General features: G+C 32.3%; 10 protein-coding genes, 2 long non-coding RNA genes, 2 other non-coding genes and 1 pseudogene across 19 annotated transcripts in view; 6 read left to right on the top strand and 9 right to left on the bottom strand.

The window, feature by feature from the left end:
* The first annotated feature begins 17,538 nt into the window (after positions 1-17,538).
* On the top strand, positions 17,539-23,224 carry LOC118053745 (uncharacterized). Of its 2 annotated transcripts, XM_073411468.1 has the most exons (8): positions 17,539-17,707; positions 17,857-18,266; positions 19,383-19,537; positions 20,861-20,956; positions 21,506-21,762; positions 22,257-22,477; positions 22,668-23,075; positions 23,125-23,224. In XM_073411468.1, the coding sequence occupies exons 2-7, from the start codon at positions 17,940-17,942 to the stop codon at positions 23,025-23,027; spliced, it is 1,416 nt and encodes a 471-aa protein (XP_073267569.1). In that variant the 5' UTR covers positions 17,539-17,707; positions 17,857-17,939; the 3' UTR covers positions 23,028-23,075; positions 23,125-23,224. The 2 variants fall into 2 exon arrangements, with proteins under 2 accessions (XP_073267569.1, XP_034920982.1); XM_035065091.2 differs by having other exon boundaries at positions 17,540-17,707; positions 22,668-23,224.
* A 5,806-nt stretch (positions 23,225-29,030) lies between these two features.
* Positions 29,031-31,813, top strand: LOC118053810 (uncharacterized). Its single transcript, XM_035065188.2, has 3 exons — positions 29,031-29,601; positions 29,731-29,898; positions 30,063-31,813. The coding sequence occupies exons 1-3, from the start codon at positions 29,062-29,064 to the stop codon at positions 31,779-31,781; spliced, it is 2,427 nt and encodes an 808-aa protein (XP_034921079.1). The 5' UTR covers positions 29,031-29,061; the 3' UTR covers positions 31,782-31,813.
* Positions 31,814-38,536: 6,723 nt separating this feature from the next.
* Positions 38,537-43,583, top strand: LOC118053840 (uncharacterized). Of its 2 annotated transcripts, none has more exons than XM_035065231.2 (11): positions 38,537-38,903; positions 39,078-39,162; positions 39,274-39,470; positions 40,816-40,898; positions 41,830-41,875; positions 41,999-42,055; positions 42,211-42,265; positions 42,340-42,440; positions 42,556-42,622; positions 42,727-42,860; positions 43,166-43,583. In XM_035065231.2, exons 1-11 carry the CDS (start codon positions 38,814-38,816, stop codon positions 43,337-43,339), a joined length of 1,089 nt encoding a protein of 362 aa, XP_034921122.1. In that variant the 5' UTR covers positions 38,537-38,813; the 3' UTR covers positions 43,340-43,583. The 2 variants fall into 2 exon arrangements, with proteins under 2 accessions (XP_034921122.1, XP_034921123.1); XM_035065232.2 differs by having other exon boundaries at positions 38,540-38,903; positions 42,556-42,619.
* A 689-nt stretch (positions 43,584-44,272) lies between these two features.
* On the bottom strand, positions 44,273-47,625 carry LOC118053792 (THO complex subunit 4A-like; annotated as a pseudogene).
* Positions 47,626-47,696: 71 nt separating this feature from the next.
* On the top strand, positions 47,697-47,770 carry TRNAV-AAC (transfer RNA valine (anticodon AAC)). Its single transcript has one exon. It is a non-coding gene; the product is annotated as a tRNA-Val (tRNA).
* A 561-nt stretch (positions 47,771-48,331) lies between these two features.
* LOC118053809 (uncharacterized) lies at positions 48,332-49,093 on the bottom strand. The gene is made up of 2 exons (XR_004688440.2): positions 48,827-49,093; positions 48,332-48,731 (listed from the first exon to the last, which is right to left on the bottom strand). It is a non-coding gene; the product is annotated as an uncharacterized lncRNA (long non-coding RNA).
* Positions 49,094-55,336: 6,243 nt separating this feature from the next.
* On the bottom strand, positions 55,337-55,408 carry TRNAC-GCA (transfer RNA cysteine (anticodon GCA)). Its single transcript has one exon. It is a non-coding gene; the product is annotated as a tRNA-Cys (tRNA).
* A 2,561-nt stretch (positions 55,409-57,969) lies between these two features.
* Positions 57,970-59,651, bottom strand: LOC118053812 (actin-depolymerizing factor 2-like). Its single transcript, XM_035065192.2, has 3 exons — positions 59,462-59,651; positions 58,549-58,814; positions 57,970-58,443 (listed from the first exon to the last, which is right to left on the bottom strand). Exons 1-3 carry the CDS (start codon positions 59,462-59,464, stop codon positions 58,293-58,295), a joined length of 420 nt encoding a protein of 139 aa, XP_034921083.1. The 5' UTR covers positions 59,465-59,651; the 3' UTR covers positions 57,970-58,292.
* Positions 59,652-61,474: 1,823 nt separating this feature from the next.
* On the bottom strand, positions 61,475-63,861 carry LOC118053803 (actin-depolymerizing factor 2-like). Its single transcript, XM_035065179.2, has 3 exons — positions 63,702-63,861; positions 62,045-62,310; positions 61,475-61,935 (listed from the first exon to the last, which is right to left on the bottom strand). The coding sequence occupies exons 1-3, from the start codon at positions 63,702-63,704 to the stop codon at positions 61,785-61,787; spliced, it is 420 nt and encodes a 139-aa protein (XP_034921070.1). The 5' UTR covers positions 63,705-63,861; the 3' UTR covers positions 61,475-61,784.
* A 2,473-nt stretch (positions 63,862-66,334) lies between these two features.
* LOC118053804 (uncharacterized) lies at positions 66,335-69,662 on the bottom strand. The gene is made up of 3 exons (XR_004688438.2): positions 68,692-69,662; positions 68,483-68,590; positions 66,335-66,721 (listed from the first exon to the last, which is right to left on the bottom strand). It is a non-coding gene; the product is annotated as an uncharacterized lncRNA (long non-coding RNA).
* A 265-nt stretch (positions 69,663-69,927) lies between these two features.
* Positions 69,928-70,660, bottom strand: LOC118053841 (histone H2B). Its single transcript, XM_035065233.2, has one exon. It carries the CDS (start codon positions 70,578-70,580, stop codon positions 70,134-70,136), a length of 447 nt encoding a protein of 148 aa, XP_034921124.1. The 5' UTR covers positions 70,581-70,660; the 3' UTR covers positions 69,928-70,133.
* A 13,740-nt stretch (positions 70,661-84,400) lies between these two features.
* Positions 84,401-87,958, top strand: LOC118053815 (ras-related protein RABE1c). The gene is made up of 9 exons (XM_035065198.2): positions 84,401-84,560; positions 84,695-84,824; positions 85,409-85,481; positions 85,580-85,680; positions 86,591-86,656; positions 86,912-87,009; positions 87,311-87,373; positions 87,447-87,539; positions 87,641-87,958. The coding sequence occupies exons 2-9, from the start codon at positions 84,752-84,754 to the stop codon at positions 87,719-87,721; spliced, it is 648 nt and encodes a 215-aa protein (XP_034921089.1). The 5' UTR covers positions 84,401-84,560; positions 84,695-84,751; the 3' UTR covers positions 87,722-87,958.
* Positions 87,959-88,864: 906 nt separating this feature from the next.
* On the bottom strand, positions 88,865-92,221 carry LOC118053801 (uncharacterized). 2 transcript variants are annotated; one of them, XM_035065176.2, is made up of 6 exons: positions 91,961-92,221; positions 91,775-91,832; positions 90,121-91,131; positions 89,943-90,008; positions 89,664-89,862; positions 88,865-89,248 (listed from the first exon to the last, which is right to left on the bottom strand). In XM_035065176.2, the coding sequence occupies exons 2-6, from the start codon at positions 91,775-91,777 to the stop codon at positions 89,184-89,186; spliced, it is 1,344 nt and encodes a 447-aa protein (XP_034921067.1). In that variant the 5' UTR covers positions 91,778-91,832; positions 91,961-92,221; the 3' UTR covers positions 88,865-89,183. The 2 variants fall into 2 exon arrangements, with proteins under 2 accessions (XP_034921067.1, XP_034921068.1); XM_035065177.2 differs by having other exon boundaries at positions 90,121-91,128.
* A 756-nt stretch (positions 92,222-92,977) lies between these two features.
* On the bottom strand, positions 92,978-93,947 carry LOC118053802 (zinc finger protein ZAT12). Its single transcript, XM_035065178.2, has one exon. It carries the CDS (start codon positions 93,825-93,827, stop codon positions 93,246-93,248), a length of 582 nt encoding a protein of 193 aa, XP_034921069.1. The 5' UTR covers positions 93,828-93,947; the 3' UTR covers positions 92,978-93,245.
* A 9,405-nt stretch (positions 93,948-103,352) lies between these two features.
* LOC118053867 (methyl-CpG-binding domain-containing protein 7) overlaps positions 103,353-106,766 on the top strand; it is a 3,793-nt gene continuing 379 nt past the window's right edge. Inside the window, exons 1-5 of one of the 3 annotated variants that reach the window (XM_035065270.2) lie at positions 103,353-103,613; positions 104,789-104,896; positions 105,085-105,198; positions 105,990-106,142; positions 106,401-106,766. The exon at positions 106,401-106,766 is cut by the window's right edge and continues 379 nt beyond it. In XM_035065270.2, the coding sequence (XP_034921161.1) occupies positions 103,467-103,613; positions 104,789-104,896; positions 105,085-105,198; positions 105,990-106,142; positions 106,401-106,619 (741 nt within the window). In that variant the 5' untranslated portion in view covers positions 103,353-103,466 and the 3' untranslated portion in view covers positions 106,620-106,766. The remainder of the gene's footprint in view (positions 103,614-104,788; positions 104,897-105,084; positions 105,199-105,989; positions 106,143-106,400) is intronic. The other 2 variants (XM_035065271.2, XM_073411326.1) reach the window with 2 other exon arrangements.

Here is a 106,766-nt window from a genome sequence, read left to right as displayed (position 1 = left end):
CACGTTAAATACATCATGTTTTTTAGCCTCTGTTTGTTTTTCAGGAAAATAATTTTTAAAAAATAATTTTTAAATTTTTTTTTATATTTATTTGTTATTAAAAAAATTGGTTATCAAAAAATATTTTTTTAATCAATAAAAATCATTTTCTAGTCAACGAAAAACACTTTCTGGTCAAAGAAAAATACTTTCCAGTCAAAGAAAAATTTGGCTTGGTTTTTAGAAAAATGTTTTTCTTTTAGCTGTGTTTGTTTTCTGGAAAGTTGTTTCCGGAAAATTATTTTTCAAACTTTCTTGTGTTTGTTTGCCATTAAAAAAGTTGGTCAATGAAAAACACTTTCCAGTAAAAGGAAAATTTGGCTTGGTTTTCAGGAAAATATTTTTCAAAAACAATTGGGGGGAAATTACTTTCCGGAAGTTGTGAAAAATTTAAAAATGTTCATTATTTGTTGATTTTATCAAATTTGATCCTCAAACTTTTGATTGCTATATATATTTTATTTTGAATATTTATTTTTCAATTTTATCTCTTAAAATTTTATTTTTATAACTTTGGTCCTTATTTTTATAATTGATATTTGTCTTTTCCTTATCATTTTTTTATTAAAATTTTTTATCTATCAAATTTGGTCCTTATTCTTTTGATTGTTACTTATTTTATTTGAAATAATTTATGAAATGTTAATTATTATTATTTTAATTTTTTCATCTTTTTTTTTTTAATTTTTTAGATTTGATCTCTATTATTTTATTTGAGATAATTTATGAAATTATATTTTTTTTCAATTTCATTTTGATTCAACTTTTTAATTTGTAAGATTTGTTCTTCATTATTTTAATAAACTTGAGAAAAATAAAATATTAATAAGTTATTTTCTAGCTCATTTTTAATTACATAACCAAATACTGAAAAGTGTTTTTCAACTTATTTTTCATTACACTATTAAACATCGAAAAATATTTTTTCAGAATTCATTTTTCCGGAATTCACTTTTCAAAAAAAAAAAACTTTTTAGTAAACAAACGGAGCCTTAGTTCCGTAATTTTTTTAAACAAACAGGCACTTAGGATAAAAAGTGTATTTTAATTGTAATAACGATTGGGTTTTAAAATGATTTTTACTCAAAAAAAAAAAATATTTGTGTCCTATGGACCTGGAACTGTAGAGATTAATTTCATCCCTTTTTTTTTTTCACATAGTTACTCCATTTTTTTTCCGCCACTAGATTAATTTTTGCTCTCTTGTTATGCGGATTGCAAACAAGAGTTCTGCAGATCTGAAAAGCAATTCAATTGTATATGGTAAAGTAATTTATCCCATTATCTACCTTAGTAAGTCCATGTTTCTTAGGATCGTAGAAGAATAAGGGATTTCTTAGGCTCAAATCTTGTGAATATTTATAAATATATATAAAAAATATCAAACCTTATATATCCAACTCTCGGATCCAAAAAAAATAAAATTAATAAGTGAAGTTAATAATTTATAAAATATAAAAATTAAATTGATTATAATTATCGAGTTGAATCCGACCTATTATATCTAATAACACGAATTTATTATACGGTAAATAAGGTCTCTCTAGTACAGGGTCCACAAGCAGCTTGCATTTAAATACAATATATATATATATATATATATATATATATATATATATATATATATATATATATAAGACATATATAAAATTAAATCTGAGATACTAAAATAAAAAAATAGATATCAAAATATGGAGTTTTCTCGTAATATTATGAAACATGTATCGAAACATTTACCTTAGAAGACATTGTCATGGTATTGTTGTCCAACAAAAGCTCGATCGAGTTTTGGGCTCATATTCTTTGTATAATGATTGTTATTTGAGCCTTGTGCCTTTCATTTGTTCCTGTAGGGAGAATTAAACTTTTCTATGCAAAAGAAAAAAAAAAAAATATTGTCCCATGGAAGAAGGCATTTACTGTAAAAAAAAAAAAAAAGAAAAAGAGATTAACTCTTTCTTAAAAAAACAGAGAAAAATAAATAACAGGTGAACTAGAAAAATATGAGACTATATATATATATATTGTAATTCATCCGGTGGATTCTGTTATTTTTGCCTCGTATTCATGGAAAAACGAGGCTCTTTCTCAAGCCTCTCTTAAAAACTCAAAGGCTACAATGCGTGTACGAAATTTTCCAGACGGTTAAATAGTTATTAGAAGATTTGCTGGGGGTTATGGCTTAATTATACAATAAACAAAAATAGCTTAGAGTTTTTACCAGTGTTAAATTGTTCACTCTCAAATTCCACTGTTTATATCATAGCTCATCAGCCATTTTTTCCTTTTTACGTTTCTGAAATTTTTATTTTTGGCACTTTGATCATTGAATTTCATTTTTTTTCATCCTCACTGGTCATGTTGGTATCGATTTTTATGTGTGATTTGCATTATCTTGTGTATATTATGTATCATTAAATATTTCAATGTTAAATTAAAAATGATATTACAAAATAAAATTTTAAGTTATGGTTTAAAAATTGAAAGAACAAGAATCAAAATTAATACCTAGAGGTGTTTTTATTTTGATTGTTTCAAAACGTTTAGAAAATTAAAATCATTTTGATCCATTCATTTTTTTGCATAGTTGATCCTTGATATTTTAGGTTTTTATATTTTGATCCTAAATTTTATTTTTTTCATGTTTACATCCATGATTATTGAGGGAGGAGAGAGAGATATATCAAAAAACAAAATGAAGAGAAAATGCTTGGCTGGTCACATTTCAACCATAAAAAATATTGATCTAGATGTCAATGGTATAGATGTTCATGGATATGATTGGGTTGGGTTTAAGCCATAATTATATCCAACTCAACTTTTGATATATTACAAATTGTAACTAGACCCATTCATTTTTTTTTTAGGATCCAAGTGGGTAGGAAGTATTGAGTCGGGCTAATATTTTTATGAATGCTATAGATATTCATATTCATGAGTTGAGCTTGTGTTGCTAATTTTTATGGATTCACATTTAAAAGCGCGCCTACAACATGGACTGTAGGTGTCATGACACCTCCAATGTTAGCTATGATTTTTTATATTTTGCACCACCATTAAATTCTCATTACCTCCTCATCCCCTTCAACAAAGAGACAAGCTTTATATATATACTAGATACTTGACCAGCACGTGATGCTGCGGGTCATTTTTTTTGCATAAAAAATATTAAAACAAATAAAAATTTAAAAATCTTGGGTTTCCTGCAAAGCTATATCCAAGAATCTTGGTTTGGCTGCAACGCCTGACCTAAGAGTAATATTTATAATATTAATAATAAAATTAAACTTGCATGACCCAAGTTTAAGTGAGCCTGACTGCAACACCGGACCCAAAGAATATTGGATGTGGGTCTAGCTATAAAGTTGTGTCATAGAAGTATAATAATTAAATAGATTAATTAAAAAAAAAACAAAGAAAAAAAATCAACATAAAGGAAAAAAATAATAAAGAAAAAGAAAAAAAATTGAATTAATTGGGTTAACTCTTTAAACCAGGTTATCCCGTAAAACCTGGGATTCATATCATGAAAGTTTGATAACTAAATAGAAAAATAAATGACGGATTTACTCAAAATTAACTGGGTTAACCCATCAAACCAAGTTAACCCGTCAAGCCAGGACACGTGTCATGAAAGTATGAAAGTCTGATAATTAAATAGAAAGAAAAATTAACTTTAATAAACTAAACTAAATGAAAAAAAATAACTTGTCAAATCAGGCCAACCCATCAAAACCCGAGATCCGTATCATGAAAATCTGATAACTAAATAAAAAAAAATTAACATTAACAAACTAAATCAAACAAAAAAATTCATTACAAAAATTAAAAAGAGAAAAAAGAAAAAAATAGTTATATAATACAATATATATATAACACAATATAATAATATTTATAATTATAATTATAATAATATAATACATTAATAAGTAAATATATTAGTAAAAGGCGTGACATGCTCGCGCAATGCCGTGCGCTTGTAGCATGCTTGTGCATTATTGTGGATTTGTGAAAAAAATCATATAAAAAAAACTGTTACCATCCATAATATTTTAAAGGAAAAAAACTACAAAGCTATATTCTCAACCAGCTCAATATTAAAAAACAAAAATCGACAAAAAAACATTATGAAAAAAAAAAACAAAAAACAATGAAAAAAAGAAGATGACAATTTTGGAAGAACAAAAAGCAAAAAGCAAATAATAAAAAAAAATAGAAAAAAAAAAACATGTGGGGGAAAGTTAAAGCTAAATTTTCAACCAGTTAAATATTAAAATTATTTAAAAAAACACTGCAGCAATCTATAGTGTTTTGTGAGGAAATATACAACTATAATTCTCAATCAGCTCAATATTAAAAAAATAATTCAATAAAGATAATTTTGACAAATATAAAAAAAAATGAAAGAAAAAAAAAACATCCAGGGAAACACTATAACAATCTATAGTGTTTCATGAGAAAATCTACAGTTGTAATTTTTAATCAGCTCAATATCAAAAACAATAAAAACGACAAAGACAATTTTTTTTTAAAAAAAAAAACATAAGAAAAAAAAAAAGCATATGAAAAAACACAGTAGCAATCAACGATGTTTTAAGGAAAAAAAGCCAAATTGTTAACCGGGTTCAGTATGAAAAAAAAATAAATTTGACAAAAACATATTTTGAAAAAAAAAACATCAATAAAAAAAATATGTAGGGAAACACTGTAGCAAGGCAAAAATTATGTGGGAAAACACTGTAGCAATCTACAGTGTTTTAAATAACTACAAAACTAAATTCTCAATCAGCTTAATATGAAAAAAATAAAATCGACAAAGATAATTCTGAAAAAAAAATTATTTAATAAAAAACCATGAAGAGAAATACTGCAACAATCTAGTGTTTTAAAGAAAAAAAATTAAAAAAACTAAATTATAAATCAGCCCAATAGTAAAAAAAAATAAAATCAACAAAAATAATTATGAAAAAAAAAAAAGAAAATATAAAGAAGAAAGACAATTTTGGGAAAAATTTAAAAAAACAAAAAAAAAAACATGGGGAAAGCTAAAAACTAAAGCTAAATTCTCAACCAATTCAATATTGAAAAAATAAATTTGACAAAGATAATTTTTAAAAAAAACATGTGGGGGAAACACTGCAGACAAACAAAAACCATGTAAGGGAAACACTGTAGCAATCCATAGTGTTTTTTTTTTAAAAAAAAAAAAGCTAAAAAGCTAAGTTCTCAACCAGCTCAATATAAAAAAAACCTGACAAAGACTATTTTCAAAAAAAAAAAAAAGGAGTCAATTTTGGGTAAAAGAAATGGAAAAAAAAAATGTAAAAAAAAAGGAAACAAGAGCGAGAAAAAAAAACACACCGAGAAAGCTACAGTGTTTTACAGAAAAAACCAAAAAAAACTAAAATTTCAACCAGCTCAATAGCAAAAAAAGTAAAATCAACAAAAAATAATTCTGAAAAAAATATGTAAAAAATGACAATTGTGGAAAAAAAAGAAAAAAGAAATAAAAAATAAAAAAAAAAAACATGTGGGGAAAGCTAAAGCTAGATTATCAGCCAGCTCAATATTGAAAAAATAAATTTGGTAAAGATAATTTTTTTAAAAAAATATGTGGGGAACACTGCAGCAAAACAAAAATTATGTAGGGAAACACTGTAGCAATCCATATTGTTTTTTTTTTTTTAAAAAAAAAAACTATAAAGCTAAATTTTCAACCAACTCAATATATATATATATAAAAAAATCTACGAAAACCATTTAAAAAAAAAGAATAAACAAATCACAAAAAAAAAAAACAATGTATGAGTACATTATAGCAATTCACAATGTTTTTTAAAAAAAAAGATACATAGTTAAATTTTCAACCAGCTCAATATTTAAAAAAATTAGCAAAGATAATTTTGAAAAAAATTTTAAAAAAAAAAGAACAAGTCAATTTTGGGTAAAAAAAAAGAAAAAAAAAAACATGTAAAAAAAATGAAGAAGAAACAAAAGTTGGAAAAAAAAATGCTCCAGAAAAAAAAACAAAAGCAGAAAAAAAAACTACTCCGAAAAAAAAAAACCTGCTACAGTGGCTGCTACAGTGAAAACACCATGCGTTTTAGAGTTCTTTATATATATATATATAGCTGTTAGCTAAACCTAATGAGATATGCACCTTGTAAGATGTTAGACCCAACACACTTGCGTTCAGCTGTTTGATGAACCCAAAAAACCTTAGGCCTGGCAGGATGTCAAACCAAATAAACTTGGGTTCAGCTGCTAGCTGAACCCAAGAAAAGATGGGCTTGGCAAGACGCCAAACTCAGTATTCTTGGATTCAACCGTCAGTTGAACTTAATAAAACATGGGCTTGATAAAATGTCAGACCCAAAACACTTGGGTTCAACAATCAACCAAACCCCAAAAAATATGATAGATCCTAGACAATCATCTAAGTTACAAGTGTTATGGGTTGGATAAACCGTTATGCTTTTTTTTTTTTCTCTAGATTTGGTTACATCTCAGGTATTGTGTATCTAGGACTAAGGAATCTTACCTCTATAATAATTACATGTATTATTCATACTAGAGGTAATGATCTCCTTACACTTATAGATATATAAAAAGTCTCTTAAAAGGCTTACTATAATTATTATCTCATTAATGATATATATGGGATATTTGTCCCTTATTAATGCCATCGAAAGCAAGGGACTTTTCAATCCCTCTTTTCCTTGAAAATGAGGGTTTAAGGGATAATAATACATTCTCAACCACCAAATAAGGATTCAAAATATTTTTTATTGCTCAACAACTTGCATATATTTTAGGGCATTAATCATCTTAAAATACAAGAACAAACATCACATGTTCTTGGAATTTAAAGCTCTTATTGCCTTTCTCATAAAGTTACTGACTTTATCATTAAAGGATTTTTAAGTCCCTCTAATTGCGACTTTTTTTTAGGTTATTAGGGCTTTACCATTAATTTGGTACTTCTTGTGCTACGGAGAAGAAAACTACTTGAACATTTTGATTAACCATTATTCATAAACTAAATAACCTGTTACATAAGCATTCTAGGCTTTGTGTAAAGCCCAACAAAAAATTCAATAAGGCCGACCTATGCTAGGAAGGAATTAGAGGTAGTAAACTAGTCTGCCCTAAGGAAAAAGTGAGGGGGTAGAATCGAACCACCCTAGATGGGGATTAGGAAAGGTTAAACCAGCCTTAAGATGAATAAGGATAATAATATAGACAACCAACCTCACGAACACATTTATAAGGGGTATAAATACAATGGGGAGTAAAAGAGATGACTCTTCCTTTTCCCCATAACCGGCCAACAACCTTGATTGCAGCAACAACCACCCTCTCTCCCCTACAACAACTGCATGTGCCTTGCATTGAATGTTTAGTAAAAAAGAGCTAAAGAGATAGGTTAATGTCTGAAACCATGTGAGGAGAGGGAGTATAGCAAACCCGCTTGACAACAACCACCCTCTCTAAAAAGAAAACCCCATACACAAGTTACATGTCCCCTACCTTAATTGTTCCAGTAAAAAAAAAGCTAGAGAGATAGGTTGATGATTGAAACCATGAGAAGAGAGGAAGTGTAGAAGACCTTTTGTACAACAAAGATAGAAGATAAGGTGTGAAAAACATACTCTAAACAAATCGAGATTGAAAAAAGAACGATACCACCAAAGTTTTTCCTTGGCTAGTTGCTACTTCATGATTTCAGGACAAGAAGGGGATGAAGTATAAGGCTTAGTGTTCATGCACTCATAGTTTTGGAAATAATCAAATGGAAGATCTAAGTAGAATGATGAATATAAGAACACATGTGCAAACTCTCACAAAACAAATATGAGTGGTTTTAAATGTGTAAACCTAAGAAATGGGGGTTAGGCCAAATTGATGAACTAAGGCAGAATTCACATTGATGTTAATGTCTTAAATGTGATTGAATGATTAATGAACTTGAATAAAATGTGAAATGAGATGAAAAAATGCAGAAATTATGATCTTGTTGAACTCTTAAGAACATACTTGAACTAAAACAGAATGCACGATGGCATTATTGTCTTCATTTTTGCATGTATGATAGAAGAACTTGTGTGAAAGTGATATGATGTTTATAATTGTGTTGTTGTTAAGCCTTAAAGGCATGTTAAAATTGATATAGAAACCACACCATGTTGATGCATTGATTTTGTGTATGTAATGGATGAACTATTTGAATCAGGAATCAAATAGTTAAATATATTAGCATGACATGTTGTTGGGATTATGTTTGTGTTAGACTTGATAAAGCGTGTACATAAGAATGATTGAAATGGGACAACTATATTTCAGCCAAGAAGAGGAATCATGAAGAAACCTCACATAATGAACATCTTTAGAATGACATTAAATAACATGGGAGTAAAACTTGTTATGTGTTGTCGAATTGCTATTAATTATATTGATAAATTTGGATAATACCATTGAGAATTTGAAGTAATGATTAGAGGATTATTTGGAAGAATATGCATGTGGGGGTGAGTTATGAATAATACCATGGATTATTTGGTATATGTTCAACATTGGTTGGGGGTGAGTTATGAAGGGGGAAAGCCTAGCATAGACCTTATGCTTAGTTGAGGGAAAGAGTAAAACCAGAAGCGACTTCATCACCGCTGATGATTTCTGAATTAGCAGTGACATGGGACATATTGATAATTTTTGAGTCGGCAACAATTGAATTTTCATCAACGATTTCTAAGTGAGTAGTAGCCTATATAAGCTGATGATTTTAGCATCATTTGTAAAACTGGATAGCGTTGATGATTAATGGGTCGACAGTAACTCAGTTTTCATCAACAATTTCTGAGTCAGCAGTATATTGAGCACATTGATGATTTTTTGCATCAATTGTAGGATTGGATTGCGTTGATGATTTTTGAGTCGGCAACAATCTTGGTGTCTAAAGCGAACCAGTTTTCACTGTCAAATTCTATGCCACCAGAAAACTAGTTTTTGTTGACAAATTCTACATCATCAGCATACTAGCTTTTGCTCAAGATTTTTATGACAGACTTCCATATCAGAATTGACTAAAATGCTTGTAACAATCTCATTATATAATTATGTAATATGGGGAACACTTAAATATGAACATGTGTATTTTTAAAATATATACAATGACGAGCTATGTGATTGTCGAATATAAATGTGCTAATTTTTTATCATTTGATGTATCAAGTGGTCCAACCAAGATTGAACCTTCGACTAGATAAAGAGACCCTACGGGAGGATCAGGTAAGTGACTTCCACCCCTTCTAGTATAATGTTAGTTTTTGAAGTGAATTTATTACGAAGAATTTACTATTATGATATAGTGAATATTAAGCTATTATGAAATGCTTGTATGAGTACTATAAAGGATCTACTATTGTGATATAATGATTGTTAAATTGTTATGGAATGCTTGTATGAGTATTATAGAGGATCCATTATTGTGATATAATGAATGTTAAACTTTTAGGGAATGCTTGTATGAGTATTACGAATGATCTATTATTGTGATATAATAAATGTTAAACTATTAGAAAATGCTTGTATGAGTATTACGAATGATCCATTATTGTGATATAGTGAATGTTAAAATGTTATGTAATGTTGTACGAGTACTACGAATGACCTAGTATTGTGCTATAATGATCGTTCAACTATTATGGAATGTTAAAATAAGTATTACGAAGGATTTAATATTATAATATAGTGAATGTTAAATTGTTATGGAATGTTTGAATGAGTATGATGATTAGCTTCGGCTAATGACATCCTAGAGGGATGACCGAGTTGCCTTTGATAATTAACTTTGGCTAATGGCATCCTAGAAGGATGGCCGAGTTATGTTGATGATTAGCTTCAGCTAATGATATTTTATAGGGATGTTTTGGTTGTGTTTGATGATTAATTTCGGCTAAGGGCATCCTAGAGGGATGTCTAAGTTGCGTTGATGATTAGTTTTAACTAATGGCATCGTAAAGGGATAATCGGGTTGCATTGATGAATAGATTTGGTTAATGACATCCTAAAGGGATGACCGAGTTATGTTTGATGATTAGCTTCAACTAATAGCATCCTAGAGTGATGGTCGGGATGCGTTTGATGATTAGCTTCGGCAAATAACATCCAAGAGAGATGACCGAGTTGTGTTTGATGATTAGCTTCAGCTAATAATATCCTAGAAGTATGACTGAGATGAACATTTTGATTATCTTCGGCTAAGGGCATCTTAGAGTGATGACCGGGTGGAGTTCAAGGATTAGTTTCGGTTAATGGAATCCAAGATGGATGATCGGGTTTGAATATTGTATTTAGCCTCGGTGATAGATGAATTCATAAGGGCAGTATTACGTAAGTAAAGATAAATGAAAGATTTATACTCTTTTAGGCCATGAATGAAAAGTAACATTAATACTCCTTTAGTTATATATTACTATGTTTTAAATTATTTATAATGCTTGAAATTAACTTGTGTTGTAACAGGGACACCACACCAATAAAATATACGAGGAAATCTATTCTACGACTCATACATTTTGAGAAGAACTATATATTCACATGTTTTAGGTGTTATGTATCATGTAAGGAACGATTGTACTAATTGTGTAGTTGTCATTCAACATTTTGAAATGACTTGTATTGATAATTGTAATGAAACACGAATGAGAATGTATGAATGTGTAAACACGATGTTATGGATGTATGCATGTGGTATCCTCTTTTATGAGGATGTTGTATTGTGAAATCAAATGAGTATTGCATTATACTAAGAGATGAATTCTAATATGATAAACCCTAAATACCATTACAAGTCATCAATAATGTGATGGCAAATATATATATATATTCCACCGATTTGGCTATGAAAATATAGGTTGTTACATTTGGGACATCAACAATGATGTTGTTTGTGGGGAAACTTTCAAAAGGTCATAAATAACCCTATTAATTACTTGTTTTCCATACTCATAATTATCAATAGCAGACAATTAGGATACTTTTGGGGTATCATGAGTTACTAATCTCCCTACCGCAACAATACTCCTACACAACCAACCATCTAAAAATTTATAGACCAGGTGCAACTCTTTACCCAAACAATGTTAAATCTTGATATGGCTCCTCCTTAGTCAATAAATGAAGTTTAGTGCTTGACCAGAAGGTTAGTTGCTTTTAACAGATTCATAACTTGTTTAAGAGATTGTATTTTACCATTCTTCAAAACCTTGAAATATATATCAAATTTCGAATGGATATCAGATTGCTAGAGGGTTTTTAAGGAACTCAAAGTTCATCTCTCATCCCTTAAATTTTTTTTCCTAGCCTAGAGGGTGAAGATATCTTTCTTTATTTAGGAGTATCAAAATCGACAGTGAGTGTTGCTTTGGTTAAAGAAGACAAAGAGGTATAACGCTTAGTCTATTTCTCAAGCCATACCCTTCATAACATAAAAACTAGATACTTAAAGATGGAGAAGATGACCCTTTTTTTGGTAAACGCTTCCAGGAAACTTAAGCTATATTTCGAAGCCCACCAGATCATAATACTTTCAGACCAGTCTTTGAGATAGATCATTCATAGGCTAAACATGTTAGGACAACTAGTGAAATGGGTCATTGAATAAGGAGAGTTTGAACTTCAATATAAGCATTAACCAACCATAAAAGGGTTAAGCCTTGGTAAACTTTATTATCGAGTGTACTTTTAAGAGTTCAATGGATATATTTGAACCATAATCTTCAATTAAAGCTTCTATTACATTGAATGCACCACTAAAACAACTATACTCAACCCCTGTTTTGAAATGAAGCTGGAATATTATTGATCAATCTGAAAGAGAAAGTCTTTGAATATGGGGTCCACTTTAAATTCTCAGCTATAAATAATGTGTCAGAATATGAGGTCTTTTCGGCTGGGTTACATCTAGAAGAAACCCTAAAACGTATATTTATTGAAAGTTCACAGTAATTCCCAGCTGGTGGTTGGTCAATGTCATGGAATATATGAAACCAAAGAACCTATAATCCAACAATATCTTTAGAAAGTCTTACTTCACTTGAAGAGGATTGGAAAACCCCAATTAAGAATTATTTATTTGATGGAGAAATACCTTCAGATAGAAATGAAACAACTCGTTTGATGGGAAGAGCAACATGGTATTGTATTTTTAACAATATTTTGTATTAAGGATTTATTTTATCTTCATTACTCAGGTGTTTATCTCCTTAAGAGAGCATTTATGTGCTTAGAGAAACTCATGAGGGCATGTATAGACTTAATATAGGCTCTAAAGCTTTAGCTGCTCAAACAACGAGAAAGGGTTTCTACCGCCAACTATATTTGATAATGCAAATTTAATGAATAATTATGATTAATATTACAGACTTGCTTTGTTCCCCCCCTTGACCATTTACTGAAATGACTGTCACAAGATGAAAGAGCAGTGTCAAAGGCTCTATATTAATTATCGTGTCTCCTTAGTATTGCATCCTTAAACCAATAGTCAAGTTGAACTAACCAATCAGGTTCTACTCAATGGGATGAAGAAGAAGATAAAAGAAGCCAAGTTAGAATGGGCATGACTGCTCAATAAGATTTTGTGGGCTTATAAGACAACTCAAAAGACATCCACATAAGAAACTCCATTTTGTCTCACCTATGGAACTAAAGCAATGATTCTGGCGGAAATTGAATGTCCTTATCCAAGGGTGGTTCACTTTACCATTAAAAGGAATGAATAAGGCCTCAAGACAAGTCTAGATTTCTTAGAAAAGATTTGATTAACAATAATGGTTAAAAATAAAGCTCATCGACTTAAAGCAACCCAATACTATAACGCTAAGGTCAAGAATAAAAAACTCAGATTTAGAGATTTGGTCCTAAAAAATCAAAAGCTATAGCAATCAAGAAAGTAGAGGAAAATCAACTCTTAAATGGGATGGTCATTTGAAGATCATTAGAGTGGTCAAGATAAACACTTACCATCTGTCAGATATAAAAGAGAAAACTCTCTCTCATGTTTGATATTCTAATCACTTAAAAATATATCATAGTAGATAGGGATGCATATTTATATTATATAAAAGTTCTCCTTCCCACCAATAAGATTGCAAATCTTCAAAGGATTATTATGTGGTCTCCCAAGTGCTATATGCACAAGTTTCTAAAGGATTGATACGTGGTCTTTCTAATGACAATAGTTCCAACTATAACAATCACCATGTTTTCCATTGTTTTGGGCCCCAATAACCTATGGATATACCTATCACTAAGCACTCATCTCTACCCCAAGTGGAGGGGAAATAGTCTTTAGTCCAACGATGAAGGTTTAACACCACACAAAGTAAACAAAATATTAAAAATATATACTTCCACCATGAGCGTTAGACCTATGTTGGTAACTTAAAAAAAAATTTAAAATTTTTTTATGTGTTGGAAATATATGTTTTCAACTATGGAAGTTGGATCGTATGATTACTTTAAACAACTTGTTAGCATGTTAAAGAGCTAATGATTCAAAATATCAAGAGATTTGACATACAAATCTCAAAAACTCAAATTAACAAAACGTAGGCTTTATGTTTGAATTCAAGATTGTAAGAGTCTAAATATTCAATACAGATTTAAACATTTTTAGAGAAATAACCTAAATAAAATTACATCTTCATGCCAGTCTCTTGAGATAGATAGATCCTATTCCTTGCTAAAGCAGCTCTGATAGGGAAGACAATAGTGAAATCTAGGATTTGGCTGTTTGGGATAATTTCATTGAAGTCAACTTATATTCTTCTAGAGAAAATAAATAAATACTAGTTGGACATGACCAGGAAGTCTTTGCTAGAGACACAGACCCTCAAACTCCGCCTAAAAAACTTGGGAAGAATTCTTAAAGGTCATCATCCTCATAAGTGAACTCTCAACTTGATGTATTTAATTCCTTCATTAAAGCCTCCTTTACTCCCTTGAGCTCAACCACCTTTTTCCAGGAAGTCTATACAGCTATACACTTTAGCCAACTTTTGCTCAATAGACTTTTGGATGTATGTCTGAGCTTTTCACCCCCCCTTATAGTCAACATACGCAATTTTGAAAAAGACCATCTTAACATCCTGAGTAGCTTTCTCCTTCTTGAGCTTGTGCACCCTAGACTTGCCAGTGCGATACTTGCTAGAATAATTTAAAAACTTACTTATACCTTAAAGGTCATATTCCTAGTAAAGGACTTTATCATACTTCTCTTCTCCTAACTCGTGTTGGGAAAGTGAAGAGGAGCATAACCCAAGTTCAGCCTGGAAAAGGCGTCTCCTACCCCCGTGAGATAAGGTCCTTGGCTAAAAGACCTTATTAACATAAAGACTAAATATGCAGGAGCAGGAGTTCTGGCTAAAGGAGGGATCACTTTTACATCAAAATCCAAAGCCACAGAAATCCTCATTCTCTTTCATCGCAAAGCTGCTTCCAGGATCATCGTTGTTGAGGTTTGTTCCAAAGCACCCTTTGAAAAAAAAGGAATGATTGCTCCATGTTACCTTTAGACACATCTCCTTAATATGAGGGATAAATGTATTTGCCTCTTTAACAATAGAGACATCCTTATAAACCTTTTCAACAGAAGGGACAAATACAAGGGACTCTTTAATATCTATAAGAGATATTCTTCTAACCTTTCGCCTATGTATCAAAGGCCAGCTATCTTCAGGATCGACAAGAGCAAAAAGAGTGTGGACAAAAGTAGCATGACTTTGAGAAGACTTAAAGATGTAGCTGGGTAGAGAAGTTGAGGATCCATTAGCCGTAAACCCAGATGTCTTAACAGATTTCATGTATAAAGAGAAATTCATAAGATGAATATACATATAAAACCAAAATAAGGTGTCAAAGCGAGAGATTAACCTAATGCCAAAAAATTCTTTAGCCATGCAGTTGATCTTGAACTGGATGTGTAACTAGTCCATCCTAACACACACCTTTTCCTCTTTAGTATTGAGGAAATACCTGTCATTCATACTCGCTTGAGGTGCTTTTTAATAATAAGTACAATCCTAAATGGCACAATACCCGTCTTGTAACTTTGTCATCCTATAATAGCTCACCACCACTCTAGTTCTTTGAGTGAGATGACTTTCCTTTGAAAGTCTCCATCATAAACCCTTTTGGGTTGTTGGAAAAATTAAGAAAATAAAGGAATAAACCTCTCATTCAGTGCTACCTATCAAGGTGTAACACTGCCTAAAAACTCTGATTATAGGTTCTTCCTTCAACATTTTAAGAAGCTTGTTTAATGCAGACAAAATGTTCCACCTATTAGGGTGGAGTTGAGCTGAACTTAGATTAAAATATTTTAACACTACCTTTACAAAATCTTGTAAAGGAAACGAGTACTTAAACTCGTACATGCAAATAAGGGCTATAATTATAAATTTTCCTCCACTATATTTTTTGGTGATCTCTAAAACACGATCACCAGATTCTGGTAATGAGATCATATATTCTCTTGGTTATTAAAGATTGGCCTTATCCACTTAATTAAAAGTTATCGTGCTCTTGGACATTATCTATAGGGGTCCTGGGCACTTGTTCTTTCCTTTTGAGGTTTGATGTCTTTTAAGGACTCTTGTCTTCTTTTCTTCCAAAAGGGAGGTGGGGAAGTATCAATTATAGACCTTGGGCCAATTCTAATGGCTATTGATCTCTAGCAAGCATTGCTAATTTCTAACCTAAAGGTAAAATCCCCCTTAAAGGTACTTATTTCTTCCCTTTTCTAGAAATCATTTTAAATCTTTTAATGAAGAGATGAAGAATTACAACAAAAAGTTTACAAGAAAAAAAAAAGGATGGATATTTGGTTTTACCTTAATAGGAAAACTCCTTCTAAAATAAAATTATCTTGTTCTGGTGACTTAAAACTTCTAAATTAAAAATAAAGAAATTTTTTTAGCAAAAGTAAAAAAACACAAATTTGAAGTGAATAAAGTTCTTACATGATCCATTTTTTTTTTAGCAATAAATGAAGGACAAATGGCATTTCATTATACACTAGAAAAGCTAAAAGCCAACAAATATTCATTGCACATTGTCATGTGATCTTCCTAAGATATTTGCTTCATCTTCCCTAGGAAATCCTTTTAAATCACGAAGGCTTAAACACTTTTTTTCCAAGAAAAGACAAGACGTATCCTGAATGATAGTCTCGCAAGACATCTTCGAAACCTTTATGAGTGATACACATTAAAAGCTTGGGGAGGGGGGTGAATTGATAAGGTAATTATTTTTTGCATATCTTTTTTTAGACTAGAAAAAGTCTAGAACCAAGGTTGGGTTTGACAATATTCTAGACCCCAAAACACCTTGCGTTCGATAATCATCCGAATCCAATGAAAATTATGCTGATCATGTATTGAAGCTAAGGCAATACATGGGACAGGTGAAATGTCATATCCAATACATTTGTGATCAACATTTAGCTAAGCCCAAGCTAATATGGGTTGGCGAGATGCCAAACCTAATATATTTGAGTTTGGTGGTTAAAACCTCAAAAAACATAAGTATAATGAAATGTTTAACCCAGTATGTTCGAGTTCAATAATTTATTGAACCCAAAAAAAACATGATCATACTGGGATTTTCTTTTTCAGTCGCTTTAATGAGTTAAAGTTTATTAAAATGTTTTTAAAATATTCATCTTGGAATAGAAAATGTGCATCTCTGTCACTAAGAGTATCCACATTCCTTTAAATTTTGAAATTTATTTTTTTGTTATATTTTCAGATTGTTTTAATATGTTAATATTAAAAATAATTTTTTTAAAAATAAAAAAATAATATTTTAATATATTTTTAAATAAAATATACTTTAAACTACTTACCAACACCATATTTCCATTGCCATCTACGCGGTTTAGAATTTTGAGGAAGCCATCGGTGTTCTCCCCAAGTAGAATTCGGTCAACGTATTAACTACTAATTTCGCGGGGACACCCTTTTTGGTCGTACACGTGTTCTGTTATCAGGAGAGCTGTAAATGGCTCAATGTTCACATTCTGGTCCTACGCTTTCTCTTACTCTTTCAGTTTCTGGATTTCAGGGTAAACTATACTCTCACCCTTTAAATTCATTATTTTTTCACTTGTAATTCCATAGTTTAAGATTTATCAATATCACCCCTTGTATCTCTCATGAAGTTTCAGTTTTACCCCCCTCTCTCTACCGAATACCAACAAAAAGCTAACTTTTGTATTACTTTTATTTTATTTTTTCTTAAACATCACTCATGTTTTCCTCTCAAATGACTATATATATAACAAGTAAGAAAAATCTAGGGCAAATTTAATAAGCCCGCTATTTAATTTAATGGTTGGGTAACATTGGAAACTAGAAGGGTAATATTGAAATATTCCAAACTATAGGAGTAGAATTTGAACATTGATAGATTTATAGGCTTGAGATGGAAACTTTACCAGCTACAAGGAAAAACACAGGGCAATCAAAACATTACACAAGAAATCTGTCTTTCTTGTTTCCCTTTCCTCGTAGTAAAAGATGGAACCAAAAAACTGTGCCTTTCCTTCTCTGCCTCCCCTTTGAATCCTCTTGACGTCGTTTGATCAGATCCATATGAAGATTTTCTGGTAACATTTTTTCTTTTTCTTTGTTTTATCAGGTTGGATTTAATATATTATAGATACTGAGTTTGAATTTAGGAATAGTTTGATTTGATGTCAATAATTAGCAAGTATTGCCACAAAAAATGTGCTGATCACGGTCAAGCTATTTTCAGATTGGATTTTGTGCGAAACCCATTTGATGAAATGCCACCAGTTTAAATAAGGGAAATAAATTGGGTGAACCCTCTCCCATGGGATGGGAGACCCACTGCATAATTTTGGTAAAAATCAAGGGCAAGGGCAGACTGCTGTTTATAAGAGAAACATAATTGCTTCTAGTCTTAAAGCATGTCCTCAGAGTGCTTACAAGCATATAGTTTCTTCAAGACATGGTACTGGCCCAGTTGGTCAGGTAGCAATATTTTTACTCAAAGTTGCTGCGTTAGAGACAGTGCGAAGGGTTTCGAGGTGTAAATGTCCCCATGTGTGGAATGGTCTTCAGGCTTTGCAGCTTCTTTGCTATCCACCTTTTAAGTGGATTCAAAGATGGGCTCCCTTCAAGGGCTTGGTTAAAGGCGTACAGGTTGTTTCTTACTCCTTACTTATTCTCCGTCATCGCAATCAAATAAAATTGCTAATGTTTTGTCAATTGTTTCACACACGCACTAGTTATTTACATCCTTGGCAATAACTTAAGGCAGACATGTTTGCATTTATACTGAGGATTCTTATATTAATTTTTTGTTTTTAAGTAATGTGTAGTTCAAATTATGGCTGCGAGGAAATATTTACAGAGTGCACTAGCAGTGTTAAAGCCGTGTTTGTCTTTTATGTATGTGGTTCTTTTAATGAATTACTGATAAGTAAACATAGTATGAAAAGAAGCACTTGTATATAAGTAACGTGATGGATATGGAGAGGGTTGAGAGAGTAGAATCAGGCAAATGCTCTGGGAGTTGAAGTTCTCTGCATGTGAAAATGCCAAGGGATCCATGGAAGGGATGAAGAATTGAGTGTGCACATGTAATTGTAGAGTGATAACTGGTTAGGATTAGGTGGTGGTTTCATGGATGATGTGATGGTGAGGGTATTGAGCCTTAGCGAGAGAATTCAGAGAGAGTTCAATGTGTTTAGAATGAGCCAATGGTCTATTCATTTCCAAATGATCTTATGGTTATATTGAAGACAAGTACTTTCACAAATAACAAAGTGATGCAAATAGGAGGGAAGGATAACGAGGTTTGTTACATGTCAAAACCCTAAAAAATCAGAAACACAATAAGTATAGGGAGACTCACAAAATATTAAATTTTATTCATTCATGTCTCCACTTATCAAAAGACTATTACAACAAAAATTAGAAAACCCTAATAATACTGGATGGAAAAAAATAAACTAGGAAAAATATACCCTTTAAATAGGAAAAAAACTAGAAAAACATCATAATAGAAAAACTCCAGGGTCTCTTTCTCCCTTCAACTATTTTCACAAACTAAAATTGCTTAAAATGTAATTATCTTTTCTCCGCACAAACTAAAACTGCTTAACCTGTAATTATCTTTTCTCTGCACTTTCTTGTTATGGTTGGTTGAGGTCACAGTGAATAATTTTCTATTCTCTTCTTGTGATCTACATGCTGTTTATATTTAAATATGATTTCCTGGAGATAATTTTAGTTGCTTTCCTTCGTTGCTTATAGATGTTTTCAAGGCCATTATTAGTCCTTTCAATTGCAACAGCTATATCTGATCAATCAAACCGCAGTGGTGAAAACTCAAATGGCACTGATAATTCTCATGATGATTCAGAAACATGTTCTGAGTCGCTCTCTGCACATTCTGCTGTTGAAACTAGGTAAATAGATGATAACATTTGCAATGATTTAAATATTATAATCGTGGAGATCATAAGAATTTTTTTTTATATAAAGACATTTAGTTCTTTTGTAGTTAATTTTCTCCACTTTTATGTGAAACTTTTTACATTTAAACATCTTCTCACTTGGTGAACTGGAATCTTAAAATCAAACCATTGGATTCTTATAAAAATAGTTTAAATAAGCAATTTAATCAATGGTAAAGCTTGTATTGCATGTTGTTGTTGTTCGGTTTATTATTATGTGAGAGATAGTTGTAAGTTTGTGACTTTAAAATCAAATGCTGGGTATTTTATGATCATAATTTGAATTTTAGGATGTGTTTGGGAACGCGGTTGAAACCGCATTTCCCAAAAATTTGATTTTGTTTTGCTTAAAATTAATTTTTTTAGGTTTTTGAATCGTTTTAATGTGCTGATATCAAAAATAATTTTTTTTAAAATGAAAAAACATTATTTTGATATATTTCCGAGCGAAAAACACTTTGAAAAACAATCGCTGCTACACTATCAAACATCATCTTAATGTTCAGTTTTGGGTTTATGGGGTGTCACATCTAAAGAAACAGACTGAATTGTGCCTTCCTGGAATCGGTAATTGCAGATAAAAGATGGCTATATTGTGACTGGATGCTTCCTAACTTTGACTAAGGACTTGGGTTGATCTGTCAATTAACAGTGGCTAATTAGACACATAAATAATAAATTTATCGTACTTTTCAGATTTCTATATGTTTCCTTCCCCACATCTGTATGTGGCATTTTCATCCCTCAACTTATCCATGAAGGAATTGGTTGACTTCAGAATTATCTGCGAGCCTGCAACCTTGATTCTTGAATCATAGTTTTGACAAAAATATGAGTTTACTGTCTGAAACAAACACAGTTTCAAGTTTTGGGTAAAGGATATCTGTACAAAAACTTTATGGAAGAGGCTGGGTTTTTTAGCTGGATTTGGCAATTGATGGCTGGGGGCTCTATTTTATATGGGTTCAGTAAGTCCACGAGAAATCTGTTTTAGTGCTTTCTGTGACATGGGTATTTGTTTTGGATGTCTTTGGTATGCTTGCTAGCTGGATATCTACCTGGCTCTGCTGTTGATGTTTTTTCTTGGTCAGTCATTGTTCAATGAGGTTTAAGCTTATGGTCTTATTGTCTCTCTTGAATATGGTCTGCTGGGTGTATTGTTTTTATTTCTTTTATACTTTTTTGGTTATGATATTTTACTAAAGAAATTTGTTTGTGACCTTGAACTACTTCTGGAGGTTTTTTACAAGTTTATGGCTTTCATCTGATCTGCAGGACTTCTAGTGGGGCCTCTCAAAGTCTAGCATCTGAAAATTGGTTGATACAACTGCTTACGGAACTAGAAAATCAAGGAATCACATTACCAGAAAGGTGGTCTTTTACTTCTGATGCATCAATAATGTGAAAAGATGAGCAGAGTGGTTTTCATGTTCTGGATTCTAGTATTGTGATCTTTTTTAATAACTTTACAGAAAATTAGTTTCATTGTGGATCATTCTGCATGCTACTTTATCAAATGAAATGTGACCAGGCTCTGTTCTGAAGACCTCAACATGTTCATTCATTCCATACTTCTTTCTGTTCTGGAACCTGTTTTTGAGCTCATCATAAACTTCTCTTACAAAATTGACAAGTTCTAAGCAAGTTCGGGTCCCTATCTGCTTCCTGGCTTTACACTTCAAGTCGATGTCTAAGAAAAATGTCCTATTCTCCAGTACTGAGAATGAACTTCTAGCACTATGCCTTTTCCTCTGCTGTATTAGGTCTCCAAAAAATCTCGTATATGTCACCAATCAGCTGTCCATTTTGCTATGTTTCTCAAAAACATAACTTATTTGGAAACTCATTTCATGATCTTAAATACTTTGAACTTCTTGGCTTTTCTTGTTGCAGCAGATCATGACATAGATGTTTATGCAGAATTAACGAGGACGAGCTCCGTAGATTTTATACTGCTGCAAATGAGGACTTTTCATGCTTTTTATTGTCAATTAAGAAGACAATCCGTTGGAGGGAGACTTATAGAATTCTTTCACAACAAGAGCTTGAAATATGGTCAAATATGGTCTTCTGGCATGATCATGATATGCTGAACCGACCTTGCCTCATTGTGCGGCTTGGTCTAGCTTGTACCAACTTGCCATCTCATGAGAGACCTCGATTTGCTCAAGCTGTCAGTAAGTTCCATTTCTTTGACTATGTTATTTTGCTTATTGCCATATAGGCCATTGGATGCTGGCATTTGGATAATATGGTTTTCCTCACCGTGGATAACAAAGTAAAACTGCTGTTCCATGTAAGCAGTACCTCGCTTTTAAATTCTGCATTGGAGGCAAATCAATTGTGTTTCTCACCATCCAAAGTTTTGCAAGCTGGATGTTAGCTAAAACTGCCCAAACTCTACCCAAAAACAGGTCTTTATGTATGAACCCATGAACATAGATCGAATTGTGTAATTCTGACCATTGATGCTTTTGTTTATTGTCTATACTGAAAGCATTGTCCTGTAAGTTCAAAAATAGTAGCTGGTTACATGGTATGCTAATAAAATGTTATTTTTCTGATGATGTAAGGATGAATTTTGAACTGATGGTATGTTTGCTCTATTTGGTTGTCTGTTTTGACATTTTCTATGTGTTATGGCAATACCAATGGAATGGATATGCTCCAGTATCTCAGGTAGAGCATGGAGTCCAGCAATTAGTTGATGAAGAAAGTCCACAGATTACAGTTATTGTGGATTGTGATGGCATATCTCCATTGAAAATCCCCATGCAAATAATGAGATCCTGTTCTACACTTCTGCAAGATAACTTCCCCAACTGTCTTGGCCGTTTGCTTGTTATACAGCTTCCTCCAGTAGTTCGAGTAATTGCACAAACCTTTATTCAAGTAAGCATAATCTCCCATTAGAATCTGGATGGTTGGTCATCCTGCATTACACTTTCCATTTTTGTTGTTTTGGACTGTAGAAAGTAAGGGGTTATCTCTTTTTTGAAGTCCTAGTCATCATTTCAAGTAAAATCTATGCATGTATTCCCGCTCTTTACATGTGCAAACATGGATCTCTGGTTCTGTTCAGGTTCTGAAACCTGTCACGAGGAAGAAGCTGAGATTTGAAGGGAACATGAACCACAGGGTTCTCTCCGAGTACCTTAAGACAATTCCATCATGTTTAGGAGGCGATTGCACTTGTGAGATATGCTCAGACATTCACGTTAGGCAGCAGCCTCGATCTTCTATAAATGAGATCGACATGGCCAGGCCTTATTTCAGTGATGGCGAGGATCTTCCTTCACCTCGACAGACTAGTCAGGCTGATGTTCACCTGAGTGATAACTGGAACCACTTGTTGAGAACTCTTGTAATTGGCATTCTTATGGTGTGGGTTGCTATAGCTCTCATTGCGGGAATATATGATCCTGAAAGCCGTCCCTTTTAGTCTCCTCAAGGCAGAGTAAAGCAGACCTTCTGTTTTCGTAATTTTCAGGTTAGCTTTTATTGTACACCATAAAAATAAATGTTTTTGTAATTTTCAGGTTGCTTATCCCTGCGAATCCTATTCATATGGTGATCAAGATAAATGTTTGTAAGAATAAGAATGATTTAAACTGTTGAGAAAAAATGTATTTTTTTTAATCCAATTTCTTTTTTCTTATCAGTGTATTTCTCTCGTTTAACGAAAACATGTCTTTTCTACCGCTAATCGCAAGAGTACAAATGATTTAGATTAAGGAGGAAAGAATTGTATTGCTTTTGACAAAACCCTCCTTATGTTCTTGCTTTGATGAAAATATTTTTTTTATTAGAAGCATGATTTTTTTAAATAAAAACTTAACATCATTTAAAAAAGAAATTCCAATCACAAACAAAAAAAATCAAGTTGTGATGTCTTTTACTTAGTAGGATGAAAAAAAGAAGAATAGGTCATTTAAGAAAATTATATTAAAAAGTAACAAAAAAAGATAGTATGGTCTCATGAAAATTTTTCGAAAAAACAATTGTGCATATTAGATTTATATATAATTTTTTTTATTAAGTAATTGACAATATTACCTTAAAAGATCTAAAATTATTTGAAAAATATAGAAAAATCAAATTACTTTTTAATATTATTGTAATAATTTTAATTAAAAACAATTTTATTCAAAACTATTAAAAATAAAGCAATTAAATAAAAAATAAAAAAAGTTGAATGTCCAAGAGAATCAAGTCCAGAGGCCCACGAACATGCAAGACTAGACTAGTGCAATTGACCATAACAAAAACTAGACTCTCTTATATTTAGAAGGTCAGGTCCTCAAGCTTTGTGTTTACAAATACGCCCAAACATGTATGTTCTTTTTTCTTTTTTTTATCAAAATCAGCAAATAACATGTCGTTTATTTGAATTTTTTTAAATAATACAAAAAATATAAATAAAATTCTATAATCAAATTATAAATATTAAAAACTACAAGGATTAAATTGAAAAAAATACAAAAAAATATACATCGAAGAAATTGTGATTTGTGAACGTGATCATGGTATAGGGTGAATAGTGTTTTAGCATATTGTTGTAGCTTTATTGTATAATGATTATATATATATGTAAGAATGGGTTACCTTGTTAAAATTAGAGAATTTCAATAAAAGGTGGGGCGGAGATTTAAAAGTGGCATGCTCCATTATATAAGATAATAATTTTAAGGAGCTCACTTGGTAATTATTTTTATTTTAAAATTTTTAAATTCTTTAACTTGTTGCATATCTTAAGAGCAAAAAGGGGGAAAGAAAGTTTATATGTTCATCCCTTAAGATGATTATCCTTGGTTTTTTAATGAACATGATCACCATATATTGGTGTTCTAATTTCATGAGAAAATCTAAATCCAATCTTAATGTGGGGAAGAAAGTTTCATCTGTTCATCCATTATCCATGGTTTTTTAATGAACATGATCAACTTTGGTGTTCTAATTTCATGAGAAAATCTAAATCCAATCTTTTCCCTATAAAATATTTACTTGTTGCATATCTTAAGAGCAAAAGGGAGGGAAGAAAGTTTATGTTCATCCCTTAAGATAATTATCCATGGTTTTTTATCTTCTTCTTCTCTAATCATGATGAAATATGAACTGAATTATCTAAATTTAAAATTTTAAAATAATCAGGTAATGATCTGCAATAATTAGATAAGGATCTATTTTAAATAAATTATGTAGATGATTTAATAATATTTTTATGAATTATTGAAACAAGACACTACAAGATTTCACAGTTTTACCGACAAAAATATTCCGTCGGTCTGTAATTTAGAGTTCGTCGGTAATTTTTTTACAGACAAAAAATGTCTGTTGAATTTCCTTTCGTCGGTAATACCTAATTCCGTTACTAAGTTGGTCGATAAAAAAAAAACAATTGGCGATGGTTTTACAGACAAAAATTGCATGCTAAAAAAAAAAATTCGCTTGAAATATACCAACGGATATATTCCATCGGTGATAGTGGTATATCTAGTAAATATTTTTCAGCTCCCAGTTAAATGCCAACGGACTATATCCCTCTATAAATTCATCGGTGATTGTGGCATTTGCACTAAGCTATTGTGAAATGCTGACGGAAACACTCTGTCGGTAAATTCATCGGTGATATTGGCATTTCCTGCTCTTTATCAAATGCCGACGAATATAGTTCGTTTGTAAATTCTTCGGTGATTATTTTTAAATATTTTTCAAAAAAATTATTTAGAATAAATAATATAAAATTATATAAATTAATAGTAAAAAAACACAAATTATACAAATAAAATTTTTATTAAACATCAAAAACAAAAAAATAAAGTTAAATAATATTCATTATAAATTAAATGTATTTCAAAAAAAGTATTAAATAAAATAATGGCGAAGCTGGAGGAGGAGGAGGACGCTGGTTGTTATACGGCTAAAAAAGAGGTGCACATGTATCACCACTCTGTGATGTCATGTTCATGACCATTTGGCAAAACTATTCATAATTCACTGAGAGCTGTTCATAAGTCGCCGATAAGTGCTTGCATTTTTCGGTGAGCTGAGTTGTGTGTTGCTACAAGGCCACGAGCTCCTTAGATTGGGTGCTTGTTATTGATTGGAAGCACCCAATAGTTAAGACACTACGAGCCACCCACAAGTTCTTAGCCATAGTGTTGGAGAGCCTATACACCTAATTTTTGTCTGTGATTCTATCAACAATTCAAACGGTGAATCGGTCACATCACTGTACGGAGTTGCCGGTTTGAATCCTTCAATGAGTCCATCGATAAAATCACTCGCAAAAACTTCCACGCCAGCGAACTGTTTTTTTTTTTTTTAATTTTGAATAGTCCGTTTGTAGTGCCGTCAATATATACTAACGGTATTATAGACAAAAAATATGTCGTCGGTAATTATGACCGTAAATTACCGACAAAAGTATTCCATCGATAAAACCGTTGGTATCAAACGAATTTCTAGTAATGAGACTAGATTCATGAGGAGGGTTAGTTGCACCGAATTATTATAATAATTAAAAATGATCATACCTTTTGATTCAAACATTGAATTTAACTTAATTTTTTACTGAAATTTTTTATACCTAGTTGCAAGGAAGTGGTGAATGCTTTAGATTACTGACATATACATTTCCTAAATCCCATGTTTAATTTGGTTAATTATATATATTTGTTGCTATTTGTATAGATTATTAAAGTAAGACATGAAGGCTTCTACTTTGGTGATTCGTCAAAGAATATTCAAGTGGCTGGGCTACTCCAACATACTCGTGCACTAAAAAGTTGTTCATCACCTCTCTTTTTTCTCCTTTTAGAACTTCTCCTTTTATTTATTTATAATATTTATTTGGATTTCTTTCTGTAAGGTAAGGGAAGGGAAGACAAGTAAATGCGTGGCCTTTCGGATTCGGAACAGTTGGGGCATGCGACGTGGTGACAAAAAGGATTTCATATGTTATCACTCACTCGACTTGTTTCAATTTTTGGATGCTCATTTTGGTGCTCATATCATCCAAAAAAAACTTCCACCTGTATCTCAATCTTCTATATCATTTTTCTCCATCTACTGCTGCCATTAATTTATTAAAACTAATTAATTTGTTCATCCTCTAGCCAGAGCTATATATATAACCTAATATTTTTACAAAAACATACTCCATCTTATCACCAAAAACGCACTAATTGGGTGCATGGGTATTGGGGGCCTGGTAGTGCTACTGTCTCTCCATGCTCCTTCGACTAAGCCTTATGGCATAAGCATGTGATGAGCTCCATGGGCACTTTACCTAATAAGCGATAGAGAGAGAGAGAGAGAGAGAGAGATTGGACGAGGGATAGTATGCATGCAGCAGCAGCAGCTCTGCTTTAACTAACTTGAAGCACTAATAGATGAAGTATTTGATGAGGACATCAGTGATGACTCAAAGAACACAAAACTAGAACAAGATGGCCTGCCGAAAACATGTTAAGTGGACATCGATAGAAACCCCACTTAAAGTGTGATGTATTTGATGTGATTTCTCTATTAAATTGCCATGTTTGAATGTTCTGTATGCTTCGTGGGACTGTAATAAAGTTAAATTTCCTCCTTTTGTTGAAGAGCTGTAGGCTCTTCATCTTCCACTGAGTTGGCTTGTCTGTTTTAGCTGAAGTCTTAGGCTCTTCGCCATTACTGGAAACTCTTATCCTGATTCCTCATTAACCAAACATTCATGCCGTTATTTAGACTCTATATATATATATATATATATTCATCATCTCCAAGTGGGGAAGTTAAGGAGACTTGACGTATCAATTTAGAGGTCTCAACTCAAGGGATGGGATTTAGCTAGACGGGGGACTATTTTGTAAGACTCTTGAAGTGTCTGGATTAGACTAATGATAATAACAAATAAATAAATAAAATCAAAACCCAGCCCAAGTCCAAACTCCTTTGGTGAAAGTTAGCACTACAGGGCACTTGTAATTGTTCTTTCATTTCTTAATTTACATAGTTTATCGAGACAACCTAGTACTTGACGTGTGAACTAATTATATCTCACTTTGCATCTCTAGCTAAGTGCCATTCTACATTAATAAAATCCACATAAAGAAAATATGATTTTTCCTAAGATATTGTTACCAATTAAATCTTCTTTTCTTGGAAGAACTAAGAACAACATCTAGGATTTAAATCGTGAAAAAGATGGTAAATATCTTAGGATTAAACAAATACATGTTTTACACGGTGCTACGAGACTCAACATGAGAATTCGTCCAGCACAATCATTCGATCTCAAATAAGATGGATTGATTCAAGTTTTGATTTAAAAAAAAAAAATTATTCAAAATAATGTTATTTTAATTTTTAAAATTAGGTTTTTTATCAATCTAACTCGGGTTAGATCCCAAGTTGAATTGATCTACTAAATTAAGTCTTATAATCCTATTCTACAAACATATAATCCAAATAAGAATTAGATCAAAAGAAATTAAATAAATTATTACGGTTTTAAGAAAATCCAAACAAACTAATAGGTTAAAATTGAGAAAGAAGATTAAGGTTTTAGGATAAAAAATCTAAAAATCCTTAGGATGTTTTTTTTTAAAAAAAAATCTAAGAGAACTAAGAAAGAATAAAAGTAAAGGTAAAGTATAAAACTTGAAAGGAAAAATATGTGTATTTAATTAGATGAAAAGTTGAAATGAAGATTATAAATGTATTAAAAGCAAATGGTATTTTCGTGTAGAAATGATATAGTTATAAATTTATCAATTTTTTTATTATAACAATGATAAAATTATAATTTTTTATTTTTCTGTTATGTTAAAAATTAGTTTGAGAAGTCGTATGTTACGTATATTTGTTGACATGAAGTTCCGCACGTTAACAGCACTCTTTCGGCGCAATGAACTGGTAACATACTATTATAGCAGACCTTATTCATAAAGGAAAAGGGGAAAATAAGAATTTTTCAGAGGGAGATCATAAGGTAAAAATGTCTTGTCTTGGAGATTAGGGTTTATACGTACATGAACCTATTGTAAATCCTAGAGTCCGTTCTTTCTTTCAAATTATCATAAAGTAAACATGTCTTGTCTTGGAGATTAGGGTTTATAAGTACATGAACCTATTGTAAATCCTAGAGTCCATTCTTTCTTTCAAATTATCATTCACAACTTTAATCGTGGTTGTGGGTTGGTGAGTGTAAGGGATTTTTATATTTACAAATTAATTAATTAAGCTGATGAGTCATGCCTAGGTGCCCACTCTAACTTTAACCTGACTGTCTGCCATTCAATTCTGTTAATCCAACACCGAGTATTTGCAGCACACCGAAGGCTCACATCAGCTCCTACATCCCCTCTTCTGACTGTCAGCCTCTGTAGGACTATTGTATTATATAATCTCAGCTCTTATCAATCCAAATCCCACACCTTCAAGCATTGCGCTTAGCGATATTATCTGTAGAGCCTAGACCAATCCCTGTAATGATGTCAGCCACAACCGACCGAGCTCGAGCTGTGTGGCTCCGATGCCTAGCCTCGGGCTTCAGGACTGCCCTGGCATGTACAATAGTGGGCTGCACCACCCTCTACGGTCCAGCTTCTATACGACACCATATAGCCTTCCCTGCATTCTCTTATGTGACTGTAATACTTATTGTCACTGATGCAACCTTAGGTGACGCTCTTCATGGTTGCTGGCTAGCACTCTATGCCACGGTCCAGAGCGTGGGGCCGGCTCTGCTGAGCCTTTGGCTCATTGGTCCAGCTATGCTTACTAGTGGCACCGTATCTTTAGCAGTGGCTCTGGGTGCATTTGTGGTGGTTTTTCCTGAGAGGACTCATTTAGTTGCAAAGCGAATTGCATTGGGTCAGATTGTTATCGTGTACGTTATAGCTTTTATCAATGGTGTGCATACCGAGGCTATAATGCATACTTTGCATGTAGCCGCTAGTACTGCTATTGGAGTCTTAGCTTGTGTTCTTGCCTTGCTGTTACCGTATCCAAGACTGGCTTGTTGGGAGGTAACTGATAATTATCAATTTATCCTTAATTCTCCTTGCATAAACATGCATTATAATCATATTTTTTAAAAAAAATATTGTGATGAGTGGAAGATAAATATTATTAATCCTGTAAAAATCACTTTGCAGCTGAAACTGAATAGTGAAAGGCTAGCTGAAAATGTTTCTGAGAGGCTGAACCTCTATGTAAAAGCTTTCTGTGCGGAAGACAACGCATTGGCGTTGACATATATCTCTCAAGCCAAGACATTGGCTGTTGCTGGAGCCAAACTTCTTCAGAGTATTAAACGCTACCAAGTAAGCAACTTTGTAATTAACAACATTACACAACACCATCGATTCGGTATGGTGTCTACGTACCACTATATATGGCGGGCTAGCTTTCAATTACAGTATTGTTGAGTTGCTTATAATTAATTAACTTCCATACATGCACCATTTCTTTTGTGGATTGTGTACAGGAAAGCGTGAAATGGGAGAGACTTCCATTGAGATTTTTGAGAAACTTGTACTTGAATCCGGGAGAGAGATTGCAAGAGCTCGAGATACCATTAAGAGGGATGGAAATGGCATTAACCAGCTGTACGACCTCATTACCTGTAAGAATTCTCGATGGAGAGAACAAACATGGTCTAGTTCAACTAGTGGAGAACGTCAGCCACACCCAAAAACAGATCAAGAATTGTTTGCCTAGAGATTCTTTAACTGTTCCAGAATCAAATGCTGATAATATTGTCGAGTCCCACCAAACACTCCAGACAATCTCAACAAGGCACCAAGATTTGCCTTCTTTTTTCTTCTTATTTTGCATGAAACTCCTCCACTGCAAATCACTGGGGAAACCAATTACCCCCACCCAACAAAAAGGATCGAGCACTCCATGTAAGCAAAATGGGTTCCTCAAGAGCACGTGGATGAGCAACTGGTCTACAAGTGTAAGCAGCAAAAGGCTTATGCCAGCATTCAAATGCTCTCTCTCCTTGGGTCTCGCTGTCCTCTTTGGTTTGATATATAGCAAGAAAGATGGTTCTTGGTCAGGCCTCACTGTAGCGATTAGCTTGGCTGCTGCAAGGGAGGCAACATTCAAAGTTGCCAATGTTAAAGCACAGGGGACAGTATTAGGGACTGTATATGGAGTATTTGGCTGCTTTGTGTTCGAAAGGTACTTGTCAATAAGGTTCATCTCTCTCCTTCCTTGGTTCGTTGTTACCAGTTTTCTGAGGCATAGCAAGACGTATGGCCAGGCAGGTGGAATTTCTGCAGTGATTGGAGCTGTGCTAGTACTGGGCAGGAAAAACTTTGGGCCACCAAGCGAATTTGCTATAGCAAGAATTGTGGAAACCTTTATTGGATTATCTTGCTCAATCATGGTAGACCTTCTCTTGCAACCCACCAGAGCTTCTTCTCTAGCCAAAGCACAACTTTCTAAATGTTTCGAGACGTTGTCTGCTTGCATTGGCTCAATAAGCCTCGTAGCCAACAACAAAACCAACTTGCTAGAGAACCAGAGGAGACTAAAATTGGATATTAGTGAACTAGGGAAGTTCACTGGAGAAGCTGAGGTGGAGCCCGACTTCTGGTTTTTGCCTTTTCCTAGTCCTTGCTATTTTAAGCTCATGGGGTCTTTGTCAAGGCTGGTGGATCTCTTGCTTTTTAGTGCTGATGCAGTGGGACTCCTTGAACATGAATCACAAAAACTTGGAGCTTCGTGGAAGGAGTACGTAACTAAGCTAGATGGTGACCTTGAAATTTTCAAGGAAATGGCAGGTTCCTTGGTTAAATGTTTTGAGGATGTCACGATGTTGTTATCCTTAGAATTTCTTGAAAAGGAACTTGAAAACAAAAACATCTCTCATGATCTTGAAATGGGAAACTCTTCAAACAGGAACATTTTTAAAGTTTCCGGTTTAGATGAAGACAAGATAGATAGCGTCACCAGTTCTTATCTCCAACATTCAAAGGAAATGGTAGACAAGTTTCACGCAGCTGATGAAGGGGAAAGAGAACTGAAGAGCCAGGTGGTCTTGTGCTTGAGTGCTTTAGCTTTTTGCATGAGCAATTTAATAAAAGAGACCAAAGAGATTGAGAAGGGAATCATTGAAGTTCTTCAATGGGAAAACCCTTCGAAACACATAAATTTGTACGAAATCTCATGTAAAATCCGTGCTCTTTACAATTGAACAGTATTGTACCAATTTACAATTTTAATGCAAAAGCCCCATGTTTTTTCCGGGTGTAATATTTTGAAAAATTAAATCTTTAATTTCTTTTTTGTTCGAGCATCATTTCATAAATTGAATAAGTTGTTAAGCTATACTATTTAAATCCTGCGAACAAAAACTAACGTAGCTTACCAGCACAGGAGTATTTAGAAAGGAAAAAAATAAATAGATTAATGAGAGTATTTTAGGATAATTTACGTGCATCTCAATTAATTTTATAAATTTTAAAATTAATAATTATATAAAATTTTTAATAATTTTAAATTTGTAAAATTAAACTAGTAATTAATTTTTTACTAATTGAGTTACTTTTTTATAATATAAAAGAAAAATATCCTGTTGTATTTGGTAGGTGCAGTGGTTTCAATGTTGTTAGCGAGGAGCCATCATTTTTTTTTGGGCGGGAGGAAGTGACGTGAATATGGAGACTCAAATTATTTTATTTATTTGCGATATTATATTTGGAGGAAGAAGTTTTAAGGTTTGGGACTCTTATTATTGTAGTATTATTATAAATGACCTCAGGTATGTTAAGATTGATTGGAAATGTGGTTATAATTTTTTTAAAAAAAATTATATTAAAATAATAATTTTTTATTTTTTAAAAAATTATTTTTAATATTAGTTTATCAAAACTATTTAAAATATATAAAATAAATATTAATTTTTAGCATAAATAAACTTTTTAAAAATTCAGATTGCACGGATTCCAAACACTCCCTCATTATTATAAAATTATTACAGTACCAGTCTCTTGTTTCTCAGCATTTGTAAATCACAAGGCTAGCTGGGAGAAAAAGAGTCAAATATTGGGGCTTCTGGGTTATCTTCCTCTCATCTGGAGTCAGGTTTTAAACCACGTTAATTTTATTAAAAACAATTAAATTTTTAACTACCAATAAAATTAATAAAAAAAAAAAAAAAAAAAACAGAATATTATAAACTATTGTAATTAATTCATATTGCAATATGTATTGGGCAAAGTCATTTTCACATATATTTTTTAATTTTTTTTCTTTTATAAAAATTGATCACATGTATTTTTCTCTAAAAATTTATTTTAATTATATGAAAAATTATTATAAAAAAATTCAAATTTAATTAAGAAAATTGTCAAACTTACAAACAAAGGCAACTGAATAAATTGCACGTGGGCTTCGTGCTTGTCTAAATAAATTGCACGGTTTCAGCTTGGAGCACCTGGCATCAAGGATCCACGTGGCAGAGAAATTGTTGTTTGTGTAATGCTATGGAAGTCCATGATTTTGAACTGTTGTCTAATTGTTTAAAATTTTACAATAAATGAATATTTTCGATTTATTTTGGAAGTTACTCTTTTCATTCAATTTTGTAATGTATTTAAATTTAATAAATAAATAAATAAAATTTACATATTTTAAAAAATATAAAAATAAAATAATTTTGTTTTCTATAATCTCATCGCTTTTCTCTTATTCTTTTTAAGTGTCTCTAAAAAAATAGATAAATACGTATTTTTTAAGTTAATTAGTTTTGATATTACTTTCTTTTAAAAATGATGTTGCCTGAAGGTCTACAAAGACGAGCGGTGGAACCACGTTGATTGGTGGAGGGTGATGGCTCCCCAAAGTTTTGAAAAACATTTCTAGTCCTAGAACTTTAAGAGTTTGCGTTTATATCCTTCTACTTTACATGTTTTTCTATCCAAAAATCAATTATTTTCTTATTCATCAATTTCTGGCTCCGCCCATGACAAAGACAATAGATTCTATTAGGTCATTGAGATCTTGCAATAATGTATAGCTCTTATGGGTCCAAAAATGCCTTTCCCAGGTGATGATCTTCAAAGGGATATATAGAATCTCGGTATCATCATGGCAGCTAGCTAGGCATGTCAAGTTGATTTTCAGACGAGATTAATTGAATATCCAGGCGTTCATCTTGTTTTAAAACAAAATACCAGGAAGATGGCTCCTGGGATCTGCAGTACTTTAAGCTGTCTATGTTGATTTTTTTTTTTTTCACTTTTTTATGTCCGGTTCCGGATCAACTTACTTGTATCTCAACTAATTTTTTTAATAGATCCTTGAAATTTATAATACTCAAATTGATGATTTCTAAAAAATAAATTCAAAACCTAACTAATTAATTACATATTTATATAATAGTTTTACCTGCAACAATTGTTTTTATATGCCAAACTTTGCCTCCACCCATCAACCCTCCTTTGTTGAAGTCTGGTGGTGGATCTTCTCCATCATTGGGTACCCCCAACTGACATGACCTAATTTCTTTTTATATTTTTTAAAAATTTCTCTTTCATGTTTATTTTTTTTTAATGCCTCACATAGTCATACCCTAAAAAAATTATATAAAGAATCACATGTTCAATAATTTTATTTTTAAGTCATATATAATTAAAATATTAATAGAAGATGTGATTTAAAAATATAAAATCACATCATCAAACATCATTAGTGATATAATCTAATTAGTAAAATGTTAATGATTAGTTAGATAAATCATTCAAGATCTCTTTTATATTTAAAAATCATGTATAAGAAGTTAAATTATGTACTTATTAATTATTTGTTAAATTTATTTATACTATGTACTTTAAAAAGATTACATCAACGTCTATCCTAACATATAGTTCATGATAAATAGATATTATACGATGTTAAAGGACATTAACATATTAATTTTACACGTTATTGATTAATAAAAATTAATTATTATTACTATCACATGCTCGTAATAGTATATTAAACTTCAATTACAAAGAAAAAGATAGAAACTTAAATTGATTTTTTATAGGATTTGAGTGACGTTAGATACTCAATAAATTGGTAAAATAAAACGCGAAATCATTTATTGCATTGTCGAACTAGATAACAGATTTAAAGTAGGTTTAATATTGTTGCACAGCAATTACTTTTTATTTAGAAATTTATTAAAATAATAATTTTTTTATTTTAAAAAATTTATTTTTAATCTCAATATATCAAAATAATATAAAACATCAAAAAATAATTAATTTTAAATAAATAAAAAATTTTAAATATTTTTTAAAATAAACAGGGCAACAACTATGATTATTAGATAGGCCAACAAAAAAAAATCCTAAAACATCTTTTATCTTCAATCAACAAAATATGTGGATGAAATTATTGATTTTTTTTTAGTTATTGATTTTTTTATATTTAATGTAATTCTTATATTATGTACTTATTAGAATTTATAGTTGATAATTTATTTTAATTTGTCTAAATTCATAAAACCTACATGCTGAGTTTTTAGAGCCTATTTATTTCTGTGTTTGAAAAGTATTTTTGAAAAAATTTAAAATTTATTTTTTTATTAACTTTAAATTAATATGTTTTTAGTGTTTTAAAATTATTTTGAATGTACTGTTGTCAAAAATAATTTTTTTTTTTTAAAAAAAAAACATCATTAATATATATATTTTAACACCAAAAATAATTTAAAATATAATTACATTATAAGCTTTTAAACAGGAACAGGATATTTCCATTCAAACTTTGTTAACCAACCTAAACTTGGCTAGTCAAATCATTTAATTAGATATATTGGATCTCACTTGGCAGACAAACTAAAGGGAAATTAGGAGGATGAGGTGACCCAGCATGCATGTTCCCTTTTTCTAATTTATGGCTCAGTATGAATTAGTTTTTGACAAATAGTAATTGTTGTCCGATTTGATTTGCATGCCTGGCACCTCGTACTCTCAGGCTATATTGTTGCTGATAACTACTTTACTGGATGTAAAGACAACCTCAGGAAACGGAATGGACATCCATGATTTGAGCTTAGTCGTCATGGTACGTATATTCTTGTCTTTCGGTTTTCAGTTCTTAATATTTGACACCAATCTTTTCCTTTATTTTTTTTTTAGTTTAACGTGGGTGTCCGGGCTAATTTGCATGTACCTCGACTACTCCCACGGGAAAGTTAACGACCATGTAAGCCTCCAGTGGCCATTATATGAGTAACTTCAGGGCTTCGAACCTGAAACCACAGAAGAACAAACCTCTTGATCTCAAGCTCTTTATCACTGAGCACCACCAGATCGTTTCAATCTTTTCCTTCCTTTCTAATACATGATGCAACGCAGTTGTGTATAGCTCCTGTGGATTATGTTATGGTTCCTCTTGGGTCCAAAAATCCCTTTGCTAGGTAATTGCATTGCCTGCCTGTGTACTGTTGTTTTAGATCCAGTTTACTTTTGTTTTTTTTTAATATTTTAAAAAAAAATAAAATTTTTTTTTTTTTTTCTTCAAATTAATATTTTTTTAATAGTTTTAAATTATTTTTATAAATTAATATCAAAAAAAAATTTATAAAAAAAAAAAAATTCATCTATTTTCAAGTAAAAATCACTTAAAAAAAATTATAACAACACTTATAAACACATTAATTTATAGAAAAATGAATTTCTTAGCAATCCTTGATCCTAATTCCCACTAGCTTGGTGCTTTTTAGCCTCGTGAGGTAGAATAGGTAACATTATGAGCCATGATTTTTTATATTAAAAAATAACTTAAACTATTAAATAAATCTAAATATAATTTATATTTTTTTAATATACTTCCTCAAATGAAAGCCTCTTAGATTTAAAAGTTACATAAATTTATATTACTTTATGTTTAATTTTTATCAAATAAATAAAAATGTTAAAATTTAAACTCATAACCACTTGATTATTAAAGCTTTTGATACCATATCAAATAATTATCTCAATCTAATAATTTGAACTATTTTAAATAAGATATATATATATATCCTCTTGCGCATCCTCAAATTGAGAGCTCCTGGGCCAATTTAATTCAATCGGCATGTTCAGTCATTGTTTCAAACCAATTTACTTGCATTTTCATTGTTCTAATAAACTAGTAGTTTTTTAAAATTGATGGTTCTAATATTTAAAAATTTTAAATTGATAATTTTTAAAAAATAAAAATAAAATTTGATCATTTAAATTACATATCAAATTATTAGTTTTTAAACTTGCTCCTTGGTCATGACGTTTGTTGGCTTGCTTTGCCAGTCCAATTTGTACGAGAGATCTCTAAAGTATTGTTTCACTATAACATGATAAAGGGTTTCTCTACAAACAACCAGATGTGAAAGATTGTTGGCTATTTAAAAAAATTAAATCAATTAGATTTTGTAACGAAGCAAGGAGATTTATTGGTGTATCTTTTATTTGGATCCAATCCTGAAAATACCACCGACACCTAGACCCTTGTTTTAGATAAATTAAGCACAAAAAAACAAAATATGGCAACGCCATCAAATTAAATCACTGCATAATCTACCTCCAAATCTCTAAATAATTACTGATAAGAGATATTCAAGTAAAGTTGACAACTGTCATTTCCATTGATCGTCGACGACACTTCCATACTAGCTTTTATATACCATATCCATGCTAATAAATAAACATTCTTATCCAGTTGACAGCTATTTTTATGCTATATATATATATATATATATATATATATATATATAAGACATTCTTCTTCTACATTTTAATTTTCGATTCACGAAACGTGATATTAAATTTTCTACAGGAATTGCTCCTTGAGGAGAAGCTTTCGAATCATAGTTTTAAAAACTGGTATAACTTAGTAGATTGATCTGAAATTTGATAAATTTAAAATTAAAATCAAGTCAAGTTAAAAAAAAAAAAAAAACTTGATGTGAACCAAATAATCGACGATCCGGTTAACTTGACAAGATTCGGTTAAAAACTCAGTTGCAACCAATTAACTCCATTTTTTTATTAAAAAATATTATTTTGATTTTTTAAAAAAAATAATTTTGACCCGGACGATCCGGTAACCTAGTTAAAATCCGGGCTTTGAACCGGACAGGCTACCAGATTAGATCTAAAAACTATATTTTGAATACATGTTGAATTGTAAGATTTGTTTTTATTATTATTATTATTATTATTATTATTAAAAGGGAGAAGTTCAAAATGAAAATTTTTTGAAGGAAAGAAAAATTGACTCAAATAATTATTAACTGTTTCGAATACAAGAAGTTTATTTGTCAAAATTTTAAGTTTACCGTGCTAATTTTTTTATATATAAAAAAACAAAAAAAAACAAATAATTTTGTTCCCCCCTTCCCTTCTCCGACCATTTTTCGGCTAGAGTAATAAAGTCTTGTTTTGATTTGCTTATGCAAAAATGGCAAGTGTAAAACACGTGTAAGAAATGCAAGATTTCGCCGCCCTCTCCAACCAACCACAGGCAACGCCACTACTACTGCACATGCCTTTTCCTTAAGAAATAAAATAAATCTAAAGTTCTGGTCCAGATTCGCCCCCCTATATACTGTTAATTACAATTTTGTCCTTCAGTTTAACATAAGTAATAACTGGTCATTATTTCTTACAAATTATATGTTAACCCTTATATTCTTAAATCAGTCCATAACTTAGTACTTTAGTGGCTACAGAGTACACAATTTATCAAAACAATAAATTACATCCAACCTATATAATCCTTATTTATTTTCAAATTTTGCTTATTCAGTAACATTATTGCCTTCTCGTAAACTATAGCAAAGGGAGAAAAAGTTATTGATCTAAATGATTTAGCTAACAAACTAGGAGGACTAATTTTATATGTAACTCTATTTATCCTTCTAATATTATCATTATCGTAACTTAGTGGCGGTCTGGGTAAGACCGAAACAATGACACGGCCAAATTTATATTTCTATTTTTAAAAAACACAAATAAAAAGAAAAAAACTGCTCTGGTGGACGTTATTGAATTGAATTCTCGACAACAGGAGGAAGAAGCTTCTTCTTTAATTTTAAACCATTAGAATTTGTTTGTTCGCTTGCATAGATCGGAATTTATTCATCAGGCTTGGGAGGGAGGGAGGGAGGGAGGGACGGTCGGCGATTTTTGGATCAAATCAAATGAGATGGCTGAGGATTTTTGCTGTTAAAATAGTGTAATTATATAAAGAAATGGAAAAGACAAGTTCACCCACGCCCGGAACTGGTAGCTCAGCTTATCTGAACGCTCTCACTCTTGAAATCGAGAAAAAGCTGCAAAGGGTTCGTTCCTTTTCTCTTCCTTTCAATTTCCTTTCCTTTTTCTTGGGATTCTTTTGTTCACAAAAAGGATTAAGGAAATTGTATGTATTCTGATTTTTAAGTGTTCCAAAATCAAGAATTGATAATTTTTTTTTTTTGCTAAAAATTACGTGATGTTTTTAATGACAAGGGCAGGCACTAGCTTCTCCAACTCAGAGACGTAACTTGTTACAAGAGTTGTTTGCTGACAATGCTTTGGAAGTTGATGATCGCGCTCGAGGTCTGTTATAATTGCATGATGATATCAAGCTGTGTTAATGGTCTATTGTTATTTCTCATTGTTGGCTTTTATATTGTGCACATTTTGATTTTTTTCTTGCATTGAACATAGGTATAATTTTCAGCAGGGAAGAAGATGCAATTTCTCCTGTGGAAGATGATGCTGATGGCCAACTGTGCTTTTTCAACTTGCTCGCTGATTATTATGTTAGGGTACCTGATAGTGGAAAACAAATCCTTCATCTGATTCTCCAACTCTGGAGCCAGTCATTTGCATCACATATTTTCTTTCTTTTGTTCCATAAATGGGTATGCAGCTTGGCTCTGTTCCAGTAATTTTTTTCTCTCTTTTCTATCCATGAAGAATCACATATGTTACTGATCTTTAATATAGCAATACAGTTCTCGCATTGGTCTTTTGAGAGCTCGATATAAATCCATATTTTCCTTGCCTGATTGCTTGTTGAATGGCAGCAAGGGAGCCCTGTCAAGATTGCTTCTTTGCTGCTGTATTCGTTTCAGAAGTAGATAGTCGAATTGACCTGCTGTTTGCCATTCCTTTTGTAATGCAACTTATTTGAACTCTCCACTGATAAAACAGTATAGGCTGCAAGTGAGCTAGTTGCTCAGCTGGCAATCGTCAAGTGGTAAGGAGTTAACTAGAGGGAGAGGACATTCCTAGTTCAAACTCTACCACTTGCATCTCTCAACCCACATGTACGTGTGTAATCGATTAGAGACCTTGAGTTGGTGGGCTCTCTCCCGTGATTTGGCTCTTGGGAGTGGCCATCCACCCGTGGGTCGCGTCCATGATATCAAAAAAAAACAAAAAAGAAAAAACAGTTTAGGCTCTGGTGGGTTGTAAGATTGACTGTTCCAAACTGGTCAAAAGTATAATATAGAATCGTTTGCAATGGCATGGGTGGAAATGAAAATGGTTGAGCTTTGTTTTTTTTAGCTCTAGAGGAAAAGGAAAAAGAAAATGCTAGTTTCTCAATCTATGCTAGTTTTCTTTACGTTTCCAAACATTTTGTTCTTAAGGTGCTTGACTGCTAGTGTTAACCAGAATTCACATAAATTATGGATTTAAGAGATACCAATACAGTCTTGTATCCCAGAGTAGACCCTATTTTCACATTTGACCTGTCTTAAATCTCCAGCAGCGATTCCTAACATGTGCAAACTGTGGTTTTGTGGCTTCTAAGGTTATATTAGGCCTTGTTTTCATCACTTTTTGTGTTGTAGTTCAAAATAGAAGTTATTAAATTCAAGTTTGGGCTTAAATAAATACCACTTTATTTTCACTTGTTTTGGGAAGCTGTTGCTATTAAGTAAAAAATGAGTGGTTTTAAATTTGAGTCATAACTTAGTTATGTTTATTTCCTGATTCAAAACTTTCATTGCATTCGGTTTCCTGAATCTATGTGAATACTGGTTCTGGTTTATGCGCACCAATATGATTCAGATGCAAGTGTAGTTAAAGGTTATCAAATGGGTTGCTTTGCATGAATACAATTTGAAAGTTTATTTTTTTGTTTTTTATGTTAACCATCCAAATTTATTTGAAACATTAAATTTTTTTGGGAAAGTATAATGCTATATTCCATCAGTTGTGGCCATATAATGCTGTGTTGCACTTGTATGTTTTCTGCAGCTTTTTGAAGCCCAGCTGGATAATATTGAAGTACTTCTACGTTTCTCATCTGCTCTTGTTCAAGGTGCTACAAATGTTTTCTGGTATGAATATCAGTGAGCTCAGATTGGTAGTCATTTAGTGCTGCTAAATACTAATGAGTGTTGGAAAGAAACTGTTAAAGAAGATGAGTTTCATTCTTCATTGTGCTTTTTTTTTCTTAATATGGACTGGGAAATATTGTTAATTGTGAAGGACACTCTCAAGATTCAAAATTCTATTTGCTCCATATGTTATTTCCTTTTTGTTTTCTTTCCAGATGGATTTGGGTTGATCTATGAAATCAATTCAATGCAGGGAAACAGTATTTTGACTAGTGGATCATAACTAATTAAAATTCAAACTGCTTAGAGCCTGTGGCTTGTAACATTCTGTGAAGGGGATTTTTTTTTTCAAGAAAGAAACGAGGATAAGGTTTTGCATTATTCATTGAGGAAAAGTTAAAGAAAAAAGAAATGAAGAAAAAAAAAGGAACTTTGAAATTCATTTAACTTCTGGCGTTTCTATCAACCTCTGTAGCTGTTTCATTGTGCTATGATTGATTCCTGATATCTTGCTGTTATTATAGCCTTTGCTCCATGGGAGTTTAATCAATTTCAAGGTGTCTTATCGTTGCATTAACAGAGAGCATCCTTCCTTCTTCCTTTTTTTCCTCTCCAACCAAATTTCTGGATCCCTTGCATCTGAAATTTGGTGCCGCCGCTGAAAATCCATTTTTTCAAAGGGAGTCATAGCAAACCGAAGGATGGAAGTGCTTTAATATCATTAGTTTCAATTGAACTTTTACATGTTATTGAATGCTGTCAATAAAAGTTGCACATCCAGTTGATTACTGTACAAACATGTCATTCGGTTGAATCATAAACTAGGATTTAACAAACATTATATTTTCCCTTTCCATGTTTTTGGTTTGAAGATATCTCGTGGTAAAATGACTTGAACAATGACTTGAACCTTCGTGGTAAAACTTTGCAGGATTGACATCCAAACAAACGCAAGGCGCTTCCAGTCCCTATTTCAGGCAAGTGTCCTTCCAACAATGTAATTTAACCCCTCCAACTGGATAGACATGGGTAAAATCTTGGTCTCTGTATAATTATTCTATTCTTCATCCTTACTTTACTTTTTCCCTTGTTGATTTCAGTATCTCCTTGATGAAGTTGCCTTGGCGCCTAAGCGGTTGAATAAAATTCCAGTGCAGGTCTGGCATTGATGCACCCTTTTTGATCTTACATGCCAATTGTTTTTATGTATGCTTGCCTTCAATTGTACTTCCAGAAAAATATGGTGTGGGCTTCAAAATTTCCTTGAACGCATTTGCGTTTGAAAATAATTTGTCATCTTTCATTAAATCAGGCCCAGCGAGAACTGTTTCTTTTGCTCTCAAGGTTCACCCTCTTTTACAACTCAGGCAAGCTTTCTAACTTGTATAGATTCAATATTGAACAACAAACGGGTTATCATTTTATAATATGATCTATGCAGTTGACAAGCACGAGAGCTTCTTAAAACAGTTTCCTGTTTTTCTAAATGCTTTCCTGGTTGGTGGCCCAGCCGACTTCTTTGTTATTGAAGTTGCAGACCAGGTATATTCTGTGTATTCAATCTTAGGGCATTTAATTTCTGAAGAGTTGGTTATTTTTTACCTGTAGAGAATTCATTTGTGTATTCATACGGTTTCCATATTCTTTTGCCTGCCAGCTTCAAAAGTTAAAGGTGGAACCAGTTCTATTGCATTACCTTTCACACATTAAAGTTCTCCAAGGTGGTATTATCCATCACTTTCCAAAATCAAAGTGTCTAACATTGAATTGACTTGATATAAACAATTGCATGTTATTCTGAATAGGGTAATGTAATTAATTTCTGCAGGCTTGGAATTGAGAATGACCACAAGCACAAGATTGAAGGCATGTTTGTATAGCTTCACTTCTCCTGGCGGTCCGATGTATCCCACAAGAGCTGTCCGTCACGCCGCCTGGGATTCTTTGGATTTGCTTTTCCCTGTGAGTGCTTCTATCCCTGGTTGCTAGTGTCATCGAACCCCGGTTCCTAATCAAATTTCATCAAATAATGAATGTCATGAAAGTGCATAATTTGGTATCAACTTCAGGATCAATAAGCCATACTCTTTAAGCAATGCCAGAGCTGTAGTAAATGATACACTGCTTAAGATGATTAGGTGCATTCTTTAAAGATCATGCCTGGATAATATTTAGATTTAGAAAAGGAACTCGAGTTGATCCATGATTCCACATTCCTAGTACATGCCTTTCATGTTGTTGGCAATAATATTAATTGCCTGCCGCAGGTCGGGCAGTATCCTCGACATCTCATAAGCCTCTTTTTTCGACTCCTGTATCCATGGTGCTGGCCCTCTTCATGTTGGAGTTTCATAATATCTTGCATTAAGGCGGTATTCTATTCTCTGTGGCGGCTGTTGTTTTCTAGCAGGGATAAGCTGAGAGAGCCAAAGAACTACTGAACGGTGAAGACAAAATATGCAGTATCTTGGCTCCCCTGAAGCCTCAACTTGCAATTTCAGTTTGAGATGTATAACATTCCATGTTATTTTGTGTTGCATAAGTGCTATCCTTTTGCCTTAGCTGCCCTCTCATTGTAGCCTATGAGGGTATTGTCCATATCTTCTTACCCGTTTGAAAAAAAAAAAAAAAAAAAACATTTATACTATAATTGGATGCATAAATAAATTGGATTCTTTGACATTATTCTTGTTGGTCAAATTCATTTGAAGTGCACGTGTCAAATCTCTCCCTCGAACACCCAAGGAATTCTGCACGGTTAGCATATGGACGCTACTTCAAAGCACCGGCAACCGATCATGTCTAAACTCTAGCTGTAGTGGTATTTGAAAGCGCATTTCCTGCGGTAAGCACACGTGCAAAATGTTTTTTTTTAATATTTTTTCATGTTAAATGGATTGTCAAGATAAAAAAAAAAAAAAGTGATCAAACAACCTTTGCGAGGGTTATGGGAAGAACAGTGTAAAAAATTCTATCCGATCGAAAAATAAAGAAATAAGTCAAGATAATAACTATTTTATGTATATAAAAAATTAACACCTAATATTCATATTTATGGTAGTCTAATTATAAATTTTTTATTTTATTTAAATTAAAAATTATCATGAAGAAATTTTAATTATTAACTTAAGAAAATAAATATTTTATATTATATTTCTAATAAAAAAAAGTAAATTTATAACACTAATTAAAATATGCATGCATATAAAAGAAGAATATCATATTATTCATTATTTTGATTTTTTTTAATTTGAGAAACAATGACAAGCATCTAAAGAATATCGTATCGAACTTCAAAAATATATTTTTCAAACTTTGTACAAATTAGAAAATATGATAAATATTGACTTCAAATAATTTTTTTTTTAAAAAAAAAATTGTTTTTCTTTCCAAAAAATTGGAAGACTGCTATATTTCTCAACAGCACCAGACTAACTCCACGAAATGACATACAATTTTTGGTTAGGAATATAGTGAATTTATCAAGAACAGTGGTCTGGATGCAAAATTGCAGCTTTCAAATTGCAATTCAAGAGGTTTTAGATTTACCCTCTCGTGCCCAAGATGATTTGCGCAAGCATAATGACTCTCAAGGGTTAACCAGCTGCATTCTGACGCAAAAGCAGGAGCTTCGAAGAATGCAAAAGGCAGTGCAAAGCTCTCCCTCGTCAGTGTAGTTTAACCAGAACCCACAGCCAGAGTCATTCCAGCTGCAAACCATATTCCAAGCTCTATATCCACCTGCGTTTTCAACATCATCGGGTTGAATGAAGCAGAGATGCAAGTTGCAGTCACTATTATGAGCTGCATCAGCAGTCATGAAACAATCAGGGAACTGATATTGCACAGGACAGAATAGATGCAGCTTATTCGAGAACCTAACCATTAAAAAACCAACATTAACAAGGGGGCAGCACGAACAGTTAAAAACAATCCATGGCGATGGAAGAAATATGAAGAAATCTACCTCCATATCTCCCTGATTTTACAATGAAGAGGGAACCAACAGACATCACAGCACGGCGCAGCTCATGACAAAGTTTGATTCTCTACCCTTTGTAGACAGTTTTCTGTCAAAGAAAATAGTTCTTCCCGCCCCAACCTATAAAATCACGAAGCTAACCAAACAAAAGGCAAGAGTGCATTACATAGAGATAGCTCCCCATCAACCCACATCAAAGAACAATACACAATAAAAGCCAAACTTCCACGATAAAGATTCTAATAGTTTTCTCTAACAAGTATTTACAAAATCACTAATACAACTTAGCCGAGACATGGAAGATAGTTCCATTGCTGCATGAAAGATCTAGGACCTACCACCAAGAGACCAGAAGTGACTTCAATTTATCTGCATTGATTCTGAATGATACTTCTCTAAATATGCATCAAGATCTTCAGCAGATACCTTTTCACCACAGCCCCTTCCACGTCCACGGCCCCTTCCAATTCCACGGCCGCCGCCACTGCCACCACGCAGTTGTACCAAAGCACCACCCCTACTTCGTACACTGCAGAATAATCAAATGGAAACCCATGAATGAACAAGAACAATAACAATTCTAGTACAGTTCTCTGGGCGAGGACACATAACAGCATATTCCAGTCTTGGTACCCAATAATAGTTGCATTAATAATATGTTTAGGTCTTTTTTCTTTTGTTTAAAAGAAAAATATGTTCCGATGATAAATGAAATTGCATTCCACTCGCATACAGATGTAGATGTAAGAATCTTACAATTCATGATTTGAATCTCAAAAATCAACTATGAACTCAATCACACACAAAACAGAATGAATTGCTGGGTGAACTCGATATGGATATGGATATTAATTGTGTGATTCAGGCACAATTTGTTTTGAAACTCTGAATTACATGACTCAACCAAATTAAAAAACAAATACTCACAAAGAGATGATTAAAAAAGGGCATGATGCTGATCGTCCTACAAGTGTATAAGGTGGTTATGAGTTTGGAAAATTGGAGATTTTAGGGTTTCGATCAAAGCAAAGGATTTGAGGTTTGTAAATTGAAATATGGATGAATGTGCAAGGCTGCTAGAAGTTTTAAAAACAGGCAGTTATATAACGTAACAGTCGCTATTTGATGAATTCGGACAACCTCCTTTCAATTTTCAGCCACTACAGAGGATGCAACAACGATTCATATAAAAATCAGCCCTAACATCATTATATAACAGTAACAGCTGTTATGGCTGTTATTTTGAAGATTCAGCCCATTATTGTTTTTTTTTAAAAAAAAAAGTTCTTGATAGTTTTGGTTGACTTCCGTTTGTTCTTATTTCCAAGATTCCACACAAAAGAAGCAATTCCAACTTCTAGTAATGTAGTAGTAGTACACTGAGACTCATGCTCAGTTATCCTCTTTTTTTCCTTCTTTCTCCCTCTAGTTACTCAACTCTCTTTCAACCTTCTTCACACGGTTATTTTTTATTGTCTCACCAAATCAAATACAAAGTTAATTATTTGCTGGGGAAGATACATACTTACTTATAACAAATTGAGGTCATTATGATATTTTGACAGAGTACAGCAGGCACCACCAAATCCAAGACCTCAAAGGCAGAAAAAGCATCTACCATACACGAATGTCAGTCAGACTAGCTTTTAAGTTCTAACCAACCGATGTACAGCGAAGCCCACTACTACCATAATCATCCACAACAACACAAGATTTCAAGATCATATGCATAAGGACAAATGAAAAGGCCCTTAGATGCTAAATCTTAATTGAGCAGCAGATAATCATCCTTATGAAATTCTGCATATAATGTACTGTGATTGGCCGACAAAGTTCAAGACTTTCCTATAACAAGAGAATTAAATGATGGAACAAAAATTCTGAAAACAATTTGGCAGCAACGAGACACAATGGCACAAAATTAGCAACCAATGACAGAATCAAAACACAAGTTCTCAACATATTTTGCCAGAAGACGACAACCAAGATCATAGGAATAATGAACAACAAAACTGACAACAGGCAAACAATAAAGAGAAATGCTACAGTAGCCAAGCAACACAGAGAAGAATAGGAGGGGAGGCTTACCGTCCAGAAAGTCCATTAGAATTTCCAAAAGCGGCATTAGCATGAGGAGGTGCAAAATTTGCTCCCACGATCTCTATCTTCATAGGTTTCCCATCAAGCTGAACCCTGTTGTACCTCTTAACAGCAGCCACAGCTTCAGCTGGTCGTATGAAGACACGTCTGCCGTTCCCTAAGAAAAAAAGGTATTCTGAACTACAGCAGGACACAAAGAATCCATCAGAAGTACGTAGGGTATGCCAAGCATGAGTTAGATACCTTCGATCTGCCGCACCGGTCGTAATGGATTGAATGCCTTTTCAGTTCACCCACTTCGGAATAAAATCCCTGCACATAGTTTATTCATCTATCAATGGATGGGGAAGCGGCGAGCAGGACCGGTTCCGGAAGGGCGGTCTCTTCCACGGCCCCGGGAAATACAGAATCCGGATTTTTTTGCTATTTTTTATGATGTCATCAAGGGACATGTTCAAAGTGCTTGACATTTTATTTTTCTTTTAACTTAAAATCAGAAAAATAAGATGGAGAAAGCATGAGAGGAAGAAATTGATTTACGAGGAGGAGTGTTTCCTCGAAGTAAGAGAGTGCGCTTCAGAGAATGCCCAAAATGTTTAAAGTTGTTGGAGGAAATTGGCGCGTACTTACACGCTCTCTTTTCATACCTCTATCCTTGTTGTTAATTTTTTTACAATATTGATTAACAATTTATTCTGAAAAAGCCTTAGCGTGAAGGTGTCGTGGTGTAGTTGGTTATCACGTCAGTCTAACACACTGAAGGTCTCCGGTTCGAGTCCGGGCGACGCCATTTTTATAACCTTTTTGCTGCTGTGGGATTCTCTTCATCTTCTATGGAATTTTGTTTGCCTCACCTAAAAATTTGAATCTTACTTCTTCTGGTGTTTTTTAAAACAATTTCTATTTTTTTTCTTTTCATTCCTAAAATTTTTTAAAATATATACATGACAAAAATATTAAAAAGAATTATTAATGCTAATCAAAGATAAATTTAAAAACTAAAAAGTAGATACAGATTAAAATATATGATATTGTGTGATTGAGAGTTTTAATTTTTTTTTATTTGATTATATGACAATAAAAATATTATAAGAATAGTGATAACTTAAATTTAATTGAAACAAAATAATTTGGTAGTAAATTCCTCATTTTCTTATTAATCTTTTTTTATTTTATGTTTTTTATTTAATAAAATTTATAAGCAATCAAAACAAATATAAAAAATAAAACTAAATGATTTGAAATAATAATAAAAAAGTATCTTTCTAGTGAAAACACATATATCTTTAATGAAGATATAAAACCTTTACACGTAGAAAAGATAGCATTGAACTCATGGTGCCGTTCATGATGGTGATCATAGATATTGGTAAAATATAATTAAGTTCTATGAAAATACACAGAGAAATACAACTTTAATGAAGATTGTAATACAGACATGGAGATTGGATCCTGGCTCCTTATTCCATTTTATTCTTTTATTCTAGGTACAGTCCACAGTTCCACAGCATTTCTTGACAATTATCACAAGAATATATCGATCGCAGTTTTTGGATCTTAACCAATTACAGGGACTAGATAAACAATGCCATATTTATCAACCCAGACCCAAACCCTATCGCACGCAAAATTCTCGGGGACTGATGATCCTTCTGTGACAATTATAGCTTCAACCAGAGAGTTTTCTCTCTCGATCGTTTCGACAGCGCACTTCCCGTCTACTCCAAGAAGCTCCGGCCATGAACTCTTACCTGAATGTACACAGGTTATATGTAAGTCAAAACCAAATTATGGACATGACGTTTTCAATTACTGCTTGATTTCAGAGAGAAAGAATATACATTACCTTGACAGATAGATGCCATTTCTTCTCCTTTTGATCACCCTTTAGTGTTGTTTCCAGCTAGCTTGTTCTGATTTAGTTTTTTTTGAGGTTGGGGTGGGCATATTTATAGCGTAGCGTTCATAATTGGTGGCCATTGGTTGGTGATCATTGACTTTTACTCTAGCAGCCAGCCAATAAACTAAGAATTAAGCTCGCAAGTTGATTGCTTTGGCAGAGATAAGGATAAAAAGGATGCATGCATGTTTTCGTATGAACATCTAGCTAGCTAGTTGCCAACCCTTATGCTAATATATTTTATGTTTGGAAGATTTTGTGCTCCGTGTATATCCAAAACCTTACGCGTAAATTCTCGATAAGGAATTTCACGGTTTACCTTGTATGCAGGAGTGGAGCTCAGATGATTTGTGAGGGACGGCTAAATGGCATGAAGTTAATTTTATCTTTATAATATATTTATTATTTTAATTTTATTTGTTCTTGTATTTATTAAATATAAACATTCAAAGTATATAAGAAATATTAACTAAAATGAAGCATTATTTATGTTTGATAAACTTTGAAATAAAGTAAAAAATAATAAAGAATGATTCTTACATATTTATTTTAATTATGATTGTCGTTATTTTATAAAATAGAAATGATCAATTATCATATCAATTGTGAATCTTTCAACAATTTTTTTTATATATAAATAATCAAATAGTATTCAAGAAAAGCATTTGCCATCCAATTACAAAGTCTTGTTTTAATAATTTTCATCACTGAAAAAATTCATTTAGTGGTTGTTGTTGAAATAGAAAGAGTCAAAATAAATTGAATCAGCATGTCACTAAGTGAATAAATTATTGATTTTTCTGTTTCAACCAACCCTGACATGAATCAGCACCCAATGACATATTCTTTAACTTTGGATGATTGGATACATCAAGCTCATAATGCTGCAACTAAAATCTCAAATGAATTTTATCTTTGTCAGAAAAATCTTCAGAATAGAACTTGTCAACAAGTAAGCATATATCTTCAACACTTAATAATTTATAACTATTTTTAAGATCTAAATTTATGCTCAACTTAAGAAGCTCGATCATCTGCTCATCGAATCTATTATTTAGCTCTTGCAATTATTGATTAATGATAGCTGTAAATATATCAACTCGGTAGTGATGCTCAATTGTTATTGATTTTTTTTACAATAAGATCATCCCACATTAGACAAAACAAGCATTCATATCAAGAACTTCAATGTCTTGATGCTTACAAAATGATGTCACTTCTTCTAAAAGAGTTTCTCAACCATCATCTCTTAACTTCTAAATTAAAGTCTTTGTGGTAGTCACTAAATACATAACATTTAAAATGTCTTGAAATTTTTGTTGCAATGCTTGGTAAAGCACATCAATAATTCTCATAACATTCTTCATTACATGTAAGATGAATGCAAAATCAAATGACATTAGTAACTTAAATGAAAAAACCACATTACCACGTAGAGAATAAGTAGATCTATCTAAAGCAGTGTTTTCAAGAACCAAGCAAATTGCCCCAAATATTTTATCAAACTGCAAATTGATTTAAAGTGCAGACTCCATCTACTATCTCCAGGTTGTTGCAAACCACTTACTTGATTGACTCTTTTACCCGTTTCAATCTCACCGATATTGACTAAATGTTCAATTTTAGCTACTTGAAAAGCCCGTAATTCATCATTATGCTTGCAAGAAGCACAAGCAATGTTAACAATAAAAATCAAATTCTGAAAGAAAGTGTTAACATTAGATACTTCTCTGGTTGCAGCAATAAGAGTCAATTATAATTAATGAGCTAAGCAATATACATAATATGCATAAGGGCAATCATTAATAAATAAAGCTTGCAAACCATTCCACTATCCACACATATTACTAGCACCATCATACCCTTGACCCCTAATATTTTAAACATCAAGATTGTGATGAGATAAAACAAAGAAAATATCTTCCTTAAAAGTTAAAGTAGTTGTATCTTTGACATGAACTATATCTAAAAATTATTCTCATATAAATCCACTTCTATCAACAAACTTAATAACAAGGGCTATTTGCTCTTTTCTGGATTCATCTCGAGCTTCATCAACAATTAGACAAAATCTTGCATCACCAATCTCATGATAAATTGAAGACTGAACATTTATGGCAAAGACATGTAAAATTTCCTTTTGAATTTGATGTGAGGTGTATTCAGTATTTTGTGGAGCATTACCCAAAACAAAAGCACCTACTTGTTTATTATTGATTAGTACTTAAAAGTACATGTTTATCAAGGTTTTATATCATCATTTTGCACTTGAAGTATCAATAACTCTTTAACTAAAGCATGTTTTATAATAACAAGTTTGATACTATAAGATACCTTAATTTATGGTAAATGCTCATATTAAATGCAGGCCTATCACATAAATAAAAGGATTGATTGATGAGTTTAAATATTGAAAGTGAAAGGATAAAGAGATGGCCAAACTTAGAAAAGAGATACCGGTGCAGTCCAAACCGAAACATTACTCGGTAATTGGATCATATTTGAAGCTTTAGATCTCGGATTTAGGTCCATTTTATATGGATGGAAAGGTAAGACAAAGGCCTACAACTTTCATGGGAGCCCAAGATTTAAAAAGGCCGTTTTGAAGTCCAAACTGAAGGAACAACGAAGAAGTCTGAAGCTGTCCTGCAGCCCAGACACTATTTAGTGTTCAGCCCATATCTTGAGTTCTAGAAGTCCAAATGACCTCATCTTTTTTTGTTGGAAAGCTGCGACAATTTCCTATAATATTCCTGAGGATTCTGGGCAAATTATGATGTTAGCAATGACGTCTTGTTCAGACAAGAAGATAAGGATTGCCACCAAGTCAAGATGTGGCCACCCACTCATCAATTAATTAACAAATCAATAGTTCCAAATTTTGGCCTATAAAAGAAGGCACTTACCATGTATTGAGGCATCTTGGTTTCCAGATCAAGATCATGCTCTTGCTTTCTCTCTTTGTATTGCTTATGTTTTGCTTTCATTAATATCAAGTTTATGCACTTCATTTCCTTTCCTTTACTTAGTTAACTTCTTTCTCATTTATGTTCTTATCTTGTTCATCTATGTTTCTTTCTTTCATTATGTTTAGCTAAGTTAATTATGTCAAGGTGAAAATGGTACACTAATGGTGTAAGAATAAGTATAATATAAACTTAACATAGACCTTAACGTTGGATACTAACATGTTTTATATTTGTTATCTTGTTCACTTTTAATACTTTACTTGTTAAATGGTTAATCTAGATTTATGTTGTATAACACTTGGTACAACAAATACTTGATACTTTCATAGCCCATACTGTATGGTATAACCGACACCTGAGCTATGAAAGGAACTTGATTTGTTGTTAACATAAGTTATAATCATGAATGCCTGCCAACATTTACAAGTATTAGCTTTATTCAAATAAGATAACTAATGTAATCATGTTAACAATTTATAATCTGATTGGAACCTCCTTTATGTGTGGTTTCCAATTGAGTAATAAGAGTTTATACTATACTTGTTTGAAGTACCATTAGTGGATCCTCTAACCTTGACATTTATTTTTATCGTTGTTTAATCCTTACATTAATCTTTCAACTCAAAGTTCTTATTAATTTCTTCCTTCTCTTCTTTATTATTGTTTTTGTTTTTATTATTATTATTATTATCTGTTCATAAACTTAGTATATAGGCTGGAAACCTGTGATCCGATCTTTTAGATCATTCTCAGGTATAACAACGCCACGTACTGAGTATTATTATTATTATTACTAGTACTAGTACTACTATTGTTATTATTATTGTTATTGTTGCGTTGTTATTTATAATTTATACAATTAACCTCTCTGTGGTTCGACCCCGGTCTTGCCGGGTTATTTATTACTTCGACACTCCTGCACTTGGGAGAAGACATCAAGCTTTTGGTCGTGTCAATTATATGATGCTAAAAGTTCCACCATTTCAAGAAATTACTTTGGTGTTTTTTATTCTAGATGTTCACCATGCCTTCTAAAAACATATGCATGAAATGTGAGCCAACGAACAATATTTATTAAAGCTTTAATACGCAATTGATTACTTAGAATTTCTTGAGTAGTTTGCCTCTTAACTACCTTCTCAATATGACATGACTAATCTTTTAAATTTTTCAAGCACCTAGTAGCAAATCTGTGAGCTGAATTTGAATATTTTCTCATATGATTCAAAAAAATACATTATTCCTCATCATTAACTTTCTTCCAACAAATGAATCCTTTAACAGTAAATGTGTTTGATCTTGGCTTTTCAGATAGCTTACTTAGAAATAGATAGAAATGAAAACAAAATATAGTGTTTTTCTCTGAATATTCAAGCCATGGATAACTTTTGAACCAATGAGACTAAAATCGACGAGGATGCTTTTTTATCAGTCAGAGAATATTCAGACATCAAAGGTTGATATGGCCCTAAATTAATGTATGCCCTTCAAATTTTATCTGGTTGATTAATCAAGTATTTTTAAGTTTGAGGACGATTGCTTAGATCTCAAATTAAATTAGCAATATTGATTATAGTAAGAGGTTGCTCACTAATCAATACAAGTTCTTCGTAAACTGAAGCACATTGGGGCTACTCAACCATAACTTCAACATTACACTTTAGAGTTGGTTTATTAGTCGATGAGTTATCAATATTTTTCCTTTTTTTTTCTAAAAAAAAAAAAATCAATTCTTCTTATTTTGTTCATGGTTCAACCTAAAATCAAAACATCATAAATTTTTATTGTTTCCTATTTTAAAAATGAAGGCAAATGACGATGTATTGAAGCAATAATCAAAATCAAGAATAAATTTTTATATGTAAACCACACTGACATATAAAAAGCAAAATTAACATATTAAAAAAAAAACCGATATATAAAAGCAAATCTAACATAAAAAAATGGGATTATTGGTTCCTAAAGAAAAAAAAAAAAAACCTTACACTGAATCAAAGTTGGGTATATACTTTTCAAACAACTCAATCTAGCTAGGAAGATTGTGTCTAATTGTCTATTGGACCTGGTGATAGTAGTAAGGTACATGTAAGGAAAAAAATTGATAATTTTGGTGGCTCTTTAAAAACAAAACATAAAAAATCCAAGCATAATCGAAATAAATCCATAAAATATATCTAATTAATTCAAAAAAAAACATTCATTATAACAGGAATTCAAAAAAAAATGGTAAAACTAGAAAATCTAGGGAGGGAAGGCAAAAAAGATAGAATTATAAAAAAGCCTCATTAAATTCTTAACAAACATCCCAAACAAAATAAAAATAGATTTTAAATTTGGATCACCAATTATCTTATTTTTAATGAAAGATAAATTAATTAATGGATTTGTTTTAGCCTTTTCACTTTATCATTTGTATTTTTATTTTTATTTTTTACCTTTTGTGTTAGGGCTCTGAAAAGAGAAGACGACAAAAGTAATTGAATTGAAAAGGTTGTTTGTGTTTTTTTCTTTCCACGTGGAGAGCATAAAACAAAGAGTTTTAAAGTAAAAGAAAGCAAATGTATGTTTAATTCTTGTATACAAGGAAATAGTAATTTATTATTAGAAGGGCCCATCTATTTAAAATAAAAAATATTCCACCTTCCCACACTTAATCACTAAGTAATAAAAAAATTGAAATGTTTTGCAAGGGCTCGGCCTCTGCTTGCCTCTCATTAATTCCACCCCCGCTTATTTATACATAAACTTACCGTGTATACTGTATAGAATCATAATCATGTGTATTGTATACTATGCTTGCTATTATATTCAACTCTACATTTATAAATACAGGAGGAGAGTTGATATCTATTGTTACAGCCTCCTATTATATTCAGAAACCTTAACTTGATCATAGTGTTTCACTATAACGACAACTTTTATGTATCCAAATCAATCTTTGCACATATTTCAAACAAAGAAATCATAGCTAAACTATCATTAAAAAATATAATTGTTAAGCCAATAAATATATTTAATGGATTAAAAAAATGGTAAATTTAACAGCTATTTTAAATTTCTAACATTATGATAAAATAAATTACATTAAGGTTAAAATATTTATTTATATTTTGTTTTATCCACCATAATCAAACATGATAAAAAAATAATCATTTTATTTTATACATCATTACCATCAAATACAATTCCATCTTCATCTCATTTTCTATCATATTTTCCTCTCATCCCTTCCAAAATAGTAATTAAACATTATTCTATATTTAAATATCAACTTACTGCTGAAACAATTCTGAGCGATTAGGTAAAATTACTTTTTGTTTACATCAATTATATCTAAATAAATTCGGTGCATAGTAAGGGATGAGAAAGGGTGTCACAATTACATCAATTATATTTAAATAAATTCGGTGCATAGTAAGGCATGAGATATTATACTGTTTTCAAGAAAGGGTGTCACCATAATTTATAATAAAATAAATACATAAAAAGGGCCCAACCGGGTTCGAACCGGTGACCTATTGATCTGCAGTCAATTGCTCTACCACTGAGCTATGGACCCCTGTGCTTATCGTTTGAGATAAGTATAAAATATATACAGATATATTTTATTACGACGTCAACAATCAAAGACTCCTGCGAGTGTGACGTCGTTTACGCTAAAGGAAAATGGAAGAGAGCATAAAGAAGCGACTAGAATGCTCCTTTTGGGAACCAGTCTAAATTGTATTTTTTAAAATTTTGGATACTTTTTTATATTTTAAAATTTTTTTAATATACTAATATTAAAAATATTTTTAAAAAATAAAAAATATATATATTTTAATATATTTCTAAATAAAAAATACTTTAAATCATCATCACTGCTACAATTTTTACACACATCTAAAGTGTGGTTTTGATAAAAAAGTAGCGTCAATAGTGTAATGTCAATTTAACCTTGTGAAACAACCATTTTAACTTTAAAAACTCACATTTTCCTTATAATTATGAAGGGAAAAATCGTTTATGTATTGTCGTAATTCACAACCCTTTTTGTTTTGCTCCACAGTAAAAGATTGGGTAGGCTTAGTTTTTTCTTATAATTTTAATTTTAATTATATGGTAACCAACATGAAGCTGAAATAAGCCTTGCCATTAAAACAAAAGCTAAAAGAATGTTGTTTTTTAGTGTGCGCACACTTAAATTTCACTTTGGATTTTCACAGTAAAATTATCATTTTATCCTTAACCATTTAAGTTTTAATATCCTTTCAAGGGTAATATGGTATTAATACGGGACATATTTACTATTATAAAATTAAATTGGAGTAAAGAAGTCTTTTAACTTTTTATTTACACAACGTAATGTCAACGTACCCTTAAAAATTGAATTTACTTAATTGTTAGGGCAAGGGCAAATTTGACTTTCTCTTCCTTAACTGTTAGGCTGGCCATCATCTCTTCTAAAGGATAACATTGAGGTTCATTTACTAGGGTGGCACGTGTAATTTATATCAAGGTAGTTAGGCAACGGTTAGAATTTTTTCTCCCTCTTCCCCTTGTAAAACATGTCAATCCAACCACAATTAAGAATAGTCCTCCATTTTCTTTTTATTTTAATTATGACCTTCATTCTTTTTATTACTCTTTATTTATTTTGGATCTTTATTTTTCAATTTCATTCCTTAAAATTTTATTCTATTTAGTATTTATATCAAATTTAGTTCCTATTATTTTTATTGTTATTTTAAAAAAATATATGTTTTCAACTTCATCCTAATCATTTGATTTTTATATGAGATTTGACTTTCATTTTTTTAATTGCTATTTTTTATTTTGTTCCTTTCTTGAAATTGATTTTATTTTTGCAATTTTATCCTTAAATACTTAATTTGTTTAGAATTGAGCATCCTTATTTATTTTTATAGCGATCCGGGTCTTATGACCATGGTCACCGATATGAAATTTTAACTCGAATTAATATCAAACTTTTTTATGTATTTTATTTTTTAATTTTATCATTTAACATTGAGTTTATTAAATATTAAACTTCTTTTCTTTTTTTGCTTTCTATAATGATATTCTAGCCTTGTAGTCCGGACACATATTTGTCATGCTAGCTCGAATTGGATTGAGTTTTTACATTATTTTATTATTATTATTTTTTTTAATGTCAAATTTGCTCCTTATTTCTTTTTATTTTTATTTTTATTTTTTATTACAAGTTTTTCATGCCAACTTTGATTGGATCAAGCTTTTCTTTTTTTCAATTTATTTTCATTTTTTAATATTGATGTCTTTAACTTAGTTATATATTATTATTTTTTTGCTTGCTTTAAAATACATTAATAATGTTTTAACATTAATTTTTAGATTACAAAAAAAAAAAAAAATCAACTCGGTTGCAGCAAAGACGGGACACCCATCTAGTTTTTTTCACTAAAATTGGTTGATAAGTTCTAGTAGCCCACTACTCAGGCCTGTTGTAACTACCAATGATTCTCGGTGCTAGCTTTTATTTTCTTGAAATTATTTAGTTCCAATCATTTCCATGTTTTTGCGATCAATTAATGTGCCACTTTGATTTGTTTTTTGTTTGAATTTTTCAGCAATCATGTTGCAGAGAATCGATATTGAGATATGAGAAATGGGCTAGCAACATTCTCTGCTTGAAAGATTTTTATAAGCGTTATTTTCCATTTTTAATCTACTGTTTCTCAAGACCTTCAATCATAACACTGGTCTGAAAAATTGATAATTAAATTCATTTCCGAATGGCGTTTTTTCATTTGTTGTTGGTGTATGAAACCAAGGGATAGAAATTTGAAATTTCTCACCTGGGGAGCCGTCACCAAGTAGAATAGATAGAGGTAGCAGATAATTTTTCATGGAAGTATATTTTCTCAGAATCTTCCTCTTTAGAAGGTGAGAAAGAGGATGCTGATATGATTCAGCCGTCAACCAGTGTTTCCAGTACAAACAACAACAGCGATGCTAGAATACTTGAAAGTTTAAACTTAACAGGATGCTGATGCCGCCACCAGGAGAAAAGAACCAACGCTCCAGCAATTATTCTTGTATAAAATGAACTATCCACACCAACACTTCAATGACAATGCCAAGACTGGAAATCGAACAGGGTTGTAAGAACAAATCTAAGAACGAGTCAAACATCCATTTGCAGAGTTGTAGAAACAAATCCTGGTTTCTCTACCATCATATGATGATACACCATAGATTGCAAACATAGCTATAAGGAAACACACATCCCATAAGTTCATTACATGACGGATCATAGAAATAGAACCAGAATCACCAGATCGGTTCTAGAAGAGGACTGAAGGGTAAAACTCAAACAAACAAACCAATCTCATAATTCAGTCGGGTTCATTGCCACAAGCCAGAAGCATTTCGCTCAGATGTAGAGTGCATCAAACTCCACCGCGAAATTGGGAGACTTGTATTTAGCTGGCACGGCTTCTAATGACATCGAGACCCATTTCAGTTGGATCAGTTGCCTGCAACTCTAACTGAATACCATCTAGTTCTCTCTTGAACCTGTCCTTAGAACTAGCATAAATCATCTTGCTTCTCACCTTTGATGTGTCGGGAGACCTTTGTAAACCACAAAGAAAATTATGAGCGTCAGTTAAAAGTGAGAGCCCAAAAACAATAAAAGCACAAGCGCACACAAATATAAATAATGTTAGATTTCATTACCATGCAATGAAGAAAATTCTGCTCTTCTGGACATTCTCTGCAGTCACAAAATCAAAATCATAAACAGCAAAGCGACACTCATCAGCAGGGAGGCTTGCGGTAAAATCTTCATAACTTTGGGCGGGCTCACCAAGCTTTTCCACAATAACCTGCTTTTGCTTTTCCTCAATCTTATAAACTATGAAGCGGTAAGTTCTTTTAGCCTTCAGCTCCAAAAATTTCAGCTTGCAGTCATCATGCACTGCCATACCAGATGCTGCGTTGGCCTGTACACAGAGAGAGATACACAACACACGGTGAGATGCTCACTCAGGCGAGCGATTCCTGAACATTCCTAAAAAGCAAAGACCCTCTATTATCATCTCTTTGATTCTTTCTTTATTAACACAGTAGGCGAGATCGATACCACACAAACTTCTAAATTTACAGAACTAATTAATTAATTAATGTACCAAGACTTAATAATATTCAAAGTTATGACATTAGTCTATCAAATCTTGCAAAAACTGATAAAGGGACCACATTGATTGCAAAAAGATTTCAAATTTTGGAGTTTTAGTACATTAGTAATGAACCGAACCATACCCTAATCCTCACATCTCACAGCCAAAAAAAAACAATTTAAAATCAAGATGAGACAAAAATCAACAACTGTTTATTTATGAATTCAACATCACGTTTACTTACAGAAAATACACGAGACACGATGGGTCAAAATTAAGAGCATCAGCTAGTACGAAGATGCATAAGATCTATCATTTTTAACCATGTAGTAGTAGTGGAAGCACAACGACAAAAGAAATTAGAGATAAAATCTCAGATCTAAAGCATCATCGGTCGTCGGTCGTCACTTAAAAACAGACAAAGAATGATAGAGATCAAAACATGTGAAGTACTAAAAAAATACACTCACCATGATTTTCCTTCTTATAGGGATCGGAGGCAAAAATAGCAAGGCAAGGAAAACACCAGATTCACAGAGACAGAGACACAGTTTATAGGGTTTTGCTTTCTTCGATTCAACACAGGCTTTTACTTTTTGAGAGATAATGGAGGTTCTCCCCTATGTCTCTCTCCCTCCTGCTGGTATCTTTTTCTTTATTTCTCAGTTAATGGAATTGAGAATTTAAAAGTTTATTAAATTATAATTTGGTTCTTATATTTTTAATACATAAACAATGTAGTTCCTATACTCTTACAAATAATTAACTACTCCCTATACTAGACAAATTAAATTATTTGTTTTAGAAACAAATTATAATTTACTCATTTTACGTCTTACTAATAACTTTGGGAGTTAATATAACTTTTAGTCCCCATACTAGAACTAATTAATTTATATAAGCATCAGAATTCAGAAATAATACGATAGTTATTTGATCGGTATATAATTAGATTGAGAATATAAGGATGAAATCTAAAATCTATGAAAAGATGAGGATCGATCAATCATTGTTGATAATATTAAGGGACTAAGCTATAATTAAGTAATAACTTTGGGATATTTCTGTGGCTCCATTAATTTATATTCTTCTGATGCAAGTAAATCGATAACATGATGATGTTCCAGCGCCACAACAAGGATAAAGTATGCATATCCAATGATAATCAAACACTTGTTATTTTTTTTTTTAAAAATAACTAATATTTAATATTGAGATAATAATTTTTTTAAAATAATTTTTTTAAAAAAATATATTAAAATAATATTTTTAAAATTTTTTAAAATTTATTTCTAATATAACTTATCAAACAAAAATTAAATATAAAAAAAAATTATATAGCCAGCTTTACGAAACTTTGTCTACCTTTTTAATTATAATCTTATTTATTTTTATGTTTAAAAAGTATTTTTTAAAAAAGTTTATTTGTTTTTCTTCACTTCAAATTAAATTTTTTTTTTAGTTTTTTTTAAATTATTTTGATATACTAATATTAAAAATAAATTTTAAAAAATTAAAAAATATATTATTTTAATATATTTTTAAATAAAAAATATTTCAAAAAATAATTACTAATTATGAAAATATCAATCAAGTTATGTTGCTTTCGGTCTGACCCGGAGGTCTTCTAAGAACAGAGCTCTCATTATGGTTGGGCCGGGACATCAAACTTTCTTCCATACTTTTTCTTTTTAATGTGAACTTTGGATATTGCAAAAAATATATAAAAAAGAAAAAAAAATTTAGACGTTAAGAGTATTTCCAAATCAGTTTATATATAATCAATTTAATAATTTTTTTAAATGTTGACCCAAGTCTTAATGTAGAAAATTAAAGAATAGGCAAACTTCCTTAAATCATTAATTAAATTTCATGAATCTATAACCCATATGCTTAACACAAACAATTTCAGAGACTGCATAGAAACAGGCCTAGGTCGAGGTAATGCTAGGGAAAGAGATGCTAGTTCATTGCAGAGCTACTTTGATTAATAAATTGATTTCCAGTTAATATTATATTTTACGGTGGATGTTAATTTTTAAAAAACTCTCGTTTACTCTTCATTTTATAATAATTTTTCAGAAATAATTACTCCCTCCATTTCATTATCATTGTTGACTATTTTTGCAGAAAAACCACAATGTTAAAACACACAAATTATTCATTAATTGATGTTGACTTTGAACCAGTATCTAGAAACACTTATTAAATTTCTTTTAATGCACAAGATTGATGATATAGGGAGTGCATTTTTAAGATCAGCTATAGAGGGATCAAGGTTTATTTTTTAAAAGAGAGAGAGAGAGAGAGAGTTTTGATTCTAGTAGGTTATTCCTTTTCTACTTCTATATTGCTAATTCTTGTATTATAAATTTAAAAGGGACAGAAATTTGGTATATATAAAACTTAGAACTTTCAAAATGACTAAATAAAATAGAACAATTGGCTAGGATTAAAGAAAAGCAGGACTTCTGATGCAAACATGAGAAAGTGTCAAAGCATCCATTTTCGAAATGTATAGAACAAATCCAGGTTTTATCTACCATCAGATGATGATACACCAGAGATTGTAAGCACAGCTATAAAGAAACACATCGCAGAGGTTCATTACAAGATCGATCATAAAAGCATAATCAAAAACACTGGTTTGGTTCCAGAAGAGGACTATAAGATAAAACTCAAACAAACAAACCAGTATCATAATCCAGTCAGGCTCACCGCCACAAGCTATGAACATCCCGCTTATACGTAGAGTGCATAGAACCCTCCACCGGGAAAATGGGAGACTAGTATTTAGTTGGCACGGCTTCTAATGACATCGAGACCCATTTCAGTTGGATCAGTTGCCTGCAACTCTACCTGAATACCATCTAGTTCTCTCTTGAACCTGTCCTTAGAACTAGCATAAATCATCTTGCTTCTCACCCTTGATGTGTCGGGACACCTTTGTAAGCCACACAGAAAATTATGAGCGTCAGTTAAAAGTGAGAGCCCAAAAACAATAAACGCACATGTGTGTGTGTGTGCATATAAACAATGTTAGATTTCACTACCATGCAATGAAGAAGATTCTGCTCTTTTGGACATTCTCTTCAGTCACAAAATCAAAATCATAAACAGCATAGCGACACTCATCAGCAGGGAGGCTTGCAGTAAAATCTTCATAGCTTTGGGCAGGCTCGCCAAGCTTTTCCACAATAACCTGCTTTTGCTCTTCCTCGATCTTGTAAACTATGAAGCGGTAAGTTCTTTTAGCCTTGAGCTCCAAAAACTTCAGCTTGCAGTCATCATGCACTGCCATACCAGATGCTGCATTGGCCTGTACATTGAAAGAGATATAATATATGGTAAGACGGAGAAGCAATGAAACCACTCATGACATGTTTTAACAAGAACCTCTCTTATTATTTGATTGATCCATACTTTATTAACATGTTAAGCCTTAGGGGTGGAGAAACAACATAAACAGCAGAGCTTCTACATTTATGGTATTGATTAATGCACAATGGATCACAAATTGCTACACATAATATCCAAAGTTGTGACATCGGTCATCAAAGTTTTTAAGAGAATAGAAAGAAAGAAGTTGCAGACTGGAAGTCTTGAACATTCAAGAAGATTGAAAGATAACAGCACCACATTGACCAGGATTTTTAAAATTTATGAACAACCTGGATCGACCTTTATTAAAAAGCTCACATTTTCTCCCTACCAACACATTACGGATTCAGTAATGGACCATGCATCTTCTCACAGCCATTCCACTCACGTAATTGACTGGAACAAACATCCTATCCGATAAGGCAAAGTAGAAGGCATTCAGACGATAAGGATAAAATCACTGAAGGCATTAGGTTTCTAAGAAAGCTGGACACTTGAACTCTGTTTGTTATTAAGTAATAGAGAATAGAAAAAAGAGGTGAAGTTGCAGCACATAGGATTTTGTGGCAATTCGTAACCTACTAGTTGATGTTTGACAAGACTAAGTAAAGATACAAAGCCACGTTATAAAAAACAAACACTTAACCGAGGCGTTTGCCAAAGGGACAAATAGATTTTTTTTATTATTATTTTACATAAGAATGAGACAGATGTATATAGCTAAGTGAAGCTCTAGCAATATTAGCAAAATGTTAATAATAAATTAAGATTAAAAAAAAATAAGGGGTCAAAATCAGCCATTTTAGACTACAATTGTACAGACAAGGATTCCATTAAGAAGAAGAAAAAAAAAAGAGTTCCAGATAAAAGATGGTATCATGTCTGAATCGTGATCTTGTAACCAAACTAAGATATAAAGCAGAATAAGCCCAATACCCTAATCCAACTTGTTTTCGCCATGTTAATGGTTTTTCCGGTTTCCAATCCATGTACGTACTATTTCCCACGCTAACAAGAATTTTGCAGAATAGCGGGCTATAATTCCTCATTCCTTGTTGGTAAGCAAACACAAGATGGAATTTGATGCAAATAGCACCCGACATATATAGATCAAATTAAAAAAACAAATCAAGATCAATGGATCAGACATTAAAAAAAAATATCAAGTCTCCAAACCAGAAGATATTAAGTCGAAAGATCTGAGAATCAAAAGTAAGGCAAAATCAGATCTATAAAATTTAATTTGATCGCCTGTAGTTGCAAATCATAGATCAAAAACAAGAACTTGTTCGATGCAATAAAGTAAAGAGTGAGAAAGAAGAGACTGACCATGGTTATAGGAGGAATGGAGGTGGTCTACGAATGAGTTAGATAAATATCGCACCCGGTAATATAGAGAGATACTTATAGAGGGAGAGAGAAAGAGAGGGGACAGAGTTGGGGTTTGCTCAAATTGTGAGCTAAATAGAAAAGAGGGTGGCGTGCTACTATTTTTTTTTTCCCCGATAAGAATTCAAAATAGGTAAGCGGTAGCGTTGTTTTTCAAATATATTTATTTTAAAACATAGTTAAATAATATTTTTTAAAACTTATTTTTAATATTAATATATTCTAAAAATAAAAATAAAAAAAATACATTTTTAAAAACTCCTATTAAAAGACCCCGTAATTATGATCATGATTGTGCTCATGCATGACAACAGGACATCGTACCGACATCCAATTATTATTATACACATGATGTCTTCGTAAAAATGCTATTTTACGAAAAGAAAGTTATCATGTAAATTTAGCCTTTCAAATAATTTATAAATTAAACCAATAAAATATATTAATTTTATTTATATATATACACACACATAATTATAGATAGATAGATAATTAAAAATATATATATAATTTTCTTTTTCCGTCTTCATCTCTGCGTGCATTTTCCTATGCTACCAATATCTATCAAATTATTCCGTGTTGATGCATGCAGGGCTTTCTTATATGACACAAACGAAGCTGTTTAAAATGTTGTAGTTGTAATTTTAATTTTAAGAGGTGTAATTTAATTCATTAAATTTTGAAGTTGTTGTTTAGAAATTATCAATTTAAATTTTATAAATTTCAGGATTATTGAAAATTTACATGGTTATTAATTTCAAGATTCGTGAAATTAATCGAAGTACACATAAGTTGATCCGAACACCCATGTTAATAAAAAAAATTCTTATAATTTTCTATATCTTTATGGAAATTTTATAGCCTTGCTATATATGTTTTTAGCAGGGAAAATTACATTTGATCGGGTCTATGGTGAATCCAAGGGCTACGGCTTTGTACAGTCCTCTTATGAAGCTGCAGCCAGGATGGGTTTGAAAGAAATGGATGGTCTGGCATGATCCCTTTAATTATCATGTTTAATAACCTATTATCCTGCTTGTTTAATGTTTTGTTCCACGGTCTATTGCGGTAGCTGGATGGCAGAAATATCTGTGTACATTATGCACATAAGGGGTGACGAGGAGGGGCGTGTGTTGCGTCTGATACATTACAGAGCGCGAATTTAATGTGTTTGGTTCGTAGTCTTAGAGCAGTGCTGGTGTTTGTTTAGAATTAGCGGGCTTGTTCAAGCAACATTTCTGCCATGAAAACCCAATCATCATTTGTTCTTTTACTTTTTAACTACTTTACTGCATGTCAAGATAACAAAAACTTGTTCTTGATCATCTTCCAGAACTAAAAACTATATGATTTCGCGACAGCATTTAACTATTACAGGTTAGTTACCCTGTAGGAAACTAGTCTGCAGTTCCTTGGTTATTGTACTCTAAGGGGGGAGTGAGTGCTGCAATTTGAGACCTGTGTTCACTTTCAGATGTGTTCAAAGTTCAAATGCCCAGTAGTGTACCAACTGCCATGCCTGGTGTGACTGATAAACTCGAAAACCAGCACGCTACTAAGAGCAGTGCTGGTGGTGGTTCCCTCTCCTATTTGGACGCTGTTTGCCTGAAGAAAGTAGGCTGGCAAGGACTCTGAACACTGCAAGCCTTGCCCTAAGCCATCAGTTCTGGTATATTGCATGTTAAACAAATCACAGGTAAAAGAATGGATGAGAATTGGAACGGTGTGTATTGGAGACACTCTATCCATTTCCCTTTACCAGAAACCTGATGTGGCGGGTCTTAACAAATGGATGGATTCAGACTAGAAATGCCCAGCAGCTTCTCCTTCTAGGATTAGCAGAATCCTAAATGATTTGGCTTGATTCATGAACTGGATATATTGCCTTCCGCTTCCCTGCAGTCTCTCACGCAATCAAACTCTTCTTTCTTTAACATCTTCTACCTTTCCCGTAATCTGTTCTCAAAATTTCCATTCAATTGCTGGCTACTTCATAACCTAAAAGCTCCAAAATGCAAACACTCAGAATCGGCCTTCTTTACACTTGAGATTCCAAAACCTCCCACTAATTGCACAGTATCCAAACATCAAGATGGCTCTCAACTATTTGAGGGATTTCCCTTGAATGTACCCGCAATGACAATGAAAACGCTGGTAATCAGACTCGTGACAGAAACTTGAAGAGACGGCTGCAGGCACTGTAATAATTGAGTTTAAATGTGTAGCAAGTTTTTCTATCATCTAGTTGGGAGAGAAATTATTTGGGTACCAAAGAAAGACAAGAAAACAAAGCTTAAAAAAAATGATGCATGAGGAGAAAGATCTTGAGGCAAAACATGGAGTGTAAAATGCATACACAGTCGACTAAACAAGGCATCTTGGCTGGGCCAAAGGAAACACTTGAAATGCAACAAACGCAGGGTGTGACAGTAACCGTTTCTCAAGCCAAGAAAGGTTTCGAATCTTGTAATCAGTGGTGAAAGTTAAAATCTATCAAATTGGTCCTCTAATAATGCAATCCATTAGACAGTCTATGAGGTAGCATATTATCACAGTTCTCAGCCTCTGCCCACTGAAATAAACAGTTCTCTTCATTTGGTAACATTTCATTGTTGATAAATGCAGAATTGGCTTGCACCAGATGAAGATGAAGCTTTACAACAATGTAACTTCTCCTTTTACAATCATGAAGTCAAGTTGCTCGTTCAGGCAAAAGCATGAATACAATCAAGTGCTTAGGCAAAGTATAAAATCAAATGCATTAACTTTCTCCTTTTACAAATTCTCCTCTCTGCAAAAGTCGTAATTTGTCTTACAATACGCTTGTAGCAACATTTGGTCATGCTCGCCCTTTTGGTTTCCTAATCACCCAACAAAATTGGGGAAATAAAAGAGAATCGTACTCGATCATCACTCCATATTTTTTGCCACTTCAACAAAGATCAGCCTTCCATAACAATCTGTATGCCAAAACAGGAAGGAAAAAAAAAAAAAAAAAAAAAAGAAGAATAACAGATGACAAACTACCAACCAAAATGGCAGGAGTGAAAAATCAGGTAAACAAGTGTTGTCAATGCTTTAAGTCGCATATTTCACAAGAGCAATGACCATTTCAACTTAGTCATGCATAAAAAGCAGTAATATGATGAGTTTTGACAGAATAATGTTGGTGCTGATGTTTCAATTTTTTGTATGCAACCTGAGGAAAATTAAAGTGGACTTAAATCCAAGAACTGAAAGAAGTCTGAGAGAGACAGAGGGAGCACTTAAGCTTTCCATCATTTCAGTTTCCAGAAATCAAAGAATAAGAAGTTCAAACAAGAAATCTGAGGCTGAAACACCACACTGTGAAAAAGATAACAAAAACATATAAACGCATGAAAGATGAAAAGTGCATCAAGTTAATTCAATAACCATTAGAAAACAAAATTTCCTAATAACTAGGCACGAATGAGATAGATGTCAAAATGAGAAGAAACGAAGGTAAAAAAGAAGTTGTACGGATAACAATCACAATAAAAATATTCGATTATTCTGTGGAAAGTGGGCATGATTTGAGAACTTCCAATCACACCAAACACTGAAAGTATAAGCACACTGTAAATAACAATTACTCCTGATCCATTCAGTGGCGCATAATAAGAAACAGTAACCCCCCAAGCAGAATATTGTTATTGTAAAAACCTTTCCAGATTCTGTATTTTTTGCTTGATTTTTTTTTCTGTGACAATTTAAAAACAGTTTTTAGTAGCAGGTGAAAGATCCCTGTCTGGAACAATCTATTAACTAATCTAACCAGCAAAAACTACAAAGCACATTCTTGCTACAGGTGAAATTTAATTTAACAAAGAAAGAAATGAGCCTACATTTGAAAAATTGCCATAAACAAGAGGGTAATATGCCAGAGCTAGACCAAATATGGACTATTTCCCAGAAAAAGGAAGAAAGTCCTTACATTACAGTGGTCAAGATTGAAACCATTTTAATGACTCTTGATGTATCTTTTGCTGCTAAATTATCTACAGTAATAGCGGACTACTTAATCAGTTTCCCAGACATAATAGCCTCTTCTTCTATATGTATGCATGTGTATCCATATTACAGGCTTCACAAGAATTATCATCTAAGATGCTTGAACAATGCTATATTTGCTTTATAAAAAAGACCTAAAGTGTCTAAAATAAAGGCTTTCTTAGAGGACCAAGACCCATCTCCATTTTAGCAGGCCTGCAACCTCACCACCATAAATGAGTAACATCCTAGAACCAAATAGTTCTGACAAAATCTTCAGTCTTTTCTCCGTTGCCTAATTTCCAATAACTGATATGCAACTACTTCAACCTAGCAAGTAGACTGCAGGTAGGTAATATATTTCAATGAAGACTTTCATTACATAACATTCACTAATGTTAAGGCATCAACTGAAGAAAACGAGGGAAATACACCTTGAAAACAGAGAACTGAGGAAGCATAGGCTTATTCCACTATGAAAAGCTTAAACAAGAGTGGAAGTTCTTGCATCCAACTTGGATACAAAAGTAAAGTGAAAAACTGGAGTGCCTATCCATTGCTGGAGAAACCCAATTTCCTTTATCCATTATCGAATAAACTACTAACAGTTAAACATTAAAAAAAAAATGGAGAAGAATTTCCTTTATCCAATATCTAATAAACTACTATTAGTTAAACATAAAAAAATTGGAGAAGAAAGAAAGAAATACCCTGCCATTCTTGGCCTTCGATGCCTTGTGCGCATCAGTCACTGACTCGAACCATAACAAAACCAAACCCTTTTGGCTTTTGAGTTGTTGGGTATACAGCTAGCCTAGCTGCACAAACAATCAAATTTGTTTTAGAACAAGAAAAACATGAAGAATGAGTAAACGATTTCAGGTGCTGTCTTAGTGTCTTAGCAAGGAAAATCTCTTACCTTCCTTAACAACACCAAAGTGTGAAAACAAACTTTTGAACTCATGATTTGTTGTGTACGATGATAATCTACTGACAAAAGGCTGGAAGCCCATTCATTTTGCAATCTTCTTCTTCAGAGTCCAGACAAAGTGAAACTGCTGCGGCGCCAGCGGGGAACTAGCTAACGGCGTTCCTTCAGTACAGGCCAGTAATTGAATAGTAGACGACATGTAGCTTAAAAAAGAAGTGGATTATTATTTGATTCGTGATTTTAATAAATAAAAAAATTAGATAACCATTTGTTTTTGTAATCAATTTTTTCCAAGCTTACCTACTATAAATAAATAAAAATAGATTTTTAAAAAAAAAAAAAAAAAACAGCTTTACTTGAGGAATTTGCTCATGCTTTTCAAATAAAGATTACTTATGGAAGTAATTTAAGATGTAAAACATTGTTATAGTTGATAAGTTTGAATTCTCATAAATCTCGACTGTCTTGGGACATTATCACAAAGACAAACCTAGGATTGTGATTTTCCTTTCAAATTAAAGGAATTTGAGATTGTCAATATATTTAATTTTTTTTTATTTGAATACCTCTATTTTTCATATTAAATTAATTAGCATACCTTATTTTTACTAATAATAACACAAATACTTTGGGTAACAAGTAATTGATGTGTTTGCTAGAAGATAAGAGGTGATTTTAATATAATAAATTAATTTAAAACAAAAATAAATTCTTATTTGAGTTCTTTTTTTTTTTTTTATTTTATTTCAACCAGGCAAATTTAGTGATCAGATTTGTTTGTCGGCAGATATCTGTTTTGATGTCCACTGAATATCGCATAAACAATCTCCATCCAGTCAACCCTGCTTTCTTCATAATTTAGTAACTTATCCTTGCACGCATAGAATTCATTTTAGAATTGGCGTTGCTCTTAATCCTATCAACAGACCTGTACAGTGGAAACCATATTTACCATAAATGAGGTGAAAAGGCAATTTCGAGTTAAATCTACCAGATCGTTTTTTCCCAGTTATTATTGTTCTTTTTGGGTAAAAAGTCTCTCCTGTGTTAATACATGTTTGCTATTCCTTGGGGAGTCTGAGAAGTTACCGCTGTTGATAGTCATATAATCAGATTGAAAAACACGTTTTACCTGAAATCCAATATGGTGAGGAGATGGCATGATTGAAATTTGTGACAAAGGTGCATATCAATTTCTTTCTGGCTTTTCATCTATAGAATTGGTAAAAGGGGAAGGAATTTCTTTGGTTATGCTTTGTTTTGTTCTTGCAGATACATGAAGAAACAGAGGACGAAGTTGCTATGACTCCAAGCAATGAATAAGGATTTGAGTAAATAATACGCAGATCCAAACTCCCCCCCTTACAATTTATAAACCCTAACACTAACACGCATGATTAGGGAAAACCCAACTTTACCACAACAACAATTCAAGAGCTTGTAAACTTAGTAACAGCCTTGGTACCCTCGGAAACAGCATGCTTAGCCAACTCTCCAGGCAACACCAACCTCACAGCCGTCTGGATCTCCCTTGATGTAATAGTGGGCTTTTTGTTGTACCTGGCTAACCTGGAGGATTCCTGTGCCAGCTTCTCGAAAATATCATTAATGAAGGAATTCATGATACCCATAGCCTTGCTGGAAATCCCTATGTCTGGATGAACTTGTTTTAGGACCTTGAAGATGTAAATCTTGTATGTCTCCGTGCTCTTCTTCACCCGCTTCTTCTTCTTGTCTCCGGCTGCAGCGCCGCCTCCTTCTTTGGGAAGTTTCTTCCCTGCCTTCGGCTTCTTCTCTGCCGGGGCTTTCTCTGCCACCGTCTTCTTCTCCTCGGCCGGCTTCTTCTCGGCGGGCTTCTTCTCGGCCTTTGGTGCCATTTCGAGAGAGTTTGATTGCGAGGAGTCTAGAAGAAGAGGAGGAGAGTTTTTTGGAAGGTTGCGTTCTGTGGAAAGAGTTGGGTGGGGATGGTTTATAGAAACAGGATGTGGTTGTGTGATTGGTTACTGAGGTTTTACACGGATCGCCGACGTGGAGTTTTTGGATCGTTGGATTGGGTTCGAAAAAGTTGGTTAATCGATGGTAGAGAGCGTTGAGGTGAGGATGGCATTTGCCGCGGAACGGTAGAAAATGGGAAGAGAATGTAGAAAAATGGGAGTTTACTTTTTCGAAGGATGCCATTTTTTTAATCTAAATTCTAAAAATAATGCATTTTTTTTATTTTCAATTTATTTTTTTGAGCAAGAATTCTTAGACATACTAAGTATAAAAATGAATGGGAAATAGTAATTCCATAGTTTTTTTTATTTTTATATTTTGATCTTTTTTAATTATTGATTTTAAAATTTATTTTATTACAAAGACAAGCTTAGAATTGTGATTTTTCTTTCACCAGTTGACCAAGATCAATTTAATCTGGTATTATCTCAATAAAAAAAATTGTTTTAAAGTTTTTTTTTTTAAGTTATGTTCATATTTTTACTAGTCATTTATGTTTTTTTTGAACTCATTAAATTAAAAAATTCACTTTAGGATTAGCTCTCACGTGGTTTAATTCAAAATCCAATCTATGTAAAGAGTCGGGTTGACAAATTTCAAGATTGAACCGTTTAATTGGATTTAATGATACTGCTAAAAAAAAAATTCATGCTCTTAATATTTTTTTATATTTAGAAAAAAATAATCTGACCCACAATAAAATACGAGTGAATGTACTGGATGTAGCAAAATAATCATTTTTTTTACTCATAAAAAATACTATATTTATAAGTATTTTGTTAGTTCTTCTTGTTGTTTTTTTAAGGTACCATTTATTTATGTGGCCGAGATTTTTTTTTTTAAGAAAATAAAATTTTTTTAAATTAAAAAAATTTGATATTTTTAGATAATTTTAATATATTTTATTAAAAATAATTTTTAAATAAAAAAACCACTTAAAAAACAACAACAATTATAATTTCAACCACAACCTTAATTTTTCATTTTATTCATGGATTACCTGACATCAAAAGTTTATAATATGTTGATTTGGGGTCACGTGGTGTATACGCCCTGGGTTTTTTGGGATTATGTTTGTACTAGTAAGTGAGTTTGTGTACTGTAATGGTTTGTTTTATGATAATTTTTAATGGTATTTAAACTGTAATTAATAATATTTTATTAGATATAGTTTATCTTATTTATTAGTATGTTATGTCATTAAAAAATCATGCCGGTGGCATTAAAAAAATTATCTCCCCTCTCTTTTTCATCCCTGTAATGAAAATTTCCTACAAAAATCACAGTTCACTGGCCCCACTCTCTCGTGTCAAGATCACAATTACCCTCTCCCTTCTTGTTTAAATTGGTTTATAAAAATATATAGTGAAACTTTCAAGGCCAGATTATATTTTGAGATTCTTTTATATTTGAGGTTAAGATCCTATTATATTTTGTGATTTAGCATAAATATTTTAACATAGAATATTAATATATTTTTAAAAACTAATTAAACATGAATAAAACATTATTTTTTAAAAAAACCCTTTGAATAGTAAAAATTTCAAACTCAAAATAGTTTTATATATTGAGTAGTGGGTCCTGCGGACTTATGAGTTTGAATTTGGGTTTGATAATAAAAAACAATTATTATCAAATTAATGTTTGATCAACAATTTCTCTTAGTCCCTGAAATAGTTTGGATAATAAAAAACAATTATTATCAAATTCATGTTTGATCAACAATTTCTTTTAGTTCCTAAAATATTATAATAGTACATGAACCAATATATTAATTACATGAAGAAAATAAATGTTATTATGAATAATTCATAAATCCATGAATATTCATAAATCATGAATAATTTATAAACTATAAACATTCATCATAATTGATAAATATTCATAAATTATGTGTTTTAATACTTTGATTTCTAAGTCTTGTTAATAAGTGTCTTCTATGGGTGGAAAAAAAATGCAAGAAATTTCTAGAGTTTTTTCTCTCTCTTTTGTTATTGTTTTTTTTTAAAAAAAAAATATGTCTTTCCACTGTTTCTTTATATTTCCAAATCTCATGTTTGGTATTTGTAAAAAAAATATTAAGTAGTATTTATTTGAGTTCATTAAATTTTATTTAAAAATACATTAAAATAATAAGTAGTTATTAAAATCCTACAAAGCTTCTTGAAGAAAGTTATTTTACACAAAGTGATAAGCAGCCGCCCTCTATGCGCCAGAAGCCATCCCTCTAAGGCTATCCCTCTAAGAGGGTGTTTGGGAGTGTGGTTATTGTTGCTTTTCAAAGTACTTTCATTTAGAAAAGCTTGTCAATGCCAATGATTTTTTTTTATTTTTTAAAAATCATTTTTGAGATCAACACATCAAAATGATTTAAAAACATAAAAAACATATTAATTTAAAGTTAAAAAAATAAAAAAAAAAAATTAAAATTTTTCGGGAGTGCTTTTCAAACAGACCCTATGGCCAGTGGCTAAAGGAAAGGGGGGCAGGTAGGGCCCGGGCCCCCCCTAAAAAGAGATACATACTTGCATACATATGTGTGTGTGTGTGTTTGTTGGGGTAATTAAGTATGGAGGAGGTTTTTTATTCTAAAAAGGTGAGTTTTCTTACAATAATTAAGTGTGATTTTTTAATTTAATTTTCTTTGAATTATTTTACGCAGCCCTAATATAAATCCTGTAAATATAAAATCATTACTTTGCACAATAAATCCTGTAACCGGTCAAAAATTAAAATATAAATATAAATCACAAGTAAAATTTTTCAATGAAAAAATTCAAACAGAACCACTAATTAATTTATTTTTCATCAAACAAAATAAGGTAACTTAAATTTAAAATATATTTTTTGTTTTGTTTTGAGATGTTTGTTAATAATTTAATGAGGTTTTTTTATATAATTCTATCATTTTTGCTTTATTTTTTTCTCAGATATGCTAGTTTTACCAATTGTTTTTTGAATTCTTGTTATAGTGCTTTTTTTTCTTCTAATTATTTAGATATATTTTATTGGTTTATTTTGATTATACTTTGGATTTTTTTTAATGTTTTGTTTTTAGCAAAGCCGCCAAAATTATCAATTTTTTCTCATGATATATGTTTTGATTTTAGGTTAAACCATGAACAAAATCAAAAGAATTTGATTTTTTTTTAAATATTGATAACTTGCAGCCTAATGAACCAACTCTAATGTGTAATGTTAAAGTTATGGTTGAGCAACTCCAATGCGCTTCAGTTTACAAAAAACCCGCGTTGATTAGTGAAAATCATTCTTTATTATTTTTTGCTTTGTTTCAAAATTTATCAAATATAAATAACGCTTCGCTTTAACTAATGTTTCTTATATACTTTATATGACATTAAAGTGATGAATATATTATGAAGAAGAAATTAACTTTGTTGCTTTGACATAATTTGATATTGCTTCGAACATTTTACTTTATACAAAGGTCATTATATGTTTTTAGTAAGTTATTTGAATAAAACTAAATTATACAGGTATTTTTTTTACAATTCATGTATAATAAATTAAAAATAAATATTATATTTTATTATATGAATTTTGGCCCCTCCTAACAAATAATCCTAGCTCCGCCTCTGCCTAAGGCTGCATTTGTTTTTCACTAGCTTTTACTTCTATGGTGAAACAAACACAAGGTATTTTAATAACAAATCAAAATGTTTTTTTTTATTGCGAGGCCCATAAAAAAAATTTAGTTTGAAATACAGTTTTTGTGAAGCAATTTTTACATGTCTTTTTAATTGAGTTTCGTAAAACTTTGTTTATTTTTGTATTATAAAAAGCTATTTTGAAAAAATTTTATTTTTTTATTTGCTTTAAATTGAAATATTTTTTATGTTTTCATATCATTTTGATGCTCTGATATCAAAAATAATTTTTAAAAAAAAAAAAAAAATTATTTTGATATATTTCCAAATAAAAAATACTTTAAAAAGCAACTTCAACCACACTTCCATCTAATATTTTATATATATTTTTTACTATATATAAACTTCAATCATAATTTTTACCAGATATATATTTAAATCCAACTAATCATAGTTGACCATATTTTTTTAAATTTAATTTTTAAAATTATAACCACAAAAATTATCTAAAAAAACAAGCTCATTCTCTTAGTCAGATATATATCATCAGTCTCCTTACCTCTGCTGTCAAGAAATACAAGGATCTTGTATCTATTATGCGTCAAATTTTATACATAATCTTCTAGATCGGAATATGGAATCTCTTTAGCTGTTGGCTTTAGTAGAATTTGTAACAATTTTTTCCATTGCTTGCGAACATGGCAACGATGATGATGATTGTGATGTACTTTTCCTATCTTGATTGATTTGATAGAAAAAGAATATGAAATCTGGCATGAACCTTCATGATTTTGGCCAGATCTAAAATTTCTTGTCTAGTAATTTTCCAGGAATTGTTTTTTAATGAAAAACATAATCTTTCTAAGCAGTGGAATATGGTCGAGTCTATTCGGTGACATGGACCGTTGTAGGTGAAGATTTGACGTATTACTATCTATTATTAACTAAAACTAAAACGGATTAATATTTTACTGTATCACGAAATGTTATTTATTATAAGGGAATTCACTGTAAATTACATTATGCTTTATTATAGATATATTGTGAGTATTTTTATTGTGAAGTGTAAGATCTTTCACTATAAACTACACTATTTAGCAGGGATGTGATTGGGCTTGAGGGCAAGGGTACCAGCCTGGAGGCAAGTTCCTTGGAGCTCGGTATATCCGACCTTAAGGCTGGGGCAGACTAGGACGACTGGCATATCACCACCTGACGCTTTGTCTATCTAGCCTGGGTGCTAGGGCAGACCAAGAGCGCACGTGGTGCTTTGGCTACCATCCCCACAAGCAAGCTGCCCAATCATCGTATGGAGCTTAATTTCCTTTTTCTTAGGTGCAATCCAAGCATCACATGGCACTTGGGGCCCTTATATTTTTAGTATAATTGTATTAAAAATATATTTTTTTTAGTATAATTAATGTTTGGAGTATTAATGGTAAAAATATTATTGTTTATTTAGTTAATATTATTTTTTTAGTATAATTAATATTAACATAGCATTAGGCCCAAGGCTAGCAAGGCGGGACCCAAAATAGCAATGGGTGCTAGCCGTGGGCAAACCAAGCGCCGTGTGGCACTTGGGCAACACCCCCCAAGACGGCAGCACAATGCCACCTGGCACTTGGTCTGCTTCCTTTTGGGTCCAGCCCAAGCATTACGTGGTGTTTGGTCTGCCTCCATTTTTAGTATAATTACAAGTATTTGCATTCAAAATATTATTATTAGTTTTCTTAATATATTTTTTTAGTATAATTAATTTTTAGAGTATTAATAGTAAAAATATTGTTGTATTGTTGTGTTGATATTATTTTTTTAGAATAATTAATATTAAAAGATATTATATTTTTTTGGTATAATTGATAGTATTGGTGTTAAAAATATTATTATTATTTTTGTCTAATTAATAGTGTTGATCTAAAAAACTATTATTATTTGCTTTCTTAATATTATTTTTTTGGTATAATTAATAGTATTAGTCTCTAAAATATTTATTATATTTGGTGTTATAAATAATATTATTTTTATAATAATTCATATTATTGCTCCTAAAAATATTATTATTTTCATTAAAATTTATAAGAGTATAAATATTATTGTCATCATTAATAAAATTTAAAAAATTGCTATTACCATGAAAAAAACTACATTGGGACATGTGGGGCTTGAGTTCCCTCCCGAGGACGAACAAGCCAAGTGCCACGTGGCGCTTTACATGCTTAATCTGCGTTGTAGTCCACGCGTCAAGTGGCGCTTTGGCTTGGGCACTGCCAGGCATGGCCCAAGGCTAGCCTTGGGCCTAGCAGGGCCAGCCCAAAATAACACTAGGTGTTTGCCACGAGCAACCCAAGCGCCATGTGGCACTTGGAAATCTCCACCCCAGGCCGACAGCACGGCGCCACTTGGTGCTTGCCGTGCTTCCTCTTAGGTGCAATCCAAGCGCCACGTGATTTTTCAGCTGTGTCCACTTTTAGTATAATTAAAGTATTGGTATTAAAAATATTTATTATTAGTTTTCTTAATATGTTTTTTTAGTATAATTAATTTTTAGAGTATCAATTAGTAAAAATATTATTGTTTGCTTTGTTGATATTATTTTTTAGTATAATTAATAATTAAAAGAATTATTAATATTTTCCTTAATATTTTGTTTTTGGTATAATTGATAGTATTGGTGTTAAAAATATTATTATTTTTTTGTCTAATTAATAGTGTTGATCTCAAAATATTATTATTTATTCTCTAATATTTATTTTTTGTATAGTTAATATTAACATTAATATTATATTTTTTATTAATATTTTTTTTGTATAATTAATAGTATTAATCTAAAAATATTATTATTTTTGAGTTATAAATAATATTATTTTATAATAATTAATAATATATATACTAAAAATATTATGATATGTATTATAAATATTATTATTTTCAGTAAAATTTATAAGAAGATATTTTATTGTAATTAATATTATTAATAAAATAATTGATGAATTTTAAAGAAATATTATATCATTTACTAGTTTTATCAAATGTATTGTAATAATAATTTTATCAAAATACACTTAATTTTACGTTTACTTTCATTTATAAATTATATACAAATTATTAGTTGGAGGACTCAAAATTAAACTTGAGTCCTGCCATGTACACGACTAAAATATCCTTTGATCTTGCACATCTTGCCCCAAGACTAACTCAAGGCTGAACTTGGGCTAGGTTAGGCAAAACTCAAAATAGCTTTGGGTCTTGGTCATAACAGGACCCAAATATATAAGCCCACAGCGTAGCGCAGGCCAGCCATCTAGTTTCATCAATGCTTCATTAAATGTCTATATATTTTTTTATAAAAAAACTAAACATACAGGTACATGTAACACATTTTTAAATTAATATATAAATATAAAAATAAAAATTTTTTTATGTATGGATTTAGTTAATAAATTAAGAAATTATACATATTAATATAAAAATCATTAATAATAACTAAATATGTATGTGGAAAAGCCGTAAATTAAAGATATTTGAATTTTAAAACATGATTTATTTACTTGATTTTATTAAATAAATTAAAAAATATTTAATACAAAAATAAAAAATAACAAAGAGGGGAATTACTTTCGATACAAATTAAAAAATTATATGTGAAAAAAGCATGCTTTTTAAGAAGAAAAAAATAAAAAAGGGTCAGGCGCTTAGAAAGGGCCTTGTCTGTCCCAATATATATATTTTTTAAAATCTAAACAACATGGCGTCTGATATTTTTTAGATTTCAGTCATTATGATGCACTTAAAAACACGATTTATATTTTTTTTAACCTAAAAACTTAATTTTCAATCTAATTTTGACCCAAAAACATCTTATAAAACTCATAAATAACCTTATAAAAAATAACTCAAAATCAACCAAAAAAAAAAAAACCTCTCATTTAAGTTGAACTTTCCTCACAAAATAGAACATTTGAGACTTGTTTTAGCAGCTTTCGGTTGGCAGAGAACTTGAGTTCCTTGTCTTCGGATAGCAGCAGCACCTAGAGTCTTTTTTTTATTGAAGCAGCGACGACGGGTGCTCCTCAGCCACACCTTTCCTCAGCTGCAGTGGCAGAACCAGCAGCAACCTCCTCTTCCCAGCAGCGACAGTGTTGTTTTCAGCAACTTGATTTTCAGTCACACCATCAGCAACCAACGACAGCAGCTCCCCTCAATAAGCTGCCACTGCGAGCAGCAGAAAATCCTCTTCTGCAGCAAGCTGCATCGTGAGCAGCACAAGCAGCGTCCAATGTCTATCTTCAACCAAGGCAGCAGTCTAGTAGAGGTTCCCATTGCCAGCAGAAGGTAGACACGAGGAGGGAACGAACAACACAAGGCAAGACAAACAAAACAGGGAACCAGAGAAAGAACGGAGAGGAGGTAGCATCGATCAGTTCTTCTCCAGCAAACCAAAAAAATCAGAGAAAGAACAAAGGAAAAGAAGTAGCATCGGTTAGCCATTACCCCATCATCCGGCTTCTTCTCCAGTGAACCTGGTAAGTTTATTCTTACTGTGCATGCAAATTATAATTCACTTGGTACAGCAGTGTGAATTATAATTCATTCTGTAGCAGGCGTGCGTTGTCACGCATGGCTGCTAAACAATAGTGACTAGACTGGGCTGATGGAGTCTAGCCTAGCCTAGCTATACAAGCTGGATCAACCCAGCCTGAAAATATATATATATAATATATATATAAAATTCATTTTACTGGTTTTCCACTTATAACTATAGTTAGAAATAACATATATTTTTGAATTACATAATATTTATCAATATCATAGTTGAAAATATTTATAGTTGAATATTCACTAACACCAGAGTTAAAAATATCATAAGCATACCATCATAGTTTAAACCAACAAACTCTAAGAAATTTAAAAAAAAATAAGCAATGCAGTTTAACTTGGCTAGGATGCTTAAAAGGTGATAATATCTTTTCTTTTGCGTAACCAATTTTGTACTATATAATCTTTATAATTGACTAGCTATGGTTCTCAGTAACCATAATACCAAATGACGACTCTTTAAACTAAATCTTTTTTCTTAAATAACAGGATGTTAGATACATGTTCTTTTTCAAAGAATATTTTTTTATTGGTCGCCATGATATCCGGGTGTTACATCAGGTTTAACTGAGTTGTCTCCTTTTAAGACCTCATCGGGGCAGTTTTGACATCATTGTCTCCTAAGATCACTTGAAGTTGGTAAAGAAGGTACACACCTTTCTTTTAGATCCAACTTTTCTTAATTTGATGGTCTGTAACTCTATATTTATTCGTTTGAAGTTGTTAACTCAATCGGTCAAAACTGTCAAAACAGGGATGCTTAGGTGATGAACGATATATCACTCACCTTCTCTTCATTAAATATGAATGATGTGTCATTTGGAATTGAAAAAATTCAATTGAGTCCTTGTTGTTTCAATTTCTTTTAATTGCAATCATAATTGCCTTCCAACTTTTAATTTCACGTAAATTGTTCTTTTTCAAACTCAATTGTCAACCCTAAAGTTGACTGCTATTTTCATTTTATTTTTTAGTTCTAAATTTTGTGCATTTTGACCCTCAATTGACTAACAAACTTTTATTTTTTTTTCAATTTGGCTCCTAATTTGATCATTTTCAACCCTTACATTCACCTACCTTTTCTAGTTAGGTCATTGATTGAATTTTTTCAATCAAGTCCCTAATTACCCATCAAACTTCAATATTTATGCAATTAAGCCTCTAATTTAACCAAATTAACTCTTAAAAATTATAATTGAACCCCTATACTTTAATTTCTTCCAATTAAAGCCTGAATTAACTTTAAAATTATTTTTTCTTGCAATTAAGCCCTCAATAAATTTAATTTTGAATTATTTCAATTGAGTCCTTGAACATCTAATTTTGAAAATTTTTCTCCTTGAATTGAATTTTCTTGCCAATAGGACCTTCATTAGTCGAAAACACACTGTCAAATTTTTCAATCTTGTAAATTTTGATATTTTTCAACCAGTATTGATAATTTCTGGGCGTTCTAGTACATTTTGCTCACTAATATATTTTCCTTTTTATTATGTTCCAACATTTTTTCATTTTTTAATATTTTTTTCATTTTTTCATATTTTTTGTTTACATGTGGGCCCAAAAAATGATGTTTCAATGTAGCAATTGCAACATTGTCCTATTTTTCTACGATGTTAAAAATAAGTTTGAGATCTTACATGTTTTTTATTAACGCATATAATCTTCATTATATTTTATTATATATAAGCATTGATTTTTTTATTCACAGTTATATTTTTTACTCACCATAAAAAACACATTAATAATATCTATACATTAATTCATCTCTGTTAGAAAAAAAAATTATTCGGCATGTAGCTAGGCTTGTTGAATAGGAGAATCAACACTTTTTTTGTATTTATTGATATAGATGGTTTTCAATTTATTTAATTAGATCTATGTATAAGTTTTTTTTTTTATAATTAGAATTTTTGTTATAAAAAAAGACCTATGCTTGCGTATTTATTTATTTTTTCCAAAAAAGAAGAAGCTAACCAATAGCAAATCACGTGTTAAATAACTAGTTTGATACTACATGAGTTTCAATGTCAAACATGTTAAACTTTCCAAGGCTTAGGGAGAGCCTAACGCTATTCGCACAATGATGCCATGTTGGTGTTTATTTGAGTTTAGTCCGCAGCAAAATAAATAATGTCCCTTATTTGCTGCAATTAATATACCAATCGCATTTTATCCTATTTGTTTTTATATTTTAAAAAAATTAATTTTTTTTATTTTAAATTAATTTTTTTTGGTATTTTCAGATCATTTTGATGTACTAATATCAAAAAATATTTTTTTTTTAAATATTATTTTGATATATTATCAAGTCAAAAATATTTTAAAAATATATGTAACTATACTTCCCAACACACTCGTGCTCTACTTGTAACACCTTTGTCCATATTAAACATCCTTCTTCTAATAATGCATTGACTAAAAGCATGTTTACAGTATTTTTTTTTAAATTTTAATATTAACATATTAAATGATTTGAATAAAAAATTAATTTAAAATAAAAAAACTTTTTATTTAAAAATTCTTTTGAAACACCAAAATAAATGTACTCTAGGCACTCAAATCTAATTATTGAATGCAAAGTTCCCAGACTACATAAATAAATGATTTTGAGATTAATACAAAAAAAAAAGGAAAAAACAAATACAAGATAACAACAAAAAAGAAGAAGAAGAAGAAGAAGAAGAAGAAGAGAGAAGAAGAAGAAACAAATAAGAAATAAACTAACAAGCTGTATACTTCTAAAATGTGATTATTATAGCCTCGTATTCAGGCATTAAATAAATAAAAAAAGAAACTAAAAAAACCGAGGATCCTCTTTTACATAACCAGACTATGATTGAGCCATAAGCATCTCATTCCAGATGCACTGCCAAAGGATCCTCAGTTGACCAATTTGATAAGAATAAAAATAAAAATTTTGCATCATCATCATCATCATCATCATCATCAGGCATCATCATCATCATCATCATCACAGCTGATCTCGCTAATGTTTGCCATCATCATCAGATATATGTGTTGCAGTTGACATTAATTTTAATGGAGGACACGAATGTTTTCTCAAGGAGAATGAGTGAAGGAGAGATTGCTGAGTTTTGAAGGGAAAATAAAAGTTTGTGGGGATCTTCTAGGCATGTGCTTGAAGCATTAACTTGCTGCCCCATCTTTTTTGTTCGACTTTAGTTATTTTTACGATTAATAATGTGGAGGAGAAGCACGGGATGTTCCTGAAGTGCAAATTTGTGTAGTTCACACTTCTTCCGTCACACAGTGCCGTCTCATTTTAATTTGTACTCCATGGCCTTTTTTTTTTTTTTTTTTAGTTTAACGTGAGTGTCCGGGCCAGCTTGCGCGCATCCCGACTAATTCCACGGGCCCTGAAGTTAAAGACCATGTAAGCCTCCAATGGCCATCATATGAGCAACCTAGGGCTCGAACCTGAGACCACAAAGGACTCCATGACCTTTCTTATATATATAGTTTTGATTTTTTTAAAATTAAAATAATATTATTTTAAATATATTTTTTTTTGAAAAAAAACAAATCTTTAATGTAATTATATTGAATTAATCAAGTTGATTTAATATATTAGTAGTTAAAGCATCGCTATATTCCTGCAAAGATGAAAACACAAATTCGATATTTAAAAAACATACTTGTTGGGAGAGGTAGTAAAAACTCATAACGAGACTAATCTTACTTTTTAAAAGAATGTCAGAATACCTGAATAAAAAAAAATATTAGTCGTGCTTTATAACTATCATCAACACTCTTTTTTCATGTAAAGTGTGTTTTGAGAATATGATTATAGTTGTTTTTTCAAAAATGTTTTTCGCTCGAAAATATATCAAAATAATATTTTTTTATTTTTTAAAAATTATTTTTGACATCAACACATCAAAATGATCTGATCACACTAAAAAATTATTAATTTAAAATAAAAAATAAAAAAAACTTATTATTTTTTAAATATTTTTAAAAACATAAAAATAAACAGATAACTAGGCAGAACCCCTTCCCACCAGCCATTTGATAAGTCAAAAGGGTCAGTAAAAGCCGAGATGGAGGAAGTGATGTTTATATATATAAATAAAAAAACCGAAAGAAACATTGCAGTTTTTTCACTCTTCGCCATATCTATATTGCGCTCTCCTAACTAACTAACTATATTAATAAGACGCAGATATATATAATCTCATGAAAAAGGTTAGTGGCAATACACTACCATAAAACCCAATGCTAAACACATCCCTTTTCTTGCCATTTAATCAAACCAATCATTTGACGGCAGAAGAAGGACAAAATATTAAAAAAAAACTTGAAATGGAAGTTTCAGATTCCACCACCGAGCAAACAAAACAAGACAACCTTGTATTGCAAAGCAGAGACAGGTTGTTAATTACTAGTTTGTCTTGAAAAGCAAGCGTAAATGAGGAGGTCTCACTAACCGGAATGTCATGTTCTGATTCTTAGAATTTACTGCTCAGCCTACAAAACACAGCCGTCAAATTCTTGTAGTATATTGTTTTTTAAAATATATATTTTATTTAAAAATATATTAAAATGATATTTTTTTAAAATTATTTTTACTATTAGCAATTGTTTTTTAAAATATTTTTTATTTAAAAATATATTAAAATAATATTTTTGATTTAACATTGACAATAACATATCAAAATATTTTAAATAAAAAAAATTAGTTTAAAATAAAAAATAAATAATTCTTTTAAAAAAAATTCTAAAATATAAAAACAAAAAGAAACTACCACAACAAATAACAATTAAATTAAGAAACTAGTTAACTATAAGAGGTAATTCAATTAGTTAGTTTTTGGATTTACTCTCTAATCATTATGAGTTTGAGTTTTTTTATAGCAATTAAAAGTTCATATCATCACTAATTTTTAAAGCTATAAAATTAATTAAAATACATTAATCCAGATATCTATAATAATAAATAATAATAAAAAGAAACCCATTTGAGTTGCATGATTCATCGCGCATAACATGCGTCCAATACTCCAAATGCACTCCGCACCGCCCAATTTATCTGAAAAATTAGATTCTCTGTCCACCTGTTTTATTTTAATGCAAAGTTATGGACGCCCCAAATGTGCTCTTATCAATTGATGACTGGCTAAGGCCCAGAACCAATTATACTAAGGCGTGACAGAGAGTACAGTAAAGCTGTTTCTTATAATATCTTTTATTCAATATATTAAAATAATATTTTATTATTTTTTAAAAATTATTTTTAATTTCAATATATCAAAACAATTCAAAAATATAAAAATAAATATAATTAACTCCATATCAATCTACTATGCTCTAAAAAAACGTAGCACAACTCTTGGAGATTTGTGTTTTGTTAAATATATAAAAATATGTTAATATAATTTATTCAAAATTATAAAACATACTAAAAAACATATTAATTTAATATTTTTTAAAAACCAGAAAATGAAAACAAAAGTTGTCCCTCCAAATATTCGCTAAAAAAAATTAAAAACCCCCCTCTCTCCTTGTCGCAAGAAGCTTTGCGTGTAGAAATCCCCATTGCCTCCCACATCTGACCTCTCGGAGACCTGCCCGCCTATCTCCCCCATTCTCTCTCTCTCTCCACATATTTTCGAAGAATCCTGATCTTCAAAGGTTCCTCTTCCTCCTTCTCTCAGTCTTTTCTTTCTTTCTTTCAAACGCACAGATCTACTCTTATGTCCTTCTCGTTTTGGTTATTGATTTTGTAGTTGCTGCTTCTCTTCTTCTTTATTGTCTTCGTTGTGCAGAGAGGGTTTATATATTATTATTGTTATTATTATTTCTTTTTTGGATTTCTCCGTTCGATGGCTGCTCCCCCTGCTAGAGCCCGAGCCGATTATGACTATCTCATTAAGCTTCTCTTGATCGGCGATAGCGGTATGGATCTTTTATGTCGTTGTTTACTGTTTTTCATCTTTTGTTTTTTGTTTTTTTAAGGATCCCATGATTTCAATTCAGGTAACATATCTAATAATGTATGCTCCCACTTGATTTATAGTATAGGAAATGTTTTAGTTTTTCATGTAAAATTGGAATATCTGATAGCGGTGAGACAGCAACATGCAATCTGACATGAATTGCATAGCTGATGGTTTTTCTTGTTGGGATCTTGTATCTATCAGGATTCGGTACTATGTAGGAGGAGGGAGAGAACGTGCTTGCTACCTAATTTGATTGTCGGTAGTTTAGCTCTTTGTCTACCTCCCCTTCCCCCTCTGTCTCTCTCCATTTATTGATATGATAGCTGCTAATAGCTTATAAAAAAGGATATAGATCCAAATATGTTGGCTACTTGATGCCATGTTTTTTTCTCCTTGTGTTTGATGTTATTATGCTTTTTTTTTTCTTTTGGAAATGTTGTCTGCTTCACTGGTTTTGCATAATTGCTAAAGTTCCAAGTTTATTCTGCAACATGATATTGTGCTTGAGATTTCAATCTTTCCTGTTGTTTGCCGTTGCAGGTGTGGGCAAGAGTTGCCTTCTTTTGCGTTTCTCTGATGGTTCCTTCACAACTAGTTTTATCACTACCATTGGGTGTGTATTCCTTGCATTCTGGGCTTAAAATGCATTAACTGGTTTTTCTATCTTGAAGAACTTCTCTGACCTTCCCGAGCTCATTCTTTATCATACAGTATTGACTTTAAGATAAGAACCATTGAGCTTGATGGCAAAAGGATTAAGCTTCAAATTTGGGATACAGCTGGGCAGGAGCGGTTCCGAACAATCACAACTGGTATGTTTCTCTTTTGTAGATACTGTTTTCTCAGTGATAGAAAGGGAAAGGATATTTGTGAAGTCTGCTCTACTTAGGTTTGTCACATAACATATTGCTCATAAAGAATATCAAACTGGGGGGTTCATGCATGAGACATAAGTTTATCCACTTGAAGATTTTCCATGCAGAACCCGCCCATTTGATAAGCCTAATTACTCTCTGGGGAAGTGTTTTCTGTGATGGGGGGAGAGATATTCTTACAGTTTTCATTTTTTTGGGTGGGTCTGGGGGTGTGGTTGAACAAAATTTTGAATGCCATACTATGCAACCAAGTATGAGCGTTCACCTTTTGAAGCAGGGGCAATGTGAGAAAATTTGTGGTTGGCAGTGGCTGGATGAAGATTAATCCTAAATAGTTTGGGATTAAGGCTTGTTTTGTTGATTACCAGTATTGTATAAAGGCTCCAGTCCACCTCGAGGAATATCCTCTCAAATTAGTATTGATGTGAATGGCTGACAATGGCATTAGGGAAGCCTAGAGTTCTGATGCATGAATTGCAGCTTGGTATTGCCTAAGTTTTATGCCTACTAGTTCATAACACTTGGACTACTGCATCGTGCATGTGAAGATCTTTACATGGTTAGAATTGTACCATTAGACTAACTTTTTACTCTGGGAATTTCTAGGACAAGACCATTAGATCTTAGATCATAATCGTCAATGTCTGGCATTTGGAGTTTTGTAGTTCCTAGAACTGTGTTTCTGGATTGTTATCTGTGTTATATGTCATGCAATTGTTATAAGTTGATTTGTGCTTCATTTCTAATTCATGTCCCTGGAAATTCATTCCATGTCAGCTTCCAATTGTTCTAAGTTGATTTGTGCTTCACTTCTAATTCATGTCCCTGGAAATTCATTCCATGTCAGCTTATTATCGTGGAGCTATGGGTATTTTGCTGGTCTATGATGTTACTGATGAATCATCTTTCAACAGTAAGTTTCTCTGTTCTCAATTGATCAAAACTTAAGATTGCTGTGCAGATTTCAAGTGGAAGAAATTTTGCTTCTCTGAATGTGCTGTTTGATTTCCCTACATCACTACTAGCACCTTCTCATCCACATTTATTTTTTTTGTGGTGAAAATTATTTGGGAAGTTGCATTGCCTTTTACTAAACTATTTCCTTTCATTTCCGCACCTTTCTTTTCTTGATAGTTTTCTTATAAACCTGGCTTATCACCATTTTCAGACATTAGGAATTGGATTCGCAACATTGAGCAACATGCTTCTGATAATGTTAACAAGATATTGGTAGGGAACAAGGCCGACATGGATGAAAGCAAACGGGTATGTTAGTCAGTTCTGCAATCAATTAATACCAGCTGTTAAATTGCTTTTGATTGCCATTTTGGAAGTCTTGCTTATATGATTATATCTTAGTTGCACTACCAAGGTCGTTTATTGATCCCAGTTGTTAGCACATAGAATTTGCTTTTTTCACTCGGGTATTCATAACAGGAAAAAACTACAGTTCTGTGATTTAATTTATGGTTTTAGCAATTCATCTCTCTGTTTCCTTCGCTCGGGGGTTGATGCTCATATCAATGTGAAATCACTGTATGATTGATAACCCTTATTGTTCTTGTAGGCTGTACCAACATCCAAGGGCCAAGCACTTGCTGATGAGTACGGGATCAAATTCTTTGAAACTGTAAGTAACACTTGCAGAATTTGAAGCCAATTGAAGTAGAGTTGGTATTTATTGAAAAATATGTGCATCACAGAGTGCAAAGACGAATCAAAATGTGGAGCAAGTTTTCTTTTCAATAGCAAGGGATATAAAGCAAAGGCTTTCTGACACTGACACCAAGGCCGAGGTATTTGAATTTCATGAGCTCCTATTTTGGATTTGACAAGAATGAGGGACTTTTCAATCTTTGTTACTGTTTGAACATTTTGCTTGGGTTGTGTATTGCAGCCTGCAACATCAAAGATTCATCTAGACCAGGCATCTGGATCAGGTCCAGCTGCCCAGAAATCAGCTTGTTGCGGCTCTTAAAAGCAAATCATTTCCTAGTGGGGGCATGAATTACGGGTTGCACTTTTGTTGAAAAAATGGAAGAGATGGACAAGAACTAGTGCTGATAACGGAAAAAAAGGGGGCTTGTAATTTATCTCATTTGTCATTCTTTTCAATCTTGTTTTAGTGTGTTAAATTGCAGTTTATCATTATAGAATATTATTCGTGTCAACAGTTGGGTTGCTTGTGGAAAATATTCTTCCTCCATTTCTTTTATCCATTGCCTTTCTTCAGCGCATGAGATTTGACATTACTGGTTAGGTTGTTTACGATGTAAAAAGACAATTACGAGTGGTTTCCGGCAGTGTACTAGAATTGCACTGAAGAAGACAGCACCATGAGCGTTCAAGATGTATTTTATGAATATTTTTAAAGTTGTTTTTAATGTTTTTTTATTTAAAAATATTTTAAAATGATATTTTTTTATTTTTTAAAATTTGTTTCTAATAACAAGGCATTAAAATAATCTAAAAATATTAAACAAAAATGAAAAACCAGTTCATCTGCAGCTCCAAAAAAGGTTTTCTTATCCTGTCTTTCATCTGAGCGAAGGCTTCAAAAACCTAGTTCCAGACAAGAATACTTCGACAAAAATGACCGGGAGTAAAGTAAGCCTCAATTGTTTGAAAAATAGAAATCTGAGGAGAATATACTCATACGAGCTCTGGGATTTTGTGAGATTGGAAATTCATGCCTCTGATGATAAATTGTGAAAGCTAGCTTCTGGGAAGTAAAGAAATTAGAGCACAGCACTCGATTGGAAATTTTGATCGGTAATTGGACAGCAGTAAGGAAACATAATGTGAAGAGTTGGCTTTTCGAGAAGCATCCAGCTGCTTAGCGTCCCCCTTGTTCACTGATAAAATATAATTTGAATCTGTCTGCTTTTAGTACAAGCCAGAAGTACAGCAAAAGCACTCAACAATATTACAACTTGCCTGCCCTCGAAACGACCCAACATACCATATAAATCTGATCTCAAACTTGTGACCTTTAGAATTAACCCATCGGTCTAACGTATGGTGCCCCCATTCGTGTCCAAATTCCTCCAAGTATTCCAGGATGTTACGTACAATAATACAGCACAATGATGAACAAGATTCCCGCATCGTGGCACAAGGGTGAAGCATAAGAAGGATCAACTCTTACCGGAAATTTCCAGAAAGAATGGCAGTTCAATTGTCATGGTAGCACTAGCAACTGAGGTTATTCTGTGTCACCAAGTGATTTACACGGAGGTTTCCCTTTGGTTTCTTACATTGTACCTAGGCACCCAATCTCACTGATTCAATATCAAAATACAGTTTTACATGAACTAGCTGTTCATCATATAACAGAAAGCATCATTTGACCTGTCTCTGAACAGCATTCGCTGCAGTGCATGCATGATTCTCTAGCCAGTCACGCTAGTTTCTATGCACGCTGCAAGCAAAATAATGCTTCACAGCATTAGTTCTTCCTTCCCATAGATACGCTGGAGCTCACGAGTTGCAGCTTTGAACGATTCTGAGAAAAAGAGAAGAGGGGCAAATATAAGGGAGTAAGAACGCAACTACTTGCAAAATTATCAATTGCAAAATGGTCTAAATTTTTAACTCTCCCCCTTTTCTTTCTAAGAAAACAAGGGCAGCTAAAATTGCACAAGCAAAAGTGTGGCTGCACTTCCACCAAGGGTATTCAACCAAGGCAAAGCTAAATGCCTTGCATTTGCAATCAAGAGATGGCAAGTTCAAAACTCAAGGAAGTTACTTCATGCAAAATATCTAGTCGCGGATGGCTGTCTCAAGATTTCCTTTACTTGGTAATACCTTAAATAAATGGATAATTGTATTTTACAAGTGTGCTTGTATGCACAATGAATAAGAGACAAATAATTCTAATTGTATACAAGGTAAAAAGTCAAAACAAATATTTCCATTACCTTTCCAGATGCGAAAGGATTTCTGATTAATAGGTGCACCAAAAACAGTTTGAATTGCGTCAAACAACATGCTTTCAGGAGTGTTCCTTAATTCTTGTACTATCTGATAGATAGTTTTTCCATTTTCAAAGCATATATGATTGTTTGGATGTTTTGTCTTGCAACCAGCATGGCGTTCAAACTCATATGCATTGAGCACCTTACACCCAAATTATAAAGCGGATCAGTAGTGTTTGAAGAATTCATCCAGACAAAGACTAAAGCCAATAAAACGCTCACCTTGGAATAATTACATGATTGGCACCCACAAAGATAGCCAGAACCTTTTATAATGCCACGAAGCTCCTTGTTACATGCAGAGTACAAGCCACAAGGTCACTAGATTGAAAATACAAAAGAAAGAAACGGCGTGATTTTTTATCAGAAAAAAATGGACTAAAATTTTAAAGAGATTTACCTTGCGTGACAAGGAAATATACTTTACAGGGACTCCATCAAGCATCCCAGTTGAGATCAAACTTCTGACATTCGAAGGAAAGCTGTTTGGAGCTTCTTTTCTGGTAGTTTTCAACTCTTGTCTGTTCTTAGAAACAGGTTCAGATTTGGATTTAGTTGCCCGAGTAGTACTTGCAACTGCCTTGGCACCCAGCTCTTTTTGATCAACTGCTTCTTGTGTTTTAACTGAAGATTGATTGTAAGAGTAGTCATAATTGTTGATTGGCCTACAGACAGGTATGATATCATGCACCTCGTCAAATCCTCCAAACGATAATAGATTGGTGCCCTCCTTTCTATATGTGTCACTTATTGGAATTGCACTGTCATCAACTTTGATGTAAGTGGAGCTCATTGACCCAACATGTGCATCTTCTTTATTGTAGGTATGACCCATCACTGTGACATTATTATCCTCATCAAATGCTTGCCCCATTGATATAAAGCTACTTTCACTTTCCCTGTTGAAGACCTGACCAGTGGAATTGTTACTGTCACTTTGAATTGTGAAACCATGTCCCTTTGGGACATGCATACCACTGTCAGAGTCCTTAACCTGATTTACTTTGACTTTTCTAAAACCACCATAGTTAACACAGGCTTCAGGATCTCCCATAGCATGAGATATAGACAGGCTAACAGATGCATTTGAGTCACCAGTTCCAGCAGGATATAAATTGCTTTCAGCAAAATTGACAGACCTTGCAGTTTCAGCCCCAAATAACCGGTGAATAAATTGGTTTGGGACAGACTGAAAACCAGGGGTGTTATCCCAGGAAGCAGCATTTGCACTGGAAATTCCAGAAGTCACGGTGCTGTTTGGAGTTTGCACTTCTTGCTTCTTGCTAGGGAACAACTCAGGCTCAGCATCATCTATAAACCACTGATGAGATCGTTTAGATTCAAGCCTGGACGGATTCTCAAATGCTGGATCTCCATCTGTACCCTTTGACATCCAAAATCCCTTGTTCTGCTAAACCCACAATGGAACAATTATTCCAAGAAGAAAAGTAATTCATATTCAGCACCAAAATATTATTCCAGCATATCTTTAGAACTCTCAAAGTATCCATATCATTATCTTCGACTAACAGCCATAAACCCCATGCACAATTTGGGAATTTTGTCATCTTAAAACAATTATCATACAACAAAAAACTCACAGTCCACCCTTTCAAATTTTACTCCTGAGAAAGATGAAATTATCAACAATTTCATTTACATAAAGTGGCAGGCAACTAGACTTGAACTACAAACTCCAATGAGATTACAACAAATGCCTCAGGGTAGCAGCAGATTTAGGAACTTATTTGTTTCTATTCAGATCATCAAGCAACCAATTGGGCTTATTAAACAACATATGTACGCAATTTCCTCACTAATATGTCAAGCAATCCCTCTATACTCCAAACTTGCTAATTACAGTTGATAAAAACACAACCACTTTTCACAAAATATTTACTTTGCCGAGCACAACTACTAGCGTTGCATGAGAAATTATCGGGTACCCTCCTTCACTTGCATGAAAGTAAGAACCATTAAGATAAACTACCTATGAGTCCCATTTTTATGCGAGCGAGCGAGCTAGTAACAGGATTACCATATTCCATACATACCATTTTGCTTTGCTTCTCCAAAGTCTCGCCCTTCTTTCTTCAACAGATCATTCCCAACCTTTAACATAAATTTTCAAAAAAAAAAAAAAAGGTTGTTTCAAGCTCGAAGTCACAGATATGAAAACCCCAATTAGATACTATAAAACCTAACCCTAAGAAAAAGAGAGCTTGAAGTTTTTGACAAACCTCAAAATCTTTAAGATGGTTGGGAAACTGATCGGAATGTTGACTACCGGTCTGCTGAATTTCTTAACAAACAGTAATCAGCGATGAAAATCGAATATAAATAACAGTAGTAAATTAGATGTGTGTCTGAGGAGCACTCGATTTTTTCTCGTGACAGGGAATTGAAAATGGGAAACATCTGCATTCGCCGTTACATTAATATCATCCGTACACGTGTGCCAGAGAGCATCGAGCATGCACCGTTAGTGTTGTAAAATGTTTTTGCAAACGGGGTTTTTGTTTTTGTTTTTTTCGAGGAAAAAGGGCACGGGCAGACTTCTTAGTGTATGGGGGCAGGCGGGTCCAGACATGAAGGTTCGTAAGACTGTTTGTGGGATCGGAGATGCGCGTGCCGCCCCAAAATTACGCTGCTCTATCAGCGCACATAGGCTCCTCCTCCTTGTTTTTGTACAATTACAAATGAGTCCCCGACTTAAGATCTTGCTAGTTTCTCCCCGAGCTGTATTTGGCTCTATATATAATCCATCCACGTGTCGATTTCAATCGTAGAAACTCGATTCATGGATACCATTTTAGGCAAGAAGATCTAAATAGTCACATATATATATTTTTTAATTCGACAATGTGAAAAGTCTAATATATATTTTTATGGATTAAATGGATAAGTCCAAATTAAAAAAAGAATTTGATCATGTCAAATAACTTGTACAACAAAAACATGTATAGTTTTTAATTTGATTATTAGATCATACTCAATTTAAATAAGATAATAAGATAATATAAGAAGGTTTCGGCTCGGAAGGACGCCACCCTTGCACCTAGTTGCTTTTTTTGTGCTTGATCATAGCCCTTGTCCGAGGTAACTTCGGACGCCATGATCAGAGCAGGAAACATCGTGATAAACAGAAACAATCATAAATCCTTACAGAAACAAAAACCGACAACTTTGATCGGAGAACAAATCCAGCAGCAGCAGCAACGTTGGCAAGACCAGAACTTACAATATCCACCACAGGCAAAACAAATTCATGCAGATAACTTTGAATAAACCCATACAGGCACAGCAATTAGGCGATGGCTTTGAAAGGACCAAGACACTATTATGTGAGAATTTCTAACTAGATTTGTCCATGTCAAACTATAAATAAAACTTAATGCTGTCGGTATACAAAAGAACTGAATGAATCTGATTAGTAAATAATCCCGACTACGTAGTCGTACTAGCTAGAAGGTTGTATATGAACAAAAAAAATAAAAAAATAAAAAATCTATTCAGAATTAAAGCCTAGATAAAACATTTCAACACAGGTTGAGTGCTGGCCTTCCTTAACTGCAACTCCGACTCATTCTGATCCATAGGCAGTGCCAAGCTCAAATCCAAGCTCAGGACTCTCTTGCTGCTATTCGATTTCTTCAAAACTGGGACGGCCGGTAAGAAAGGTGGATAAGTCAAAGCCAGTTCATTATCACCACTGTTACTGGTAGCATCAATATTATCAGCCCTATGCCTCCTCATATGACCTCCGAGAGCTTGCCCGATAGGAAATTCAAGCCCGCAAATGGAGCACCGGTGATTCTTTGGCTTTGGAGGCGAACTGGGCAACTTCATTAACAAGTTCCCAGTTGATCCCGCAAGTTTTGGTTTCTTGTGACTTGCACGGTGGCCTCCTAACGCTTGAAATGAAGAGAAACTCCTGTTACATGTTTTGCATGTAAACAAGCGACCGGCCCCGGATGGTGACGATGATTTATAATTAGTTGGTAGCTCATGATCATCACCTTTGCCAACTTTATAAAGAAGCATCAAGCATTTGGCCATGTCTAACTCTCCCTCCTCTCTCCCTCTCTTCATTGCAATCGAGCTCATAGCTTGTAGATTGAACTGCGTGATGTGTGTGAGGATATATATGGTGTGCAAGAGCAGCAAAGTTTACACTACGTGGTGTTTGTATGGATATTTGATGGATGGAATGGAAGTAAGGGAGACCAGATCGGTTTGTATATTTATACGAGGCTGGTCCGAGTTGGCAGCTCAGCCGAGTAAGCACTGACGTATTGGATTGAATGGCGGTTATGCCCCCAAGGAAATTGAGGGCGAGCGGTAGACTAGTAATTAGAGTGAAATAGATGGTGGGAGTGCAGCTGCCGTGATGGATACGTCAACGCGCCGCGTTTAGCATACTTGAGGAGGGGTTCAGGTCGGGTCCTTGATGGTGAGCCACTAGGAGTCTTCCTTCCTACAGGACAACATCTCCTTCTGTTGACAATTCTAGAATCTTTCAGAACAAGCCCCACCGCACTTAGAAGACGCGTGCACGGAACCGCCTTAAATATGTTTCACACAATATTAATTAATATCGATGCTAAGAGAATTTATACTTAATTTTTTAATAAAATATATACCAAGTTATCAAGATATTTATTATTTTTTAAAACATTACATTTCTTACAAATTAAGGAATGTGATATTCTTAAAAAATGAGAGGAATTATGTTTTTTAAATGAGAAAGATAAAAACCTTGATTTATTAACTAAAATGCTTCCACTATTGATATTAAGAGATCCCCTAAAAGCACTAATTATTCGTAATTAAGGATTTATTACATTTCGATAAATAAATAATACACTTTCATCCTAAAAAAGCATCAAATATTGTAGCAGGTGATGAGTCATTGAGTCTGCCACGGTTGCGAAGCGCGTGAACAAATGATCCACTCCAGTGTAAAAGGAATAGAGAAAAGCAGACAAGAAGAACAAGACAAGAAGGTGCGTCATTTTGTAAATTACTAGTACACTCAGAAAACGTGGAGGCAGAACGGCGTCTTCCTGGTAAAACACTCTATTCTACGCGGTGGTTCATCAAGCTGATCACCACCAGTATGCGTCAACTTTCCTGGTTTCACACCCTCTTCCTGCCAAGTAAATTCTAAAATGGGCGTGCTGCGTGCTTCTCATTCACAACTTAGACAAATTCCTCGATTCTACCCCTGTTCATGGTTCATGATCATTCAACTCAACTCGTTAAAGAAGAACACAGCGTAGTTTACTGGATCTGGGTAGGTGTGGATGCGAGAACGAAAAGCATTTCCCTTTGTGAAAATGCTCTGCAAGTCATAAATTTTCAGTCTTCGTTGAGCTTCATGCAACCATAACTAAGAGTTTGTTCAAATTTTATATATATATATATATATCGAGGTTTACAAAGATTTTGAGATTTGGCCGTGTGAGATCTTGTAGATATTAAAGATATGCTAGCATTCGAATCCTACGTGAGATCACAGAAAAAAAATCTTGTTTTAAAGCTTCATTCTTTTGATTCAATCACCTACTCTCATTCTTACCGGGAAAGCAATCACATGGCAGATCATCTCGCTAAACAAGGAGTGCACAGAATATCTGATTTTGTGGCTTGGCTATGACCCTCATAGATAATTTATCGGTAAATCCAATACAGATTATGTTGATTGGGGCATTCTTTTGGCTCCTATGCAGGAACCAGATCATATAGGTTTGCTAGCTAATTCAGCAACTTTTCTCTGTGTAATGATTGCATTGTACAATTTGCATTACTTAATAATAACAGCTTCTTTCAAAAAAAAAAAAAAAGCACTGATGGTTTATTTAAGATTCAATTAAAAATAACTTTTATTTTGATAAAAAAAAATATTTTTTAATGTTAATCTTCAAAAATACATATATGTAGCTAACCTTAATGGAGAATGCATTCATTGAATTCTTTTTGTAATATATTTTTAAATTCGAACTAGAAACAAAACTAGAGCGAGGTAGCAAAATCATGAATTTATAAAAGGTACTTTTAATATTTCCTATGAATAAAAGAAGGAATATAAAAACAAACACAATTTTATTGTCCATTTTCAATAGAAAAAATTAACTTTATAATTGCAATCATTTACATGCTATTTGAAATTAATGATCTCTGTTGTAATTAAATTCAATTACGTACAATGCTCAATTTGATTTAAATTGATAAATAAATTAAATTTATTTATTTATAAAAAATATAATTCAATTCCATTTTATTTTCTATATTACTCTCATCACTTTTATTTTACTTCTTGGTTTCTAAAAAAAATGGATTGATAAATATTATGAGAAAGCTAGTTTTAACATTAATTTATAATAAATCAAAAGGGGTGATCTCTAATTTATTTTTATATTATTTTAAAAAATTGAATTGTATTTAAAATTGTATTTTTAGTATTTAAAATAATTAAAACTCTAAATTTAATTTAATTTAGTTAAACATGTTAAATTATAACTTCTGTAGTCGTTTCAGACCAATAACTATGACTTCGAGTTAGTTCTGTTTTGACTTCAAGTCATGGTCAAACTTGTAGGAGGCGGTGCTATAAGTTGCAGTCAAACTTGAAGAGAGTTTGCTTGTTTGATTTTGACAAGGACTGAAAGCCAAGAAAAAACACAACTTCATTTATTAGAAAAATCAACATAATGTTTATTTAAATAGTACTTCCTATCATTTCTTTTACGTTACGAAAATTGACAAGACAAACCTGTTAATGTTATGGATCAAATCTGAAGGAGAAAACAATTGAAGGTCTTTCTTGAAATTTTGAAGCGAGATGCGCATAATTTAATATTAAATGAGAAAAGAAAAAAAGAAGGCTTTTAACACAAAACCCCCTATTGGTCACACGTGTTACTATATAATAAAGGGGTTGTCGAGAAAATTCAAATGCTTTCATCATCATGCGTGCCCGTTTTTAAAATTTAAATTACCAAGCAACTTGTAAGTGAATTTTAATATTATGAACAAACCATAATGAAAAGAAAAAAAATCTTTGGAACTTTTTTTTTAAAGGCAAATAGGTCAGTTAATTGTGCAAAAAATCCATAAAAAAAAAATCTTTCAGCAAGCTCAATCTTCTTTTGTTTTTAAAGATGATTGAGTAATTTCAATATAAAAAAATTATGATGAAACTAATTTGTCCACGTGTTTATGATAATTATGAATAAATCATGTTAAAAAAATAATACTACCCCCATTAACTAGCATTATGGTTTTTGGAATCAAGGGCAAAACATTGGAACATTGTTTCAATTGGTGTTTTTTTTTTTTTTTTTTTTTTTTTTGTTTCTTGGGACATAATATGATGCGGTTCAGCCCTGTGATACGGCCCAAGTAAGGTCAGATTAGGATTTTGGCGTAAAAAGCGCAACAGTCCAGGTTTACGGCAACAGTCATAATTCTCAATCCGACCGTTGGATCGGGCTAATATTTTATGTGGACTCTCCAGAAATATCTTACTACCTTGGGTTAACATTGCAGGTCAATCGGAGTTCGGGAAGGCACCCCAATACTGGTCAACAGAGGCTGTACGGATTTTGTTATTTACTTCCATTTGACTTGTGGACCTCCTATTTGATTAGGATTCTTTTCCTCCAAGGATGTGGGAGTTGGTTTTGGGAATTTCCTAGTTCCACAAGGATCTTTAATGAGTTGCAATAATATCCTAGTGTGGCAAGGATTCATTAATGTTTCAGAATCCTTTTCTTACAAGGATTCCTTATTCATCCTAGCTACACAAGGAAAGAAGGGCTGGTGGTATTTAATGACAAGTTATTTATTTTTATTATTTTCTTTCATGTTTGGGCTTAATTAATAGTTTGTTTTCAGCTAGGATCCAAGGCTTGTTTGGATCAGGTTATGGGCTTTTTAGTTTAGGGTTTTGGGTCAGTTTTGAGAGGACCTCATATAAGTCCACATAAGAGGTCCATTAGGGTTAATTTTTCAAGAACTATTTAAACTCATGTAAGCCACAATTTCGGCAGCTTTGATGATTATTATTCTGAATTTTTCAGTTTTAACGTGTGAGAGTGATTCTTGCATTCTTCAGTTCTTGAACGAACTGAATCTGACTTATCGAAGATTAACTGGCTTCGTGGTTGGGGCAGGTTTCCATTGTGTCGCACTCATATCAGACCTATTTCGGCTTTCCGGGATCAGATCTCAATCTTGATTGTGGGTTGCGTGACCACGTGATCACGAGGTTCGCATCAGTTGGTATCAGAGCTAGGCTCCGAAACAAGGTCATATCATTCTGTTATTTTCATTTTTTTTGTAGTGTCCCTTAAGTTTTTCTGTGTTTGCATCCATCTTCTTGTTCTTCGTGTCTGTGTCATCTAAGCAAAAAAAAAAAAAGTTTATATTTCATCTTGTTACTGTCTCTAATCATATCAGTTTGTTAAAAAGAAAAAAAAAATCAGAAAGAAATAGAGAAAAGAGTGATTAGTTGAAATTTGAAGGATCATTCAATTTTTGCCGCAGAAACACAAATCTTGGTGAACCATAAGCAAACCACCTCGGAATCAATTTAAACTTCATATTCAGTCTATTGGGGGTGGGATCGCATGATATATCAAATTTGGGCTTATTCTGATATTATTTGCTTGAGGTTTTAATTCGAGTTTCAATTCTGCCGCAAAGACACTACTCTTAGTGAACCCTAGGTAAAACACCTTGGAATCAATTTAAACTTCATATTCAGTCTATTTGGGGTGAGATCGCATCATATATCAAATTTGAACATATTTCGATATTGTTTGCTTGAGGTTTTAATTCGAGGTTCAATTCTGCCGCAGAAACACACTACTATTAGTGAGCCGTAAGAAAAACACCCTAGAATCAGTTGAAACTCCATATTATGTGTATTGGGGATGAGATCGCACCATATATTAAATTGGGGCATATTTTGATTCCGGCTTCTGGAGGTTTTAATTGGAGGATCAATTCTGCCGCAAACTGATCATACAAGGAGTTTGGGTACCTAGAAATAAGAGAACGACCTATAAATTTATTTTTGGTGATTTCATAGTATTGTAATAATACAAATTAAATTCGAGGTCATTTGGATATCGGTTTCTTTAGGTTTCCCGAATTAGGTCTTGTTTTGTCGTAACGGGTCTGTTTGGTGTTATCTTTCAAAACTTGTTTTGTTTCTGTTGATTTCGTTCCTGCCATTATACTATCATCATATTTTGATATTTGGCTGTTGTTTGAGTCATTTTCATCACCCTCGCATTAGTTTGTTTTTCGATAAGTTCTGGTCCAAACAAAACTCAAATTTGTATTCTCAAGTCTAAATCAATGTTCTTCATGCTATAAACTCTATTCTTGTCGTCGTCTTCTTGTTTTTTTCCCCTATCTGTGTCATGTATTCACTAAGGGAGAGGGAACATAGGAGGATTGTAGATCAACGATGCGAAATACTAAGCCATGGTTTGGGGGTTATAGAACGAGAAGTTGATAAGTGTAGAAGATTATTCTATGATCTTGAAGCTTCATGGGAAAAAGAGGTACAACGCCAAAAGGATGAAAGACGAAGGAGAGTTGCTGTGGTTATCATTCAAAAGTATGTACGCAAGTGGTTAGTACGGCGTGCTTATTTGAAATTCTTATCAGTCACTACTTCTATATAGTGTTGTTGGAGAAAGGTGTTAGCAATAAGGGGATTCCGAAGGCTTAAACAAGAGGCTACTGAAGTCACCGTTAATGCTATTCAAGATTCGAGGGCGAATCTTCTTGAAGAGGGAGGGAATGATGCGGTTCAGCCCTGTGATACGGCCCAAGTAAGGTCAGATTCGGATTTTGGCGTAAAAAGCGCAACAGTCCAGGTTTACGGCAACAGTCATAATTCTCAATCCGACCGTTGGATCGGGCTAATATTTTATGTGGACTCTCCAGACATATCTTACTACCTTGGGTTAACATTGCAGGTCAATCGGAGTTCGGGAAGGCACCCCAATACTGGTCAATAGAGGCTGTACGAATTTTGTTATTTACTTCCATTTGACTTGTGGACCTCCTATTTGATTAGGATTCTTTTCCTCCAAGGATGTGGGAGCTGGTTTTGGGAATTTCCTAGTTCCACAAGGATCTTTAATGAGTTGCAATATAATCTCCTAGTGTGGCAAGGATTCATTAATGTTTCAGAATCCTTTTCTTACAAGGATTCCTTATTCATCATAGCTACACAAGGAAAGAAGGGCTGGTGGTATTTAATGACAAGTTATTTATTTTTATTATTTTCTTTCATGTTTGGGCTTAATTAATAGTTTGTTTTCAGCTAGGATCCAAGGCTTGTTTGGATCAGGTTATGGGCTTTTTAGTTTAGGGTTTTGGGTCAGTTTTGAGAGGACCTCATATAAGTCCACATAAGAGGTCCATTAGGGTTAATTTTTCAAGAACTATTTAAACTCATGTAAGCCACAATTTCGGCAGCTTTGATGATTATTATTCTGAATTTTTCAGTTTTAACGTGTGAGAGTGATTCTTGCATTCTTCAGTTCTTGAACGAACTGAATCTGACTTATCGAAGATTAACTGGCTTCGTGGCGTCATTCTACTCATTCCAATAGTGTTGGTGCCTTGGGGCAGGTTTCCATTGTGTCGCACTCATATCAGACCTATTTCGACTTTCCGGGATCAGATCTCAATCTTGATTGTGGGTTGCGTGACCACGTGATCACGAGGTTCGCATCATAATATTTTGCTAAGATCTTTTAAGTTTCTTTATAATTTAAAACATTGTAAATAAGATACTTGCAAAACTTCGGATAAAACAATTAAAAAATAAAAAACATTGTCGTCAATATTATATCATTTATTTTTAAAACTATATTATTTATCTCTTGGTACAAATAGTCTTAACGTGAAATGACTTTTCAATATTTCAACATCACCTCAAAATATTACAGAACCTATCAAGTTATACGAACTTAGAAAATTGACTGGATTTTCTCTCAACTACAATCGAACCTAAAGATAAAATAAAAAGACAGTAGACAATTGGAGATAGTGAAGAGCATTTTTGCTTCATGTGCTTCTAAAGAAAACTTTGATATTATGATAATGATTGTTTTTTAAAATATTTATGTTTTAAAAATATATTGAAATAATATTTTTTTTATTTTTTAAAATTTATTTTTAATATCAATACATCAAAATGATATGAAAAAAAAAAACTAATTTGAAGCAAAGAAAAACAAATTATTTTTTTTCAAAAATATTTTTGAAACACAAAAATAAAAAAGCTCTAAATACTCCTTTTACTCCTATTTATTTATGCAAGAGAACTAGACTGTTAGAATTAACTTATAATAAAAAAAATTAATTTTGATATTTTAAAATAAATTAAAATCTGAAATTTTAAATGTTTAAACATAAATCAAACGTTATAGACATTTAAAAACTAATCCAAATGCTAGAATGCTTAAGACATTAAACAAAAACTAATCTGAAAAAACTTATCATACAACATGTTAAACCTAACAAATTCATTGAATTTGGACAAGTAATTGTTCATTGGATGATTAAAAAAATAATTTCTTATAAAAAAAAATTTTACAATTAAACTAAACTCAAACCAAGGCCGAGTAGAACAAACAATTGGGGTTTTAACACAAAATACACATTGTCTAGGCCCTCTTCTCTTTAAAAATTTGTATGCCGTAATGGCCATATTTTTACTTTACAATGCATTATTATACAATCCTCTTGAAAAACATGTAATTTCTCAATGTGAATTAATACTTTTTTGGGTTTGAAAAATTTACCACCCAAATTCTTTGAGATTATTTTTTTATTCATATAAGAGTGATTTTAGGTATGTTAATATTTTATATTAAAATACTTATATTGGTTAATACTTTTATACAAAATCTTAATCATAACTGAAAGTGAACTTTACTTTTAATTTGAATTCAAATATGCTTCTTAATCATGTCATAAATCTTTTTTCAACAATTATGAAAGATTTATTTTAACTAATATATACAGATTCAAAATTATAGAGAGAAAATGAATTGACAAATACTATATTGTACATAAAACTAATTAATTATCACAAAAACTGAAACTGGTCAAGGATAATTAACAAAACATTAAAGAGTGTAACTAAATCACTGTAGCCATACCCACAAATACTATTCATTGTGTTTTTTTTTAGTTTTTTTTTTTAATTTTATCCTTTAATATTAGGTTATTTTAGGAATTGTGCTTCATATTTTCTTTTTGATTTTTTTTTTTGTTGAGATATATGTCGGCCTTATGAATTTAGTTTTTTCTTTTTGATTTAAACATTCAACATTATTGCTTGAACTGGAGCTTCATAATTTTTTAAATTTTCTTTTCATGAATCTTATTTTAATTTTATGTTCTATGTTGCGAGTTTAATAGTTTAACCCGGGTTGACTCGAGTCACTTTTTCTAAGTTGTTTTTTTCTAAATGATTTTTTTTTATTTCATCCTTTACCATTAGATTGCTTGAAAACTGGACTTTGCAATCTTTTTTTTTATTTACTTTCTATGAGGTTATCTTGATCTCATAACATGAATCGTGAGCTTGACATGTTAATCTGGTTTAACTCTGCTTATTTTTTTGTTATTTTTTAATTGATTTTTATACTTTTTTTTATTTAATTTTTATATCATTACCCTAATCTCATATATATTTCTTTAATTTCACTCTTTAAAACTTAATATTTTTTTAATTTTTTTTTTCAATTTCATCCTTCAATATTAGGTTGTTTAAGGATTGAGTTTTGTCATTTATTTTTAATTTAGATTATTTAGAGTTATATGAGTCTTATGTATTTATTTAATTTTTCTCGATTTCAATCTTCAACATTAGATTTGTTGACAATAAAGCTTCGTAATTTTTTTTTTTTACCATTTTCTTAAGTTTTTTTTATTTCATCTTTTAACATTTAGTTGATTGAAAATTGAAGTTTGTAATTTTTTATTTACTTTCTATAGAATTATCCCGATCTTTTGACCTGATTTGTTAGTTTAACAGGTTAACCAGAGTAGTTTTTTTTTGTCAATTTTTAATTAATAAATATTTTTTAATTTTATTTTTTAATGTTAAATTTATCTTGAACAATAATAACCTTCATAATTTATTTTTTATAGAGTTATGACTGATAAAGTTGTAAATTAGATGATATTTTTGTATTTTTTTTTAAAACATTACCATATAATATATTATATTTAAAATTTATGATTAATTTTTTTATTAGAAAATATGCTAGTAATGCTTGGAATTTTTTCTTCAACCCGCAACGCAGCAACCACAATCACTATTAGTGCTATTATTTCTGATTTTTAAAAGTGTTTTTGAAAAAAATTAAAATTTTTTATTTTTTTATTTAATTTAAATTAATATAATTTTAGTATTTTTAAATTATTTTGATGTGCTGATGTTAAAAATAATTTTTAAAAAATAAAAAATATTATTAATATATATTTTAATACAAAAAATTATATGAAAAGTTACTCGCTCCACCGTCACCAAGCTAGTATGAAAAGTGCTCGAAGAAGTGACAAATAAAAAAAGTTAAAAGGCAAAATCTTGAGAAACCTAAAATCACACTCACACACACAATCTTAAAATCTTGAATCCCCAAGTAAATATTTCCTCAAAAGCTTTTCTTATTAAAATCAGATAGCTTCCACCAAGAGTCAATGGACGCGAAAATCTCATCCCAAAATCAAAATAACGAATTACAGGTATCAACCACCATTTACCACCAATTCAAACTCCCAAATGATTGGGTCGTCGTGCGACGCTGCCGCAGCAAACGCGGCAACCGCCGTAGCCATAACGACAAGGTGATTGATTGGTGATCCGACCTTTTCTTTTGCCGTGCTTTTGCTTACCATAGATGGTGTGAACAAAGTACTTCTACATTTGTGTTTACATTAATGCATGCATTGGTGATCCGGTCTTTAAGCGCCACCCATTTCCCCATCGCCTGTGAGGTCTAGTTATCTTAGGTTCGAACTTCTCCTTTATACCCAAAACTTTTCTGACGAAGTAGCATTAGCAAACATAGTGAAAATTTCAAAAATATATTTATTATTTTTAACTTCACGCCAATAGGAAGTGTTTAAGCAAACGTGGATGGTTATGGTGGTGGTTGCCTGGTGTGCGCCAGTATTCGAATTGATATACGGGTTGCGATTTGGACTTCTCGAGGATTTGAGTTTCTCGTTAACTTGAGAATGATGAGTATAGGTTGGGAAAACTTGGGTACTGTTTCCGGAACGATTAGTACCCTTTTGGAGCTTCCGCAGTTTCTAATGGTAAATTAGAAAAGCATCAAAATGCTGATGATGCTTTTCTTGTTTTCTGGTATGAAAGCACAAAATGAAGCCTTTTTAATAATGCCAATGTGGCTTCCTTTACTATATAGTCTCATATCTTAGAGAAATCCATGAAAAAATTATTCAAGAGCAACAGTACCCTTTTTCAAATCAATGCACCAAATGAATGCATCAATCTTAAATCCATATGCACAAATGCCACCCGCAGATTAGTTGGGTCGATGAAATGGCTGCCTTCATTCAGTGCACCATTTTTGTTAACACATATATATCTCACTCCATTTAAATGCTGACCTCAAGGCATTACACATACATTTATTGTAGGGCACAATGACTAGATAACTAAAATTCTTGTTAAAATCGCACCTTGGATTTCAGATAATCGAACCTGCATGGTCATTTTGATCCATAATGGACTCAATTTTCCATCAGACTGATCTGTCCTGTCTTTTATCCTTCGGCTCTTATATTTCAATGTCGTTTGCAATGAAACTTCTTATGCTATGTCTCCTTTCATTGATATATTTCTCAATTTTGAAGCTATGCTGCTTCTAATTATTAGCTATTACCGCTATAATACTGCTTAAAATGCATGTATTCGTCATGACAGAAGATTACTTCATTGAACTTTGTTCTAACGCCAAGACATATACTAGTGTAACTTTCATCTTAATATGCAGTATCACTATGAGCCTGGGACTGGACAGCGATTTTGTTCGATGATATCTACTCAGAAACACCTGAGTGGAGAAACATCCAAGAGTGCTAAACCTGGCAATAAAAAAAATGTGAGTTCTAATATTTCCTTTTTTTACTGTTGTGGAGTATCAGTAACTCAATACTTAAGGTTTTTTAAATTTCAGAGGAACTTTGTTTTTGAATGTCAGAGGAATTTTTGTTTCCTATTTAGTCTGAATTACATCGGACCATTAGCATTAAATATGCAAGAAAGATAAACGGGAATTTGGTGCTACAGATACAAATTGATCCATACATTTTCAAAAGCTGCTCGTTATTCGATCTGCCTAATGGTTGGATTGTTGAGAAAAAGCCACGCAAGAACATGGAATGTGCAGGTATTATTGACAAGGTACTGTTTTGGACCCTACCTTTTGCTTCTTCAGTCCATATCTTTGTTGCTAAGGGCATCCTGATATGTTCTTGTTAAAGCTATTGGTGAATTCCGGGTTAAAACAGTGTGCATAAACTGAATATCTTTGTTGATGATTGGTGGTAGTCAAGCTCCAGAACTTCAATATCTACCCGATAAAGTTAAATGTTACAAGAAAACTTGGAAGAAGTTCCTGAAACTGTTTGGATGCTTTTTGGCAAGATGAATAATAAATTGTTATCATGATGTGGCAGTTATTCTCATTGCTTCTATGAGTTCCATATTTTTAGGTTGTTAAGTTTGTTATTTGGTTCTTAATACTGAGTACGAAGCTGATTCATGATGTAACAATGGGTATGATGTTGAATAAAACAGATTGATTTCTTATCTCTATGGTCCCAGTTCCTCATAGTCTTGTTCTCTTAAATTTCTCGTCTTGGTTTAATTGATTGCTTCTCTTGAGCCTACGGTCCTTTTGATTCTTGATCATAGATGCATGTAGTAAAAATATCCACTGAGGTGTTAAATAATTATCAAGTGCGCAGAGGTAGTTTTTTTGCTCCAATACTGAATATGCTCTATTCAATCTTATTACACCACCCTCCACAAAAGAGATATACTTTTAGTTGGTGGTTGTCTGTCTGAATACATAGTTTTGTAAGTTAAGTTCCTGTGTATTTGTCAATTCTTCAATTGATATAGCGAAGTAGATTTTTGTTAGTGGGAGTTGCTGAGTTTTGTATTTCCTCTGAATTGCATGTGGAAGTTAGAATCATGAAAAATGCTACTTCGTTGTGCAGCACTACTTTGAGCCGGAAACTGGGAAGCGGTCCCGTTCCCTGAGGTCTGTTGAGAAATACCTTACTGAAGGTAAAGAGCACATAGCTACACTGGAAGCACTAAAAGCAGGAGATAATTTTATTGTGAGTAAAGTATGACTTATTTTACAGATGATATTAATGTGGCTGGATCACTGAAAGTTGAAGATTCTTTTGGAGATTGTCATGTTGTGCTTGACTGGCATAATTCTGGTTCTGAGAATCTAATAAATTTACTGACAGCCATCATACCATGCCCAAGACATTGAAACCTTCTCCTTTTTTTGTAGAGCTTATAATTTAGAATCTGAACTCGTGATATAAATAAGCACTGGTTGTTCATACTTCATACATGATTTGCAGCCTTCCAAAAGCTCCAGTTCTCAGAAGGAACATGTTTCTAGGAAGAAGGTTGAAACTTCAATGCTAGATCCCTCCAGCATTCCAGCCAAAATAAAATGGGTCCTCAGTGGTCCTGGTGGAATTGTATGGAATCCTTTCATGGACGATTCTCTGGTCCCGGAATTCATAAAGCAAAAGTGGTCCGAGACATTTGTGTTCTCCATCATTGACAGACTTTAATGTTCTGAGGCTCCAGGTAACTTCTCCCTACAATAGCTGGGTTTGTGCAGTATCAGCTCCATGGCTTTTGAACAATCAACAGGTTAATTAAAGATGTGCTGACGGACAGCTGACGGTATGCTAGTGGAATGGCTTGGAAATTCACAG

The sequence above is a fragment of the Populus alba genome, chromosome 9 (genome assembly GCF_005239225.2).
Source record: "Populus alba chromosome 9, ASM523922v2, whole genome shotgun sequence".
NCBI lineage: Eukaryota > Viridiplantae > Streptophyta > Magnoliopsida > Malpighiales > Salicaceae > Populus > Populus alba.
This window is presented reverse-complemented; position numbering and strand designations above follow the sequence as displayed.

Bases quoted from the DNA above. Each gene is read 5' to 3' on its own strand.
- LOC118053745 (XM_073411468.1), top strand. From the start codon at position 17,940: ATGGGAGACCCACTGCATAATTTTGGTAAAAATCAAGGGCAAGGGCAG. The intron at 18,267-19,382 runs GTTGTTTCTTAC...CGTTGCTTATAG, and splicing joins GCTTGGTTAAAGGCGTACAG to ATGTTTTCAAGGCCATTATT. The intron at 22,478-22,667 runs GTAAGCATAATC...GGTTCTGTTCAG, and splicing joins TTGCACAAACCTTTATTCAA to GTTCTGAAACCTGTCACGAG.
- LOC118053810 (XM_035065188.2), top strand. From the start codon at position 29,062: ATGATGTCAGCCACAACCGACCGAGCTCGAGCTGTGTGGCTCCGATGC. The intron at 29,602-29,730 runs GTAACTGATAAT...ATCACTTTGCAG, and splicing joins CAAGACTGGCTTGTTGGGAG to CTGAAACTGAATAGTGAAAG. The intron at 29,899-30,062 runs GTAAGCAACTTT...GATTGTGTACAG, and splicing joins AGAGTATTAAACGCTACCAA to GAAAGCGTGAAATGGGAGAG.
- LOC118053840 (XM_035065231.2), top strand. From the start codon at position 38,814: ATGGAAAAGACAAGTTCACCCACGCCCGGAACTGGTAGCTCAGCTTAT. The intron at 40,899-41,829 runs GTATGAATATCA...AAAACTTTGCAG, and splicing joins GGTGCTACAAATGTTTTCTG to GATTGACATCCAAACAAACG. The intron at 42,266-42,339 runs GCAAGCTTTCTA...TGATCTATGCAG, and splicing joins CACCCTCTTTTACAACTCAG to TTGACAAGCACGAGAGCTTC.
- LOC118053812 (XM_035065192.2), bottom strand. The intron at 58,444-58,548 runs GTAATGAAATCT...TGGTTTACAAAG, and splicing joins AGAATTTTCTTCATTGCATG to GTCTCCCGACACATCAAAGG.
- LOC118053803 (XM_035065179.2), bottom strand. The intron at 61,936-62,044 runs GTAGTGAAATCT...TGGCTTACAAAG, and splicing joins AGAATCTTCTTCATTGCATG to GTGTCCCGACACATCAAGGG.
- LOC118053841 (XM_035065233.2), bottom strand. From the start codon at position 70,580: ATGGCACCAAAGGCCGAGAAGAAGCCCGCCGAGAAGAAGCCGGCCGAG.
- LOC118053815 (XM_035065198.2), top strand. From the start codon at position 84,752: ATGGCTGCTCCCCCTGCTAGAGCCCGAGCCGATTATGACTATCTCATT. The intron at 86,657-86,911 runs GTAAGTTTCTCT...CACCATTTTCAG, and splicing joins TGATGAATCATCTTTCAACA to ACATTAGGAATTGGATTCGC. The intron at 87,010-87,310 runs GTATGTTAGTCA...TTGTTCTTGTAG, and splicing joins ACATGGATGAAAGCAAACGG to GCTGTACCAACATCCAAGGG.
- LOC118053801 (XM_035065176.2), bottom strand. The intron at 89,863-89,942 runs GTGAGCGTTTTA...TTTGGGTGTAAG, and splicing joins AATCATGTAATTATTCCAAG to GTGCTCAATGCATATGAGTT. The intron at 89,249-89,663 runs GTAATGGAAATA...TCTTTTTCTCAG, and splicing joins ATCCTTTCGCATCTGGAAAG to AATCGTTCAAAGCTGCAACT.
- LOC118053802 (XM_035065178.2), bottom strand. From the start codon at position 93,827: ATGAGCTCGATTGCAATGAAGAGAGGGAGAGAGGAGGGAGAGTTAGAC.